Source organism: Podarcis filfolensis (assembly GCF_964270895.1).
Source record: "Podarcis filfolensis genome assembly, chromosome: 13".
Lineage (NCBI taxonomy): Eukaryota > Metazoa > Chordata > Lepidosauria > Squamata > Lacertidae > Podarcis > Podarcis filfolensis.
Window position 1 is genome coordinate 46,812,659 of NC_139615.1, and position 144,179 is coordinate 46,956,837.

A 144,179-nucleotide genomic window follows, 5' to 3' on the forward strand; every position below is an offset into this window, starting at 1 on the left:
CTGGTGGAACAGCTGTCTTGCAGGCCCTGCAGAAAGATGTCAAGTCCTGCAGGGCCCTAGTCTCTTGTGATAGATCGTTCCACCAGAATGGAGCCACAGCTGAAAAAGTCCTGGCTCTAGTTGAGGCCAGCCTAACCTCTCTGTGGCCTGGGACCTTCAGGATGTTTTTGTTTGAAGACCGTAAGTTCCTCTGTGGGACATACCAGAAGAGGCAGTCCCGTAGGTTCTTCAATCCAAGAACCATGAATGTGGCTTGGTAGCAGATGGGCAACCAGCGCAGCTGCTGTAATGACGGTGTTGCATGTCCTCAACCAGAAGGTCCCATCAGCAATCTGGCCACAGAGTTCTGCACCAGCTGGACCTTCCAAGCCAAACCCAAGGGTAGCCCCACATATGGTGCATTACAGTAATCTAGCTTTGAGGTTACTAATGCATGGACTACGGTGCTCAGGCTATCCCTGTCCTGGAATGGCCATAGTTGGTGAAGCAGACAAAACTGGTAAAAGGCACTCCTAGCCACAGACGACCTCTGGTGCCAATGATGTATCCAGTAGTACCCCCAAACTACACACTTGCTCCTTCATAGGGAGTGAAACCCATCCAGAACAGGTAACTTGCCAATTTCCTGAACATGGAAACTACCCACCCCAAAAGCTCTCATCTTCCCAGGGTTCTTCCCTCTCCTGATTCAGATGTTCTGGAAAAGTAGATCTCCTAATGATCACATGCAATGGCTTCATATAGGTATTAAATAGCACCGGGGAGAGAATAGTACCCTGCAAAACTATTTATTTATTACATTTTAATACCATTCTTCATGGTTCTTCCACCCCCGCCAACACAGTTTTATCTTCACAGTATCTCAGTGAGTTAGTTTAGCAGTTAAGCTGAGTGGGCGTTTCTTAAACCTTTTCCAACATAAAAGTTGTTTGACGCCCAGTCTCCTCCTACTCTCCCTGCGCGGAAGTCTTCTGTGCAGGGAGGGCGTGGGTAGCAGAGGACCTGTGCTCTCCCCGCTGGTGTCCAGTGAAGAGTCCCGGAGCCTGCTCTCTGCTTCCCCCATTGGCCCCCCTCTATCCCTGGTGTTGCGCTGATTTTCTTCCCCAACCGGAGACCTGACTCTCTCCCTGCTTGGCCCCTCTCCAGCATCGCTGTGGAGCCTCGCCTCCTCCTCTAGTTCCGATGGCAGTTCCCTGACATCCATCTCCCCCCCCAGAACCCCCTCCACCCCCGGCCCGACCTTTGGATCCAACTTCGTCCTTGTCCTCGGCCGACGATGCGGGGAATCCTCAGAAGGAGCTGTCACCATCCTCAGAGGATTCAAAACCCGCTTCCCACCCGCTCTGATCTCTCCCCGCGGGGTGGGCCTCCCAGTCTGAATCCTCCCTCTCCGACGCTTCTCCTCCCTCCTCTTCGGAGTCAGAAAAACCCTCAAACACCTCCTCGTCGTCGGTGGTGCCAAATTGCTCCTCCCAGAATCTCGCTGGTGGTTTTGGTTTGTGTGGGAACCGACTGTGGAACTCTTCCACTAGATACCCATCATTGATTGCCTCCGCGGGAACCCACGTGTCTTCGGACTGGGGTTCTCCCTCCCAAGCGACCAAGTACTCTACCTTGCGCCCCCGCCACCTGGAATTGAGTATTTCCGTGGCTTGGCTGTGGTGTTCCCTCTCCTCTACTTGCGGATGTGGGGTGACTTCTCCCTCCCATCCCGGGAATTCCCGCCCCTCCCTGTACGGAGAGAGTAGGGACCTATGGAACACCGGGTGTAACTTCATGCTGTCAGGCAGCTTGAGCCTAAATGCCACAGGGTTCACCTGCTGTGTTACCTCAAAAGGTCCCAGCCGCCTCGGCTGCAACTTCTTGCACCCTCCCTTAAACGGTAACCCTCGGGTTGACAACCACACCCGGTCTCCCACCCGTATGGTCTCCCCTTCCCGACGGTGCTTGTCTGCCTGCCTCTTGTAAATTTCTTTGGCCCCCTCCAAATTCATCTTGAGTTGCTGGTGCAAGGCCTCCATTTCTTCCACAAACTGCTCTGCTGCAGGTACGCTCCACCCTTCCTCCCCCCTCCCCGGGAAGGCCCTGGGGTGACACCCATAATTGGCCATGAACGGGCTCATTCCCGTGGACACGTGTTCAGCGTTATTGTATGCAAATTCAGCCAGCGCTAGTTTCTCTACCCAATCGTTCTGTCTCTCGCTGACGTAGCAGCGTAGGTATTGCTGGAGTATACTGTTCGCTCGTTCCGCTTGCCCGTTGGTTTCCGGGTGTCTCGCCGTCGAGAACCCCACCTCGACCTGCAGCAAGCTCATGAGCTTCCTCCAGAACCTTGAAGTAAATTGTTTCCCGCGATCTGAGATGACCCTCGAGGGATCCCCATGCAACCTGAAGATGTGATCCACAAACAATCTGGCTGTTTCCTCTGCCGTCACCGCATGTGAGCAAGCTATGAAATGGCACATTTTTGTCGGTAGATCGACTACTACCATGACTGCTGTCTTCCCTCTTGATTTGGGCAAATCAGTCATAAAATCTATGGACACCACTTCCCAGGGTCTTCCCGGCGGGGTAAGGGTTCCAGTAACCCTGCAGGGGCCGCCCTCTCCCCCTTTGCCCTCTGGCAGCGGTCGCACCCCCGTACGTACTCCCGTACATCTTCCCTTACCCTTGGCCACCAGAACTGCCTGGTGACAAGCAGCATGGTCTTGTGCTGACCAAAGTGCCCCACTGTTGGGTTGTCATGGAGTTGTTTGAGTACCCTTCCCCTCAAGGTCTCCCCCAGTACGTACAGCGCTCCCTTATAGTACAGTACCCCTTCCTTTTCTTCAAACTCTCCATGGCTTTCCCTTCCTTCCCGTAGTTCCCTGATTTTAGTTTGGGCGAACTCGTCGTCCCTGGTGAGACTGGCTAGTTATCGTTCCCCAACCAACACTCCCCCACACACCCATCTGTCCTCAGGGAACACGTGTCGGGCTTCCGGCGGTCCCTCTCCTTCCATGTACTCCGGCTTCCGGGAGAGAGCATCGGCTCTAACATTCTCCTCTCCCGGCACATACCAGATCTCGAAGGAAAACTTGGAGAACTCTTGTGCCCATCAAATCTGTCTCTGGTTGAGTACTTGCGCAGTCCTCCAGTACTCCAAGTTCTTGTGATCCGTGGAAACCTGGATCTTGTGCCGCGCCCCTATTAACAGATGTCTGCTTGGCCCCTCTCCAGCATCGCTGTGGAGCCTCGCCTCCTCCTCTAGTTCTGATGGCAGTTCCCTGACAGTAATCAAGGCCTTTCTTCATCTTCAGTCTACTGGAGAAGCTCAGCATGTAAAGAGGTCTGAATTGGTTGTTGCAGCTCAGATTGCATGACTCTAATAATACTCTCTTGAGTTCCTATACCAATAATTCAGGAACTTTCACCACTGTAACTAAGCCAAGCTTTACTGCCTGTGTTTTCTGACTGATGTATGGAAAAGCACATGAAGCTGACCTTTGGAGAGTTTGTAAGTAAACCATTTTTAACTTACCCAAAAGTGTGGTATTTTTCTATGAAGAGAGAAGTTTGGGAATTCACAAGGGCATATATTAAAGGCCGAACAGCCTATATTTCCACACTTTGCTGCATGTTTTGTGACATTAAATTTCTCTCAGCAAAGACTACTTTCCTCAAACTTAGATCCTGGCATAGGGGAATTCTTCTTTTTAATACTTATTTCCATTGATATTTTTCTAGAAAAAGAGGTGCTGGAACTTACCATGAATGCCTCCCCTGTTCTATTGTACAGTGGTACAGTGGTACCTGGGGTTAAGAACTTAATTCGTTATGAAGGTCCATTCTTAACCTGAAACTGTTCTTCACCTGAGGTACCACTTTAGCTAATGGGGCCTCCTGCTGCCGCCGTGCCACTGCCACACAATTTCTGTTCTCATCCTGAAGCAAAGTTCTTAACCCGAGGTACTATTTCTGGGTTAGCGGAGTCTGTAACCTGAAGCGTATGTAACCTGAAGCATCTGTAACCCAAGGTACCACTTTAATAGCAATGGTGCCTACCTGAGAGGTTCCAGAACTGAGTCGCAGCTGAAAAAAGCCCTGCTTATTTTTTCCTTGCCAACCAACAAGAATCACCTATAAATGCAAAATGTTTGCCTACGCGGCAGGTTTGCCTCATTCTCTTTAATTTTTGCCAACAGCCATACAGCCAACATCTTCCATTAGAGAGAAAGTGCTTGCAACTTTTGCCTTGGGTTCATTTTCCATTTCTAGTGGCTGCTCAGTATTGTAACTTTTAACTAAAGGCCAGCAGCTTCCGGCAAGTGTTTCATTTTCTACTTCCTCGAGCCTTATGGTTACTCCCTCAGTGCACAGTTCCTGATGTGAATCACCCCTAGACTAGTTTCCCTCATTATCCAAGTCTATTCACCTGTAATGGAAAGCTAATGGTTCCAATCCTTCTTTTTCCTCTGCTGACTGCTTGTGCAGCCTGTGGAAAGACACAAGGGAAGAATTCACTCTTCATTTTGGAGGGAAGTTGTGAATTTTCAGATCTATTAAAAACTTCATTTTTCAAGCTGCTCCTGAATGAAGGAGTATCTTTCATGAAATGGCCCTCCCCAGTTCTCCCATCCATTAATTTTGGGCACTATTGTAGATCTAGTTAAGATTGTTTAACATCATTTAAATATTGTTGATGGAGACAATGGCTGTGGTCTCTCCTCCTTCCAGTCCCTCGCTGTCAGCTCATCGCTTCTTTCACTGACCAACCCAGACTAAGAAAGGATTGTTTCGGACAACATTAAAAGAGCCAAAATTTCTCAGAAGAATTTTTTTAAGAATAATTGGCAAAATGGACCACCCACAAATAGCACTGAGAACTTGAGAGATTGTTTTCATTCAGCCTTGCTCAGCTTTTAAAAAAGCGTTCAAAATGCATCCTTGTGGTTTTTCTGGAGAAGAAGAACGTGGACTTTAGTAAAAGGCAAACAGAACAGAAAGCTTCTTTTAAAGGATAAAAATAAAAAAAAACCAAGCCACCCACAATGTTTCAGGTCTTTCTTACAAATTATTAAAGGAAATAAAACATTAACAAAACAAAACAAAAATCAGGTCACCTCTAACAGTTATAGTCCTAACCTGGAACATGGAATGACTCGAAAAGCTGGAACAGAGCAATTAGCTGGCACAGATGTATCATGGCTTGCAATAAAAGTCAACCTACAGTAAAATACTTTGGCACTAAATTGACCACCCCATAATAAAGCTCCACAAGGAAATTACACTTCCAAACTCACTCTGTCACTTCCTTGAATCACTGCAGGGCCTGCCACATGCCACAGCTATAAAAATTCCAAGTCAAATGGCAGCTGGGTTCCTCGGATGCACCTCAGCAAGCGAAATACTCATCAATGTGGCCCGGGAGTGTGTACCTGAGAAGAGACAGTTTCTTTATTTCAAGGACAACTTGTGGGGTAAGATGCATTGTGTGGACAGGCAGAGTCCCCCAAACCCTAGGCGTGGAATGACTCAAGACAACGTGCTATGGGATTAAAATTGACCATAACTTTATTATGTTTCAGATGTGGGTAGACCTTGGCTCAGGCTCTGGGCATTTATTCCTCCCAGTCCCCCACTGGGGATCTGGGGAACATCAGGGTTATCCAGTGTGTGGGGGGACTGGGCTGGCTCTGGAGAACATATGTTCAAGCAGAGAGAGCCCACCCCCATTACACCGCCGTCGCAAGGGAGAGCAATGACAACCTCTAGGTGTACGGCCAAAGCCTCCCCTCAAAACAACCCCTTTAACGGGGAACCCTGGTATTGCTGCCGCAAAGAGGAGGGGGGCATGGGTCACCGCTACACGCCCCCCCCCATTCAGGGAAGATAGACTAAAGGATTCTGCCCAAGGCCTGATACCGCCAAAGTTGTGACGTTTTGCTACGGGAAAGGCAAACCTGCCAATGCAGGAGAATTCCTTTCTGGCCCTTCAAGAGCGACCTTGACTTAGCAGCGCCCGCTGACCTGTGGAGAAAAGGTTAACCTGCAAAAGAAGTCTTAACTGAGGGTGGGTGGGGTAGGAGAAGCTTTGGAGCCAACTGACGCTTCCCAGGTAAGGTCCTCCTTATTGTGTGGGCAGGTAGTCCCTCCCCCTACCTGGCGTGATCACCTTGGCAACGCAACCCCACCACTTGGCCTTCCATCATACATGTCATCTCTTTCATCAGTACCACACCGACGTGCATTTATTCGTGCAAGGTTCAATGTCTTTCCATCGAACCTGCTGAACCACAGATTTTCCAAGGGTTTGGTCTCTCCGCTATGCGTGTGTGACGGGGAAACTGTTGAATCTCTTTCACATATAATGTTCAACTGTCCCCTACATAGCATAGCCAGGGCTAAATTCCTGGGTCCTGCTTTACTGCGCTTGGTTGGCAGGCCTGTTGAGTCACACGCCGCACTGCTTTTGCAGGATACAGATCCTTCTGTAACTCTGCAGGTAGCGAGATTTCTGAATGCGGTTATCTCACACTCAAAAACCACCAAAAAACAACAACAACATCAAAACTAATCGGACTGTTATGATGAGAGTGCATGTCGGAGTTCGTCTTCAGTTTTCCTTTTCTGTGATCCGTCCCTTGGAGCTCTCCTGGCCACTAGCTGTCACTTGGCTCTGCTCAATGACCCACCCTTGCATCGTGGTGTTCACCTTCTGTTGTCGGATATATCTGTTTTTATGTCCCTGTGTTTTTATGTTTGTACATATTTTATGGGCTAATAGCCGTAAATAAATAAAAATATAAATCACCTTGGCAACGCCTCCCCAGGCGGGATTGGGAAACTGGCTGAGGTAGGCAGAGGCCTCCAGGTATCCCACCTGGGGAAGGCAAAGCCAAGCCTGTGCTAATGGCACTGCATAGAGTCCAGGGGGTTGCGCGCGACCACACAAAGAGCGCCCCCCATTTAATGTGGGGAGCGGTCATTACGCCCTCGGGTGGGATCTCTGTCAAAAGGAACGAGAATTTTCCTCACTGGAAAAACAGCTGATGGAAGGGACGAGTGTTGGGAAAGGAGGGCTGGCCATTCACCAGCTGCAGCGGTGTCCCTGAGTTCAGCATTTTGCTTCCTTCAATAGGCCTGAATGGCAATATCTGCAAATAAGGGGGAAATTAAAGGAATGGTGTAATATTAGGCGTAGTGTGGGAAAAGTAGAGAGGGAGAAGTCGTCCCCCCCCATAATAGTAGAATATGGGGCCAGCAAACTGAGTTGGAGATGCAGAACAGACAAAAGCACATCTTCTCTCCCTGCCCCCCACTAATGACTGTTGTAATAATTTAGATTGTTGTTACTCGTTACTCAGAGTGAAATGCAAGTTCATTGGGCAAAATGGAGCTCCACAGTCTTTGGATGTTGAAGTCAACAATCCAAATACTGTTGGTATAATGACTCTGGACTAACATACAGAGGAGGAAGAGTTATTCTGGATGTTTGCTGTGTTAAGAGATAAATACCCCTTATTGGAGATGGCCCAATGGCAATATTTGCAATGGCTTTAAAAAAAAAAAAATAACCCTGTTTGAACCAGCAGCCATTACAGAATCTAAGACAGTGGTGTCCAAACTTTTTTCAAAGAGGGCCAGATTTGTTGAAGTGAAGAGCCGTGAGGGCCGACCAAAGGGCCAACAAAAGTTGTTGAGCTGTTATTTAGGATTGAAGTTGTTGAGCTTTTTTAAGGATTGATTAGGTCCCCAAAATGGACTTTGGACACACCTGATCTAAGACACCAGAGATATTGGAACAATTGGCTAAACCCTTTGAGACTAAAAGTCTAGTGACTACTTTTTATACATACAGTGGTACCTCAGGTTAAGTACTTAATTTGTTCCGGAGGTCCGTACTTAACCTGAACCCGTTCTTAACCTGAAGCACCACTTTAGCTAACGGAGCACGATTTCTGTTCTCATCCTGAAGCAAAGTTCTTAACCTGAAGCACTATTTCTGGGTTAGTGGAGTCTGTAACCTGAAGCATATGTAACCTGAGGTACCACTGTATAAAGAATTGAAGGTTCCTATATTACTTAGACAACAGGATAATGTTTTAGCCTCCGTAGCAAACATGTCAATTGATTTTAAATTGTATCTTATACAACAACAACAAAAATAATTATAATTTATTGGACTCTGTTATATTTATATAGAAAAGGACTATCTATGACAACTTCTTCTTCTTCTTCTTCTTCTTCTTCTTCTTCTTCTTCTTCTTCTTCATTGCAGGGGGTTGGACTAGGTGACCATTGGGTTCCTTCCAGCTCTAGGATAATTCTTCTTTGAATCATGTTCATGCAATGCAGTTTTAGGAGAAAGTACTAAATTGTATGAGTATTACTTTGAGGGGAAAGCTAGCATTGTCAGGGGATGATATTCTTTTAAAATATTTACCTGCTGCATGGAATTTGACAACTGGTCAGTGTAAATGGATTTTTATCCCCTCACTACGGCTTTTTTATCCTCTCACTCACTCTGAGCACCACAGTTCAAGAAGGACACTGACAAACTGGAACGTGTCCAGAGGAGGGCAACCAAAATGGTCAAAGGCCTGGAAACGATGCCTTCTGAGGAACGGCTAAGGGAGCTGGGCATGTTTAGCCTGGAGAAGAGGAGGTTAAGGGGTGATATGATAGCCATGTTCAAATATATAAAAGGATGTCACATAGAGGAGGGAGAAAGGTTGTTTTCTGCTGCTCCAGAGAAGCGGACACGGAGCAATGGATCCAAACAACAAGAAAGAAGATTCCACCTAAACATTAGGAAGAACTTCCTGACAGTAAGAGCTGTTCGACAGTGGAATTTGCTGCCAAGGAGTGTGGTGGAGTCTCCTTCTTTGGAGGTCTTTAAGCAGAGGCTTGACAACCATATGTCAGGAGTGCTCTGATGGTGTTTCCTGCTTGGCAGGGGGTTAGACTCGATGGCCCTTGTGGTCTCTTCCAACTCTATGATTCTATGATTCTATGATTCTAAAACTCTGATCCACTGGAAAGATAAATCTATGACTCCCTTTAATCAATGAATAGAAGACATGACATATGTCTTGCAACATATGAACAGATTGCTTATAGGCGTGGACTGTGTATGGACAACAACAACTTATTACTTATACCCCACCCATCTGGCCAGGCTTCCCCAGCCACTCTGGGCGGCTTCCAACATGATATTAAAAACACAATAAAACATCAAAAATTAAAAACTTTCCTAAACAGGGCTTCCTTCAGATGTCTTCTAAAAGTCAGGTAGCTGTTTATTTCCTTGACATCTGATGGGAGGGTGTTCCACAGAACAGGCGCCACCACTGAGAAGACCCTTTGCCTGGTTACCTGTAAACCTCACTTCTCGCAGGGAGGAAACCGCCAGAAGTCCCTCGGAGCTGGACCTCAGGGCAGAACAATGCGGGTGGAGACGTTCCTTCAGCTATACTGATAGATATTATGATAGCTGGAAAGCATTTATACAAAATATAGTAGGTTACAAATAATTGTATATGTATTAGAATAAAAATGCCATTTATATACCATTGTGTTAGATAAGTATGTATAGAATTATAATGCTTTCCTCATATATATATATATATATATATTTGTATTTTTAATGCATGCTTTTGTTTCTTTTTTGTTGGTTTTTGTTTAACTGAAATATTTTTAAAATAAATAAATAAATACAATTCAAATGCAGCTACCGTATTTTCCGCTCTATAAGATGCACCAGACCACAAGACACACCTAGTTTTTGGTGGAGGAAAACAAGAAAAAAATATATTCTGAATCTCAGAAGCCAGAACAGCAAGAGGGATTGCTGGGCAGTGAAAGCAGCAATCCCTCTTGCTGTTCTGGCTTCTGGGATAGCTGTGCAGCCTGCATTCGCTCCATAAGACGCACACACATTTCCCCTTACTTTTTAGGAGGGAAAAAGTGTGTCTTATACAGCAAAAAATACGGTACTTCCATGTGTTGGCCAGCCTTAGAGTAGGTGCTAAAGGTTGATTGTTATGAATCTTGCTTTCCAATTAATGCTGCTGTGCAATCACGACTGCCAACACCAGAATTTGGAAGTGTTCACCTTTAACGCTTAACATCTGTATAGTGCTTTCAGGTCTTCAAAGTTTTCCACGTGTATCATGCAGTTATAATCCTTACAAGAGCCCTAGTAAGTCAGGTTCTGCAGAGGAGTGTGTTTAAGGAGAGAGACTTGCATAGTAAGTGTTTTCTCTTTTGCCAATTTAGTTATATCAGAATATTAATGAAGATTAGCACCTTTTGACTGTGGCTGTTTCAGAAGTAATTGACAGCGCAATTATTTCAGCCTTCTTTTTATAATTCCCTTTTTCTCTTTTTGGAAAAAGGAATTAACTTCTACTAGGGGGAAAAAATGTTCCCTGGGCAAAGGCACAGCAGAGGGTTTTCACTAGCAATTTATTGAACTTCCATTACCAATCTTCTCAAGTGTTGGGGGTTTTTTATTTCCATTTTCTGCAGTGCTTTATTTTAAGAAAATACATAGGACTTCTATTGTGAAGCATTTTAAATGCTGGGGATTATGGTGTTATGCAATATCAGCATTGCAAACAGCGATATATAAGCTGCACTCCTATATGTATGTGGGGATAAGTCCCAATGAAATTGTGGGGCTTACTTCTTAGTAAGCGACATTTTTCCACCTTCGCCGCATCAAGCAGTTGGTCCCTTACCTTTCCCGCCCTGACCTGGCCACAGTGATCCATGCGATGGTCATCTCCAGGCTTGACTACTGTAATTCGTTCTTCGCGGGGCTGCCCTTGGAGCTGTCCCAGAAACTCCAGCGGGTGCAGAATGCTGCAGCGAGGCTCCTCACGGGGTCTCTGCCATGGGAGCATATTCACCCAGTGCTTTTCAAGCTGCACTGGCTCCCGGTGGAATACAGGGTCAGATTTAAGGTGCTGCTTTTGACCTTTAAAGCCCTTCATGGCCTAGGACCCTCGTACCTACGGGACCGCCTCTCCCGGTATGCCCCACGGAGGACCTTAAGGTCCATATATAGCAACACCCTAGAGATCCCGGGCCCTAAGGAAGTTAGATTTAGCCTCAACCAGAGCCAGGCAGGGCCTTTTCAACACTGGCTCCAGCCTGGAGGAACGCTCTGCCTCATGAGACCAGGGCCCTGCAGGATCTGATTTCTTTCCGCAGGGCCTGTAAGACAGAGTTGTTCCACCTGGCCTTTGGCTTGGAGCCAATTTGATTCCCTCCCTCTCTTTCTTTTTTCTTTTCCTTCTCCTCCTGCGACGAGGCTACATTTTAATATTTTAATGTTTCAAAATTTTAATGTTGCATTTTAATTTTGTTTTTAAGTTGTAATCATTCAACTTGTTTTTATTATTGCTTGTAAGCCGCTCTGAGCCCGGCCTTGGCTGGGGAGAGCGGGGTATAAATAAAAATTATTATTAGTAGTAGTAGTAGTAGTAGTAGTAAATATGCTGTAGATTCTTTATATGTTTAGATTCATACATCTTATTCCTTACAATCTCAGTAATGACTAGTGAACAAATGGGCTCCCAAATGCCACAAAGTGAGTGTTCCGGTTTGCAAACGTTTTTCAGAAGCTGAATGTCCAACGCGGTTTCCGATTGAGTGCAGGAAGCTCCTGCAGCCAATTGGAAGTCGTGTCTCAGTTTTCGAACCATTTTGGGAGTTGAACAGACTCCTGGAATGGATTAAATTCAAGAACCAAGGTACCACTGCATTCCTCACCCAAGTAGGGATACGTGTGTGAAAGCCTGTTTCGGTCTGCATGTATCAGCTGATAAGATCGAGGTTGGCATCTGTCTGTCTTGGGAGACAATGGAGAAGTAAACCTTTGGGCATGAAGTCAAACCATGGAGAGTTACAGCACCTGCTGTGGCCTTGGAGACCAATAAGGGAGAGACATGTTTTGTTGCAGCTAGGGCAGATGAAGGCATCTGGTTGTGCTGATTCTTGTGTGCCATGGTGTTTCTTCTCTTTGGGCTCCTCCCAGTGGTCATTCCTCCTCTGGCTTATTTTCAAAAGCAGCTTATATTTTCCAGAGGGAAGGCCATACAGCCAAAATAATGCAGGGTCCTGCGGTATCTCCTAAGTGCCGCTGACATATTTTTGGTGACCAAAAAATTGATAGATTAAAGCCCGCTTTTTCTGATGCATGGAGAGTTATCCTCAGTTAGCTAACGCTGGGCTCTCATCCATTAAAGTTTGTCACAACAAATACAGTGGTCTTTAAATTAAAACAAGATTCTTTGCTTTTTTGTATTTTCTGTTTCAAGGATCAGTAAGAAAATTATCTCTTCTTTGGTGGCAAAATTCATTCAGCCTTGGAAGAGAATAAGATGAACACACACACACAAATAAATAAAACTCTTCAAAATGACAGAAGGCAGTGATGTTTTTTTGTGTGTGTTTTTAATACTACTGGTGTCTTTTGTGATGACTAACAATCACTGTTTCATGGCACCAAGTGAAATCTTCATTAGCAGGAAGTGATAACAGCAGGTCTGAATATCTGCCAAAAAGAGATCTTTATCAAACATACTGAGAAGGTCAGAAATAGATGCTCCTCTTGTTGGTTTTCCATTGCTTGAGTACAGAGTGTCACATCAAATTAGGTTCAACCTGAAGCTGTTGCTTCCTTGTTCTATGAGAGGCATCTTAGTCAAATAATGCATTACATGATAAATTGCTCCTAGGCTCTTACAGTTCAGTATCAGGATTTTATGTTTTGCCATGATGGGAAAATCCTGCACATAGAAAACTGTGTCAGGCAGAAGGCCATACTCTCCCACATTTCTCCAATGAAAATAGGGACATTGTATTCCGTAATAATAGTTTCAATACCCATTTGGCACAATTGCCCCAGCCACTCTGGGAGGTTTCCAACATATATAACAAACATAATTCAACATTCAATATTAAAAAAAACCTTCCCTATACAGGGATGCTTTCAGATAGCTCAAGGGTCAGATAACTCTCTACCCTCCAACATTTCTCTGATGAAAATAGGGGCATTCTACCATACCCTCAGGACGCGGGTGGCGCTGTGGGTTAAACCACAGAGCCTAGGACTTGCCGATCAGAAGGTCGGCGGTTCGAGTCCCCGCGACAAGGTGACCTCCCGTTGCTCAGTCCCAGCTCCTGCCAACCCAGCAGTTTGAAAGCACATCAAAGTGCAAGTAGATAAATAGGTACCGCTCCGGCGGGAAGGTAAACTGTGTTTCCGTGCACTGCTCTGGTTCGCCAGAAGCGGCTTAGTCATGCTGGCCACATGAACTGGAAGCTGTCTGTGGACAAATGTCGGCTCCCTTGGCCAGTAAAGCGAGAAGAGCGCCGCAACCCCAGAGTCAGCCACAACTGGACCTAATGGTCAGGGGTCCCTTTACCTTTACCTTTTATGGCCTTTTAAACTGTGGAGGTACTGTTTTGCTTGTTAGTATGCTGTGCTTTCATATGGGCAGTATATAAATGAAACAAACCAACAAACCAACTTTTCACCCTTGAAATTTGAGGGAAGGGCAACAGGCCAGTTGGAAGTTCAATGCCTATTACCATCACAATGTATGCCCCTTCCTTCCTTCCTTCCTTCCTTCCTTCCTTCCTTCCTTCCTTCCTTCTCCTCCTCAAAAGGAATCACAGGGTGGGAGACTTGCCTGAGAAGATTTTCACCTTTCCCTTTTCCACAGCTGTCTGAGGTTACATCATCTCCCTCACTGATGCTTCTTCAACTACCATTTTTACTGAATTATTATTTTTATCCTGCAATGGGTACCAGGGCTTTGCCATATTTGTAAAAGCCCAAATCCTGAACCAAAATCAGGATGATTTGGGAAGGATCCAGGCTTCAGCAGAGTCAGGTAGGGACAGCTCTGGGTCATTGTCATTGTGGCTTGGGTCAGGCCGCTCGGAGTGATCTGGGGCTGTCAAGCATTCTGCCCAGATGCTGAGGTCCCGCGCTGAGGACCTTCTGGCAGTTCCCTCACTGCGAGAAGCAAAGCTACAGAGAACCAGGCAGAGGGCCTTCTCAGTAGTGGCGCCCGCCCTGTGAAACCCCCTCCCATCAGATGTCAGAGAGACATCTACCTGACATTTAGAAGACATCTGGAGGGAAGTTTTTAATGCATGACATTTTAATGTATTTTTAATCTTTGTTGGAAGCCGCACAGAGTGGCTGGGGAAACCCAGCCAGATGGGCGGAGTGCAAATAATAAATTATTATTATTATTGGGCATCAGGCAGGATACAGCAGCAGACCCCAGCAGGATTGATTCCTCTGCTCAACAGCGGGTGGCTGGAGAATTCCTGAAGGGTGCTCTTTTGCACGCTCTATCCCCACAGGGTGTAGGGTTTAAAACACACTAATAAAGCATTAGACATGTCTCTCAAATTGTTTCAGGTGGTCCTGGGGCAGTTCAGCTCTGCTGGTTACATGTGAGCAATGCTATTTTTCTAGGAAAAAAGGTGCCAGAGCTCACCCTGAACTCACCTCATTCTCCCTTGTTCTGGCCCACCTGAAAGGTGACAGAACTATGTTCCAGAGAGTTTCAGCTGAAAAAAAAAAAGTCCTGCATGTTAGACACTTGAAAAAACAAACAAAACATTCCTGTTCATAATTGGAAAGAGAAGTTGAAGCAGACGTTTTAAACATCCAAATAACAAATGTGCTACATTTATATGTACATCCAATATTTATGCTTTAGGGGAATTAAAATTATTTATTTTCTGTTTATTTTCCTTTGATGTTGGAAACTAATTTATTACTGATGTGAGCCCACCCTATCAGTATGAATCACAATTTTTTTCATTCACATCCACACAAGCTTTCAAAAAGACTACATCCAGCTAAAACTTGGAGATATGAAGCTTATGAGACTTCTAATCTTCCCTCGTAGTTTGGCCTTCTTATTCCACTGAGGGTTTTGCTTCTGAAATCTGGGGAAGCTTTGCTGTTTCCTAAGCAAATATATTTGTGTTATGTATTTGATGCCTCCGGGAAAGTTTCTGTCAGCCTTCTGATGTAGCACATGATACTTGCTGGACAGACTAGTGATGATATCAGACTTAAGTTTGTCTCTGCACTATTGAATATCATCAAAGCTGTTTTATGCCATGGTTCCCCTTCAGGTGCTTTGTACTACAGCTTCCAACCAGCTCATTACAGATGTCTGATTTGGCCACAGTGATGCCCGCCTTAGTTACATGCCATTTGGATAACACATGTGACATGGGGCTGCCTTTGAAAAGTGCTCAGAAACTTCAACTGGCTCAAAGAGATGCAACCAGATTGTTGACTGGGGCTGGTTATAGGGAGGAGATTGTTGGGATACTGCCAGGGAGACAAAGGCCACCACTGCCTCCACGTCAACTCCGGACGTCCACCGATCTCCCGTAGATACGCAGTTTCAGCTATTAGCGACACGAGCTCCAGAAAATAGCTTCCCAAATTCCTGGGCTCATGCACACTCTGTCAGCAGATAATGCACACAGCGAAAGATGCACAGCAGGAGAGCATATTTACAAGTTTAATTCAGCGTTGATCAGAACAAAAAAACATGACTGCCTGCTTCAGTGTCTTCGACACCAAGAGAGAAAACGAAAGCAATAGAAAACATAAACATCCTGTGAACAGGAAATGCGCAGGCTGTGACACAAACATCCTGCTCCCTTTTAAGGTGGAACGGAAATATCCTAACAGAGATGACTTCCTTCCTAGAACAGTTTCACTGCCTATGACTTATAAAGCCCTACATGGCTGAGGTCCAACCTATCTGAAAAATCATATTTCCCGGGTTCTGAGATCTTTGGAGGAGGTCTTTCTCAGTCCTGCCACCATTCCAAACATGTTTGGTGGGGAAATTGGAGAAGGCCTTCTTGGTGGCTGCTCCCATACTTTGGAGCTCCTTCCCTAGAGGAGTGAGACTGGTTCCCTCCTTGTCCTTCTGCTGGCAGGTGAAGAAGACCTACTTGTTCCAAGAGGCTTTTTGACTAACTGTCTGCTCTTAATGAGGGGGCTGGTGCCGTGTTCATTGGAGCCCCTTCCCTATGAAAAATACACTTTAAACTAAAACATTTAGGATGTTTAGCCTAGAGCATCCTTTCTCAACCTTGGGTCCCCAGATGTTCATTGAACTACAAATCCAATCATCCCTGGCCACTGGCCATGTTGTCTTGGAATGATGGGATTTGTAGTCCCACAATATATAGGGACCAAAGGTTGAGGAAGTGTGGTCTACAGAAATAGAAAAATAAGTGGGTGTATGAGACAGGATTATAACATTACGAATACTGTAGCATGTTAAGGATGGATATATAGAATTGTCTCTTCTCTGTAATACTAGAAAGTTGGGTCATTCAGTGAAATTGTTTTTCCATAGACTCAGTAGACACAGGCAAAATAAAAGATGTATTCACATAACACATAAATAACTTGTTGGAATCCACAGATGCATGGTATGGTGGTCACTGGTTTTGTTGGTCTGAAAAAGAGATTAGGCATTTTCAAGAATGGCACATTTATCAAGGGCTATTAGCTAGAATGAGGGATGCAGGTGGTGCTGTGGTCTAAACCACAGAACCTAGGGCTTGCCGATCAGAAGGTCAGCGGTTCAGATCCCTGTGATGGGGTGAGCTCCTGCTGCTCAGTCCTAGCTCCTGCCAACCTAGCAGTTCGAAAGCATGTCAAAGTGCAAGTAGATAAATAGGTACCGCTCCAGTGGGAAGGTAAACGGCGTTTCTGTTCGCTGTTCTGGTTTTCCAGAAATGGTTTAGTCATGCTGGCCACATGACCCGGAAGCTGTACGCCGGCTCCCTTGGCCAGTGAAGCAAGATGAGCACTGCAACCCCAGAGCCGTTTGTGACTGGACCTAACAGTCAGGGGTCCCTTTACTTTTACCTATTAGCTAGAATAGCTAAATGGAGCCTCCTTTCTCAGAGACAGTCTACCTCTGAATTACAGGTGCTGGGGACAAACAATAAGGAAAGGCTGCTTTCAAGATTCCTAGAAACACCTGGCCATCCCTAGCTTAGTGGACAGATTGGCAGATTAAAGCGGGTCTGTTGTTTGATGCAACAGGTCACTGTTTTTGAACTTATGATGTAATATATATACTTGGTCTTCCCAGAAAGGATGAATGCTGTTCAAAAAGTGGTTAAAAAAATAAACATGAGTCACATCCCACTGCAAGTAACTCTGTTCAAATGCATTAGCTAATCAATTTAACAGATTGCCTGTCATGAGCGTTTGATCTTCCTATTCTGACAATTATGCTTTGATGTCGGGGTGGCAGGGAGTGCTCACAAAGTTTGCTTTCCCAAAAACATTATAGTCGCATACAGCTGATATGCAACTTCTGTTTAATAACTTCTGCACCAGTCCTAAGCTTGAGTAGAGATACTTAGAATGAGTGCAGCGGTCTTCAGCAGTAAGTATTTTTAGGAAGCAATTTATCCAGCCAGTCAAGGAAACTTAATTGTTTATTATTGCAAAGAAAATATCACCACAAAATAAATATATATTTTTAAAGTTTTCTGACCTGTAGATGACACTTTGAACTAAATGCTGTAGGTACCCGCTCACTAAGCCAGAAATGCAATCCCATCTCTTTTCATTATAATTAAAAGAATTAGTTTTGCATTCACGGGCACTGGAGTAGAATGAATGCTAGCAGTCATTGTTGAAGTGCCTGGATGTCCTTTCAGCCTTTGTGAAAAACAATTAAAAGGCCCTAAAAGGAAAGTTGAAATTGGAGCATGGTCAACTATGACACGTAAGAGACCATCATGTGACTGCAGTGCTTATTTATAGCTGCAACAACAAATGCAATCTCTTTTGAAGCATTTGCTCTGCATGACATCCCAAATATACCCACAACGTAACTGGCTGTGTTTAACTATATAAATTCTTTACACATCATATAAACATAACTCTTTTCACATTATCTAATTGAGTAGAAGCAATTAAGGACCAACATTTAGAAAAGGAAATAAAAATAGATCAGTTCTTATATACGTAATGTCCAAATAAAAGCTTTTTGTGTTCCACGTATGTCTTAGCGAATACAAGTGTCAAACATAACAACTTTAAGGAGCAGTAAGCTACCAGCATGAGTTTGACCAAACTGCGGGAGGCAGTGGAAGACAGGAGTGCCTGGCGTGCTCTGGTCCATGCGGTCACGAAGAGACGGACACGACTAAACGACTAAACAACAACAACAACACTTGCAAAAGATGAACTTTTCTTTGTAATGTTCCACATCTGTCTCTGCCAAGTATGGTTATTGTATACAGCTGCTGTATTCAGGTATCAGACGAAGGATACGAAAGATCTTAACATCTGCCTTTGCAAAATATAGTTGTTGTATGCCCGTGTCAGACGGAAGAACTTCATAGTGGCAAGGATTCACGGAATAATACGTTGTTTCGCCCTGCCGGGCTTCGTCAGCTGAGCCTACTCATATTTCGTGTATCAGAGATATGGAATGAGTGAATAATTATGCAGAATCATTATGTCATCACTACAGCAGAGGCAAGATGCCACACACACCCAGTGGCGGAGGAAGATCCTCTGCTCACGGCTGCAGTGGTGGAGGAGGGATCCCACTGCCGTCTGAACGGTGCTTGAGTGGCACTGTCGGCAAACTGCCCCACGGCGCAAGCGCAGTGCTGCTACGTACTGCGCATGCTATGCACGCCGCACACACATACTACGTACGTAGCGGCGCCACGCATGCTACGTATGTAGTGGCACTGCGCATGTGCCGTACGTCTGGCACATGCACATGCACTGCCGGACGGTTTGCCCTGCCCCCCAACACCGTCTGGCAGTGCATGTGCAGGTGCCAGACGTACGGCACATGTGCAGTGCCACTACATACGTGTTGGCTTGCCTTTCTTTGCCCCTGCGCACGCCCTGCCAACTTCACCATCCTGTTTGCTTTTGTTCCAGTCTCCAAAATGCCTTGTTCTCGCTTCAATGTGTGCAAAGTACAGTGGGACCTCAGGTTAAGTACTTAATTCGTTCCGGAGGTCCGTTCTTAACCTGAAACTGTTCTTCACCTGAAGCACCTCTTTAGCTAACGGGGCCTCCTGCTGCCACCGCACTGCTGAAGCACGATTTCTGTTGTCATCCTGAAGCAAAGTTCTTAACCTGAGGTATTATTTCTGGGTTAGCGGAGTCTGTAACCTGAAGCGTATGTAACCTGAGGTACCACTGTATATTATATCTATTCAAAAAAAGATTGGTTAATGAAGAAATTACATATCTTTCTACTCACGAGTGTTGAACTACAGTGGTGCCTCGCAAGACGAAATTAATTCGTTCCGCGAGTCTTTCCGTCTTGCGAGTTTTCCGTCTTGCGAAGCACGGTCAAGTCGCAACTGCACCTCTTCAAGCGGTTTTAAGAAAAAGGAAACAAACTCGCAAGATGTTTTCGTCTTGCGAAGCAAGCCCATAGGAAAATTCGTTTTGCGAAGCAACTCAAAAAACGAAAAACTCTTTCGTCTTGTGAGTTTTTCGTCTTCCGAGGCATTCGTCTTGCGAGGTACCACTGTATGTTGAACTAAGTGTATGTAACCCGAGGTACCACTGTATGTAGGAAACGTAGCAGCTCCAGTAAAATTCCTCGGTGCCATAAAAAGTTGCAAAGAAGACCTTTGATTTGCTGCCTGCAACACTGTTTCCATTCCTCTGCAGTTTGTCTTTTGCAAATACAAAACCAAACCAAGCAAAACCACAACTGTTACTCATCTTACTGACTGCTGTGGTCAAATCATCTAACTTAAGATAATTTAAGTTACGTAACTTACGTTGTCATCACCCTGTTCTGCCCCATTCATTTCCACGCAAAGGAAACACAACGTAGATGGAGAGAAATGTAATCATTTGCAGACTGAAAGCCAACAAAGAAAACCACAGTGAATACCATTCCCAATTGTTGGGATGGATTTGCCTGGGCTGAATATGTGAATATTTGCAATTTCTGCACCCTTTTCTGGTTTTGTTTGAATTGTGCATCATCCCTAGAGCCATATTGTGGCATCTGAAGCAAAATCAGAGTGAGGATAATGCCTTCTGCCCTCATTCTAGAGCCCACATGGTCAAAAAATAAATAGTGCCCATCAACAGTTGGGACACAAGTGATGCCACCAGGGTCACTGAACAGGCAGGAGGGGTTGTTGTTTAGTCATTTAGTCATGTCCGACTCTTCGTGACCCCATGGACCAGAGCACGCCAGGCACTCCTGTCTTCCACTGCCTCCTGCAGTTTGGTCAAACTCATGCTGGTAGCTTCGAGAACACTCTCCAACCATCTCGTCCTCTGTCGTCCCCTTCTCCTTGTGCCCTCAATCTTTCCCAACATCAGGGTCTTTTCCAGGGAGTCTTCTCTTCTCACGAGGTGGCCAAAGTATTGGAGCCCTAGCTTCAGGATCTGTCCTTCCAGTGAGCACTCAGGGCTGATTTCCTTAAGAATGGATAGGTTTGATCTTCTTGCAGTCCATGGGACTCTCAAGAGTCTCCTCCGGCGCTATAATTCAAAAGCATCAATTCTTCGGTAATCAGCCTTCTTTATGGTCCAGCTCTCACTGCCTTGCCGTGGCGAAGGGGTTTGAATAACTCAGAGAAGCTATGAGCCACGCAGTGCAGGGCCACCCAAGATGGACAGGTCATAGTGAAGAGTTTTGACCAAATGTGATCCACCTGGAGAAGGACCGGCAAGCCACTCCAGTATCCCTGCCAAGAAAACTCATGGACAAAGACAACAGGCAGGAGGGGAGTTCCATGCAAACTTCCACTCTCTAAACTTTGGCTTTTGAGTAAAAAGGTTGCTAAATTAAATTTTGTTTCTGCTTTAATTTCTGCCACAGAAGCTATAACTGCACACAGCTGCAAACTGTTGAAGGAAGGAGGGATGGGGGTTTATAGCGGGGAGTGGTGGCATTCCCCCAGAGCAAAACACTGCTCTTGCACAGACAATCAAAACAGGAGAGCATTCAGTGCAGTCTTAATTATATAAACTATTTATATAATAGTCTGTTTTCCAAAGTCAGCTAAGAGGTCGGACAGAGTCAGAGAATGAACCTGACCCCCAAATACCTGACACATTCAATGAAAAAGAAGAGACAGACGAGGAAAGGCTGGGAAGCTCAAAATCCCTTTCAAGGCATCTTAAAATATTTATTGTTAAAAGCAGGTAAAGGGTGGTTGCTTAGGAAAAAACATCAACATGTACAAGTCAGCAGAACTCCAGAGCTGTGCCTCCAAAAAATGAGTCAATAAATGTGCCGCCCCACTCTCAGACTTCCCTGAAAGTTTGCAAGAGATGTCTGTTAGAATTCAAGGGAAAGAAAAGTGCCACTGATTTTCACATAATAAAAGGCAAACGGTTGCCTGGGAGAGCCTGACAGCAAATCCACCAGCTGGCTGAGGAAGCAAACTGACAATATAAGGCACTGAGCCAGCACTACAAAAACGGTTCAGTGAACCTGATGAGCATTACTGCAAAAATAGAGGACCCTCTCGAATTATTGTCTGAGTTCTACCTGGAAAAATATGACAATGGGGCATCTATTGCATTTTTCAGATCTGTCATGTTCTGTAATCATGTACACATATGCGAATAGTATATAACAGACCAAATAATAATAATAATAATAATAATAATAATAATAATAATAATTTATTTATACCCCACCCATCTGGCTGGGTTTCCCCAGCCACTCTGGGCGGCTTGCAACAGAATATTAAAATACAATAGTCTATTAAACATTAAAAGCTTCCCTAAACAGGGCTGCCTTCAGATGTCTTCTAAAAGTCTGGTAGTTGTTTTTCTCTTTGACATCTGGTGGGAGGGCGTTCCACAGGGCGGGTGCCACTACCGAGAAGGCCCTCTGCCTGGTTCCCTGTAACTTGGCTTCTCACAGTGAGGGAACCGCCAGAAGGCCCTCGGCGTTGGACCTCAGTGTATGACAATGTATTGAGCTTTATTGCTATGCAAAATAGTTCCCACTATTATTATTAATTTTATTTGCATTTATATAGCACTTTTTCTTCAGAGGAGCTCAGGGTGGTTCTCCCCTTCCTCATTCAACCTCCATTCAAGTCTTCATGCCCAAGGTGGGGATTCAAACCCTGGTTTCCCAGGTCCTAGTCCAACACACTAACCACTGTCCCCCCTTGGGATAGTATTCTGGGAGCTAGCCTTTATTCACATCCCACTGCCTCCCTATGTAGGGTTGCCATAAATCTGGAATTTCCCAGACATAGCCAGTATTCATCCCTCGTATACAGCATCTGGGCGGAAATCACTAAAAATGTCTGTGAAAATCTGGACATATGGCAGCCCATATTGGCAGTGCAGATTTTGGCAAATTTCATTAAAAATAGGTCAAAAACTCATTCCCCCACCCCTGAGATTTCACATAGAAAGCTCAACAACTTTTGTGTCCAGATTTTCACTTTTTGAAATATGGCGACCCTACTCTAAAGCACAGTGCTTCCTTGCTAAAAACCCACTGAAATAAGTCATTATTAGTTCCCATTTCACAGCTTTCGTGAATTTTAATCCAGCTTTTAAAAACTGAGATTTAATGGTCCACTCAGTAGAAAGTAGGCCACAGATTTATTGGGATGACCAAGCTAGTGATTCCTTAACAACCAAAATCTTTCATCTCTTCCAACGTTCAGACCATGCAAAACCTCTAACCTCTTCCTACCCCTCTCACATCTGATCCATGCTGTGTTCCTTGCCTTTATTTTCAATTATCTCTTGACTCTCATATCTCCACTCTGCCCATGACTCTCACTTCCCCAACCCTCATCCCTCAACCACCTGAATGTCTCCTGCTCCCTCACATGATTCTGCTTTTTCTCTATAGTTGCTCCTTTTTGCTGTGAACCAAGGATATGCCATTTCTCCAACCACCCCAGTTTCCACTTTCCCCTCACAATCTACCTATAGGCAAATGGAGATGACTTGGAAATTTCAAGTTTGGAAATATTAAGTCTAAATCTGCAGTTCTAACCCCACTGACCTGGGAGTAAGCCTCATTGGGACTTACTTTTGAGTGGACATGGTTATAACTGCAATGTAAATCCCTAAGAACCTTGACCCTGTATGACGTTATTCAAATTGCTCCTTTCATTTTCTTGCAAGCCAACTTCCCATGAGTATGTGTATGGAGGCCTTCATTAGCACCTACATGCCTTGTCAGTCAGAATGGTCCAGTGCAAATTTTGCTGACTGTTGCAAGCCAACTTCCCATGAGTATGTGTATGGAGGCCTTCATTAGCACCCACATGCCTTGTCAGTCAGAAAGTGCAAAGTTGCATGGATTTCCTGTCTTTTATTAAGAATGTGGAAGCCCTGGCAAATTACAGTTTCCACAATTTTTTGCACGTGGAAGCCAAAGCCACCTTCTTTGCACTCTCCTACTGTCAGGCTTTGAGGAATCGTCTTCCTCGCCCATGGCAGTAAATAAGATCAAACAAAAGGAATGTCTTACCAGTTAGATTCTGTAATAATCACAGTGAGAGACAAAAGAACACATCTCCCTAGAAATGGTGGTGCTCCCAGTTAAGGCTTACACCCCCTCCATCCCTATTAACTTACGTCACTCCTATGTCTTGTAGTCTGAGCTTGGAGTCTCTGCGCTTTCTGTTCTGAGACTTTCTGAGCTCTTCTCTACTTTGGGGAGGGCGGTGAAGGAATGCTGTCCAAGGACTGTGAATCTGTTATCCCTGTCTCTTCCCGTGTTTTTTCTATTAGTTATTCCCCACCCAGTTCTTCCCAGCTTCTGCCTTCTGAACTGTGCCCCTCTGCAAACCACTGTTCCAAATCTATGCTGTCCTCCTGCTCCTGGGAAGATTCAGGATCAGGAGCAGGGGGTGGCTCCCACCATTCCTCTTCATTGCAGTCCTCCTCAGCACGGTCCCTGACACCAACCTATCATTGCTGAATGACAATGTGCCTTTTTTCACACACACACCCCCCCCAGACTGGAAAACATGTGCATGGCAGGGGAATACTCATGGAAAGTAAGTATGGATGGAAAACATTTCTTTTGAGAAAGGGAGGGGGGTCAAAAAACTCACATGGGGAGAGTGATCCGCAAATGCATCTCCTTGTTTTAAAGAATTAGTCAGCACAACTACTTTAGGTAGACAATGAGCTGGTCTTAAAGCAGTGGGAAAACAGGAACAAGATGATTGTTGTATTGGCCATGCAATTCCAAGACGGATTGAGCTAATTCTGGGAGCTGCTTTTAAAGATGTCATTAAAGTCAGGAGGGAAACAATCAGGGAGAGAAACTTGTCAATGTCACTTAAACTTCCCAGTTTACAAGTAAAAGCAATTTAAGAGGGTCATCTATAATTAACAAGATACAGTGCAAATTGCAATCAAGCATCTTGTTCAATCAAGAAGTAATTATGATATTCCGGGCTGAGGGAAGGCAGCATTTCTTGTACCCATTTAATGTGATAAGCAGTGAGCACATTTAAAATGCCAATAAAATGAAAGCTGTCAGGAAGCTGTTTTCCCTTCCAAGAACTACAACAGTTGTCCTAAATAAAGTTAGCTTGCTGGCAAGGCTAACTGGTTCTGTTCATCAAGTGTTGCACCCTTCAGACAAACATGGGCACCTTTTGTAATGGGAAGGGAGCAGACAACATCATCCTCTTTCTGACAGTCAGAATAACATAAGCTGAGAATTGGTTTTGTTGACTGTTTCAAACGTAATTTTTTTTTTGACCATTTTTACTGTTTCTCCTCCAAGTTTCACCCTCTTTTACTCTCTTTCCCCCTTCCTCTCCTTGATCTCATCCCCTCCCTCAATATGCAGCAATTAGGCTTTAGAAAAGCTTCCATTAGTGCCAAAGGGAGTTTTGAAAGAAAAAAACTAACTGCAGAATGGGGATGCATTGGAGAGGAAAGGGTTAATCCCTTGCTCCACAGTGATTCCACCAAAAACCAGAGACACGCACACAGAATGGGAATCTGGGGTGTGCGATAAAGTGATGGTGGAGGTTTGCAGCTGGTGCACAAATAGTTAGTTCCCCGCTTTCTCTGTGCCAGGAACTCCCAAAAATCACACCACGGAACAATTAGACTTAAGGAGAGTTTGCAGTAGTACTAATGGGTAACAAGCAGGGAGGCTGCAGCTTAGATGGGGCGGCCCTATGACTAAGTATCACATCTCCCTTTACCATTTTGTTGACAGAGAATGATTAAAATATTTCTTTGAAAGGTATGCACTGATTTGTATGTATTTAAACCAAACTCTGGCTTCAATGACAGTTGCACAATAAAAGTGTTTGAGAAAGAGTTTTGATCTACTAGCTAGATCCCATTGATTGCATCTTGTATTGTTTTAGTTTAATCTCGTATCCCACTGTGACCACAGCCTTCCTGATCTGCTATCTGGGTTTTCTTATTAGTCTTCTTTCAGATTCTTTTGGTAATGGAATTCACATCATGTAAAAAGATCTGAAAACCTCTCTTGAAAATTTCTGGTTCCTCTGGTGCAACGATTTCCATTTCCTTCTGTATTTTGTTTAGTTTAAATTAGTTTGAAGTTAATTGGAATCTAAGGCACAAAGGCACTATTCGAAGTTAATTCCATTTATCATGCGCCACCTAGCACTTCCCAGTGAAAGTTGCTGCAAATGGTCGCGAAAAGGATCTCAGAAACTTAGTCAGTGTACACACTCCCATTGACTCTGCTCTCAGTGCACTCCAACTGCTGATTTGGGAAGCAGTCAACACACAATGCTGACCAAAATCCATGTCTATCTTGTATCTGTCTTTTGTTTCTTATGAAAAACTGTGTTTTGATGCATTTTCCCTAAAACCAGCTTTGATCTGAATTGAGAAAAGGAATGACCTCACTGCATTTTAGGCTGCTATCTTCTTCTTCTTCTTCTTCTTCTTCTTCTTCTTCTTCTTCTTCTTCTTCTTCTCCTCCTCCTCATCCTCCTCCTCCTCCTCCTCTCCTCTTTTCCTCCTTCTTCTTTTCACAACCTGAATGTAGAGCATGATTCTACAGTTTCTGATATCACATTATTATTATTATTATTATTATTATTATTATTATTATTATTATTATTATTATTTTCAGTGATGTTAGAGCCTTCTCACAGAGATGCACACAACTTTTCACTTTATTTTTCTGGACATTTTTGCCTTCCCCAAAATTAGCACTGTTTCCTCTTGGCTTGTTATTTTCCCTATCTCTGAATTGTCATTGCGCACCGTTACGGAGCATAATGTCTCCAGTCAGCTCCATTGTTCCCAATTTAAAAGCAGGAGAAGTTGTTGCCTGTCTGATGTGTGGGTCCAGGCACAATGAAGCTGCGGGCAGTGGAGCCAAAGTATGGTAAAGTTGCAGTAAACACAGGCCAACCGTTTGGGATTTTAAAAGGCCACAACTGTATTGATTACAGAGGTTAGCAGGTTTGGGGTCAGGCGTTGAGTCTGTATGCTGTATCCACCAGTCCATCTGCTAGCTGATAGTTTGGCAGGGCTAACCAAGGTTAACAATGGTGTACATCAGCTTGAGGCAGCTCCTCCAAGATCACCATATTGGGGGTGCTATGGACCATCAGCTTGCATCTGGAGAGAAGCATGACCTCCCCCTGGATCCCTTTAAGGGGGTATCCTGATTCCTTGGCTGACACTGAGGCTTGGGCATTGCTGGCTTTTATAGCTAGTGAGCAGACCAGACAGTGACGAAGTGGTCAGCTCCCCGAACCATGTCTTCCAGCTTACCTGTGATTGTCTGCAACGGTGGACAAACCCCAGCAGCCAGCACAGCTGATGGAGGAAGTGAAATCCTCCCCTGGCCATCCCTCCAGCTGGCAGTAATTGGTCCTTTCAATGTCATGAACTGATATGCTCCAATATTTGTGCCTCACTAACTTCTCAGTGGCCTCACACCTAATGAGAGCCGGTGTGGTTTAGGAACTTAGGAGACCAGGGTCAAAATCCCCACTCGGCTATGAAGCTCACTGTGGTGATCTTGGGCCAGTCATCATCTCCCAGACTTAACTGTGTACCTCCAAGACAGGTGTAGGCTTACCTGAATAAAAAGCGGATCTAGCTGCCTAGTGGCCCCTGCATTCTTTTAACATCCGGAAGTTAGTCGTGGCTGCATGTTTAGCTGTAATAAAGTTAATAAAATGTGGTTCAAGTCAGATTCACACATCTGTATCTTGCCTCTTTATTCCAGGTTTAAGCACAATGGCTCGTCAACTGATAAGGGTGGGAAAAAATTGTGTACCTACATTTTCATATATATATTTAAGAACCCTTTAGTGCTAGTAAGCCACTAATTTCCTTAGATGCTGAGTCTGTACATTTCCTCTCTGCATTTACTTTAAGCTATATGAAATAGGATTTCTCCCCTCTAGCCCAGGCTTCCATGTCCATAACAAAACCAGTTATATCTGGGTGGCTTAGGAGATGGTGGTTCTGAGAGAAATCCCTGATTGGCTCTAACGACAGCATGGAAGTGCATTAGTCAAATAAAGAGGTTGCTGGCTCTTGCAGAATTTCTTAATGGCCAAACTGATAGGGGTGCTGTCCCTCTCCCAACTGGGCTGCTCCAATTCCATTGAAGTCAATGGGATTGAAACGGCTTAAGTTTTCACAAGTGCTAAGCCTTGCTTTCCAAGGCTACATTTCCCCCTTTGGATGAAAGACATGCAGTGCCGATAAGCAACTAGGCCAAAAGAAAGGGGGATGTGATGCTTTCTCTATATGATAACTTGCTGGGATTAATACATGATACACCAAAATCACCGCTAAGGCATTAAACAGCCTCCTGCTCATCTCAGCAAAAATAACTCAAATATGCATTCTATATGAATGATGCAAGTGCAGCTGGTTTGCTGGATAAAGGGATTTTGTGATGTATAAGAGTGAGAAAAGCCTCTCCCTGTATATTTCTTTGGGATGTTTCTGCCAACACGAACACTGTTCGTGCCACGCAATTGTCACAATGCAAATCTGAATTATTGTTGGATTTCACACTTATCATTAGTTGCAGTTGGCTTAATTGCACACCATGCTTCCCATTCAAAAGCACGGCAGAATGATTCAAATATGAAACCCCATGGACATTATTATCTCTAATTACCTTGGCTGAGCTACATGTTCTCCTTTCAAAAGTAGGTGCTTCCTTTACTTTCATTGTTAGGAACAATAGGAGTGACTGTGCAACGGATTGTACAACCAGCCATCACTTTTTTTCCTGAATTGGATAAATATTATTTTAAACCTGTTGCCTGTTGAGGACACTTATCCATAACAGTGAACATGCACTTTTCATTTTATTTGGGTTTTTTGCATTGTGAGTGGAATATCACACACAGGGTTGTCATATTTAGGTGACATAAAACAGTTGAACTGTCCTTCAGAGCATAGCCATGGGGACTTTAAGGATGCTCTCCCACACTTCACACTAAAGGGGGAGGAATCTAATTTCCTGAGCTCTCCAACTGTTATGCAGTTACTGAGCCTTCATACCTGATGCTGTGGTGGCAGGGAAACTGTTGATGCATATCATAATAACTGGATTCTGTTACATTTTGCTGAGACAAATCTCTTTCCTTCTTCTTTCCAACACACCCCTCCTTTGTGACAGAGAGACCTTGGAGTCTGTTCATTCAGGACTTTGACTTTTATTTTCTACAAAGAAGGGTATTTGAAAATTACTGGCAACACGTTTCAAGACAAGGAAGTTGCAACGCTTTCATTTGTAACTTGCTAATTTGTTTTTCTTTCCACACTAGGGACACCATTTAGGTTAAAAGGACTATTCTTTTAAATGAACTGTCAGTTTCTGGGGTGGCTGCCTTATTTGCAGCGTGTTTCTGTAGGCAATGCTGCAAAACACAGGAAACAACAGAGACAGCTGTAATTTTTCCTTAGAACCTGCAAAGTTCAATGTCAGATGAAGAAACATGTGGGCAATATGAACCTAAAATATTGGAAATATTGCTGCAAATTAAATAGCACCAGGATCATGACATGGGGTTAATTCACACATATATGTTTGTTGCCTGACGACTGAAGCATTCAGTAGTAACCTGCATGTCTGAATAAGCCATCATGAAGCAGAACTTTCATACAGAGTCATACCAGACTCTGAGAGCCAGCGTGGTGTAGTGGTTAAGAGCGGTGGACTCGTAATCTGGTGAACCAGGTTTGATTCCCCGCTCCTCCACATGCAGCTGCTGGGTGACCTTGGGCCAGTCACACTTCTCTGAAGTCTCTCAGCCTCACTCGCCTCACAGAGTGTTTGTTGTGGGGGAGGAAGGAAAAGGAGAATGTTAGCCGCTTTGAGACTCCTTTGGGCAGTGATAAAGCGGGGTATCAAATCCAAACTCTTCTTCTTCTTCTTCTACCATCTCCAATGCAGTGAAATTTGGTGTAGGCTGCACACACACACACACCTGCTTGTCAATCATCAAATGTACAGTACTAAGTATGGAGAATTCAGGTGATATGCATTCATGCATAAGTGTGCTCCACATGGAACATAAATGAGGTCTGGCCTTTCATGCTGCCTCAATGCTAAACCACAGCGGTGTGTGTGTGTGTGTGTGTTCTGATCTTTCTGGAAGAAGAGCAGGGTATACCTGTAATAAATAAATTATTTCTCACCCCAGCACTGCAAACGGATGACCCATCTCATGGAAGTGGAGATAGAATCTCAGTAAGCGCTTTGAAAGAAAAACAAGCTGAATTTGTTTTTCTTTCAAGCTGAAGTCAAGCTGAATTTGACTTGGTCCTGGTCTCTTCTAAAACTAGGTCTATCTATTTCAGAGCATTTTTAGCCCACTCATCATTCACACATGTCAAATTGTTTGATTGTTTTTTAAAAAACAAAACAAAAACAATAATACATTAGCATTGAATTAAAAAGCAGGGCAAAATACAGTTAAAATTGCCAACAGAAAACCTAGAAGTGGACTAATATCTATAAATAGCCTAAACAAATAAAGAGGTCTTAGCCAGGCACTGAAAAGTGTCAACACCTGCCATAATTCCAGGGAAAAGATATTCCAGAACCAGGATGCCACCAAGAGAAGGTCCTGTTCAATGTCACCACGCAATGTCTCATGCCCAGTGTCAAAAATTATGAATGGATGGCCAAGACATGTTTTCCGTAAAGCAGTCCTGCACAGTTTGTAAACAGTCCCCTTGCCCTTTGACTGTCACTTCATCGTCATCCTGAGTTGGAATGTCAGAAGTTAAATTTGAAAGCATCCTTGCTATGTACAGTATAACCAAAATGAATTTAGCCTGCTAGGGGGGTTATTTGATTTGTTAGATGGCTTGGTTTTGGGTATCTATTTTTTCTTTTTTCTTTTACACAGATGCCCTAGGACACTTATCTTTTCTAGTAATGACTGAAATTCAAAACAAAGGGCATATTAGAAGGTTAGTTATAAGGATGCTTGAAATCTCTGCAGCTGCCTGACCTGCAGCAACTCTCTAGAATGTCAACCCTAATATTATAAAGGACTGTGAAATATTGTTGTCAGGCAACCTCCAAATTGAACTCTCCACCACTCTGGCGGCTGTTCACCAGCTCCAGGAATTGATTTGGGAGATGTGGATGTTAGATTAAACAAGGATGATGATGGTGGTGAAGATGAAGGTGATGGATAATCACAAGATATGCAAGGGCAACACTAGGGTGGCCAAGTCTCAAAATGCCAGTTTTAGCTTCCCACTTAAAGGCATGAAAACAACATGGCAGCTCCAACATTGGTGTTTCTTGTAGTGACCATTTCCCCCCTGATCAATGCTTCATCTATGTTCTTTGTGAATGAAGGAAATGAGAACAGCCTGTTGAGAGGGGAGCTCTGTTGATGCCACCAATGGTGGTGATATTAAGTTTTTGAAAAGTTCCCAGGCACCACCACAAAGAAGGCAGAGATAGATGTACTTTTGATGTTTTATTTATTGTTTGTGACTTTTGTTACTGTCAGGGAACTGTCATCGGAAGAACCGGTGGTGCAAGGGCTCCCAGAGGTTGAGAGAGACTTATCAGCGGAGGAGGGAACCAGCAGGGGGAGAGAAAGAGCTCCAAGGGAAAGCGAGTCGGAAGAATGGCTCAGAGACAATTCCAGCGAGAACAGCGGGGAGGTTTCAGGACCTCCTATAGGGACACCCACTCCTCACCGGAAACTGTCACGTAGAGAGTCCAGAAGACGTGTTTCCATCAAGGAGCTTTTATGCTGGAAGAAATTCCGTAAACGCCCACTGTCGGATTCTGCCAGCGACTGACGGAGCCATGCTCATGGAGCTCCGTTACAGACAGTGGTTTGTGGACTTAGCCAAACACTGAGGGACTAGGAACTTTACGCACAAGCAGCTCAACATCCCATCACAGCAATCCGACAGTCCCTGAAAGCAGCTTGTGCAGAGAGGCATCATGAGCAACCCAGCCGGAACTGGAGAAGCAGGAGGAGCTGGAGGGGGTCCAAGCCTGGAAGAAAGGTACCGGGTGTTGGAGGTCCAGCTAGCGCTGCAAACGGCGAGGCTCGATGAGAGGAGGGCTCAGGATGCAGAAAAGGCAAAGGCCCCCCCACAAGCAAGAAAGATGCCAGGATTGGTGCAGAAGTTTGGGGGGATCCCAGGAACTATCAAGCCTTTAGGACAGAGATGCAGTATGCTCTTAATCTGCAGTTTGATGACTTTCCCGACGAGGAATCGCGAGTGGCGTTTGTGGTTAGCCATCTCGAAGGGGGGGCGAGAGACTGGGTTAGACCCCTGATGGCAGGGCATAATGAAGTCTTGAAAGACGCACGGAAGTTTTTTCGCGCCATGGACCTGATGTTTTCCAGCGACATTGAACAGGGAGTGGTGCGCAGACAGTTGATGGCTTGTAAACAGGGGAGCCGATCTGTCCGTGAGTACTGGACTGAGTTTACTATGTTGATACACAAATTGGGGTGGGATCTGTCAGCGGAACCCATTCAAATGCCTTTTGAAGAGGGACTTTCTTCGGCTGTGAAAGATGAACTTTCCTGGGCGCCCAGGGCGGAGTCTATGGACCAGCTGACCAAATCAGCGCTGACCATTGGAGCACGCCAGGAGGCTAGAGCCTTGGAGAAGCGGGAAGGGGAAGGGGAGCGTTGGAGGGATTTCCGCATTCCAGAGATTCCGGAGCCAATTTTCCCGCCCGCAGAGCCGATGGAAGTTGGAACAGCGCGCAGGCAGTTTCAAATCCCAGTGAAGGGCGGAAGAAGGAGGGGAAGAGCCCCAAGAAATGTTATCTCTGCCAGCAGCCAGGTCATTTTGCCAGAGTCTGTCCACAAAGAAAGGAATGGCAAGGGATGGCAGGAGCTGTTGGGGGGAAGGAGGAGGAAGGGCAGGACCAAGTAAAAGCCAGCGCCTGACTGCCACCATCAGGGCACAGCAGTCAGGCCAAGGAGCAGTAAAAGTGCCCACGCCGGAACCTCCGAGACCAGCCCTAGTGATAGAGGTGTTGCTAGAGCTGCCAAACGGACATCCCTTAAAGACAAGGGCGCTCAGGCAGCTCCTGTAATTTTATGAGCAAGGAGTTTGCAGCAGAACACCAGATACAGACCATCCCTTTAAGCAACCCCTTGCAGGTGACCACGATTAATGGGAGAGAGCTGTTGGGAGGAGAAGTCAGCTTACAGACCGTCCCAATGGTAATGAGGGTGGCCAGGCACACCGAAAGAATAGCGTTCAATGTGGCCACCTTGGGAGGGGCTCCCATTATTTTGGGGATGAGTTGGCTAGCGTTGCATGATCCGCTAGTGGGCTGGCATCAGAGAGTGGTCTCCTTTGGGTCAGCACATTGCCTAGAACATTGCAAAGAGGGCAAGGCTCCGGAAGGGGCAAAGGCCTTTCTAGCAGGAACAGAAGTAACGGACAAAGGAAAGGTGCCCAAACAATATGCTGACCTGAGCAATGTCTTCAGCGAAAGGGAAGCAGACAAACTACCACCGCATAGACCCTTTGACTGCCAGATCAATCTAGTCCCTGGAGCCCAGCTCCCTGTGGGCAAGCTGTATGCCATGTCAGACAGGGAAATGCAGGAGTTGAGGGAGTTTATTGAGAAAAACCTGAAGAGAGGTTTCATCAGGGAGTCCAGAGTGGTGGGGGGCAGCCCAGTGTTTTTTGTGGACAAAAAAAACACGGATAAACCTAGACTTGTAGTGGACTTCCGGAGCATAAATGCAGTGTCGGAACCAGTGGCTTTCCCTATGCCCAGGATTGATGACATTTTGACCCGGGTGAGGAAGGGAAAAATTTTCACTAAACTGGACCTAAGGGGGGCATACAACCTGATACGGATAAGGAAGGGGGATGAATGGAAGACAACAATGTTCACCCCTCTAGGGGCTTTCGAATATCTCGTTCTGCCCTTTGGATTACAAGCAGGCTCAGCATGTTTTCAATCGTTCATGAACCACGTCCTGGGACCTCTGCTCTACAAGAATTGTGTGGCCTTCCTAGATGACGTATTAGTCTATTCAGAGAATGAGGAGCAGCATGTAAAGGACGTCAGAGAAGTGTTGAGCCGACTGCAAGCAAACCAACTGTGGGTGAAATTAGAGAAGTGTCAGTTTCACACCAAGGAGGTGGAATTCCTGGGGTACCGCTTGTCAGACAAGGGATTAGCCATGGATCCAGGCAAGGTCCAGGCGGTACTGGAATGGAAGACACCGAAAACGAAAAAAGATGTGCAAAGATTCTTAGGGTTTGGGAACTTTTATCAGAAGTTCATCAAGAACTTTGCCCATTTAACGGCTCCCATCACGGACTGTCTCAGCAGCAAGAAGAAATTTGTTTGGACGGCGGAAGTGGAGCAAGCATTCGAAGAATTGAAAAAGGCCTTCGCTTCGGAAGAACAGCTCCTGCACGTGGATTTACAAAAACCCATGAGAGTGGAAACTGACGCATCAGACCGGGCGGTGGGGGTGGTGCTTCTTCAGCCGGGGAAGGATAAGTCGGAGTGGAAACCGTGTGCCTTCTTCTCGCGGAAGTTAAACAAATCCGAGAGGAACTACACGGTATATGACCGAGAACTACTCGCCATTCACGAAGCGTTCCGGAAATGGAGACACTTACTAATTGGTGCACAACACAAGGTGCAAGTATGCACGGACCACAAGAATTTAGAGTATTGGAGAACGGCATGAGTGCTCAACCAATGGCAAGTTAGATGGGCACAGGAGTTCTCCAAATTTTACTTTGAAATTTGCTATGTGCCATGCCCAGAAAATGTCAGGGCGGACGCTCTCTCACGCAAAACTGAGTATTTGGAGGGGGAGGGAGCACCCGAAGAGAGACATATCATCCCAGAGGACCGCTGGGTGTGTGGGGCAGCATTGGTGGGGCAAAGGGAACTGGTAGAGGAGACGCAGAATGATGAATACGCCCAGAATAAGCTCCAAGGTCTAAGGAGGGAGGGAGAAAACTCCGGAGGTTTTGAAGAAAGAAACGGGGCATTGTATTACAAAGGGGCACTATATATACCCGAAGGGGAATTGAGAGGGAGAGTACTCAAACAGCTGCACGACAGCCCTACAGCAGGGCATTTTGGGCAGCACAAAACCATGTGGTTGGTTACCAGGGAATTTTGGTGGCCCAGGGTGAGGGAAGATGTAAGGGAGTATGTAAGAGGGTGTGACCAATGCCAGCGAGCCAAGGGAGAAAGGCGGGCGCCGGCGGGGTTGTTAGAACCGTTGCCCACACCAGAGAGGCCATGGGAGGCGGTATCGATAGATTTTATGACTGATCTGCCGAAATCCAAGGGGAAAACCGCCATACTGGTCGTAGTAGACCTGTTAACTAAGATGGGCCACTTTGTAGCTTGCTCACATGCAGTCACGGCGGAAGAGACAGCTAAATTATTTGTAGAACCTATTTTTAGACTGCATGGCACCCCCTTGAGGTTGATCTCAGACCGGGGCAAACAATTCACGTCCAGGTTCTGGAGGAAGCTCATGAGCTTACTGCACGTGGAGGTCAATTTTTCGACTGCCCGGCACCCAGAAACCAACGGGCAGGCGGAAAGAGCAAATGGTATCCTCCAACAATACCTGAGGTGTTATGTCAATGACAGAGAGAACGATTGGGTGGAAAAGTTGGCGCTGGCGGAATTTGCCTACAATAATGCGGAGAATGTGTCCACCGGGATGAGCCCCTTTTTGGCTAATTATGGGTGCCACCCCAGGGCATTTCCAGGGGGAGGAGGGGAGAGATGGAGCGTCCCAGCCGCTGAATTTTTTGTAGAAGAAATGGAAGCGATCCATCGTCAACTCCAACTCAACTTAGAAAGGGCCAAAGAACAATATAAGAAGCAGGCAGACAAGAACAGAAGGGAAGGTGAAACCATAAGGGTGGGGGATCAGGTGTGGCTGTCTACCCAAGGATTGTCGTTCAAGGGGGGTTGCAAGAAATTGAGACCCAAAAGATTGGGACCATTTGAGGTCATTCAACAGGTTAACCCCATAGCTTTCAGACTCCGGTTACCGAACCACATGAAACTGCACCCAGTATTCCACAGGTCATTACTGTCACTGTATAGGGGGGGAAAAGAAGGGGTTTCCCCACAGGGACCAGTCTTAGAAGAGAGGGAAAGCAGCAACCATGTGGCGGAAATCCTTGACTCCAGGTGGAAGGGTAATCAGGTGGAGTATTTGGTAGCGTGGGAAGGGGAACCGGAGTCAGAAAACACCTGGGTAACGGCAGAGGAAGTCAATGACGAGGTCTTGATCGAAGCGTTCCATCAAAGGTTCCCCAGGAAACCTCAGTCAGTAGCGAGGTTCCGGAGGGAGTACTTTGGCACCACCGACGAGGAGGAGGAATTGGAAGGATTCACGGGGTCTGAGTTGGAAGAAGGAATAGATTCCGAGGAGGATGAGTACTTAGAAACCCGAAACAGCAACCGGTGGAGGAAAATGTTCGAGACTTCGGAAGATGAGGGAAGTTCTTTCAGGGGTTTTGCTCCCTCGCCTCCAGCAGAGGAAGGGAGGGGAGGGGGTGGAGGGGGCCCTGGAGGGGAGGTGGATGTCAGGGAACTGTCATCGGAAGAACCGGTGGTGCAAGGGCTCCCAGAGGTTGAGAGAGACTTATCAGCGGAGGAGGGAACCAGCAGGGGGAGAGAAAGAGCTCCAAGGGAAAGCGAGTCGGAAGAATGGCTCAGAGACAATTCCAGCGAGAACAGCGGGGAGGTTTCAGGACCTCCTATAGGGACACCCACTCCTTGCCGGAAACTGTCACGTAGAGAGTCCAGAAGACGTGTTTCCGTCAAGGAGCTTTTATGCTGGAAGAAATTCCGTAAATGCCCACTGTCGGATTCTGCCAGCGACTGACGGAGCCATGCTCATGGAGCTCCGTTACAGACAGTGGTTTGTGGACTTAGCCAAACACTGAGGGACTAGGAACTTTACGCACAAGCAGCTCAACATCCCATCACAGTTACGTTTGTAATTAAGGATTGTTTCATGTTGTAAGCCCCCGTGAGCATGGTTTGAACTATGGAAAGGTGGCATACAAATAAAATTACAGTGGTACCTTGGTTTAAGAACAACTTAGTTTATGAACAACTTGGATTAAGAACGCTACAAACCCAGAAAAAGGTGTTTTGGTTTGTGAACTTTGCCTTGGAATAAGAACATGTTCCACTTCCTACTGAGTGTGTTCCATTTGTAAATTGAGTCCCCCGCTGCTATGGGAAAGCATACCTTGGTTTAAGAATGCTTTGGTTTAGTTTAAGAACGGACTTCCAGAACGGATTAAGTTCGTAAACCAAGGTACAACTGTATGGATGGATGGATGGATGGATGGCTTACCTGTCCATTTATCATTGAATGGTTTTGTTAAGAAAGAGCATGGCATGATCCACATTCAGACATCATCTTCAGGTTTTCCACGGACCGTATTTCTGACTTCCATGTAGTCATAAAAATTTCAAATTGGAGCCTATAATAATATAATACTAATTTATCATTTATACCCTGTCCACCTGGCTGGGTTTCTCCTGCCACCCTGGGTAGCTTCCAACAAATATGTACATACAAACCATATACAGATGAAAAAGTTCCACAGGTGCAATTTCTATCTGCTTCTGAAAGAGCAATAAAGGAAAGAAACTCAACCCAGAACAGTTTTACCCATGAAGACCTGTTCAGAAGTTATGATAAATGCATGCAGGTTAAAGGCCAAAAGTGCACCCTGCTATCTGCACTGGCTCAAGGGAAAACAGGTATAAAAAGAGAATTTCTGGATGCTAAGATCCAGCTTTGGGGCAAGTACTCTTTGGTGAGCTAAGGCCAGCAGAGATTTAAAGTCACAAAACATGTAGCAAAGCAAAGTGTGGAAATGCAGGCTGTTCGACCTTTAAAATATGCCCTTGTGAGTTCCAAAACGTCCCCTTTCACTTAGCATAGAAAAAGACCACATTTGGGAACTTAAAATGGTTTACTTACAAACTCTACAAAGGTTATCTTCATGTGCTTTTCCATACAGCATTCAGAAAATGTTGCACAGGCAGCAAACTTGGCTTAGTTACAAGGGTGAAAATTCCTAAATTACTGGTACAGGAACTCCAGAGAGGATTGTTAGAGTCATGTGGTCTGAGCTTGGAACAACCAGCTCAGACCTCTTCACTTGCTGAGCTTATCTGGTGGACAGAGGTGCAACAATAGGCTTGAATACCTTCTCCCAAGGTGAGATTGAGTGACCTAGCTAAGCTTGACAGGACAACTTACTCTATGGCATTAACCCCTTCATACATTATTTAGACTTAAGCATGTTGGTTATATGAAGCTGGTTATCCCACAGTTTGAACAAGACTGGCCAGTCCTGGAAGAAAGAGAAAAATTGAAGTATCATTATAACCATTATAAAAAGATTTAGCTCTGATTCAAAAATGACAGCAACCTTTCCCCCTCTCTCTCTTTCTTTTTAGAAAAGAGTTCAGACACACTTGGACCCTAATTATTCCACACTAGAGTTGCTACAGAATCTTACTTGAAGGAGAATTTCAAAGCAAATATGGAGGTTCCTCCTCAGGCGAAAAGAAGCCAAAAAAATGTCAAGAAGACTATTGAAGTTTTGCACATCACTTAGAAAATAACCTGTATGCATTTTGTGATATGGAAACTCCAATATACTCAAATTCAAATATACTATAAAAATAAAAGTAGTTGTTAAAAGTTGCCAAGTTTATTCACATACCCTTCCTGACTTCTCCTTATCTTCTAGTCTTTTTTATTTAGAAAAATGAAAAATCAGAAAAAGGGTTCCTTTTCAGCAAATAAACACACAATATTTACACAATACCCTACACCAGGGATGTCCATCCAGTCAATTGCAATCTACCAGACGATAGTTGAGCGTCAGTGGTTATTCCTGATTGATCGACCCTCTCCCCAAAAAAGCTCAACAACTTTGGTCAATCCAAGGGGTAGATCACTGCCAGTGTTTTTATAGCAGGAGTAGATCGCAATCTCTTGGAAGCTGGACGTCCCTGCTCTACACAAATCCAAAGTGGAGTTCCTAGCATAATTGGACGTCACCTTGTATGCCTTTTTCCAGCAGCCCAGCTGGTGTCAAACATATTGTTCTGCTTTCCTTTGGATCACGTCAGTAAGGCCAAGGGCAGTCTTGTCATTTGGGCAGCCCTGGACCTCCACACACACTGCCCAGGCTTGTGCTCCAGGGAGTTGCTGATGCAATAGTTTGACTTCATCCCAGAGGTGCACCTCATTGATGCTTGAGATAGACAGATGCCAACAACGACAGTAAACAAAGAACACATGGCTCCCTGTGCTTTCTTGCTCTGGTGTTCCATGTTTGTAGCCATACCTTTCTTTCACAGCTGTAGAGAAGTTGCAGTGTTGAATTCTACACCAGTTTCCATGACAACTTGCAGATCTTCACATTATCCACCCATATTGTGCATTTGAAATCACAATTGTTTGAAGTTTATTTTTATTTCCCCCCAAAACATTTTGTACAGTAATGCCCATCTCAACTCTTCTCCTTATGTTAGTGTCAATTACTGAAACAATGTACCTCTTAATTTCTTGCCATAGAGTTTAATAGATATGTAGGAAGCAGAGGGACCTTGGAATCAAAGCTATTTAGGTTGCAAGAAGGCAATTGCTAGTCATCTCCTAAGAATTCTTCAGCTGTAGCTGTACCTGCATATTCTAAAATTATTACTCTTTATCCCTGTCAAGAATATTAAAAATATATGGTTCGTTTTTCTGCTGTCTGCTAGACAGAAACTGCTTTAGGAGACAATAAAAAGGCAATATCATATGCTTAGGAACTGAATAAATTGAGCTGCCTCAGAAAAGGGCCTTCACCTACCACACATTACATGACAGTGTTTCTTCATAAAATGAACTGGTGCCTGTTGAGGATCTCATATGTTTGGCTTTCCCTCTTGCTGTGGGAGCCATTTGTGCCTATGTGAGATCAGCAGCCTGTACATCCAAGATGGCTGACTCTTCCGGGTTGCATGGCAGCAGTGGCTGTAGCCACACACACACACACACACACACACACACACACACAGCCCCCTCCTGAACAGTGTGTTGTCAAATGATTGAGCTGATGAGGCAATTTGCATTTAAACCTCTCTGCCCAACCCTTTGTCTGCTTTATCCTTTTTTACCACTGTTGTAAAGGTAAAAGGTAAAAGACCCCTGGACGGTTAAGTCCAGTCAAAGGCGACTATGGGGTGCGGCGTTCATCTCGCTTTCAGGCCAAAGGAGCTGGCATTTGTCCACAGACAGCTTTCCAGTCATGTGGCCAGCATGACTAAACCGCTTCTGGTGCAACGGGACACCGTGACAGAAGCCAGAGCACATGGAAACATCGTTTACCTTCCCGCCACAGTGCAGGGGCCAGAAAACATTACTTGAGGCACTGAATCCGGCCGCTTCACTGGGAGTTAGCCATTGATCTCCACTAACCTCTGGCCTAGTAATCAAAACTCCTTTTACTGACAAAAGACAAAAGCTGTCTAGCCACTCACCCACGTAGTCCAAAGCAGGCAGGCTGGGGAACCCCCAAAATCATTTTTAAATGAGGAGACTAAAACTCCTCAACATTCTGTGGTGCCATGCACACGTGCCGTACATGCTCACCTCATTTGCGCAAGCCTTGCGACATTCTTAGCTCACTTGCGCACGTCATGTGACCTGCTCATGTCATGTGCACAATACATTAGCATATTGCGTAGTGTGTGAGTAATGTCAGTATGTTCCACCGTGTGTGCAATTGGTGCGTGGCACTAACCCCCTCAATCGTGGGGACAAGCCAGTAGGGAAAAAAACGTAGATCTCAGTGTGCATTGACTACTGAATAGCATGTTTCAGGTAGGTAGCCGTGTTGGCCTGCCGTAGTCGAAACAAAATAAAAAAAATCCTTCCAGTAGCACCTTAGAGACCAACTAAGTTTGTTATTGATGTGAGCTTTCGTGTGCGTGCACACTTCTTCAAATATAGCCAAAGATTGCCTGAAGATGAAAAGTTTACAATACATTTTCTGTAAAATGAGGCAAGGAATAGCACGATTTACCAGCTCAGTTGTAGCTTATCTTTAAGGCCATGCTTCCATATATATTCCTATACAGTGGCAGCTCGGGTTAAGTACTTAATTCATTCCGGAGACCCGTTCTTAACCTGAAACTGTTCTTAACCTGAAGACCACTTTAGCTAATGGGGCCTCTTGCTGCTGCTGCGCCGCTGGAGCACTATTTCTGTTCTCATCCTGAAGCAAAGTTCTTAACCTGAAACACTATTTCTGGGTTAGCGGAGTCTGTAACCTGAAGTGTAACCTAAAGCATATGTAACCCGATGTGATGGGATGTTGAGCTGCTTGTGCGTAAAGTTCCTAGTCCCTCAGTGTTTGGCTAAGTCCACAAACCACTGTCTGTAACGGAGCTCCATAAGCATGACTCCGTCAGTCGCTGGCAGAATCCGACAGTGGGCATTTACGGAATTTCTTCCAGCATAAAAGCTCCTTAACGGAAACACGCCTTCTGGACTCTCTGCGTGACAGTTTCCGGCGAGGAGTGGGTGTCCCTATAGGAGGTCCTGAAACCTCCCCACTGTTCTCGCTGGAATTGTCTCTGAGCCATCCTTCCGACTCACTTTCCCTTGGAGCTCTTTCTCTCCCCCTGCTGGTTCCCTCCTCCGCTGATAAGTCTCTCTCAACCTCTGGGAGCCCTTGCACCACCGGTTCTTCCGATGACAGTTCCCTGACACCCGAGGTACCACTGTAATTGGACAGGCTCATTAGATGAACATTAAATATCAAATAGCATTTCTTCTTTGGGATGGTACAGACATGAACATTAATCACTAGAACATCAAGATGACTTGCATGTGTGAATAGGTCCTCACAGATATAGCACCAAAAATGGTCACATCATTGCACACACAGGGTTTGTCTAATGGAGTCAATTCACACATCTAGATGGTCATGTCTAACTGATTTTTGCCTGGACAACAAGGCCAGCACTACCATTAGGTAGAATGGGATAGCTGCCTGATACAGCAATTTTGGGGTGTCATGGGAGCTTTTAGCTAGTGTCACATTTTATTTTATTTTTACTTCCATTGAAAGGCAGCATCACATGTAGAATCTTCTGGTGCTGAAACAGCTTGGCTAGCATTGGGTAGCCTTGGCTTGGGGTGTTTATGGTGGGGGTGACATTTTCCGCCTCAGGCAGCAAAATGTCTTAGGCTGGCTCTTATTGGAAAGTGGCAAGATATATATAAGCCTTAGCATTAAAATGGTCTTGAGGCTAAACTCTCTTTTGTTTTCAGGCATTGCATACATTTCAAATCTATTATTATTTGACTGGAGGCTTCGCGACCAAATTGCGATTGCCTAGCAACATAATCAGTCTTCTCATTAGCGCTAGGGTGGAGGAGCCTTAAAATAGTTCAGAATCGTTTAGAAGTTCAGAACCAACGCTGGAAACTTTCCGAAATCCTCTGATAATATATGTGTGAAATAAAACAACAAGGAAAAGGGAGGGCGGGGTTGGTTGTTGTATTAACTAATTGAGGTCCACTTACCACTGATAGGTCTGGAACACCCAGCCCATATAATAATCTGCATTTTAGAACAAAATGTGGGGTGTTGCTAATGGGATTACTGCAATAAAATAGGAACCTGGGAAGCTGACTGACATTGGCTTTCTGGGATTTTAGGCACCAGACCTACCTGCAGATGCCAGGGATTATACGTGGAACCTTTTGCACCAAGGCAGATGCTCTAGTGCTGCCTTGTTCCTTCTATTAAACTTTTTAGAAACGAAGGCTGTGTGAACACTGACTGAAATATACTCAGAGTCGCAAAGTGATTTCATGCTCTTTATTCAGCTCATAGTGGTGAGGAGGAATGAATGTCCCCTCAAAGTATCTGCTTTATATACATTATTTACACAATGGGCTGCACATGATTGGCTAATTCCGGAATTCTACTGTAAGCCAATCAGGTTGTGGATTCACTTCTATCTGGAGCATGATTGGGTGGTTCCTGCCAACCAATCATACTGCTGCATTGTTCTAGGACCAATCAGACTGCTGCCTTTTGGATCCTATTGTTCTAGGACCAATCGGACTGCTGCAGTTTGGATCCTATTCAACTCAGTACATAACACCCCTCCCCTCTAAGTTCCAGTCCTGCCCGGGAGGTTGCATTCATAGTCCTCAAGGTACGCCGGCGGCCTATGTGTGCGTTGCGGCCTTGGGTGCTCCCTGGTTCAGGTTCTGGCTCGTGTTCCAAGGATGCTGGCTGTGATGGGGCTGTTTGGTCTGGCGCAACCGGCTCGCTCAGTCGTGGTTCTGGTTCTGGTGTCCTTTCGGCCTCACGGGTCCTTTCTGTATTTACTGATTCTGCCTCTCCTGCTTGCCCCTGCTGCTCTATGGGCCTCACTGCCCCACTGTTCCCTTGGGACTCCTCTGACCTGTCCTCCTCCTCCTGGTTTTCTCCCGGGAATCGTCGCTGTATCTGGTCACAGTGGCGACGCCAGCATTGCCCCCCATCTGTTAGCACCTCGTACGACACGGGGCCAGTGACCCTGGTGACTGTGGCGGGTACCCATGCAGGGCCTGCCCCAAAATTCTGTGGTCATTTATGGAAAGTTTAGGGAAGTTTTTAATGTTTGGTGTTTTATTGTGTTTTTAATATTCTGTTGGAAGCCTCCCAGAGTGGCTGGGGAGGCCCAGCCAGATGGGCGGGGTATAAGTAATAAACAACAACAACAACAACATGTGTGACACTAGGAGTATCTAAGCACCCATCCCAAATCCCTGTGCTTCCCTTTGCCTCCTCATCCTCATCCTTAAGTTCCTTCTAGGGTGCAAAAATATTTATTTATTTTTTTGTCTGTCTTCCTGGTGGAAAGTATATTGTACACAGAACTGAACAAAAGATGGGCTCTGGTGTTTGAAATGGTAGACTCACAATACCCAATTTAGAAGTTGAACCTGCTGTTTTATCTAATGCATATCTAATGGTGGTTGTGATAATCAGGCTCTCAATATTTGTTTGTTTACAGTGTATACAACACTTTATTATAAAAAGCCACAAAGCAGTTTACAGAAAGATGAAACCATAAAACCGGGGGCAAAATGCAATACATTAAATGTGGATTGGGTATTACATCTTGAGGCCCCAAGCCAGCCCCCCGTGAAATAACTACACACGGACACAGAATTAAGGTTGATGGGTAACATTCAGGCCACAACTTTATTGATTGCAAATTAAATGTGAGTGGTATTGGCATAGGCATTGGCTGAAGACTATAACGGACTACTGCCCCAGTTGACAGAGCCTATGTAGGTAAATCCATCGGGGCAGCAACATGTCAGGGTTTGCCTGACAGAAGCTTACCGCGAGGTTCCCGTGATCCTGGCATGGCCCTAGCCCATCAAGAGGACTTCGAACAAGATCCAGGACCCGTAGATTCCTTTAATAGAATACCATTTGATCATTGAGTGGGAGGTGATGGCCACACCTCCCCTCCACACACAAAATTAAGCCAATGCCTAACCGCCAAACCTGGAAAGTTGTGACGATTGCTAAGGGGGTAGGCAAAAAACCAAGTGGCCAGTGCCAATTTACCAAATGGATAAAAATTCCTACCCAGCCCCTGTCCCAAGACAGGCGACTCACACATAGTGTAAAGCAAGGCTGAGAACCTACACCAAGGGCGGGAGGGCGGGTGTTCAGCAGTGCCAATCAGGTGCCTAGGGCACTCTTGCACTGATGCTTATATAATTCCTTAACCACCCCCACCCCTTTCCTGATTGGCTGTGTCCCGTGATGCCTATTTAGAGAAATGAAACTTAGACCTATAAATGAAACCTTCTTCGTCAGGGGTGTGTCCAAGGGCCCAGTTGCAAGAAGGACCACCTTCTGAGGACAATCCCATTTGTGTGGCACTTGTGGTCGGGCCAATTCTGCTGATTGAAGTGGCTGAGTCGACAAATGTAGGGTGAAGTGATTTCATGGGTAAACCAGTCCCAAGTTGTTAAGGGCTCTGAATACTACTAGCAACACCTTGAACCTGGCCCAGTAGCAGATTGGCAACCAGCGCAGATCTCTGAGTCCAGGCACTATATGCTGGCAAGGCCTCACTCCTGTCAGCAATTGTGCTGCAGCATTCTGCACTAACTACAGCCTCTGGATCAAGTGGAGAGGCATAGATCACTGGTTTGTTTGTCATGTTTGGCTTACTCCCAAGTATCTTTTCTCTGCTTTACTGATTTGGCTATTGAGAGCTTGGAATAAGTAAAACCCATACAACAGCAACGAAGTGACACATTTTGCACTTCAATGGCTCGTGTAGCAATGTCAACAGGTGTTTTCTTCCATTCAGTGCATCCTGAACGAAAGAAAGATTACCCTAGCTACTGCGTTATTGTTCAGAACTGTAACTTGCCTAGATTGCAAGCTTTCAGAGTAACCATTTTGGTTGCAGTGACACGATCTATTATAATGTTCTGGTTTTAATTTACTCCTAAGTATCCTCACGGGACCACCCACACCATGTATTGATACTGGGCTGAAAAAAAATTGATCTCTGCAGGGGATGTTTCATTTATCATAAGCCATGCGAGAAAAGGAGGGGGGAAGTAGGGGAAAAACCCTCCATGTTCCTTTGTCTCTGAAATTATGTGGTGTCAAGCATTTCACCCCCCCTCCACGACGCACTAAATGTTGCTTTTGAAAGTTTCAAAGGCGTAAGGTTGAGCGTATGGCATGCATCTAAATGTCATTAATAATTCATCGCAAAGCATACAATTTGCACAGAAAAGGGTCTTGCCACGCAATTGTAAATTACTGCAAGGTACAGAGCCTGGTTAGCTCTGAGGTGGCTCTCTTCGATTAAAGACCCACGAATCCATTTTATTGCAGTTGGGAAGAGGGAAAATGCAAATCGGGAATGGTATGAATTTCCATGCGCTTTGAGAATGCTTAAGACGTTGGCTTCCAGGTGGAAAAATCAAAATTAGAAACAGAACTGTTAGAACCCAAAACTAAGATTTTGTCAAAGATGTATAACTTGCTGTTGAAATGGAATACTCAGGATGAAACGGTGAAATCTGCTATGATTAAATGGGCACAAGACGCTGGACATAACATTATGTTTGCTGACTGGGAACAGTTGTGGACCACAGGTATGAAATTCACAGCATGCAATGCCTTAAGAGAGAATATTATGAAAATGATATACAGGTGGTACATGACCCCAGTCAAGCTTGCAAAAATATATCATTTGCCCGATAATAAATGTTGGAAATGCAAAGAAACTGAAGGTACATTCTTTCACCTTTGGTGGACGTGCCCAAGAATCAAGGCTTTCTGGGAAATGATCTATAATGAAATGAAAAAGGTATTTAAATATACCTTCCTGAAGAAACCAGAGGCATTTCTTCTGGGCATTGTCGGCCAATTGGTGCCAAAGAAGGACAGAACTTTTTTTATGTACGCTACAACAGCAGCAAGAATACTTATTGCAAAGTATTGGAAGACACAAGATCTACCCACTTTGGAAAAATGGCAGATGAAGGTGATGGACTATATGGGATTGGCAGAAATGACTGGCAGAATCCGAGACCAGGGAGAAGAGTCGGTGGAAGAAGATTGGAAGAAATTTAAAGACTATCTACAGAAATATTGTAAAATTAATGAATGTTAAAATGATGTTGGATTGAAATTAAGTGGTTTCCAGCTGTAATGCTTTAAGAGAATATGAAAAAGGATTATAAATAGGTAATAATATAATGGTAAGGATTTGCTGAACCAACAATTTGTGGTGGAATACAAAAAAGGGAGGTATGAGGAGGTCCGGGAAACAGGTTAAAGGAAAATAAGCAATGGGAAATTTATGTGTTTTTAATTATTTTTATTTTGTATTTTTGTTATTTATCTGTTTTCTCTTTTTTTCACTTTATTGTAATACTTTAAAAAATCTTAATAAATATCTTATAAAAATAAAAAAAAGAGAATGCTTAAGACGTTTTGGTACCTGAGAAGAACCTGAAATGGTGAGCCCCATTAGCGAACAAGGGGGAGAGGGAAGATATAAATTGGGAAGAAGCGAGTGGGGCAATCAAATCAACCTTACCCAAAGGTTGGACTTGGAATCAGAGACCAGTGAAGGAGGAAAAGGAGCTTGCTCTGAATCACTCTGGCAGGAGAAGAGCCCAGGAGACCTCAGAGGGCATCCCCTCACCATTTCCTCCCTTGGGGTGGGAGGAGACTAGCACCATCTTCTGTTCACCAAGAGGCAGCTGTGGAGGTAGCACTGAGGGAGGGTTCGTGATTAGGTGTGTGCTGGTCCCATGGGTTAACTGTGAGGCAAGGTCCGTGTCCAGTCCAAGGTTGAGGGTGCAGTATGGAGGCAGTCCGTCAAAGCTGAAGCTGGGTCCAAGGCAGGGAGTCAGGTGAGGTCAGGAGCTCCAGCAGAACAGGGTGCAGGCAGGAGCTGGCTACCAACAATGTTGCTCCCACAACATGGGACTGGGGCTGGCTGGTTTTTATCTGCCCCGAGGCATAGGGCGGCCCCAGTCCACAGGTGACTCGCCTCTCCTGGCCTGGAGGCGAGCACTCCTCCTGCGGGAACTTAGTTCCCTCCGCCTCTCTGCCCGGAGCCTCTGCAGCTCAGGAGAGGCTAGAGGGTTACTGGACCCAGAAGCAACCTCAGCTTCCCCTGACAAGGCTGAGAGTGGAGCACCTGTAGGCAATGGGTCCTCCACCCCCTCAGGAGCCAGAGCAGACTCAGCTGGTGCCTGCATCTGAGGATTCGGCACAGGTGAGGACCCTTCAGACTCAAGCCCCAGCCCCAGCTCAGTTGGTTCTGGAGGCAGGGAATCCTGTGCAGGCTGGGATTCCTCAGGTTCAGCCTCCGAGTCCGAATCCCAGGCCATCACAAGGTGGCAGATCTAGCCTCCAAGAAGTGCACAGGAGCCATTGCTGCCACGGTGGCAGCAGCAGCAGATGATGCGTCCCTTGGAGGCTGTCAGGGGCTGGACTGAGGAGGAATGGTAGGGACCGCCCGCCCCCTTTCTTCTGTCTCTTCCTGAGAACAGGAGGACAGTATAGATTTAGAATAGTGGTTTGCAGAAGGGCATAGTTCAGTGGCTGCAGAGGGGAGAAGCTGGGGAATATTGGGAGAGAAGAAGCACCAGGGGAGAGACAGTGGGCGGACTCAGTGTCCTTGGAAAACATTCCTGACCCCACCCTCCCAGGACCAGGTGAGCATTGAGAGCAGTAGAACAGAAAGCTCAGAGGCAGAAAGCTCAGATTAGCCGGCACAGGGATGACGTAGAATAGGCGAGATGAAGGGGGTGGGACTTTACTTGGAGCAACGCCATTATCTTAGAGAGACTGCATTCCTTCGTCTCTCTCTGTACATAGTGAATAAATTACTTGGTATCTGAAGAAGTGTGTACACACACGAAAGCTCATACCTAGAAAGCTTACACTTAGTTGGTCTTTAAGGGGATACTGGAATTATTTTAACAAATTCTTTTAAAGACTGTCTTAAGACAAAAAGGCTTTATTCTCTTAAGGGAGTTCTTTTTGGATCATATTTTAATTTAAAAAAATTATCTTTCATCTTGTTATTTATTATTACTTGGTAAGAATTCTTCTTGTTTATCTGCTTCTTGGCTGCCACTGTGGGAGGGATCAGATTCCCTGAAGCCTGACAGAGGCTGGATCTGCTGCCCCTGTGGATCCTGCCACCTGAGGTGGTCACCTCACCTTGCCTCATGGGTGGGCCAACTCTGCCTCCTGGACAACAGCAACTCACAGCTGCAGTAGTTCTGAGTATACTTTCTTTATTACATTAAAGCAATGGGGTGACTATCTAAATTAGAGGTAACAAATATGCTGCCCTCCATGTGTTACTTGACTACAGCTCCTATAATCCTTAGACACGCTAGCCGGGGGTGATGGGAATCGGTTCACAACATCTGGAAATGTCTAGCTCTGATCTAAGTTCATTGCAAATGGCCAGGTGTCAGAAGCAGAGAAAGGGATGGGTCTCTGACAGGGATCTATGATACCATGAAAAGAGTCCTGCTGGACTTTTAACTGCATTTTTATCAGTTCCAGAAGACTAAGTTAATGGACAGTCTTCTACAAATATAGTAAATAAGATAAAAAACTGATGACATTCACACTGTAGATATAAAGCACATGTATTGCCTCCAGAGAGTCATGGGAACTGTGGTTTATTAATTGTGCTGGGAATAGTCGCTTTGTGGGAGCTAAACTAATGTTCCCAGGATTCTTGGGATATGACCAATAAAAGCTAAGTCAGATTGATTAAAATCTATCCTTTTAATGACTGAGGGATTGGGGCAGACATTGTGCAAATGAACTTACATGAAGCTAATGCTAAAAAGCTGGAGTCATCAGACCATCACTTATTCAAGTTGATTCACTTCTTATAGCTTGGAGCAGAACTTGGGTGTCTTAAATCCATCGCTGAAACTCTTAATCAGGGTTTTGCATATTTCATATGCATTATGGTTTCCTCACCCTTTCTAACACCTGCCCTCAACGCCAACTTCACAAGCAGTACTATTTATTTCTCACAATTTCGCGACAGATTGCGGTTGGGCTCATCAATGGTAGTGATGCTTTTTTCCAATATGGTGTGAAAAGCATGAAGGTACAGTAAACACTTCTGTGTTATTGTTTTTGCCTATCTTTGTATATCCGTTCCTTCTCCTGGATCGGCAAGGGAAAATATGTACCTGCCGCCTTGCGGGATATCTTTGGGAGAAGAAAACACTAAGGAGTAAACCCCACACAAATCCGAAGTAGAGTCCCAATAAGATGGTTGGAGGTCACCTTGTATGCCTCCTTCCACCAACTCCTGCAGCCAAGCTGGTGCCAAATGTCTTGCTCTGTTTCCTTTGGACTGGCGGAGCCAGTGTGGTGTAGTGGTTAAGAGCGGTGGACTCGTAATCTGGTGAACCGGGTTCGCTTCCCCGCTCCTCCACATGCAGCTGCTGGGTGACCTTGGGCTAGTCACACTTCTCTGAAGTCTCTCAGCCTCACGCACCTCACAGAGTGTTTGTTGTGGGGGAGGAAGGGAAAGGAGAATGTTAGCCGCTTTGAGACTCCTTAGGGTAGTGATAAAGCAGGATATCAAATCCAAACTCCTCTTCTTCTTCTTCTTTGGACCACATCAGTGAGGCTGAGAGGCTTGACACGTAGGCAGCTCAGGACTGCCATATACCCTGCCCAGGCTTCCACCCCAGGGAGGTCACTCTGGAGCTGTGAACACAACAAAGCCAACACAGGAGGCAGCTGTTATGAGTTACTGGTCTCTGCAGCCACAGCAGGCTCTTTGATTCTCTGGCATAGAATCATAGAGTTGGAAGAGACCACAAGGGCCATCGAGTCCAACCCCCTGCCAAGCAGGAAACACCATCAGAGCACTCCTGACATATGGTTGTCAAGCCTCTGCTTAAAGACCTCCAAAGAAGGAGACTCCACCACACTCCTTGGCAGCAAATTCCACTGTCAAACAGCTCTTACTGTCAGGAAGTTCTTCCTAATGTTTAGGTGGAATCTTCTTTCTTGTAGTTTGGATCCATTGCTCCGTGTCCGCTTCTCTGGAGCAGCAGAAAACAACCTTTCTCCCTCCTCTATATGACATCCTTTTATATATTTGAACATGGCTATCATATCACCCCTTAACCTCCTCTTCTCCAGGCTAAACATGCCCAGCTCCCTTAGCCGTTCCTCATAAGGCATCGTTTCCAGGCCTTTGACCATTTTGGTTGCCCTCATCTGGACACGTTCCAGTTTGTCAGTGTCCTTCTTGAACTGTGGTGCCCAGAACTGGACACAGTACTCCAGGTGAGGTCTGACCAGAGCAGAATACAGTGGCACTATTACTTCCCTTGATCTAGATGCTATACTCCTAATGATGCAGCCCAGAATTGCATTGGCTTTTTTAGCTGCCGCGTCACACTGTTGGCTCATGTCAAGTTTGTGGTCAACCAAGACTCCTAGATCCTTTTCACATGTACTGCTCTCAAGCCAGGTGTCACCCATCTTGTATTTGTGCCTCTCATTTTTTTTGCCCAAGTGCAATACTTTACATTTCTCCCTGTTAAAATTCATCTTGTTTGTTTTGGCCCAGTTCTCTAATCTGTCAAGGTCTTTTTGAAGTGTGATCCTGTCCTCTGGGGTGTTAGCCACCCCTCCCAGTTTGGTGTCATCTGCAAATTTGATCAGGATGCCCTTGAGTCCATCATCCAAGTCATTGATAAAGATGTTGAATAAGACCGGGCCCAAGACAGAATCCTGTGGCACCCCACTAGTCACTCTTCTCCAGGATGAAGAGGAACCATTGATGAGCACCCTTTGGGTTCGGTCAGTCAGCCAGTTATAAATCCACTGAGTGGTAGCATAGTCAAGACCGCATTTTACCAGCTTCTTTACAAGAATATCATGGGGCACCTTGTCAAATGCCTTGCTGAAATCAAGGTAGGCTACATCCACTGCGTTCCCTTCATGTACCAGGCTTGTAACTCTGTCAAAAAACGAGATCAGGTTCGTCTGACATGACTTATTTTTCAGAAATCCATGCTGACTATTGGTGATCACAGCATTCCTTTCTAGGTGCTCACAGACTGTTTGCTTAATGATCTGCTCCAGAATCTTCCCTGGTATTGATGTCAGACTGACTGGGCGGTAATTATTTGGGTCCTCTCTTTCCCCCTTTTTGAAAATAGGGACAACATTTTTCCTCCTCCAGTCTGCCGGGACTTCGCCTGTTCTCCAGGAATTCTCAAAGATGACTGCCAGTGGTTCTGAGATCACATCTGCCAGTTCTTTTAATACTCTTGGATGCAGTTCATCTGGCCCTGGAGACTTGACTACATCTAGACTAGCCAAGTATTCTTGTACTATCTCTTTAGTTATTCTGGGCTGTGTTTCCTCTGCTGAATCATTTGCTCCAAATTCTTCAGGTCGGGCATTGTTTTCTTTATCGGAGAAGACTGAGGCAAAGAAGGCATTGAGGAGTTCAGCCCTTTCTGTGTCCCCTGTTTGCATTTCACCATCTTCTCCTCTGAGTGACCCCACTGTTTCTTTGTTCTTCCTTTTGCTACGAACATACCCATAAAAGCCTTTTTTGTTGCTTTTAACCTCTCTAGCAAGCCTGAGTTCATTCTGTGCTTTAGCTTTTCTGACTTTGTGTCTACATGTGCTGGCTATTTGACTTCACCCCGAAAGGCACACCCCCATTGTCTCTCAAGATAGTTGGATGCACAAAACAACAAGTGTATCCTTTACCTTAAAAAGAGGCCACAACCAGATATAGTTGCAAACACTTTCCACCCCCCTCTCTCACACAATCCTAAAATTAGAACTTAATCAACAAAGGAAGTGAAAGGAAGTTAATTAAAATACGGGTTAAAATACAATTTTAAATGCAGCCTCATTTTAGTAGTAGCCCATAAATCAAAACCATAAGGGGAGGAAACATAAGGGTCAGGCTGAGTTCAAACCAAAGGCCAGGCGGAACAGCTCCGTCTTGTAGGCCCTGTGGAAAGATGTCAAATCCCTCAGGGCCCTGGTCTCTTGCGACAGAGCGTTCCACCAAGTCAGGGCCAGTACTGAAAAGGCCCTGTTCTCTAGTGTTATGAGGAGGAGAAAAAACCTTTTTCTTTCCACTTTCTCCATTCCACGCATAAATTTAAAAACTTCTATCATGCCACCTCTTATTTGCCTTTTCTCAAAAGTAAAAATTCCGAAACGCTGCTACTTTTCCTTTGATCATTCCAGATGCCCTTTTAAAGGAACCTTTTCCAACTCTTACAACATCATTTTTTGGGTGGTGGTCATACAATAGATTTGTATGCTGTAACAGCAGTTTTATTTTCAGTTCCTTTCCTAATGATCCCTAGCATGGAATTCTGCCTTTTCCACAGCTGCAGCAACCCCTTCATGGAGATATCCACTGCAACCCCAAGGTCTCTTTCCTGGTCAGTCATTGCCAGTTCAGACCCCATGAATGTATTTGTGATATCAATTTTTTGTTAGTTTTGTTTTTGCCCTGGCATGCCTCACCTTACCCTTTGTTTACATTGCAATTCATTTGCCATTTTACCATTAGAAAACAGCTCTTATATTCTTGTCACAATGGTTGGGGCGGAGGGGTCATAGCAGAGGTGGTGTGTCTCCTATTTCGCTGCTTGAGGCAAAACATAAACATGCTGCTCCCCCTTGCTGCCACTTCACCACCAACGCCAAGCCTCTCTTACCCGCTTGCCAAGGTGGCCCCTGCAAAGCACTGGCAGCAGTCTCTGGCAAGATCTCACCAAAGTCTTACGAGATCTCACACGCTCTGTGAAATCTCATGAGATTTTGGTGAGATCTCGCCAGAATTTGCTGCTGGTACGACGCGGGTGGCACTGTGGGTTAAACATTAGATAAATAGGTACCGCTCCAGCGGGAAGGTAAACGGCGTTTCCGTGCGCTGCTCTGGTTAGCCAGAAGCAGCTTAGTCATGCTGGCCACATGACCTGGAAGCTGTACGCCGGCTCCCTCGGCCTGTAAAGTGAGATGAGCACTGCAACCCCAGAGTCGGCCATGACTGGACCTAATGGTCAGGGGTCCCTTTACCTTTACCGCTTCAGTGGGCGGGTGGGGGAGGTGAGGTGGGTCCTGCCTCAAGGTGAGTGCCTCCCCCTGTCTCATCAGTGGGCCATAGATCTGCATCTCTATGGCAGCGTGGATGGAAGTGCATGCCCCAACTCATGTCACACAGAGTTAATGAGGCTGCATGATGTGTGACACATTGCCTTGGCTCCACTTTGACTAGCCATTCTAGATCTTTTCTGCCCTTTTCTTATCCCTGCAGAGGGAGCCAACAGTTTTGAAATGAAATGTTGCCAACAGTTGCAGCATATAGATTCGCAGATGGCTTCCGAACACCAAGAGACCATTTGTGAGCTTTAAAGATTCTTCTCAGCCTGTACATTTATTCTTGTGTTACCTTTTAAAGCTCCCCCCCCCTCCCAGATTGTTTTGGTTTCCTTCCAGAATGAACTCCATTCAGCCACTGTTCAGCATTTTGGAAAGTTGCTTATAGATGTAGATGTATTCATGAAAGATTCTGACCCAGAGTTCTAAAAAGTTTTCTGGTTTTTTGTTTTTACTTTTTTTTTTTTAATGACCGAACCCCCTCACCCACTTCAGCCTTCTTGGATGCTGGCTTTTATGGTGCCATCAAACACCAGCAATGACATTTACTGGCGTCCGCTTTCCATTTCTGTCATATGAAAACAGGTTGGTAATTAATGCTGGCAGTAAAGCTGTGTGAGGCAAAGAAACAGAAATTTGGCTCCACACCTATAAATCGAAAGGCGTTTACTACCTATACAATGTAAGGGAGGTCTTCTTCCCATGTTAAGGTTGGCAATTCCTAAACCGCATGCTGAGGCCTTTTATGATTTGGTCAGCGGATGTTAAATGTAGATATCAAATATCTAGTGAATGTTCCACAAATATTCTGAAAGTATTCAGGGGCCCAAACAGAAAAAAGTGTGTTGATGTAGTTCAGCAAGAGTTAGGCTTGTAGAGCAACAACGGTTGAAGGATAGCCTAGGGGCTACGCAATCTCAGCCTCCAAAATTCAATGATAAAAGTCTAGTGAGCAAGGTGACCCTCTAGCTTTCTGGGAACCTGGAGCTGAAGAGGGGAGAGGATAAGCACACATACCCCTCCCCAGCCTCAAAGTTTGTCAGAAACCTGGCGTTTATTGTCACTGTAAGCTTGACATAATAAACCTCTATTTACCGTTCAGAGCTGGAGGGGAAAGCAGAGCTGAATAAGCAGGAGGGCAGAAGAAGCCGGACAGGCAAGAACAGGGAAGCCAAGATGTGAATAACACCTTTTCCAAGATGGCACAGAAACTGGATTCAGTTAGGGGATCAACTCAGCTATACAGCTGCAAATAAACTTTAAAAGTGTGGTTTTTTGTGTAATATACAATGTGACACTAGACGGCAATGGAGAGCCTTATGGAAAATTCAATGTGTTTTTAAAAACGCTTTTTAAAATAAAGCATTTTCAGAACTTTTTTTTATATGTGTGTAGATTCCACCCAAGAATGCAGGTGTTGTGTATTCTAAGCTGAAGAGGATCCATCTGTATTTTCCCTCAAGGGACTATTGTTAGCTAGTATCACTGCATGCAGACCATAGGCTGCCTCGCCCTTCAGCTGATTAACTCAGTTCCCATCACCAAGCCGTCTGCAAATATCCAGGGGCATGAAAGGGGATCAGGAGAACTGCGAGTGTAAATGTGAGGCAGAATAATAGCTTTTTCTACCCCCTCTATTCTAAATTCTCTCTCTGGGGGAGGTGCTTTCCTAATATAAAAGGGAGGGGTGGTGTGGTTGATGATGGAGTTCTGTCTTTCTTCTTTGAGTGTTGGGCAGAACATGGCGGAGTTCAGAACTATATGGAGTTCAAAGGGTGCATGTGTGCGAAGATTCATCCAAAGAATGGTGGTGATGATGATTTCATTATTTATATGCCTCCAGGGCCATCTTACCTGGGGATGCAAGGGATGCAGGGCACCTGGGCTCTGAATTCTGGGGGGCACCAGGCGCCCGCAGCTGAAGCCGCCTAAGCTCACCTGTTATGAAATAATAAATACCATATTTTTCCGTGTATTATTTAGACGACCTTTTTTTTACCCCCAAAATAAGTCTATAATGGGTGTGTGCGTGTGTGTTTTATACATGGGATACCCCTCGTTGGGACGAGTGTCACCGCGACCAGGATAGTGTCAGCGGCGATCGAGCGGGTGATTGGCGACTGCAGCAATATCCACTGTGTATTGGCTGCCGCTGCGTCAGTCATGAGTGACAGGCGGCTGCTTCTGTTGATCGGGCAGACGATAGGCGGAAATGGCTGTGCGCGTAATTGCAAGCGGTGCTCTGGCGGGTGAGTCATTTTTGTGGCTGAGGGGGTGGCTGCCTGTGGCGTGGAGGAGCACTGCCAGCTGCCCCTGCAGGAGCAGCAGCCAAGGCTGTCCCGTGGGGAGAACCCACGGGGCACGGCCCTCCCAATCTCCTCCCTGTGTGCCCGTGCATGCCCTTCAGTGTCCTCCTGTCACTTTCTCTTGCCTTGTGACATCCCCGGGAGGAGATTGAGCCGGGCAACTAGTGGGCAATAATGTTTAATTTGGGGGCTAAACTAAATTTGGGGGCGCTGGGCGGATCTTTGCACCCCAACGGCGCATATGCTAAAGACGGCCCTGTATGCCACCCATCTGACTGGCTTGCCCAACAAAACATAATGAATTAACAAACATTAATAACATGAGACTCCTTTCAAGATTGCCAGAAGGCATGGTAGGAGATTTGCAGTTTAATAACTCCTTATGCAGCTACTTCCAGTCATTGAATGCTTGAATCATAGAACAGTAGAGTTGGAAGGGACCATTAGGGACTCAAACCCACATCCCTGAGATTAAGAGTCTCATGCTCCCATCCAGAAAATGGAACCCTTTGGACCCAGATATCCATGTGGGACGCACACACATGAAATGACATTGGAAGTGTCTTCATTTGGCTTCAGTATGTAATGAATTAGGGATGCAGCTGGTGCTGTGGTCTAAACCACTGAGCCTCTTGGGCTTGCCGATCAGAAGGTCTGCGGTTCAAATCCCCACGACAGGGTGAGCTCCTGTTGCTCAGTCCCAGATCCTGCCAACCTAGCAGTTCAAAAGCACGCCAGTGCAAGTAGATAAATAGGTACCGCTCCGGCGGGAAGGTAAACGGCGTTTCCGTGTGCTGCTCTGGTTTCGGTGTTTGATTGCACCAGAAGTGACTTAGTCATGCTGGCCACATGACCCAGAAAAACTATCTGTGGACAAATGCCGGCTCCCTCGGCCTGTAAAGCAAGATGAGTGCCGCAACCCCAGAGTCATCTGCCACTGGACTTAACTGTCAAGGGTCCTTTACCTTTACCTTTTATGTAATGAATTATTTTAATTTAAAGGATTGTTGAAAGTCCAGCTCTGATTTGTAGATTTTTTTTTTCTGGCTGCATAGACATATTTAGATTTGTCCATAGGTTTAAGAATACACACAAATGAATGAATGCTCATAGATGGGTAGTAGTGTAATAACAAGCGTTGACATCTAGCATTTGCGGGGGGGGGTGTGTGTGCTTGTTTCGGCTGCATTTAATAGTGAAGTTTTCACCATCTGCGCCATGCACACTTTTGTGTTACAAAGAGTGTGTGCTAGCAAAAAAAAAAAAATGTTTTGTAAAATGTTCAGCTTTGTTGTGTCTCCCCAGTGCAAGTGAGACTAATATTCTTTTTAAGCTGCTGAGAAAAGGAAACCTCTAATTTACATGTTAATGACTGTATTCTCTAGTCAAAGAAATGATAAACTGCTTCCAGTTCAGTTAACCTGTTCTTCTCTTTATTAGAGATCTGTCAGATGTTTTGAAAGACTTTCAAGTGCAGCTATGCAGACTGCCTTCCCACCCAAGAGGAGGGAAACGAAATTATTATTAAAATGTTCTGCGGGCTTTTAAGAAAGGCCTTTGCAGTAGTGCGTTAGGTCTGCAGCCATTTGGGGCTCACTGAAGATGAAAACAATGGCAAGATGCTAGATTCTGGCTAAAAATAGATATTGTTTTTAATACTTGATTGGGAGCCGCCCAGAGTGGCTGGGGAAACTCAGCCAGATGGGCGGGGTATAAATAATAATAATAATACTAATAATTATTATTATTATTATTATTATTATTATTATTATTATTATTATTATTATATTTAAAACACTCAGGCTTAATAGATACAGGAAAGGTCTTATATTGCCACGTTCTTGGCTGGCAGTAAATTCAGGACAGATTAAACTATAAATTTTCACCTTTTATTATTATTTTTTTAATTTATTTTTTGAGGGGGGAAGATTATATGAGATTCTCCAAAATACAATGTCTCCTGATTGAAGTGCAGAATGTTTGAGGACCGGGACATTCGCAGGGAAAGCAAAATGCTTGTTTACAAAGCTATTGTGCCACCAACCTTACTATATGCTTGTGAAACATGGACCACTTATAAACGCCATCTCCAGCTCCTTGAAAGATTTCATCAACGGTGTTTCCGAAAAAATTTACACATCACTTGGGAAGGCAGGTGAACTAATATCAGTGTACTGGAAGAAGCAAAGATCACCAGTGTCAAAGCAATGATTCTTCAACATCAACTTCGTTGGACTGGTCATGTTGTGTGGATGCCTGATGATCGTCTTCCAGAGCAACTACTCTATTCCAAACTTAAAAATGGAAAGTGTAATGCTGGTGGTCAACAAAGGAGGTTTAAAGACTGTCTCAAGGCAAATCTTAAAAAATGTAGCATAAACACTGACAACTGGGAAACACTGGCCTGCGAGTGCTCCAGTTGGAGAACAGCCTTTACCAAAGGTTTCATGGGCTTTGAAGACACTTGAACTCAGATCGCAAGGGAGAAACGTGCTAGGAGGAAGGCACGCTTGGCAAATCCACACCGTGATCAACTCCCACCCAGAAACCAATATCCCCAGTGTGGATCCAGAATTGGCATCCATAGTCAATTACGGACTCATTGTTAAAACCATGTTTATGGAAGACAATCTTACTCGGCTAAGAGTAATCGCCAAAGAAGAAGAAGAAGCCTATATTATAAATAGTTCTTCCATGCATGACTGTGGTTTATTTATTTCAGTTTTTTATTTTAAGTCTGTGTTTGTTCACCAGTGATCTATAATTGTATGTGGACTGTGTATACTGTTACCAGATCCTGTTTGATAACATTGCATTTTGTCGGCCATCTTCCGCAGCACCCCTAGCGGAAGCCCCACCAACCAATTTTTTAACCAATGCCTAACCCCAACCTTCCAAGTTGTGACGATTTGCTACGCAGTAAGCAAAAACCAAATGGCACCAGCCAATCAGCCAGATGGACAAAATTCCTACTGGACCCCTGCCCCAAGAGCAGACGATCGCATGACAGGCATAGCAAGGTCAAAGTGAACAACCCTAAATATAGGGAGGGTGGGACGGGCAATCCGATGCATGGGGCGAAAAGAGGAAGCTCTTTTAAGAAATTGCATGAGACATTGTTGGACTATATGGACTATAACATTATTATGATGGGAGATATGAATGGAGTGGTATCCACAAACATGGATAAGTCGCAGAGACAGGTGGTAACCAAAGATGGCAGACTACCAAAAACCTTTTTTGAACTGACTGACAAAGACTCTCCTCCCTGCAAGAGAGGGGAGTGGTTGTGGACGGAGCCTGAGCCCCGCACCTCGCAGGGGGCGTAGCCCCCTGCCTCCGCCTCACCTGGCTGGCGCCCACGCCCCTCGACAGGCAACCAACCAGGTGCCTCAGAGGGGCGTGTTCCAGCAGCCTTTTGCTGCGGCGCCAGCCTCGCCCGGCCTCATTCTGCGTCGTCGTCTCACCGCGAGTCAGGAGGATCCCCTCTTCGCGTCCTGCAGTGAGGAGTGACCACGTGGAGTTACCATCGGAGCCTTTTGAAAGGGAAGTTCTTTCTCTGCAGCTTTTCCTTGCTGTTCTGTTGCTCCACCACCCCTCTCTTTCGCCCGTTTACCCTTCTCTATCCTCGCTTCACCCCCTGATCCTGATCCTGATTCCCTAATCCCAGCTAGCTTATAGGAGCCAGTGATTGTGTGTGTTCTTCTTGGGTGGTCTCAGCTAGTTGCGTGTGTTTTGGGGCGAGTGTTTTGGCTGCGTGTGGGAGCTGTGTGTGTGGCCTCCTCCTTTAATTTTCGCGTATCCTCCTCTGATCAACCCCCCCCCTTCTTCCCCGCTACGGTCCTGGAAAGTTCCTGCTTCAACGTCTTTCTTTGAGAGTGTCTGTGCGTGTGCCTTCCCCCCCCCCCCCGGGTTCGGGATCGCGCTGTGTGTGTGCAGTGGGGTGCGATTTTGGGGGTGCCTCTCCTGTCCTGTGGTGGTGGTCTTCTTTTGACCTCGCGCTTGCCGCTTGTGTGTTCTGTTGTGTTCTGAGGTCTCTGTGGGTGTGCTGTTATTACGTGGTGCTTTTATTACGTGGGGGCGTTAGCGGGGACTCCGTTTTCAGTAACAACTGCTTATTTCTTGCTGCCCACGAGAGTATCGTCTGCCCCTCGCCCTCGTTGGGGCTATATATATTCCCCCTCCATTCTTTTCCCTCCTTTGGGGCTATATTCCCCCCCCCCCGGTTTCCCTAAGTTAGAGCTGCGTGGTGGGGCCAGTGTTTTTATTGTACAAGCCCGAATAGATCGTTGAGACAGGCAAGTTTGGGGGCTGGTAGGGCTATTTTGGGTTGGCCAGTTGCTGGCGGATCTTCTGTAAGGGACAGTAGCAGTTTATCCCGGGGTCCCGCTCAGCAGACGCCATTTCAAAATCCCTCTTCCCTGTGGCTAGTGAGCTCGCCCACCCCCCTCCCCCTCCCACCTTAGAAAATCAGTCGGCTTTCTTTCCCGGTCGCGGGAAAAACGCTGCAGATACTGCCGACCACCAAGTGGCATTGGGACTAAAGCTTATTAGTTTGTTGATATTGCTGTGTGCATTTGCCTTCGAGAGTCTATTATTTATCCAATTTGAGTTTGCAGCGGTGTCTGGGCTGTATTCCCCTCCCCCCCCCTTTTTTCTTTTTGGCTCACCTGGAGTAAACTGTTGTTTTGGTTTCCCTGTTCCTGTGCCTCAAGCCGTTGCCATAGTAGCGCTATTGTGTTGCTCAGCAGCTAATGACCGGTAGTTAACCATTGTCCTGCAGGCTGCCCATTTGTAAAGAGCCAGCATTTCCTGGGGCTGCTCTCTCGGAGGGATCCTTTGTCCTTGGCGATTTTAAGTGATTGCGAACAATAGCTGCTTGGCTCTGCAGTTGTCTCACTCCCGCTCCTCGCAGCATAACAAAGGGAGGCTTGGCATTTGGCTGGTGTTGTTAATAGGGCTTACTTGTTGCCCCGGCAGAGCCTGGGGCCAGCTTACCTGAACTCTCTTCCGCTACTGATTAGCATCACTCCTTACTCCCGCTGATCATTCCACCCCGCCCTGTGCTGCTGGGGGGTGGAGCGTGAGTCTTGGGGCATCAGATATGGGAGTCACTGTCACTAATACTAGTATATTATAATCTGAATTGTCTCAGTGAGCATTGAGTTTAAGGAGAGAGGATAGCCAATTAGGGACACAGTGTTGTATATTTGATTTAATTTGCTGAGCTGAGAGTTGTTGTTTGATTTAAGTTGCCGTGCTGAGACTTGTTGCTTGCTAATATTAACAAAGCTGCAACAGAGACAATTGTTTTATCACAGATTTGATTGGTATCACAGTAGCACCTAGGCGATCTTGTGAATAATTTGACAACATTAAGTGAGTGGAACAGCAATAAGATCTGCTTTATAAGCTCAAAATTAATTCAGTATTTAGCAGTTGCGATTGTGATCGCTAGGGACTAATACTTATCAGCACTGATACTGGGTAATTAATTGATTTTGTAACAGTATCAGACAATAGTACAGACAAAGTATAATAATAGTCAATAATAACAATATACAATAAAATATATATATATATATATAAAATAAAAAATAAAAATAAACATAAATAAGTAAAAGAATAAAGGAATAGGGATAGATAATTAAATAAATAGATAAACAAAACACGCACGGCTAACTATTTAGATATATTAACAATATTAATAATAATAATAATAATTAAATAAATACTAATTAAAATTTAAATAAATAAATAAATAAATAAATAAATAATAATAATAATAATAAATAAATAATAAATAAATAAATAAATTGATATTAAAAAAAAAAAACAGAACAAACACACACACACACACACAACAAACAACAACGACACAACCTTATTAATCATAGTGAATCATATTTGTCTTATTAGATAAATTGATAATCATATAAATAAATAAATAAATAAGATAAAGAAAAAAGAGGATCTTTAAAGTTCAAGCGTATTGGTAGTCGTTTGCATTTCATCCCGCAAGGCGCATCTCATGGCACCCAAGAGAAAGCGCGCATCTGAGGCTGCACGCAGTGCATCCGGGAACACAGCCCGGGGGAAACAGGGTAAGGACAATAATCAAAAACCCATTTCCCATTTCCTCAACGCATTCAGGTCGTTCATTGATGATTATGAACAACGCTTCCCGGATGAGAATGCTAACCCTTCTTCATCTCCTGACGTTATTCCTGACACACAGGTTGTTCCGGAAAGTCCGGGATCTTCCCAATGGGATGAACTGCCTAGTACGTCGGCTGCCCTCTTTAGTGATTCTCAATTAACAAGGGCGGGATCGAATTTTAGGTCAGAACCGGTTCGGACTAGGTCTAAGTCCCAGTCTTCCGCATCTGCCTCCCGTGGGCGGGGGGGGAAGACGGCTTCCGAATCTGCTCGCAATAATAGCCTTGTTTCCCCTAGTTCTGCCTATCGTTCTCAGGATAAGCGTCCCAGGGTGCAGCTACCGGAATCAGCTTCGTCATCCGCGGATGAGGACGAGCAACAGGAGGTGGTGGAGGGTCCCAGTGCAGCGACAGTGGAAAAGCCGTCGGGGAAGAGGCGCGAGAAGAAAAAGCACATTTGCAAGAAAAGCAGGTCGAGGAAGACCGACACGGACGAAGAGACAGGTACTTCTTCTTCCGAGTACGATAGCGATGCGTCCTTGGGTTCCTACTGGGGAAAAGGAGAGGAAGTGTCTGGGCTTCCGGACTGGGCGCTCTCAAGGAGAGCCAATAGCCACCGGAAAAAGTTCGGGGGAACCCAGGAGTGGAAGGATGGCGCTCTGGTAAAGGACGCTGCCACATCCACCTATTCAACATCAGATGTCGTCCCAGGGGATCATCTGTCCCCTAAATTACGGGCGAAAATCCTGAACGGCGAGTTCGTTGATATGTTCAAGCTAGTCCCCCCGGTCGAGGAGTTAGGTAGGGGTGAAAAGAGGCCTTCCCACGGGAAGAGAAAGAGCAGGTACCCGTCCGTCCCCCGGACATTTGAAAATTGGCTCGACGGCTTTCAGGCCTTTATGGGTACGATTGTAGCTGCCTATCCAAAGCGGGCGGTTCACCTTGTTGCCTACCTGTCGCATATTCGCACGGCTTGCGCCCTCTCAGGGGAAGCCGCCGCCATAAGCTACGACAAGAAGTTCAGACGGAAAGCTTCTAGGATCCCGTTAGCTCGCTGGGATCAGATCGAGAACGGCATCTGGTCAGTGGCAGTCGGTCCCTACGTCGAGAAAAAATCAGTTGATCCATATCGATCGGCCAGGTCAGAGCAAAAGAGGGATTTCAGGCGCAGGGTTTGCTGGGAGTTCAATAAAGGGTTATGTCAAAGGTCATCTTGTAAATTCCCGCATGAATGCGACAGATGCGCAGGCCCGCACCCTGGCACCTCTTGCTTCAAAGGGGGGAGGCAGCCCTTTCGCGGAGGCCGGGGGTTCCATCATACCAGTTCCAGGGGAGCCCCCGCAGCAGGGAACAGAAGATAGGGTAGTCTTGGAATTGGCGTTTACCCCCATCAAGATCACCCCCCTCTGCAACCTTCTATCCTTTTATCCCGATAGAATCGCAGCCTCCTACCTCCGGGATGGTTTTTCCAACGGTTTTAGAATTCCTATCGTAGGTTCGTTGATAGCAAAAGATTCCCCCAATCAAAAGTCTGTTAGGGAAAGACCAGAAGTAGCTGCGAAAAAGATAGCCAAGGAAGTGAGCGCAGGCAGGGTAGCGGGCCCGTTTGTTAGACCCCCCCATTTCAAACCTACACGTATCACCATTAGGCATTGTCCCCAAGAAGACCCCGGGGGAATTTAGGCTCATTCACAACTTATCCTACCCAAAAGGCGGCTCGGTCAACGACGCCATCCCGCAAGAGTTATGCACGGTGAAATACGCCACCTTCGACCAGGCAGTGAAGTTAATTCGGAAGTTTGGCCCCGGAGCACTTCTGGCAAAGTGTGATATTGAGTCGGCATTTCGCCTTTTGCCGGTGCATCCCAGTGATTTCTGGTTGCTGGGTTTCAAGTTTCAAGGGAGATACTACGTCGACAGGGCCATGCCAATGGGCTGCGCGGTAGCCTGTTCGGCATTCGAAACTTTCAGCACATTCCTAGATTGGGCCTTACGTTTTAGGACCAATTCCACCGGGGTCACTCATTACCTGGATGACTTTCTTTTCGTGGGGAAGTCTAACACGGGAGAATGCGCCTCCTTGCTTGAAGCCTTCTCAGACCTTGCCAAGGACCTGGGTGTTCCCCTTGCAGCTGACAAAACCGAGGGACCGGCCACGCGCCTCACGTACTTGGGTATCGAGTTGGATACAGTGGCCCAGTCATCCCGCCTACCTGAGGAAAAAATTGACGCCCTTAAGGCAATAATTCGTGACACCGTTACACAGAGAAAGATCACCCTTAGACAGATTCAATCCCTACTGGGTCATTTTAACTTCGCATGCAGGGTGGTTTCTCCCGGGCGCCCCTTCTGTGCCCGCCTGGCCAGGCTGTCGGTTGGTCTCAGGCACCCTCACCACAGGGTCCGCCTTCCCAAGTCGGTCAAGGCCGACCTGGAGGTCTGGTCGTCATTTTTGGAGAACTACAATGGAGTTTCTCTGTGGCAGGATGTCTTAAATTTGTCAGCAGACTTCCAAGTTCAATCCGACGCGGCTGGTTCTCTAGGCTTCGGCGTGTACTTCAGGGGGCGTTGGTGTGCGCAACGATGGCCAACGGCTTGGCAAGGTCAAGCCATCACGCGAGATCTCACCTTTCTTGAGTTCTTCCCAATAGTGGTGGCGGTTCACATCTGGACGGAGGACTTTCGAAATCGCCGCGTATGCTTCAGGACTGACAACCTGGCGGTTGTGAACATTCTAGCCAGGCAATCATCTCGGTCTGCGAGGGTCTCCTCCCTCTTGCGGGCGTTCGTTCTCCGGTGCCTTAAGTACAACATAATTTTCTCAGCCAAATTCATACCAGGGACCAAGAATGATATAGCCGATGCTTTGTCTCGCTTTCAGATATCTCGCTTCCGGGCGCTAGCACCTGGGGCACAACCGTTGCCCGAACCCTTTCCGGAGCACCTGTGGAACGTTGGCGACGCAAAGTGATACAGGGAGTATTAGCCTCCGTAGCGCCTTCTACCCTCAGATCTTACAAGAAGGCCTGGGGTGATTTCCTGGGTTTCAGGTCCGGGTTATCTGGGTTGTCGCATAATGTTCCACCCACTACAGACGATGTCCTGCACTACCTTTCCCACCTCGACGATTTAGGACGTGCCCCCAAAACTTTAAAAATACATGTAGCCGCCATCAGCTTCTTTTCTAAAGCCACATTTGCCCATGACCCCTGCAACGACTTCCTGATCCGTAGAGCCATTGAAGGCTGGGGCAGGTTACAACCCCCCAGGGCCGAGGGCCGTAAGCCGATCTCTTATGGGTTGCTATCCCTGATTCGTTCAAAACTCAGGTCGATTTGCTGGACCAAGTTTGAGGCCCGTCTCTTTTCCGCAGCGTACGCTATCGCATTTTTTGGCGCGCTGAGAGTTGGCGAAGTGGTGGTTGAACCGGGCGCCCGAGGTTCAACACGCGGCTTACTTAGGGAGGACGTGCAGTTGTCCGAAGCGGCCCTGATGGTGCGGATACGACAGTCCAAAACAGATCAGGCCGGTAGGGGTGTCCTAGTTAAGCTTACAGCGTCGGCGCAGCAGGGCCCATGCCCTGTAAAGGACACGAGGCGGTACCTCTACCTCAGACCATCCGGCCCGGGTCCGTTCCTTGTTCACGAGGATGGGTCTCCCTTGTTGAGACACCAGTTCACCAGGGTACTCCGGAAGGCTATTGATGCATGCGGTTTCCCTGCCCAGGAGTATTCCGCACACTCGTTTAGGATAGGTGCTGCAACAACTGCCGCCCACTTGGGGTTGCCTACGGATAAGATCAAAGAAATGGGCCGGTGGAAATCTGATGCCTATAAGAGTTATATCCGCTAGAACACGGCCCGCTACATCACCTTACTTACCTGCTCTTCTGTTCTTTTATCCTCAGCTGCGCCCAAGAGAAGTGTGTGGATTTGCGGCCACAGCATAGTCCATTGGGCCCGCGTTCGGGCGGCCAGCTGCGGTCTCGCGCCTAATCTTGGTTTGCCACCTGGAGTTCGAGTTTCCTGGTTCTCGAGAAGAGGCATGCGTTGGGAGGAGCTTATGCCACTGCTGTGGGAGAAAGTAGCTACTTTCGGCCCTCCCGACATCCTGGTCATTCAGTTGGGGGAGAATGACCTTGCTTACAGAAGGAGTGTGGACTTGCTGTGGAGCATAAAAAGAGACTTGAACGCGTTTGCTGACTTATGTCCCAGAACGACGGTGTTCTGGTCCTCCTTCTTGAAGAGGACTATGTGGCGCGGTGCGCACAGCTGTATGGCCATCGAAAAAACCAGGAAACTCGTAAATCGGGCAGTGGCCCGTTGGGTGCGCTTCATGCATGGCCAAGTCATTTATCATAACCGTATCCGGATTGGCGATCAAGCCTTATATCGGATTGACGGTGTTCATTTATCAAACCTGGGGAACGATATTTGGTTAGCTAGTGTTATCAATAGCATCTGGGGTTGGTTACAGCCGTGAGGGTATTGGCGGCGAGCCTTTCGGCTCGGGTGGCGGTTAGGCATTGGAATAATGTGTTGTGGTGTCGAAGGGCTAGGTGTGGCCATCGCCTATGCCTTCAATTTTTAGGGGTATTCCGTTAAAGGAATCCGGCGGTCGTGTATTCTGTCCGATGCCTGCTTGGCGGGAGGCCATGGCACGACCCCGGTGACGTCAGGGGTGAGCCTATAGTCGGATTGGCATCGACAGGCTCCACCTACTGGTGAATACACCCACTTGTTTGAGATATCCAATGCCTAAGCCAATACCTTTCCACTGCTGTAATCAATAAAGTTGTGGCCTTTTCATGCCCATTAACCTTATAACACGTGTCCTTGTGCATTCATTTCACACCACGGGGGTCGGGTCCTCGAACCACAAAGACTCTCCTCCCTGCAAGAGAGGGGAGTGGTTGTGGACGGAGCCTGAGCCCCGCACCTCGCAGGGGGCGTAGCCCCCTGCCTCCGCCTCACCTGGCTGGCGCCCACGCCCCTCGACAGGCAACCAACCAGGTGCCTCAGAGGGGCGTGTTCCAGCAGCCTTTTGCTGCGGCGCCAGCCTCGCCCGGCCTCATTCTGCGTCGTCGTCTCACCGCGAGTCACCCACCCTCCACTCCCTTTAGTTAGGGCTTAGGTCATTGGCCTTGCTATGGACCTTAGGTTGGTCGCCCTGGTTGGCTAGGGGGCCTGGTAGGAGTTTTTCCATTTGGCATTAGGCCTTTTGGTTTTTTCGCCTACCTCGTAGCAATCGTCACAACTTTTGTGGTATTGGTGGGTAGGTTAGGCATTGGAATAATGTGTTGTGGTGTCGAAGGGCTAGGTGTGGCCATCGCCTATGCCTTCAATTTTTAGGGGTATTCCGTTAAAGGAATCCGGCGGTCGTGTATTCTGTCCGATGCCTGCTTGGCGGGAGGCCATGGCACGACCCCGGTGACGTCAGGGGTGAGCCTATAGTCGGATTGGCATCGACAGGCTCCACCTACTGGTGAATACACCCACTTGTTTGAGATATCCAATGCCTAAGCCAATACCTTTCCACTGCTGTAATCAATAAAGTTGTGGCCTTTTCATGCCCATTAACCTTATAACACGTGTCCTTGTGCATTCATTTCACACCACGGGGGTCGGGTCCTCGAACCACAATATGGACTTGATTGACATTTGGAGAACTAAGAACCCCCTTGGAAGAGAGGGAACATTCTTTTCTGAAGCCAATATGACTTGGACAAGAATTGACCAAATATGGATAACTAGAGGACTGGCACCTAAGACTCGAAAAGTGGAAATTAGCCCAAAAACTAGCTCCGACCATAATGCGGTGAAGATGGAGATGAAATTAACACCAATTGGTTCCTTCAGATGGAGGATGAATGACACCTTATTCAGAGATCAAGAGGTTATCAAGAAGGCCCAAAAAACCTTGAGAGACTACATTGAGATAAATTTGAATACTACGGTTGAAAAAAGAACAATCTGGTTATGAGAGGGTTTCTGATTCTGATTCTGAATGCAATAAAGAAAAGAACTCAAAATGAGAAAAAAGATAAAATTTTGGGGAAAATAAAAGAGGGAGAGAAGAAACTAAGAGCGAAACCAAAATCGCAAGAGATTCTGAGAGAAATTAAATTATATCAAGTACAATATACCGTAATTTTCGCTCCAAAACACGCACTTTTTTGCTCCTAGAAAGTAAGGGAAAATCCCTGTGCGTGTTATGGAGCGAATGCACTCGACCGGAGCCATGGCTGCCGTCAGTCAAGCAAAGCGGGAGCCGCTTGCAGGGCTTTGCACGGCTCTAGCTTTGATTGCTTTACAGCCAGGAGGAGGGGGAGGAGCCGAGGAGGAGGGAGGGAAGGAGAGCCATGGCAGCAAAGTGGGCAGCAGCCGCTTACACACGAGGAGGGACAAACGGGAGCCATAGCGAGCCGGAAAAGCGCCGTGTAGCCAGCAACAGCTGCTGCAGCCTCAGCTAGCAAAGGTCCGTGCGCTCTCTAAACGGAGCAATGAGGCTGCAGAGGGACGGCAGGGCACAGGAGGGCTCTGAGCCACGAGCGCAGTGAAAACCAGTAAAAAAGTTTTTAAAAAGGCTGCTGGGGACAGGAGGGCACGGGATGAGGGAGAGGGGGAAATTACGATTCTCCCAGCGTCTCAGCTGATCCGCTGAGCAGGACTTGGGTTGCAGGGGATTCACCATTAGCTGCGTAAAGCAGCAAAGAGGGAGAGAAGGAGCAAAGCGGGAGAGGAAAGGAGCTGCTTACACTGCTGTAAGTGGCTGCTGTCTGGTTGGCTCCTTTAAAGCAACAGTGCTCTTTCCCTCCCCCCTCCCCGCTCAGCTCACCGAAAAGCTCCTTTTCCACACACCCCACGCGAGCTCCTTCTCCCCTTAAACCCCTCTCCTGCATCATTAGCAGCATCCTTCTCTACACACCCCACGCGTGTTCCTTCTCCCCATAAACCCCTCTCCTGCATCATTAGCAGCATCCTTCTCCACACACCCCACATGAGCTCCTTCTCCCCTTAAACCCCTCTCCTGCATCATTAGCAGCATCCTTCTCTACACACCCCACGCGTGTTCCTTCTCCCCATAAACCCCTCTCCTGCATCATTAGCAGCATCCTTCTCCACACACCCCACATGAGCTCCTTCTCCCCTTAAACCCATCTCCTGCATCATTAGCAGCATCCTTCTCTACACACCCCACGCGTGTTCCTTCTCCCCATAAACCCCTCTCCTGCATCATTAGCAGCATCCTTCTCCACACACCCCACATGAGCTCCTTCTCCCCTTAAACCCATCTCCTGCATCATTAGCAGCATCCTTCTCTACACACCCCACGCGTGTTCCTTCTCCCCATAAACCCCTCTCCTGCATCATTAGCAGCATCCTTCTCCACACACCCCACATGAGCTCCTTCTCCCCTTAAACCCATCTCCTGCATCATTAGCAGCATCCTTCTCCACACACCCCACGCGTGTTCCTTCTCCCCTTAAACCCCTCTTCTGCATTATTAGCAGCATCCTTCTCCACACACCCCACGCGTGTTCCTTGTCCCTTGAATGCTTTTCCTTCCCTCCCCACTTAAAACGTGGTTACAAAGCACGGATCCACATGGATCCTCAGGATTTTTGCACTGGGTCACCCCAAGTTCACCATCAGATCACATAGCATATCCATGGCTACAGCCTGCACCAAAAAACACACACGCACCCACTGTTTCATGGGGCTGCAATGGCGCAAAAACGTGGTTACAAAGCATGGCTCCACGTGGATCCTCAGGATTTTTGCATTGGGCTACCCCAAACTCACCGTCGGATCACGTCTGTGGCCACAGCATGAACCACAAAAATCATACATCCACTGTTTCGTTTAGAATATTTTTTTTCTTGTTTTCCTCCTCTAAAAACTACGTGCGTGTTATGGTCAGGTGCGTGTTATAGAGCGAAAAATACGGTATATATCAAGTACAATATATGAAAATGATAAATCAGGAAGTGGAATGGAAAATTAAGCAGATGAGACAAAAGACATTTGAATCGGCTAATGTGGGAAACTGCTAGCTTGGCAGATGAAGAAAGGCAAAAATTAAACACCATTACAAATTTGGATGTAGATGGAAAGAACATTCAGAATCCATTGGAAATTAGAAAGTGTTTCCAGAGATATTTTAAACAACTATATACACAAGGGCCACAGAAAGAGACTGATTTAGACCAATTCTTAAGAACAAATGGACTACAAAAAATCTCTCAGGAAAATAAGATAATGTTGAGTCACAAAATTACAGAACAGGAGGTGGAAGGTGCCATTCAGAATATGCAGTTGGGTAAATCTCCAGGGCCAGATGGTTTAACCTCCAAATACTACAGATCTTTGAAAGATTGGTTAATTCGGCCACTAAAGGAGGTTTGCAATGAAATTTTAGAGGGGAAAAAGGCACCGGAGTCGTGGCAGGAAGCCTACATTACACTTATACCGAAAACTGAGTCTGAGAAGACGCAACTTAAGAACTACCGCCCCATATCCCTGCTCAATGTGGATTACAAAATATTTGCTGACATTTTGGCTAACAGGTTAAAAAAAGTATTAGCGGAAGAAATTCATAAGGACCAAGCTGGCTTTCTTCCAGGTAGACACTTGTCAGACAACACGAGGAATATAATTAATATTTTGGAGAAGTTGCAAGTGAACATAAATACCAAAGCAGTTTTAATTTTTATAGATGCGGAGAAAGCCTTTGACAATATTTCTTGGAGTTTTATGAAGAAGAATCTTCAGGGGATGGGGGTTGGCCAAGGGTTTGAAAATGGTATAAGTGCAATTTATTCAGAACAAAAGGCTAAACTAATTGTTAACAATGTGGTGACAGAGGAATTTAAGATAGAGAAAGGTACACGACAAGGTTGCCCAATCTCCCCGCTGCTTTTTACTTCAGTCCTGGAGGTTTTGTTAAACATGATTAGAAGGGACCGTCTGATTAAAGGTATTCAGGTCGGAGCCAAACAATACAAATTGAAGGCTTTTGCAGATGACTTAGTTTTGACGTTACAGGAGCCAGAATCTAGTACGAAAGGAGTATTAGAACTGATTCAAGAATTTGGTCATGTGGCAGGATTTAAACTGAACAAGTCAAAAACTAAAGTTCTTGAGAAAAACTTAACACCGATTGAGAAAGAGAGGTTTCAGAAGGAGACTGCTTTAACATTAGCTAAGAAAGTAAAATACTTGGGGGTTAATATGACTGCTAAGAACTTAAACTTATTTAAAGACAACTATGAGAAATGTTGGACAGAAGTGAAAAAAGACTTAGAAATATGGTCAAATCTGAAGCTTTCCTTGTTGGGCCGAATTGCAGCTATAAAGATGAATGTATTGCCAAAAATGTTATTTTTGTTTCAATCCTTGCAAATTTTGGACAAGATGGACTGTTTCGAGAAGTGGCAGAGAGACATTTCTAGATTTGTCTGGCAGGGCAAGAAGCCTAGAATAAAATTTAAAATATTAACTGATGCAAAGGAAAGAGGCGGATTTGCCCTGCCAGACCTTAAACTTTACTATGAATCAGCAGCATTCTGCTGGTTGAAAGACTGGCTGCTTCTTGAGAACACAGACATTTTGGATTTGGAAGGTTTCAATAATGTTTTTGGATGGCATGCATATTTGTGGTACGACAAGGTTAAAGCACATAAAGCATTTAAAAACCATATTGTCAGGAAAGCATTGTTCAATGTTTGGATAAGATACAAAGACTTACTGGAAAACAAAACACCAAGGTGGTTGTCACCAATGGAAGCGAAGGCTCAGAAAAAGCTCAATATGGAGGCCAAATGGCCGAAATATTGGGAAATATTGGAACAAGAAGGAGACAAATTGAAATTGCAGAGTTTTGAGAAATTAAAAGATAAAGTGTGAGATTGGCTTCATTATTATCAAATAAGAGAGGCCTATAATTTGGACAAAAAAATTGGCTTTCAGGTGGAAAAATCAAAATTGGAAACAGAACTGCTAGATCCCAAAACTAAGATACTTTCAAGAATGTATAACTTGCTGTTAAAATGGAATACGCAGGATGAAACGGTTAAATCTGCAATGATTAAATGGGCACAGGATATCGGTCATAACATCATGTTTGCTGACTGGGAACAGTTGTGGACCACAGGTATGAAATTTACGGCATGTAATGCCTTAAGAGAGAATATTATGAAAATGATATACAGGTGGTACATGACCCCAGTCAAGCTTGCAAAAATATATCATTTGCCCAATAATAAATGTTGGAAATGTAAAGAAATTGAAGGTACATTCTTTCACCTTTGGTGGACGTGCCCAAGAATCAAGGCTTTCTGGGAGATGATATATAATGAAATGAAAAAGGTATTTAAATATACCTTCCTGAAGAAACCAGAGGCCTTCCTTCTGGGCATTGTCGGCCAATCGGTGCCAAAGAAGGACAGAACTTTCTTTATGTATGCAACAACAGCAGCAAGAATACTTATTGCAAAGTATTGGAAGACACAAGATCTACCCACCCTGGAAGAGTGGCAGATGAAGATGATGGACTATATGGAATTGGCGGAAATGACTGACAGAATCCGAGACTTGGGAAAAGAGGTGGTGGAGGAAGACTGGAAGAAATTTAAAGACTATCTTCAGAAATATTGTAAAATTAATGAATGTTAAAATTATGTTCGGATTGGCAATAAGTGGTATTCAGCAACAAAAGTTAATAAGAACATGCAAAAATGAATTGATAAATGGATGAAAATATAGAGCAATAATATGTTATGATATAGAGTTAAGATAAATGAAAGAGGGTAAGGATTTGCTGAATTGACTATGTAAATGGGAATACAAAAAGGGGAGGTGTGAGGAGGTCAAGGAAACAAGCAAATGAGCTTAAAGATATCAAAAAATGGATTTGTTTTTTGTATTTTGTATTTCCTTTTTTTTTCTTCTCTATGTATTTGTGTATTTTTTGTATTTTTCTTATTTTTTGTTCTTCTTTTATTCTGTAAATCTCTGTTTTTTGTAAAACCCTAATAAATATCTTTTTAAAAAAAAACGAAAAGAGGAAGCTCTACGCCTCGTGCAAGGAGTTTTAGTATTTCTGGCTGTCAATCAACAAATGGCAACATTAGCTTCTTCCCAACAACAAGGGAAGCCCAATCACATCAGTGGGCAACCATCAATTAGCCCGCCCCCAACTTTGGAGTGTCCTGTCGGCCCCCACCGCAACACGTGCTCTCCATGAAGGAGAACATGCTTTGCTACAGCACTGACTTACCTATTGGTTTCAGAATTGTGGCTGTGAAACAAAAGTATTAATTTGTTTAAAATATGTATTATACACAACATTTTCAGAAGAAACACAGCAAGGCAAAAATGCACTTCCAAATGCACAAGCACCTTCAGAAACCCCTTACCATTTTAAACTCTTGGCTAACTTGCCTATCTAGCCTTTCCGAGGCCAAAATTCTAAGCACCATTTCTTATGGAATAAATCTAACTGAACTCAGGATAATTTACCTCTGAGTAAACCTATTTAGGACCTCACTGCATATTATCTAACTCTCCCCACGACCAAGATGAATAATATCACAGAAATCTTCCACTATTTGTCTTGCAATGTTTCTTGGTACTGCATTCCATTATGATTCTGTTATTTACCAATGCATTCCAGAAAGAGCTCATTTTGCTAATATATGCAGCTTTACAAACTCGTTTTGGACTAACAGTTTGCAAAGACAATGTCTTGCAAGTGCTCTTTTGTTGGGGTTCGTCACAGAATGCATGGAAGCACAGCTTTAAAAATTAGAGTGACACTCTCTGGGGCAGTCTCGAGAAAGGTGATCATGTGAGATAAATTTTTTACAAAGGGCAACATTGAAAGGGGTTTAGAAAAGAACAGGCTGCAATATGTAATTCTCTTAAGCAATAATAAATCGCCCATCTAGAATTAATGATCTTCCAACATTTCTTTTAAAAGACTTGAAAAGAACTAATTAACGGAGCACATTTCAAGCTAAGCAAATTGCAATGATAAATGGGATTACTGGAAGCTATGAATGCAATTCGTAACGAAGGAAAAGAGCAAACCATTACTCAGAACATTAAGGAATGCAATTAAGCAAAACATTCGGAGGCACTTAATTACATCTACAGAGGACAGTTAAGTGAGATCTCGTGCCTTGTTGTAGTGTCAAACCCCAACCTTCATGAAATTACCTGTATATAATGACTGTAGACGTTGTGGTGACAGGATGACACCTGATTTGACGTGGAAGCAAAATATTCTTATTATGACAAATTGCACATGTATTTAAGGGGGGAGAGAGATTGTTGGTACAATTATGGAGTTCCAAACATAGGTTTAAAAAAATATGATTTAGGCTATAAAATACAGAACAAGCTCATATTCTCTGTAATGTGTTTTGTTCTCAGGATGAAGAGGGGGGAGGGGTTCTGGATTTCTTAGGCATTTTAGGGAATATTTTGGGACAAGTTGGGCTTGTTCAAAAAGGGATGGATCCCACTTGAATGAAACTATCAGGATATAGATAAAAACAACAACAGAACAGCTTTCAAACAGATGCCTGTGGATGGAGCTTTTCATCTTGTGTATACTTTTATGCCTCCTTTTGAACACATAAGACATATGTCAGAAGGGGTGATATAAACTGTTAAAAACCAGTCATATGAGAAAAGGTTTGCCATGGGGTAGGTGTCGGCATCTGGGGGTCAAAAGGCCAGCTGGCTAGCCCCCAGCTGGATTGTCTCCTTCTTAGCCGTGCTGCTGCAAAGATCCATCAACCTCTCGCTCTGACATAAATCAGTGACTCTAGCCTCCCAGACCTGAGCACACTATACGTAGCAGTGTAAACTGCACAACAGAAGAGGCTGAGGCTTGTGGATACATACTAAGAACTACAGATTTATTAAACATAAATCAAGACAAAGAAACATGTCGTCTCCCCTTTCCGTCTTCTTGGAGAAATAGTCAAAACAAAAACAATACAGCGGGAGTTCAGCTTATGCCAGCAAACTGTGCTGGGATGTAAACAGACATGTGACATGTAACAATCCCATGTCTGCAACTAAAGGTGGAACAGAAACTCCCAACAGTAGGGTGGAGGCAAAATCGACTTTACGCCTGCTAGTAGTGAGTAGCCCCATCTTGGTCAACAAGGGAATCCATAGCGGTAAACTGTACTCCTGGTCTTAGGGCAAGTAATACACACACACACACACACACACACACACACAGCTCCCTGAAAAGCATATGCTACATTTCTTAGTCTTTAAGATACCTCAGGACTCTTTGCTAGCATATTGTGCAACGTGCTTAGCCCCATGGGAATATGAGCATGGCACTCTACGTTTGGCATAATTTGCGGAGGGGGACCAGAATGCCAACAAGGGTTATGCGGTGCTAGGATGTGCCTATGTGAGATATCTTACAGGATCAAGCTGTTAGCTTAGTGTAGTTGTGCGGAGTTTTGTGGGTTTAGCAATGGAGAAAAAACCTGTCGTGGTGATTGTGCATCTTGCAAACAGAACAGGCTGTAACAGTTCTTTGTACTCTCCTGTCATATCTTTTACAGCAACAGGAGGAAGAACAGGTGGTGAATTTTTGCATTGTGTCCTTAAAGATCCCTCTTACCTTATTCTGCAAGAACACTTTGAGACAAGCTTAAGTGGTTGACATTTTTTCAGCATAATTATTATAATACTATAATGCATTTTAACTGAAAGGCAGAACTACATGATTTTATCCCCATTTTACAGATAGAAGATTTAACCTTAGACAAGATTGCTTTTCCTTGGGTTACCTAGATCCTGGTTACATATTAGAATGTGAAAATGAACCACATGCAACCCAGGCTCTGACTTCTGGAAATTCTGAAAGTTCTCCTGGATAAAGCTGGAGGTAGAGTGTTGGGTGCGGTCACAAATACTTGCTGTAATTTCTCATCCATCCTCTACCTATGTTTATCTTATCTCTTCTTTATCTGCTATCCCCCACCCCCAGAATTAGAAAAAGGAACAATGAGCTGCCAAGAATAAATAATGCTAAGCAGAGAAATGGCAAGAGGTAAATGGAGGCTCTATGATCTCAATTGCATGATACTTGTAATGCAAAAGTCCTCTGCTTGTCACTGTCAGGAACTTGTCCTACTCTCAAGTAGGACCCTGGCAGAGACACATGCCTGACTGGCATGTTCTCTCCCTCCTGGTTGTTCGTTCGGGAGTTTCAAAAGCTTTCTTCTGCCCGAACATCACAGTGACCAATGCCAACAGACATCGGCACACTTAGGGATCTGCAGAGTCTTCGCAGCTTCTGTAACAGACCTCAGCAACTCAGCATTTTGGCTAATCTACTTTATTTACATACGGAGCACTGCAACATGGCTCCCTCTCTCTCTAGCATCAGACAGCAAAGAGAAAAAAACAAAAGAAAATAGTCCCACTTCAGGGAACACAGCAACACAAACATCCTGTCTCCGTCACTTCCCACTCTGTGGAGTCAAAACATACACCGCCATGTGAAAGACAAAAATCCCATGACTGCAGTCATGGAGCAGGAATTCTAACATTTACATCCAGCTCAACTTTCATATGACACTTGCCAAGCCTGCTGCCTGCTGGAAAGTGGAACTCTTCAATATATGTCAGGGTCTTCTGGAAGAAATGATGTGTTTCCAAATAAATAGCAAACCAAATCACATGGGAAATTTCAAGGATTCCTCCTCAGCTTAATTTGTTGAAGCAGCAGTCAAACGTGCATTCTCCCCCTCCCACCTCAAATGGCATGACATGTCTTTTAAACCTTTGAATGAAGCAATTTGGGTGTGTGTGGTTTTGGAAGACATTCTTAAGATTTTTTTCTTTAAAAATCCAATGTCCTTCCCCGTCACACTAGTTCAAGATTAAGTTTAGCATTGCATGGAATGGCACACAATGACTATATTTTTAAAAAGACTGCTTCAATAACTGCTATTTCTTTGGAGAGATATTTAACATGACTGCTGTTGGGTGAAATAAGCTGCGGTAAGTAACAATTCACCGTGTGTTTCTCTGTAGAAATTCAACTGCTGCCCACTATAATGGTGGCCCTCATTCAGCAGGGAAGGAGACAGCCATTTTTATGGTGACAGCCATTTTGAACTTCCAAAATTCAAAAAGCACTTCAGAAACAAAAATGGCGGTTGCTCCAAATCTCTCCTAAATCTTTTTCTTCTGCTTTTTGGTCTGAAATAGTGTCAAAACAAAACAGGTAATCTCAAGGCAGGTGAAATGGCTGAGAAATGGTCCTTGTCCATTTGACTCAGCCCTAAGTAAGGAGATTGATGGGACACGGGTGGTGCTGTGGGTTAAACCACAGAAGGTCGGCGGTTCGAATCCCCGCGACCTTCTGAAGGTTGCCAATCAGAAGGTTGGTGGTTCAAATCCCCACAACAGGGTGAGCTCTTCCGCTGTTTTTAGACTCTTTAGTTGAAACAAATATGGAAGCACTTTAGGAACATTGTAAAGTGCCGTACGTTATGTGGTGATACTAATTTCCTTAAAAAGGCGAGGCATGAACCATCAAGCATTAACCACTTTCATTGTGGATAACTAACAAAAAAGAGTCTAGTATTGCTCCCCACAGAGACGCAGGTGGGGCTGTGGTCTAAAGCACTAAGCCTAGGGCTTGCTGATCGGAAGGTCAGCGGTTCGAATCCCTGCAATGGGGTGAGCTCCCATTGCTTAGTTCCTGCTCCTGCCAACCTAGCAGTTCAAAAGCACGTCAAAGTGCAAGGAGATAAATAGGTACCGCTCTGTCGGGAACGTAAACGGCGTTTCCGTGTGCTGCTCTGGTTTGCCAGAAGCGGCTTAGTCATGCTGGCCACATGACCCGGAAGCTGTCTGCGGAAAAACGCCAGCTCCTTCGGCCTATAGAGCGAAATGAGCACTGCAACTCCAGAGTTGTCCATGACTAGACCTAACAGTCAGGGGTCCCTTTACCTTTAAGTAAGGAGATTGGTGACTGTTGTTCTCTTCCTCCTATCCATTATTGAGGCTAAACAAAAAAAATTTTTTCCTTCCAGTAGCACCTTAAAGACCAACTAAGTTAGTTCTTGGTATGAGCTTTCGTGTGCATGCACACTTCTTCAGATACACTGAAACAGAAGTTGCCAGATCCTTCTATATAGTGAGAAGGTGGGGAGGGGTATTACTCAGAAGGGTGGTGGGAATGGGTGATTGGCAGATAGCTGTGATGAGCCTGTTGACGACTCTTAACGACTGCAATAGGTCTTACAGGAAAAAGCAAGGGGTGAGAAGGTGAAAAATGGCTTTGTCATGTATAATGAGATAAGAATCCAATGTCTTTGTTCAGACCAGGTCTCTCCATGGTTTTAAGTTTGGTAATGAGTTGCAATTCAGCAGCTTCTCTTTCCAGTCTATTTCTGAAATTCCTTTGTAGTAATACAGCTACTTTGAGATCTTGTATAGAATGTCCTGGGAGATTGAAGTGTTCTCCTACTGGTTTCTCTGTCTTGAAGCTCTGGAGCCAAGTGAGGATTCCCAGGTAAGATCCTCCCTCTATTGTGTGGGCAGGTAATCCCTCCCCTACCTGGCCTGGTCTCCTTGGCAACGCTTCCCCCAGGTGGGATTGGACGACTGACTGAGGTAGGCGGAGACCTCCAGGCATCCCACCTGAGGGAAGGCAAAGCCAAGCCTATGTTGTTGGAGCCGCTCCAGATCTAGGGGCTGCACGCGTCCACGCAAAGGGCGCCCCCAGTTTTAAGCGGGGAGCGGTCATTGTAGTAATACAGCTACTTTGAGATCTTGTATAGAATGTCCTGGGAGATTGAAGTGTTCTCCTACTGGTTTCTCTGTCTTGTGATTCTTGATGTCCGATTTATGTCCGTTTATTCTTTGGCGTAAGGTTTGGCCTGTTTGTCCAATATAGAGAGCTGAAGGACACTGTTGGCATTTGATGGCATATACAATGTTAGACGATGAGCAATTAAATAGTCCCGAGATGGTGTGTGTGATGTTGTTGGGGCCAGTAATGGTGTTGTCCGGGTGTATGTGGCAGCAAAGTTGGCATCTGGGTTTATTGCAGGCTCTGGTGCCAGTGTCCGTGTTACGTCTGGTTGTAGTATTATTGTGGGTTAGGAGTTGTTTAAGATTGGGTGGCTGTCTGTAGGCAATGAAAGGTCTTCCTCCCAGAGCTTGAGAAAGAGAACTGTCATTGTCCAGGAGAGGTTGTAGATCTCTGATGATGCGTTGTACTGTTTTAACTTGGGAGCTGTATGTGATGACTAAAGATGTTCTGTTATTTTCTTTTTTGGGTCTGTCTTGCAGCAAGTTCTCTCTGGGCCTGGCTCTGTTGATCTGTTGTCTACCTTCATCTGCTGGGTATTTTAGTTCTAAAAAGGTTTGCTGTAGATCTCTTAGGTGAGAGTCTCTGTCTGTAGAATTGGAACAGATACGGCTGTAATGTAGTGCCTGGCTATATACAATGGACTGTTTGGTATGTTTGGGATGGTAGCTAGAGGCATGTAGATATGTTTGTCGGTCAGTTGGTTTACGGTATAAGGTGGTGTCTATGCGTCCATCCTGTATTTTTATAGTAGTGTCCAAAAAATGTATTTCTTGCATAGATTGATTCATTGTTAGGTTGATTGTGGGGTGAAAATCATTGAATTTCTGGTGGAAGGTGTCCAGGGTCTGTTGACCATGTGTCCAGATGATAAAAATATCGTCAATGTATCGCAGGTACAAGAGAGGTTTGAGTGGGTAGGAGTTTAGGAAACGTTGTTCTAAATCTGCCATGAAGATGTTGGCATACTGTGGGGCCATGCGGGTGCCCATTGCTGTGCCGCTGATCTGAAGGAACAGGTCATCACCGAATTTGAAGTTGTTGTGGGTAAGGACAAATTGGCAGAGTTTGGTGGCAAAGTCCGCTGTGGTTTTATCTGAAATGGTGTTCCTTATAGCTTGTAAACCATCGTTGTGTGGGATGTTGGTATACAGAGATTCCACATCCATAGTAGCTAGTATAGTGTTGTTGGGAAGATTATTTAAAGATTGTATTTTCCTCAGAAAATCTGTGGTGTCACGTACATAGCTGGGAGCACTGATGGCATATGGTTTCAGAACAGAGTCCATATAACCGGAGACACCCACTGTAATAGTGCCAATACCTGAAATGATGGGGCGTCCTGGATTTCCTGGTTTGTGTATTTTAGGTAGAAGATAGAAAGTTCCTGGTCGAGGTTCTGTTGGTGTGTTGGTGAGGATCTGTTCTTGGATGTGTGGGGGTAGCTCCTTAACAATCTTGTTCAGTTCTTTTTTGTATTCTTGTGTGGGGTCTGAGTCCAATTTTATGTAAAAGGCGGTATTGGAAAGTTGTCTGTGAGCCTCCTGAATGTAGTCAGTTTTGTTCATGATGACGACAGCTCCACCTTTGTCTGCTTCTTTAATTATAATGTCTGGATTGTTATATAGAAGGATCTGGCAACTTCTGTTTCAGTGTATCTGAAGAAGTGTGCATGCACACGAAAGCTCATACCAAGAACTAACTTAGTTGGTCTTTAAGGTGCTACTGGAAGGAAAAAAATTTTTTTGTTTTGACTATGGCAGACCAACACGGCTACCTATCTGTAACTGGAATTATTGAGGCTGTTACTGTTGGTACTGTTGGTAAACAAGCAATGAGGGAAGCGCAGAAAACAAGCAGCCCTTTTGCATTTCCTACAACACTGCCTTGCCCGTCTCTCACTCTCATCCTAGTCAGGGAGCTGCCTGAATTCTGCTACATCAACTCTGGAGCAGCCTTTGATTTGATTCCATTCCACTGATTCCATTCACACAGTCCAGTGCTTGATTCTGCAGTCAACCTGCCTGTGTGAACTGGGCCTACTACATGGGGGAAAGATTGATAGGAGATTGATCCTGTGATGCAGAAAAGGAGACTTAGTGACCATTTCCCCCAGTTCCCAGCCCACCATGTAATTATTTGGCTCTCAGGATTTAAGCCAAAGTTTTAGTTAGTGCAAAAATTCTGCTCGGCTATTTTTATCAAGCCATTTGCAGAGCTATAGGTTGCTTTTTAGTTTATCTAATTGGAATTATAATTCACAACTAATCAGCAAATTAGTGCTGTGATTTAAAGTCATGGGAAATGAACAGAACCTTCATGGATTTATATTTGCCTTTCTGTCTGTTTCAGCAATTACATCTCTATTGCCTAACTAGCAAATGTTCCCCTCCCCCATTTGAGAGAAAAAAAATGATAATGTACATGGATAATTGAAAACATCTTTAAATTAGATTCAACTTTTGGGTAAAACAATTAAGAGTCAATATGATGTGAAAAATTCTCACCCCCCCCCCTCATCTAATGCTAATTGTTTCCCCTTCTTTCATCAATTGTTTGCAAAAATAATTTGTTGTTTGCTCCCTGCTGATGCAAAACCTTCAGTAGCACTAATTTGGACATGCTGTACAATGCATGGTGCCTAGTTGGTTGATGTTCAGAAAGAGGGTGTTCAACCTGTTCTGGAGAGTGTTGCCCTCCTCCTAAAGGATCAGGTTCGTATACTGGGTGTGTGTGTGTATGTGTGTGTGTGTGTGTGTACTACTTGAACCAGCTTTGCATGTTAAGTTCCCAGTACCTCCCCCAATAAATAAAGATACAATTGACACAGTATTTAGCTAAAGGTTATTGGCATAATTTTGGCCACAACTTTATTGATTACAGATTGTGAGTGGTTTGCTTAGGCATTCGTTCCTGACTAGCTGCACCTGACCTTGGCAGGGCAGCACTGACACCTGGACTCCGACAGAAGTTAGTAAGGGAAAATATCCTGGGGGAGCATTGGATCAGGTTCAGACTCAAGCTCACCCCAAATGCTCCCAGGGGCTCTGGTGTGGCCCTAACCCCTGGAAGGGGATTGGACAAAAGCAAGGCGAGCCCCTGGATTCCTTAAATGGAATATCCTTTCACGCATTGGAGGGGCAGGTGTGACAACCTCCCCTCTACATTGAACCAATGCCTAACCGCCAAACCTTACAAAGTTGTGATGATTTGCTATGCGGCAGGTGAAACCCAAGTGGCACCAGCCAATCAGCCAAATGGGAAAATTCCTACCAGGTCCCTGTTCCAAAAACAGACAACCCACGACAGCATAGCAAGGTCATAATGGACCATAAATATAGGGAGGGTGGGCAGGTGATCAGATGCACGAGGCGAAAAGAGGGAGCTCAACGCAACGTGCAGAGGTAGATATGGGTCCCTCGGTTAATGCATGAAACGATCCCATTGGCCAGAATTACCCCAGCAACTGAGGGACCACCAATCGGGTTGTTGTGGCTATTCAATCACTTCCACCCACAACAGCAGTGAGGTCACTCTTGATGATTTCACTGCAACGCGTGCTCTCTGGGAGCAGGACACAATTTATCACTGGAAGCCTAGATCGCTTCTGACATTTGCTTAGGATGGTGTTCCAGATGTGATCTTTCCTAGACAGAACACATCCCGTTCCACTCACCATTTCATTTTGTTGTTATGAAGAATGAAATATACTCAGAGTCGCAAAGTGATTTCATGCTCTTTATTCAGCTCATAGTGGTGAGGAGGAATGAATGAAAGTCCCCTCAAGGCATCTGCTTTATATACATTATTTACACAATGGGCTGCACATGATTGGCTAATTCCGGAATTCTACTGTAAGCCAATCAGGTTGTGGATTCACTTCTATCTGGAGCATGATTGGGTGGTTCCTGCCAACCAATCATACTGCTGCATTGTTCTAGGACCAATCAGACTGCTGCATTCTGAATCCTATTGTTCTAGGACCAATCAGACTGCTGCCTTTTGGATCCTATTGTTCTAGGACCAATCAGACTGCTGCAGTTTGGATCCTATTCAACTCAGTACATAACAAAGAACAAAGTTTGCAATTTGATGTTGGGTGCCCTTGGGGAAGGGAGAGTCAAACAATCAATACCAAAGAGGACAAGGAAAGAAAACAACTAGGCGGCAACTTCATTGCTCCATTCTATTAAAAACAACATCTGAGGTTGAGCGAGTAGCAGACATGCTGTCTGCATTTTTCTTGAAGCTGTCAGGTGGTGACAATCATGTCCACTGTCACCCTAGAAGGTCTAAAACCATTTTGGGATTCAGGAAGGGTAGCCTTGAATATTGTTAAGAGACGGTTTGCTAAGATCCTTGCAAGAATTTTGCCAGCAGCAGCTAATAAAGAGATGCCTCAATAGTTTCCGCAATCCGTTCTGTCACCTTTTTTTAAAGAGATTGATAATTTTCGCATCCCTAAAGTCTGCTGGAATCTCCTCTCTCCCCCAAATGTTTTCGATGAGCTTGTGAAGTTGTTGTGTAAGTTCAATTCTGCCCACTTTGTCAGGTATTCCATCAGGTCTGCTGGCTCTGTTGTTTTGCATTTGGTTAATAGCTGTACACAACTCTCCCAGATTTGGAGATACGGCAAGTGAACAGCCTTCACCAAAGGTGTCATGTGCTTTGAAGAAGCTCGAACTCAGGATGAAAGGAAGACATGTGCTAAGAGGAAGGCACGCTTGGCAAACCCTCACCGTGATCAACTCCCGCCCAGAAACTTATGTTCCCACTGTGGAAAGAAGTGTGGATACAGAATTGGCCTCCACAGTCACTTACAGACTCACTGTTAAGACAGTGTACATGGAAGACAATCTTACTCAGGTACGAGTGATCACCAAAGAACAAGAAGCAGACATTCTTGCTCACAGAATGAAGCAGGATAAGGGTGATACGATACAATACGATATCTTTATTGTCATTGTCCCTTGCGGAACAATGAAATTGAAAAACTACATAAAACTACCACGAAACTACATAAAACTACCACGAAACTACATAAAACTACATAAAAACTACATAAAACATTCAAAAACCCCTAAAAACTCTAAAACCCCATTTTAAAATACACTATACTACAGAGACCCCTTATGCTGCGTTTAGAACCAGAATTGCATTAGCGTAGAAACTGTTTTTCAGGCGGCTAGTCCTGGCCTTTATAACCCTATACCTTCTTCCAGAAGGCAGAAGCTGAAAGAGATCATTTCCGGGGTGCGTACTATCATGTGCTATCTCTGCCGCTTTCTTATGGCAGCTGGCAGCATAGATTTGATCAAAGGTGGGAAGAGTGCACCCAATAATTCTCTCTGCAGTCTTTACAACCCTGGATAGCATTGTTTTTTCCCTGGCCGTGCAGCTCCCAAACCACACGCACAGACCATAAGTTAGTACGCTCTCCACAGTGCAATGGTAGAATGCCATCAACAGGTCCTTTGAGAGATTGTTTTTCCAGAGGATTCTCAGAAAATATAACCTCTGCTGTGCTCTCTTCACCAGGTCTTTGCTGTTCTCTCCCCAGGTGAGAAAGCCACTTCCGACATCAGGAGGTGGTGGTGTTGCGGGCTCACGCCCCCCAACAATCGCACGGTGGCTGGCTTCAGCCCCGTGCGATCAGGGGAATCCTCGGGCCACGTCAGACCCAGAGCTAGCCAATCGGCTGGCTCTGGGGGCGTGGCCTGGGTCATTTAAGGCTGGTGCGGCCCTGGGTGGGCACCTGTGGTGGCTATCAGAACTGGCCACTACAAGCTATGAAGGCTTCTGTACATAAAGATACTCAATACAATGCTAGAACGTTAATTTATTCCACAGGTAAAATGTTTTCTATAAACTAACCTTAAGAATAAACTGGTAGAGAAAAACAGGTGCCAGCACTAATGTTATATGGGTAGATACTTCATACACAACTGCTGGCAAGCGGCTAAAATCGTTCCAGTTAAACTATTCTGTCTTGTTCATTTAGGACGGAATACTCCTTCTGGTTGCATTTACTAAATGATATGTGGCAGGCAGACAATATGATGAGCCTGAGCGCCAATAGCAAACAACAGTGTGCATGTAAGCATGGTAATTAAACCTTCTTCTACAAAGAGAAAAGTGCCATCCATTACGAGCAACACAAATATGTTAGACAAGAAAAACCCTGCCCATTTAATGTTTCTCCCTGCAAACTCTTTACAACATACATCCATATTACCTATTTAAAAAATGTGTTTGTCACCCAAAGTCTAAAGATGGAACTGTGATAATTTGTTTAGCTACATCCAGATTGCAAAAATGCTGGTTCAGGTTCTCTCAATATTACTTTAAAGATGTGCAGAACTTTGAACTAGCAAGTAGATTGTAATTACACATCGTTTTGCTGTATTATGAAAACTCTTCTACCTTAAGAGCATTGAGCTAACAACTGCAAAACAAACAAAACCAAGTTACTTATCATTACCAGCTTACAAAGCACTCCCTAGGGGCCATAATTATTTTTTTCCACAGAAATATAAATACAATTATTAGGAACTACTGTTGTTACTACAGCCACTCATAGATTATCTGTATATGTGTTTGTGTAAAACACAAAGGTGAGTCATTTGTCTGCACCTGTTCATTCATTGATTTGTCCATACAATAATAATGAACTTTAGAACCACCATAGAGAGAATCATTTATCGCATTCCTTCCTCACATACGTTTAGAATTATCGCACATATTCCAGCAAAGGGTGTACATTTGAAAGAGAACTGTGCCAGTCCTAGCTGTCTTAAAAGTGTACAGTTATTAAGTCCCCAGACATGTACTGTTACATTCACACTTTGCACTTCTAGGTCTATGATTAGAACATAGGAGGTGTATCCCCAAAAGTGTAATTTGCAAAGCATATATTTGTAAAGCATATATAATATTGCCGTATTTGCGGTCAGGCTATAATTTACTGGAATCTGCACAGGAGCAAATTCTTCCCACACTTCTTCACCAAAGTATGCTGGAAGGAATCATGTTGTGGGGGTCAATTAAGCCATGTGAGATCAGGCATTCCAGGGTTAAGGATATCATTGGCGACCCTCACCCAGGGCCAGCCTGAGGCATTTTGGCACCTGAGAAAAATTAGAGAATTGTGCCCCAAGAAATGTAGTTTGTTAAGGGTGCTGTGCGCATGATAGGCGCTTGATAAGCTGCCTTATCAAACACACACACACACACACACACACACACACACACACACACACACACACAGAATAGTTGTGCCTATTTCTTATAGCAAAGTCCACTGCATAAACCACACTGCTGTTGTATATGGTGCTTCTTTCACTCAATATACAGTCCAAAACACTACACAGTTCAAGAAGGGGAAATGAGGTCATGCTGGCTATCACCACTAACATCTTAGTTTTCTGTGTTTTGTGCAGCAATGGCACAGTGAAGTAGCTAAGGGGGTATGGAGGGGGTGGGTACCCCTGGGCCTTTGGTAGCACCCCAAGCAGGGCTGTCTTAAGCATATGTGGTGCTGGGGTGCAAAGATCCACCCTGCTCCCCCCCCCCCGTTGCCCAGTCCCAGGCATGCAGGAGGGCGGAGCCAGCTGGCCGCCTCAACATCTCGCTGGCTCGGTCGCCCCTGAACTCATGGCACAGAGCCATCTGCAGCAGAAGAGCTATGGAGCTCCGACTGATGGGCAGGCTCTTCCCCGTACTCAACACTTGGGCCCCGGACTCTCGGCCTGGCGCCCCTGAGAGCCCGGCACCCGGGTGCCCTGCACCCCTAGCGCCTATGGGTAAAACGGCCCTGACCTCAAGAGCCTAGTGCGTCACTCACAAAAGTAGTGCGGGGCTGGGCTCGCAGAGAGCCCAAGCTGCTGTGTCCCACCTCTGGCGACTGAGAAGTGCGCAACAGGCACTTGCCTTCCCCATGAGCATCACTGGGCTTGCAGGGCACCTGAGCTGCCACACCCCTCCCGGCTGCTATCCAGCTGCAGGCGGCTCAGGCACCCTACAGTGTGGGGCTGGTGCACGCACTCTGCATCCCCTTTAGCCTTCCTCAAGCTGGATGGCACCTGAAGGGACACAGTTGCTCCGGCAATGTGCCCTGGCCCGACAACATGCTCTGTCCCCACTGTGTTGCATGTGCACCCTGGTGCATGTGGGGCTCGCTATGCCCTGCAGTGGCAGCCTGCACAGGGAGGGGAAAGGAGGTGATGGTTTTTTGCTTTTGAACAGAAGCAGCAGCCTGCACAGAGAGAGCTGCCAGGGCATGAGAGCAGCCTCATCTGCCTCCCTGCCCATGGACCCTATCGCAGAGTCCCTCTCACTTCTTCGGCGGGTTGGCTCTGTCCGCACCCATGTGGCTCCTTTGCCTGTGAGCTCCAAGACCATACTGGGAAGAAAGCACAGGGGAGCAGATCCCACATTGTTGTGGTGAAATAGAAGCATGCCTTGATCTGCATCTCACTCACTCAATGTCCTTCTGTAGGTAAAAAAGGGTTATAAAGGTAAAGGTAAAGGCACCCCTGACCATTAGGTCCAGTCGTGACCGACTCTGGGGTTGCGGTGCTTTACTGGCCGAGGGAGCCAGCGTTTGTCCATAGACAGCTTCTGGGTCATGTGGCCAGCATGACTAAGCCGCTTCTAGCAAACCAGAGCAGCGCACAGAAACACCGTTTACCTTCCCGCTGGAGTGGAACCTATTTATCTACTTGCACTTTTTTGGCATGCTTTTGAACTGCTAGGTTGGCAGGAGCAGGGACCGAGCAATGGGAGCTCACCCTGTCGCGGGGATTCAAACCGCCGACCTTCTGATCGGCAAGTCCTAGGCTCTGTGGTTTAACCCACAGAGCCACCCGCGTCCCTCAAAAAATATATAAAGTTTTATAGAAGGTTTTTTAAAAAGGGTTAAAAAGGTTTTTTTTAAAAAAAAAAAAAGGCAAAGGAAGGCGACTACAGGGTTGCAGTACTCATCTCTCTTTCAGGCCGAGGGAGCCAGCATTTGTCCACAGACAGCTTTCTGGGTCATGTGGCCAGCATTACTAAACCATTTCTAACGCAGCGGGACTCTATGATGAGTGCCAGAGCACACAGAAACACCATTTACCTTCCCGCCACAGCAGTGCCTATTTATCTACTTGCACTGGCGTGCTTTCGAACTGCTAGGTTGGCAGGAGCAGGGACTGAGCAATGGGCGCTCACTCCGTTGCAAGGATTTGAACTGCCAACCTTCCGATCGGCAAGCCCAAGAATGGTTTAGACAACATCGCCACCCGCATCCCTTGTGCGAGCTGCCAAGTGTCTCAACTCCGGCCTGGCCTATTGCTCAGCTGAAAGGTTTTGCAGTGAATATGGCTTCAGACACCATCAGATTGTTGCTGGAAGCCCCCAGCTGAGGAATTAAATAAGTTTCAACTGCATTTACTCCAGAAAAAAAGTTTAGCTGAAATTCTAATATTCAAGCAAAATGCTTTCAGGGCAGGAATGGTACTTGCCTAGCTAGTGGAACTACAGTTGTCCAAAACAACTGTTTTCTTAATTTTGGTAGAACGTTGCCAGATCTGAGTTTGACCCAAGGGTTCAGGATTTAAGCTGCCTTATCAAAATGCCCAGGGCAAATCGCAAAACAGCAGTCTAAGGAACCAGGGCCAAGGGTATGGCTATTTTCTGCTTGGCTTGAAAACTTTTGCTGTTATCTCATTTCCTGCTCCATCAGGTTCTGTAGACAGATATATTTAGTGGTCATCAGTGAAGAAACAACCAGCATAGCTCTTGTCCCTAAATTATACAGTTTTAGCAAGGAAATCAGCAAATAAAATATTTGTGTCAGTTTATGCAAAACTGAAGATTAATGTGAAAGCTTAGCCTGTTTCCAGATCTGATTCCAGATGTTTACATTTTCCAGTCCCAAAGAGTACATATGAATATCTGTTTTTAGGGACATTTTTACTTTCGTTTTAGCAACAAGCAGAGTATATCCCTGGGGTCCCTTTTCACCAGTGTAGCAGGTGGCGGCTTATTTTTGAAAATAGATGTTACATTCTCTTGAACACACTTGCATCTTTGCATGGTGGATCACACTATCCAAAGAGAAGTCAGCGTTGGTGACTTGTGGGAGTCTCTTGGTAGTTCACTGCACCTCAACCAGTGTGATGTCTCAGCAGAGTCTTCACAGATTTCCTCCTTCCGGCAGAACAGATTTCCCCGCTCTCCCACCGAGTTCAAAGTAACAAAAATGGTTATTGCCTCCAGTCACAAGACAAAGCTAATCACTATTATGTACTATCTACTATCTACAGTTCTTCTGGTCTGTGGGGTGAAGATACATCTTTACAGATGCTGCTAACGCTATCACCATGCTGGCTAACACTGTTGTGTATAACCCACAGCTTCTTCCCATGATGAGGGAGTAATTGGGGGCAGCTGGTGGGGGGAGAGAAAAGCAGAATTTTTATCCAGTTCGTATTAATTTTTTAATCAACCCTGAGCCAGCAAAGAATTCACTTCGTATTTGAGGTATGTGTTACTGTACTTGGAAGCTCACATTTCCAAAACAAGAAATATGATCTTTCCTGACATGCCTGCTTGCGTTTTATACGTTCTTTTATGCAATTTGCCATTTTTAAAAGAAGTTTTCCCCCTCCTTTTCCTTTAAGGCCATTCTGATTTCCTTAAATAGTTTCACATTTTCTTTTTAATGGTGGTCATGATCCAGCCATTAGGCTCACATGCTTTTGCTCATCCATGCTGTTTCTGGAAAATTTACTATCTGATTTTGTCTCCCCCATAAGTACTGGTGTACCAGTTCTTCGCTGAATTAAGGCAGGAAGGAACTTAATTGTTGGTGTGTGAGCATCTACTCTTGGGTTTTCATTTCTTTCTGCAGCAGAGCTCCTTTTACAGAATTTTTTTCCTGCATCTTTTACTTCTTTACAGCAGCAGCAATCCAGCTGGCTCTTAGTGAAATTCCCATTACAGGGATAAACACCATTTGGTTCTGTTTGTCAGAGTCTTTATTATTTACCAAACTTCACACTGGTCATTAATACAAAAAACACAAAAACAAATAAAGCAACATAATCTTTTTCTCTTTTAGCCATCCAGACAGAGACCTAATGCTGACTCATTCATGTGTTCATTTACACTGACCGAGACTTAGTTGATCCTATGCCCTAATAAGAAGAGAAGAAGAAGAGTTTGGATTTGATATCCCGCTTTATCACTACCCGAAGGAGTATCAAGGTGGCCAACAATCTCATTTTCCTTCCTCCCCCACAACAAACACTCTGTGAGGTGAGTGAGGCTGAGAGACTTCAGAGAAGTGTGACTAGCCCAAGGTCACCCAGCAGCTGCATGTGGAGGAGCGGGGAAGCGAACCCGGTTCACCAGATTACAAGTCCACAACTCTTTACCACTACACCACACTGGACACCTGTTGCTGGGGAAATTTTCCGTTGCCTAGCAACTTGTTCAAGACTATTTTCAAGTTTCTTCTGGAATGTTCTAACATTAATGTGTCACCCTCTAGTTGTTACTAGACTACAGTCCCCATCATCTTTGACCATTGGCCATACTGGCCAGAGCTAATGAGAGGGCACCATGTCAACTCTCCCTGTATTGAGGCATCCCTACTAAATGCTGGAAAACTAGTGGGGTTGTGGCCATTCACCAAAGTTTTAACAGCCACTGTGGAAAACCAGAAAATAACTGGTCTGTGTGTTAAGGAACAAATTTTCATTTCCCAGTTCACCACAGGATGAATCCTGTCTTCAGCATTTCATGCTGATAGCATGCTATAAAACAACAAGGCTCTTTACAAAACTAAAATCTTTCTTTTCCCTTTTGCTTAAACGAGCCTTTCTTTCTGGAACAGTATGATCTGGCTGTTTTTGGTTTGACCATTTGCTGATTTGCTTGCTTGCTCCACACGTGTGTCTTCATTTCCCCCCTTTTGAAGCTTGTGCTGGAATTATTTGTTGAGCAACACCTCCTGAACAATTGCACTCTGTTGAAAGCACATGCATAAAAGAGACAAAATTACAGTCCAATTAACCTACCCGAACTATAATAATCAATGTGACTCACTGATGTAAATTCTTGTTCATTGCATTGAAAACCTCTTGACATTAATTGCTCTTTTTGCTGGAATGCAGGCTTTTATTACTCATTCTGAGGTGTGTGTGTGTGTGTGTTTAAAAAGAAGGAAGAAAATAGCCTTAAAGTGGATTTTAATATTCATTAAAATTTTAGAACAATTAAGATAAAAAGAAAATCATGGAATAAGCCCAAACATATCCTCAAACACTATTTCATTTTGTTTTATCAAGTTATTTTTCTTTCTTAGTTAAAAGATAATTTTTAAGAAGCCTGACCTCTAAAACAGGGCATCACAACTATGATGCTCTACACATGCAGGACAGAAGGCGAGCAGTGAGGGGGCACCAAATTGTGGGATGCATCATCACTGTAGCAGTCAAATACAACATTTCCTGTTGCCTAGAGTGGACACACAGGGGAATGTTGCTCCAGTCAGGGAGGACTTCATGTCATACCTGCTCTGGAGCCTCATCCCCCTGTGTGTGACCAGGCAGATGGGTGTGACCCTAGCAGACCCTATAAAAGGGCTAGCCATGCAGCCATCTTCCTCTCTGCTGGCTCTTTTTTGCCTTTTCCCATTTTCACCTTTTTGACTCCTCTGCTGGCTCTTAGCCAACAGCACATGGCTCGTCCTTACAGAGGATGGAAGCCACAAGGTAGAAAGTCTGAGGTCTAGCTCAGACTTCTTTCCTCTACAACTCTAACTGTAACTACAAGATAAAGGCTGCCTTCAGGACTATACTGAGAACTGAATGTAAGTAAACTTTATCATTGCTTTTAAAAGAAGACTAAAGGGGAAATTTAGCAGGAACAATCCAATCTGGACAAGCCAGACTGGATTGCTCAACTCAAATGATTCTAACGAAGCCATCAACTTGCTCCCAGCAGTGTGCAACGGAATGTGCTCTGCCGCTTGCTCACAAGCATAAGTGAGGAAGGGTAATATTTGATCAATATATCCTCTCCTGCTATCCACAACATCCCCACACAAATTTTGGACTCAAACAAGGTGCCGATGAAATGTGAAAGACCAAAGTCTGCCCCTGACCTCTGGTTGAATTAGCAGCTATATCACTGCAATCCATATGCACAAGTGGGCATGTGATTTATCAATAGTGTGCATCAGTGCACATGCATGCAGGTACTTGTCTGGTTGTATCTTTCTTTCCTTTTTTAAGCAATTCAAACACAATCTTCCTGATATACCATACTTCCACAAAGTAATAGAGGTTTAAAAAAATAAAATGAAAAGTCTGGTGTTGCAGGCCTCACCGATAGCTCACAACCTCTCACCACCGGAAGAGATGTCATTTGAGGTCCATTGTCGGCCTGCATGTAGATATTTCTTTACCTGTGCATCCATCCAACTCTATTCTTTTTGAGAAACAAATTTTCAGATATGCCAGACTTTCACAAAACAGGGAGCTAGCTTAGGGGTGTTTTTTAAGTGAATTGTACCCAACCCCACCAATAGCCCACTGATAAAACAGAAGCTGAGGTGAATGAACAATCAGAAGCTAAGTGACAGTCTGAGGAGCAGGAAGGGCTTGGGATGCTTCACTGTGGTGGGGAAACCACCCCACAAAAAAGCTACTGTTTTTCACGTGCTTTCACATGTGGGCTGAAATGCAGATTTAGTCACTTTTGCGTGGACAGGCGGAGTCCCCAGATCCCGCGCGGTCCCCCCGTCATGTGGAATAACGACTCAAGACAACGTGCTATGGGACTAAATTGGCCACAACTTTATTAAATTTCAAATGTGGGTAGACCTTGGCTCAGGCATTGGGCGTTCTCCCTCCCCAGTCCCCCGCCGGGGACCTAGGGAGCATCAGGGTTATCCAGTGTGTGTGGGGGGGATGGGCCGGCTCTGGAGAACATATGTTCAAGCAGAGATAGCCGCCCCCGTAACGCCGCCGCCGCAGGGGAGAGCAATGACGACCTTTCGGCGTACGGTCAAAGCCTCCCTTCAGAAAACCCCTTTAACGGGGAACCCTGGTATCGCCGCCGTAAAGAGGAAGATGGACAAAAGGATTCCGCCCAAGGCCTGATACCGCCAAAGTTGTGACGTTTTGCTACGGGAAAGGCGAAACCTGCCAATGCAGGGAAATTTCTTTCCGGCCCTTTAACAGCGACCTTAACGTAGCAGCGCCCGCATACCTGTGAAGAAAAGTTAACCTGCAAAACCTGTGAAGAAAAGTTAACCTGCAAAATAAGACATTAACTGAGGGTGGGTAGGGTGGGAGAAGCTCTGGAGCCAAGTGAGGATTCCCAGGTAAGATCCTCCCTCTATTGTGTGGGGAGGTAATCCCTCCCATACCTGGCCTGGTCTCCTTGGCAACGCTTCCCCCAGGTGGGATTGGACAACTGACTGAGGTAGGCGGAGACCTCCAGGTATCCCACCTGAGGGAAGGCAAAGCCAAGCCTATGCTGTTGGAGCCGCTCCAGATCTAGGGGCTGCACGCGTCCACGCAAAGGGCGCCCCCCGTTTTAAGCGGGGAGCGGTCATTGCCCAATGTGGGGCTCAAACCCACAACCCTGGAATTAAGAGTCTCATGCTCTACCAACTGAGTTGTCCCAGGTATAAAACTCAGATTGCTTCCCCTTCATTACTTCCCCTTTCACCAGCTCCATTGCTCAATAATTTCTCCAGCCTTGCCTCTGCTGTTTAGATGATTATTAGCTCAATAGCCTAGGAAACAACTGTTAACCATCAAAAGTGATGGAGCAAGCATCTTTAGCTAGCTATAGAAAAATCAGCCTAATTGTCCATTTAGCAAGCAATCAGGGTGTGTGTGGAGATGACCATCTCTTCACTTGATACACCATGATACCATTTATGTTTCTGAAGAAAAAGGCATAAATGAACATTCCCAAAAGAAATATTTTCTGGGGTTTTTTTTGGGGGGGGGTTGCATTCTTTTGCAAAAGGAAACTCACATTAAAAATCTATTTCAGGCATCTAATCTCATTTATGCAAAAATTACAGGTAATAAAGACACTTGCTTCAAAGGGATCTTAATATTCCCCCTTTTACTGCCCTGCATAAATTGTACAATTCTACAATGTAGGTATGCAATCTTAGATGCTTCACTTTCTCTCCATGACATTTGGCATTTTTCACATATCGCTTCCTATTTCCTATTTGCATATTTCAGTTATATCTTAAAATGAAAAAGAGTCTTGTCTCTGCATGTATCCCAAACCAGCGATGATTTCCGCAGGTAATAATCTCTGAAATTTGCAAACACATCAAAAGTAAACATACAAATAAGGTTTCTAATGATGCCAGCCATGGTTAAATTTCTTGTTTATCCAGCATTCATCCTAAAACCACTGGAAGAGGAGGAGGAGGAGGAGGAGACTTACTTCAGGAAGGAATATAATGCCCTCGTGAAAACAAAGGCTTGCAGCTGTAGAAAAAAATGCGAAATACAAATACAGCTGCATATTGGTTTGCCAAAGTTCTGAGGAACTCTTTATAAATCAGCGGGGCAGAGGGAGTCTGTATTCCTTAATAAAAACTACCTGGAGCAAAATTTCATACTGCAGAACATCAGAACTGAACTGAAGCTGTCTGGAATTTTTGAATTTTGTTGCAAGCAGTTTTCCTTCCTGCAATTTGTGAGGGTAAAAGAAAATAACCTCAGAGTGGAGTGGTGGGAGAAATTTGCTCCAGTGGGCAAATTTCCAGTGAGAGGTGTGAGATTCCAGAGGTTTCAAGCGCTTACCCAGGGTTTATGTTTCCCCTTGGAATGAGGCACAGTGGAGACTGGTGGTGTCTTTATGATATATGATTTATTTACATACAACCTGAGCCTATGATGGAGGGTCTCACTACATTAACACACCAAGAGGGTCTTGATCACAAACTTTTTCAGTATGCAGTAACAGCGGCAAGAATATTAATGGCCCAAAAATGGAAACAAGAGGAACTACCGACCTTGAATGAGTGGAGAATGAAACTTATGGACTATGCAGAATTGGATAAAATGACTGGAAAAATCAGATATCAGAAAGATCACAAATTCATCGAGGACTGGGGAAAGTTCACAGATTATCTGAAAACTATCTGTGATGAACAGACAACGCTAGTGGGTTTTAAGGAGGCTTTGTGATAGTATAAGGTATATTGTAAAAAAGAAATAGAGATGGAAAGATAATATTAAATTGGCAATATCATATAGAAAATGCGTGAAGATAAGAAAAATGGATGATTGAGGGATGTGCTGGTGGAAGTTCAAAAACAGGAAATTTGTAAACATGGTTGTACGGATTTATTTGTAAAGGAAAAGCTTAATAAAAATTTATAAAACTGCCTTAAGAGGGTCTTGTTTCTCCTGTGGGCCCAGCTCTAAATTCCAGCAGAAATCAAGAATCACTCTGGCTTCCTAGTCTGCAGCTTTTCTTCTTGCTTCCAGCTCACATCACTCATCTCTGAACTCTGGCCTTTTGTCTTTCTAACTACCAGCCACTTGAGGGAAGGGGGCCCACCCATTTTTTCGTCTGGCACAGATCCACTTCCTTAGTTCCCTTAATGGCCCATTTCCTAGGCTATCACCTCACCAGGAAGCTAGCCTGGTTTATATTTCAACATTTCCTGGGTGGGTTAGAAGGGTCTCGACATACTGCCTGTTGTTGTTTAGTCGTTTAGTCATGTCCGACTCTTCGTGACCCCATGGACCAGAGCACGCCAGGCACTCCTGTCTTCCACTGCCTCCCGCAGTTTGGTCAGACTCATGTTTGTAGCTTCGAAAACACTGTCTAACCATCTCATCCTCTGTCGTCCCCTTCTTCTTGTGCCCTCAATCTTTCCCAACATCAGGGTCTTTTCCAGGGAGTCTTCTCTTCTCATGAGGTGGCCAAAGTATTGGAGACTCAGCTTCACGATCTGTCCTTCCAGTGAGCACTCAGGGCTGATTTCTTTAAGCATGGATAGGTTTGATCTTCTTGCAGTCCATGGGACTCTCAAGAGTCTCCTCCAGCACCATAATTCAAAAGCATCAATTCTTCGGCGATCAGCCTTCTTTATGGTCCAGTTCTCACTTCCATACATCACTACTGGGAAAACCATAGCTTTAACTATACGGACCTTTGTTGTCAAGGTGATGTCTCTGCTTTTTAAGATGTTGTCTAGGTTTGTCATTGCTTTCCTTCCAAGAAGCAGGCATCTTTTAATTTCGTGGCTGCTGTCACCATCTGCAGTGATCATGGAGCCCAAGAAAGTAAAATCTCTCACTGCCTCCATTTCTTCCCCTTCTATTTGCCAGGAGGTGATGGGCCCAGTGGCCATGATCTTCGTTTTTTTGATGTTGAGCTTCAGACCATACAGTGGTACCTCGCAAGACGAAATTAATTCATTCTGCGAGTTTTTTCGTCTCGCGAATTTTTCGTCTTGCGAAGCACGGATTCCCTGGGTATTAACGGTTTTAAGAAAAAGGAAACAAACTCGCAAGACGTTTTCGTCTTGCGAAGCAAGCCCATAGGGAAATTCGTCTTGCGAAGCAACTCAAAAAACGAAAAACTCTTTTGTCTTGCGAGTTTTTCGTCTTACGAGGCATTCGTCTTGCGAGGTACCACTGTATTTTGCGCTCTCCTCTTTCACCCTCATTAAAAGGTTCTTTAATTCCTCCTCACTTTCTGCCATCAAGGTTGTGTCATCTGCATATCTGAGGTTGTTGATATTTCTTCCAGTGATCTTAATTCCGGCTTGGGATTCATCCAGCCCAGCCTTTCGCATGATGAATTCTGCATATAAGTTAAATAAGCAGGGAGACAATATACAGCCTTGCCGTACTCCTTTCCCAATTTTGAACCAATCAGTTGTTCCATATCCAGTTCTATCTATAGCTTCTTGTCCCACATAGAGATTTCTCAGGAGACAGATGAGGTGATCAGGCACTCCCATTTCTTTAAGAACTTGCCATAGTTTGCTGTGGTCGACACAGTCAAAGGTTTTTGTATAGTCAATGAAGCAGAAGTAGATGTCTTTCTGGAACTCTCTAGCTTTCTCCATAATCCAGCGCATGTTTGCAATTTGGTCTCTGGTTCCTCTGCCCCTTCGAAATCCAGCTTGCACTTCTGGGAGTTCTCGGTCCACATACTGCTTAAGCCTGCCTTGTAGAATTTTAAGCATAACCTTCCTAGCGTGTGAAATGAGTGCAATTGTGCGGTAGTTGGAGCATTCTTTGGCACTGTCCTTCTTTGGGATTGGGATGTAGACTGATCTTCTCCAATCCTCTGGCCACTGCTGAGTTTTCCAAATTTGCTGGCATATTGAGTGTAGCACCTTAACAGCATCATCTTTAAAAAATTTAAATAGTTCAGCTGGAATATCATCACTTCCACTGGCCTTGTTATTAGCAGTGCTTTCTAAGGCCCATTTGACTTCACTCTCCAGGATGTCTGGCTCAAGGTCGGCAACCACACTACCTGGGGTATACGAGACATCCATTTCTTTCTGGTATAGTTCCTCTGTGTATTCTTGCCACCTCTTCTTTATGTCTTCTGCTTCTGTTAGGTCCTTTCCACATTTGTCTTTTAATATGGTAATCTTTGTATAAAATGTTCCTTTCATATCTCCAGTTTTCTTGAACAGATCTCTGGTTTTTCCCATTCTGTTGTTTTCCTCTATTTCTTTGCATTGCTCGTTTAAGAAGACCTTCTTGTCTCTCCTTGCTATTTTTTGGAAATCTGCATTCAATTTCCTGTATCTTTCACTATCTCCCTCGCATTTTGCTTGCCTTCTCTCCCCCGCTATTTGTAAGGCCTCGTTGGACAGCCACTTTGCTTTCTTGCATTTCCTTTTCATTGGGATGGTTTTCGTTGCTGCCTCCTGTATAATGTTACGAGCCTTCATCCATAGTTCTTCAGGCACTCTGTCCACCAAATCTAATCCTTAAACCTATTCCTTACTTCCACTGTATATTCATAAGGGATTTGACTTAGATTGTATCTTACCGGCCCAGTGGTTTTTCCTACTTTCTTCAATTTAAGCTTGAATTTTGCTATAAGAAGCTGATGATCTGAGTCAGCTCCAGGTCTTGTTTTTGCTGACTGTATAGAGCTTCTCCATCTTTGGCTGCAGAGAATAAAATCAATCTGATTTCGATGCTGCCCATCTGGTGATGTCCATGTGTAGAGTCGTCTCTTGTGTTGTTGGAAAAGAGTGTTTGTGATGACCAGCTTATTCTCTTGGCAGAACTCTATTAGCCTTTGCCCTGCTTCATTTTGCTCTCCAAGGCCAAACTTGCCCGTTGTTCCTTTTATCTCTTGATTCCCTACTTTAGCATTCCAATCCCCTATAATGAGAAGAACATCCTTCTTTGGTGTCATTTCTATAAGGTGTTGTAAGTCTTCATAGAAGTGCTCAATTTCAGTTTCTTCAGCACCAGTGGTTGGTGCATAAACTTGGATTACTGTGATGTTAAAAGGTCTGCCTTGGATTCGTATCGAGATCATTCTATCATTTTTGAGATTGCATCCCAGTACAGCTTTCGCCACTCTTTTGTTGACTATGAGGGCCACTCCATTTCTTTTACAGGTTTCTTGCCCACAGTAGTAGATATGATGGTCATCCGAACTGAATTCGCCCATTGCTATCCATTTTAGTTCACTGATGCCCAGGATGTGAATATTTATTCTTGCCATCTCATTTTTGACCACATCCAACTTACCAAGGTTCATGGTTCTTACATTCCAGGTTCCTATGCAATATTTTTCTTTACAGCATTGGACTTTCCTTTCGCTTCCAGGCATATCCGCAACTGAACGTCCTTTCAGCTTTGGCCCAGCCGCTTCATCAGCTCTGAATCTACTTGTACTTGTCCTCCGCTCTTCCTCAGTAGCATGTTGGACGCCTTCCGACCTGAGGGGCTCATCTTCCAGTGTCATAACTTTTATATGCCTGTTGTCTTTGTCAATGGAGTTTTCTTGGTAGGTATACTGGAGTGGCTTGCCGGTTCCTGCTCCAGGTGGATCACGTTTGGTCAAAACTCTCCACTATTACCTGTCCATCTTGGGTGGCCCTGCACGGCATAGCTCATAGCTTCTCTGAGTTATTCAAGCCCCTTCGCCACGACAAGGCAGTGATCCATGAAGGGGTCTATCCATGAAGGGGTCTATCCATGATCCATGAAGACATACTGCCTACTCCCTCCCATAACTCATAACATATAGAGAAGTTCATTAATGGAGAGGCTGGTTTGTTAGGTGCCTTTGTTAACAAACAACTAAGTTTGAAAAGATTATAATAATTGAAAAGATTATTCGTTTCTAAGAAAGCTCTTTACTTCCCTGGAGAAGCTGAAGAGAGGAGTAAAGAGCAATTGCAATGCTGGTCGCAGGCCAGCTGTCAAGTGTTTGTTTTCAACCACAATTCCACTTTCTCCCCCTCTTTCTCCTGGGAAAACCAACTTCTTACTGCTGAATCAGAGGAAATGTCAATCGGGTTTTCGACAGGTTGACGTTTGCTCCAATTCAGCAGTAAAGAGTGGGTTTTCTGGGGAAAGGGTGGAAAACCACTTGGACCTGTGCCTAGACAAGCAAAGTGTGAATGAGCCTTGAGTACTAAGACAAAATCCAATGAAGTAGTTCTAGTGCAATTAGTTTTGGCTGCACAGTGGAACTCCCCCCCCCCCTAAGTATTTACAAAGGGAATATTTGTTTAAAGGTTGAGGAGGGCAGATGTAGATCTAACCAAGTTTTAATGTGCTTGGAGCAATTGTCATTGTGCTAACTCTGCTACAAGCGAGTAAAGAAACTTTCTTCCAAACCTCTTTCTCCAATTTGTTGTTGTTGTTTAGTCATTTAGTCGTGTCCGACTCTTCGTGACCCCATGGACCAGAGCACGCCAGGCACTCCTGTCTTCCACTGCCTCCCGCAGTTTGGTCAAACTCATACTGGTAGCTTTGAGAACACTGTCCAACCATATTGTCCTCTAGGCAGAAGCAATTATGGTGTATGAGGAGAAAAAGTGAAGTTTTGACTGCCTGCCTATTTGGAAACGGTGGGGGGGGGGGAATGGAAAACCACTTGGATCTGTGCCTGGAAAGCATGGGGCAAGCAAAATGTGAATGAGCCTTGAGTAATAAGACAAAATCCAATGAGTTAGTTCTCCTAGTGCAATTACTTTTGGCTGTACAATGGAACTGCCCCCTTCCTCTACTCATTCAAGAATATTTTCTGGGGTTAATCAGTTAATTGATGCTATTGATTTTTACAGTAGTATCTGAAGAAGCATCAGCAGCCTAGTGTCTATATCAGGCTTCCTCAACCTCGGCCCTCCAGATGTTTTGAGACTACAGTTCCCATCATCCCTGACCACTGGTCCTGTTAGCTAGGGATCATGGGAGTTGTAGGCCAAGAACATCTGGAAGGTCGAGGTTGAGGAAGCCTGGTCTATATCAAGGATGCAGAATTTGGCCCACAGTCTCTGTGCAGATTTGAATCAGCACGCTGCTGGATGTATTTGTGCCTGCTTCCCAGACTGCATAACAAATCTGATGGAGGCTAAAGGCCTGTAATTTCTGCTCATACCTGAGACTTTGCAACCCACTGTGGGCTTCTGATTTCTCTTAGGTCAGAAAGAAATGCAGATGTGCACCATTAGTCATGACTTGGGCAAAAAACCACTAATCCTTGGGATTTGCAGGAGAATGGAGGTTTATGTGGAATATGCAACTGCTACATATTGATTTGCCTAAGAATTTTGCATGCACCTCTGAAATATAAGGCATGAATGAGACAAGCTTACATTTGGAACATTTATGTCACATAGAGAAATATTCATCATATTTGTGGCTGTGTAATTGTTAGGATGGTCCTACTCTCGTGTAGGACCCTGGTAGAGACACATACACCGTCATGTGATAGACAACAATCTCAGGACTGCAAACACGGAGCAAGAATCCTAACAGTAATATGAGGGCCTTGAGATCCCATCCTGCACCATTCCCACAAAAAAATTCCGTAGTAGGGAAGTAGCTTGCACCCCCCAAACCTTTGGAATGCTCTGTTTATTTTTACAGTAGTACCACATTTTGCAAAATCTTCTGGGTACAGTAGTTCCTTCAGGAAATTGGTCCTGCAATCTAATTTTACACTGACAAGAGAAAGTATTTTATTACATTTAAATTTTGCTTCTTTTCAGCTCCACCATAGGCTTGTTTCAGTACTTGCCCCGATGTTTTGAACACCTGCAAAATGTAACGCATAATCAGCTCTTCATTTTAGCTCATTGTGCAGAATAATCTTAATCTGAATAGCCCTTCAGTGTCTCACAGATGTTTGCATAGTGGGACTAATTTTGAAGCTTAGCAATGGCAAAATCTGGGAACATCGCTTTTAATGGGTCAGCTAAGCAGTTCTTTTCTTTTTTCCCTTTAATCTTAAATATACACCTGTTGGAAAATGGTTCCAAGATCCGACAAAGGAAGCCTAGAGTAGGAAGACTGACCCAATTCAGTCCCCAGCACCTTCAGATAGGGCTGGAAAAGATTCCTGTCAAAAGCCCTAGAGGGTTGTTGCTGGTCAGGGTAGATAATACTGAGCTACTAGGCATGATGCTTTTGAATTATGGTGCTGGAGGAGACTCTTGAGAGTCCCATGGACTGCAAGAAGATCAAACCTATCCATGCTTAAAGAAATCAGCCCTGAGTGCTCACTGGAAGGAAAGATCCTGAAGCTGAGACTCCAATACTTTGGCCACCTCAGGAGAAGATAAGACTCCCTGGAAAAGACCCTGATGTTGGGAAAGATGGAGGGCACAAGGAGAAGGGGACGACAGAGGATCAGATGGTTGGACAGTGTTCTCGAAGCTACCAGCATGAGTTTGACTAAACTGCGGGAGGCAGTGGAAGACAGAAGTGCCTGGCGTGCTCTGGTCCATGGGGTCACAAAGAGTCGGACACGACTAAACAACTAAACAACTAGGCATGAACCACAGATCTGTTTCAGTATAATGCAACTTCCTGTGTTTCTAGCCGGTGTCCCAATAAACCAGGAAAGCTGGGTTTGAGAATCTTCCATTCACCTGCTCTGTCCAGTCTGGCCCCTTGCTCTGCTCGCATCTTACCTTAGACATGCCAGAAGCCTAAACAGAAGCACTAAAAACCACTTCTAAAATATGATCTTGAACCTGAGGAAGTCAAATGAATTTCCTACTTTTTTGGAAATGTGTGAGGGGGGAGCAAAAGAGAGAGCTAGGAGAACCAGTGGTCAGGGATTATGGGAGCTGTAGTCCTACACCTACAACCGCCACGAGGTGGAGAAGCTTTGCTCTAGAGCCTTCCCAGGAACTCATGTTTCAGTCAAAGCCAGCAAAATGCACAACGAAGGAATTACTCCCCTGATGCATTTTCATATCAGGAAGTGTGGGCTACAAAGTGGTGGAGAAATGTTTAATGGGAAGAGGAAGATGACTTCACTACCCTTGGCTAGGGATGTGGGTGGTGCTGTGGTCTAAACCACTGAGCCTTTTGGGTTTGCTGATCAGAAGGTTGGTGGTTCGATCCCCACAACAGAGTGAGCTCCTGTTGCTCTGTCCCAGCTTCTGTCAACCTAGGAGTTCGAAAGCACGCCACTGCAAGTAGATAAATAGGTACCACTGCGGTGGGAAGGTAAACAGCGTTTCCGTGCGCTCTGGTTTACGTCACGGTGTTCTGTTTTGCCAGAAGTGGTTGAGACATGCTGGCCACATCACCCAGAAAGCTGTCTGTAGACAAACACCGGCTCCCTCGGCCTGAAAACGAGATGAGCGCCACAACCCCAGGATCGCCTTTGACTGGACTTAACTGTCCAGGGGTCCTTTACCTTCACATTTACTTTACCCTTGGCTACCCCTCAAAATGCAAAGCTAAGCTCAACCCATGTCCTAACCTACCCCCAAAATTCTAAAGAAATTCTGAAGTGCCCTGAGAACGAGGCTGAAAAATTGAGACTTATTTTTTCATTATAACAAACTTTTGAGAAACCAGGCTACAGATTTCAGCATGGCACCAATAGCTAGTGCAGTGCAGTATAAGCACTGGATGACAACTCCCTTTCCTTAGCATCAGAGAGGTGAGGTGCACAAATTTGCAAACCTATTGCATGATTTTGCCTGTGAACTTGAGAGAGGTTCTGTGCAAAATGCAAATGATGATTCTTTTTTTGGCGGGGTGGAAGCTTCTTTGCTGCTCTTGAGGGGCCCAGCAAACCCCCAGATCTCTGAAGCTTCTCCCGTGTCATTTAAATAAACCCTGGATTACTTTGCTAAGAAATAGAAAATGTGACAAATGATGTATTGGTGCTGACACCTGATCGTGTGAAGTAAGCTTTTAGGCTAATTTTCAGGACTTGGTGGGAGGGGCAGACTCTCCAAGCTACTAAATTTCCTGTAGAGGCTAAGGGAGCACTATGATTTTGGGTTAAATATTGGTACAAATGCCCAGGCTGGTCATCAAACTGTAATTAAAACAATCAAAGGCTATTTATTTATCTTACGACTCTTTTGTGATCATCTCATGTGTGGTAAGTATCTAGAGTTAAATCCCAAGTTAGCAGCTGTGGATTAGCTGCAACTTTAAAAATATTTAATAAATGACTTATATCTGAACTGCTAGCCATTTTTTTCACTACCTGTGGCACATACTTGCTCATCGATAAATCCAAGTTATTGGTCTGTTCGTTTTCACAGGTCGGTGCATTCCTTTAGATCAGTAGTTTCTTCCGATGGTTTTATGAATGGCTTTGTGGATTTCTGTGGCTGTAAAGTAGGTTACAATCCTGCTCTATGAGAGTGGAACTATATGTCATCTTGGCAAAGGCATGTTCCTAAAACCCAGTTGCCAGGATAGCACAAATGCCAAGGTGCCATGCTTAACTAACCCCACACCTACCAGTGATCCACTGCAAATGCCCCCTTGAGGGGGCAGGGATGTTAGGAGTGAAAAGCATAAAATGGCAGCCAAAGGCTTGTCTAATATGGCACTTCCAGTACATGCACCTAAAGTTCCTACACATGCAGACACAATCCATCAAGGCATCATCTTGTTCAGCAGATCTACGTTCCCCGCCCCCAAAAGCAGTTTTAGTTTTTTGTTTGTTTTTACCAGAGGCAGGGTGGGGATGTGGAGTATTTGAAATGGAAAACAGTGGTACCTCGGTTTACGAACTTAATCTGTTCCGGAAGTCCGTTCTTAAACTGAAACCGTTCTTAAACCAAGGCACGCTTTCCCTAATGAGGCCCCCTTTCGCTGGTGCCCTTCCACCGTTTGGATTCCATTCTTAGACCGAGGCAAAATTCGCAAACTGGGACACTACTTCTGGTTTTGCAGAGTTTGTAAACCGAACCGTTCATAAACAGGACTGTTCGTAAACCGAGGTACCACTGTATCTGTCTAACTTCCCAGAAAACTGTTGCTAGACCCTGCTTCATTCAGAATTTGTTTCAGATGACACTCAGCAGCAATGCAGGGATGGGTGAAACCCACATTTTCCAAACGTGTTTATCCAAAACCTTGTTGTTTCAACCAAAATTCATCAGATGTATCATCCAAACGGCCTCCTTGGGCTTTTGTTGAACAGCATGGTTTTACTACTAATAATGCAACACTAAATTCTGCCTGCTGTGAAATAGAACAAAAAGACCTGATTGGTGTTGGGGCTGACATTTAAAGCCCTAAACGGCCTTGGTTCAGTATACCTGAAGGAGCGTCTCCACCCCCATCGTTCTACCCAGACACTGAGGTCCAGTGCTGAGGGCCTTCTGGGGGTTCCCTCATTGTGAGAAGTCAAGTTATAGGCAACCAGACAGAGGGTCTTTTCGGTAGTGGCATCCTGTGGAACGCCCTCCCAGCACATGTCAAAGAGAACAACAGCTACCAAACTTTTAGAAGACATCTGAAGGCCACCCTGTTTAGGGAAGCTTTTAATGTTTGATGGACTACTGTATTTTAATATTTTGTTGGAAGCCACCCAGAGTGGTTGGGAAAAGCCAGCCAGATGGACAGGGTATAAATAATAAATTATTGTTGCTATTATTATTATTATTATGAATCCAATGGTAGGCTGCATCATTATTATGATTCTACATCGATTCAGTTCCGCATTGAGAAAAACACAGATCTCCTTCTGCAGACGAAGTGTTTTATACATACAATTATTGTGTGTAGAATCCAGAAATATATAGATGGAAAAACAGGTACAGGTTGGTTTCACACATTTCCAGGAATAGCTGAGAACTGGCTCAGAATGAAACAGTGTTTATTCTTCCTGTTCTTGGTACACTGACAGTTTTAAAATAAATCAGGAGCACAGAAATGACCAGAAAGGATACTAACTTCATAAAACTTTGTTTGTGAAGGGCAAGAAGAAACACACGTAAAACAACCGAGGGGTTTCTTTTTCTTCTTTATGAACCACAAAAGAACCACAAGCCATTAAGGCTGAAGTTTAACTCCCTCTGTTGGCCACAAGACATTGATTGGCAATTTGGCCAGATACAATTCGTTCTTTTACAGATATATTAAAAGGCATTTAGATGCCTCCAATGCAGAGGACAGATGCTTTGAGACATGAACAGAATGTTGGGTTTCATTAGAGACTCATATAATAATGAGATTGTTTCAGGGAAGTAACTCTTTGCCAAATTGACTGCAAGACTCTCGTTTTGGCAATGAGACTTTGGGGGGTTTAGCAATCAAATGTTTCTGAAGAATCATTAGAAGAACACCCTCTTCAGTTTTGTCACATGAGCAAAACTCTCTTCTGTGTTTCATGTGCTATTAATTTCCAGATCAGACACCTTCTGTCCCGTTTAGGCAGAACAGTCCTCAAACCAGGTTAGGGTAGGATTTTGCTTTTGGAAGCAAAAGAATTCAGAAGAGCCTCCATGAAGTTTTTGAAGAAAGCATTCTCTTTGCAGTAAGTGAAAGGGGTATACTCAATGGTTGCAGAAACCTGTATGCATCCAAATAGGCAGGGAGTCAAAACCTCAATTTTTCTCCTCATACACCACAATTTCTTCTGCCTGTTGGAGAGAGAGGTTTGGAAGAAAGATTCTTTACTCGCTCGTAGCAGAGTTAGCACAATGATGAATGCTCCAAGCACATTAAAACTTGGTTAGATCTACATCTGCCCTCCTCAACCTTTAAACAAATATGCCCTTTGTAAATACTTAGGCTTGAATAAATCACAGACACATATTTGCAAATATGTGAATATTTTACTCAAAGAGGTTCTCCAAGTTACAGCAAACAAATCTCTATCCGTATGCAGTAAAATAAAGATGAAAAGGTTTCCAAACGGCTCAAAAAAGAAATAGATCTGGATTTCTTCCAAAAATAATCATGGTCATCTTTGGGTTAGTAAAGATGCAGGCTATAAAATCTCCTTTTTGAGAGAGTCAGTTCACTGGCAGGAAGCCATGACCACATGGCTTCTTGCTTGCTTGTTCCAGAAAGCATGAAGAAAAAAAATGCCAAAAAGGGGAGGGAGCAGAGGCTCCTTGTGCTGCCAAGCCACACCCACTCTGTAACTTGAGCTCAGGGCTTAAGTTAACCCTTTTATGCATGAAAATGTGAGCCAGTATCTGTATATTACAACACTATCAACACTAGCACTTTCCAGAGAAGCGGGGTGGATGGCAACAGGGGAATGGGTCTTTTCGGCAATGGTTCCCCATTTGCAGGGTGTTCTCCCCAGGGAGGCTCACCTGGCACCTTTGTTACATATATTTAGATGCCAGGCAGAAACATTGTTCTTCTCCCAGGCCTTTGGCTAATTTAACGATCTGTGGCCCTTTTGAAACTTCATGTGTATGGGGGGGTTATTAATTTGTTTGCTACTATGCTCGGTCCCTGCTCCTGCCAACCTAGCAGTTCGAAAGCACGTCAAAGTGCAAGTAGATAAATAGGTACCACTCCAGCAGGAAGGTAAACGGTGTTTCCGTGCGCTGCTCTGGTTCGCCAGAAGCGGCTTAGTCGTGCTGGCCACATGACCCGGAAGCTGTACGCCGGCTCCCTCGGCCAATAAAGTGAGATGAGCACTGCAACCCCAGAGTCGGTCACGACTGGACCTAACGGTCAGGTGTCCCTTTACCTTTACCTTATGTTATATATATATATATATATATATATATATATATATATATATATATAGTGTTTTTATGTTATAAACTGCCCTGTGATCCTTGGATAAAAGGAAGGAAGGAAATCAAATAAATAAATAAATAAATAAATAAATAAATAAATAAATAATACACTGCAACATTTTGTTGAATGTCTCACTAGGCAACACTTAATATTGCTCAAAAATAAACATGGAAACATTTCCATTTGCTCCCCCACTCCCCATCTGAAATAACATCGATCTAACCTGCGCCATGGCAAAAGCAGCAAAAGATATTGAGGCATGGCAAGCAGACATCTTGGTCTTACATGAGACTTTCATTATTAAATTCATTCTTTCTTCTGACACGTGATTTGGGAACTGGTGCTTTTACCATTCTGGTAAACTTCCACCCCTCTCTTTCTGCTTACTAGCCCAACTGCGTATGTCTAGCTAGTGATTGAATTCCCGCTCCCCTCAAAAAACCTGCCTCTTTAGAAAATGTACTTTGAAGCCATAATTGATTGTTAAAGCCAAATAGTTACTTTAAAAGCACCCAGAAAGCATTTAAAATGCATTTCGGAAGAAATTAGAAACGGCATTTTAACAATAATTTCAAAATGAGCATTTAGGGGGGATTTTGATGCTGGGAACATGCAAAACAGCTCTCTGGGGTGCCAGATGATGCAATCTGTAGTTTAAATGACTATTCAGAGTTTTTGAAGTTTATTTTTCTTTTTAATCTTTTGCTGTATGCTGGAGGGAGGGTTTCATTTTGCCTCCCTCTCCAGTTGTCAAAAATAGGGCTTTCAGAGATATTTGTTTCATTATACCTTGATGGATTCAGACATTCTTCTTCTTCTTCTTTGGCGATCCCTCGTAGCCGAGTAAGATTGTCTTCCATAAGCATGGTTTAACAATGAGTCCGTAAGTGACTGTAGAGGCCAATTCTGGATCCACACGCCCTTCCACAGTGGGGACATTGGTTCCCGGGCAGGAGTTGATCACAGTGAGGGTTTGCCAAGCGTGCCTTCCTCTTAGCACGTTTCTCCCTTGCATCCTGAGTTCGAGTGTCTTCAAAGCCCATGACACCTTTGGTAAAGGCTGCGCACCAACTGGAGCACTCGCAGGCCAGTGTTTCCCAGTTGTCAGTGTTTATACTACATTTTTTTAGATTTGCCTTGAGACAGTTTTTAAACCTCTTTTGTTGACCACCAGCATTACGCTTTCCATTTTTAAGTTCGGAATAGAGTAGTTGCTTTGGAAGATGATCATCAGGCATCCACACAACATGACCAGTCCAACGAGGTTGATGTTGAAGAATCATTGCTTTGGCACTGGTGATCTTTGCTTCTTCCAGTACACTGGCATTAGTTCGCCTGCCTTCCCAAGTGGTATACTGAACACCCACCCATGTAATAATAATAATAATAATAATAATAATAATAATAATAATAATAATAATTTATTATTTGTACCCCGCCCATCTGGCTGGGATTCCCCAGACACTCTGGGCGGCTTCCAACAAAGATGAAAAATACACTAAAATGTAACATATTAAAAACTTCCCTGAACAGGGCTGCCTTCAGATGTCTTCTGAATGTCAGGTAGTTGTTTATCGCTTTGACATCTGATGGGAGGGCGTTCCACAGGGCGGGCGCCACTACCGAGAAGGCCCTCTGCCTGGTTCCCTGTAACTTGGCCTCTCGCAGTGAGGGAAGCGCCAGAAGGCCCTCGGAGCTGGACCTCAGTGTCCGGGCAGAACGATGGGGGAGGAGACGCTCCTTCAGATATACTGGACCGAGGCCGTTTAGGGCTTTAAAGGTCAGCACCAACAACTTGAACAACTTTAGAGAGATAAATATGTTCTCAAGTGGGGGGGGGGGGACACATGCAAGTAATACAATTAACCCTTGGACCAGTCACTTACTCTCAGCCTAAGATACCTCACAGGGTTGCTGAGAGGAGGAGCAGAGATATATACACCACTTTGAGCTCCTTGGAGGAAAGATAAATAAATAAATTTCATTAGTACAGATCTGAAAAGTAGAGGAAACACACCAAAGAATCTGCCTAGGATTTTAAGCATTTGCAAATGTATTCCAGCATTCACCAGTTTTGGACATCTTCTGTAATATATATATTAACAAGAGCAATCTAATCTAGATATAGTTTACTAACCAATATTCTTCGTAGCAGCCCTCTCTTTGACAAACTGCAGATCCTCCCTTTATTCCTTCACAAAATTTACAGCCTGCCAACACTTGCCCACCACCGGAGACAGTTGAATGATTGTTTTCCAAATTTAGAATTCAATAGAGTCTATCCTTCAGTAAGAAGATTGTCTCTCTTGTGTTATTCCATAGAACATACCTACATTGTGAAACATACTAATCTAAGATCAGCAGCCTTTATCACTTCTGCATCCTTCTGTCTGACAGGAAGATATATAGACAGAAGCACAGTGTCACTAAAGGTAAAATATGATGGTATTGATTTTTTATATATTTTTTTGAGGTTGTAGCAGATTAAGTAACATGTGAAAACCAAAGTAATCAGCAGGAAAAAGTAGTTTTCACTGAAGTGAATTCATTCATATTTTCAATCCTAGGTGCTCCTTTTTGGAAGATCAAGATGGAAAAGATTCTCTAATATGAATTATTAGGTTTCTGCAGGCCGTTAAAGCATATTTCATTAACCTTTTACTACAGAATTTGGGAGAAAAACTCACCCAAAAGAAATTCTCACAACAAAGAACTAATATGAAGCAACATCTTCCAAATCTTACACACCACCACTAGTCTTCAATTGATAGAAGAAGTGGGCAGAGATCTTATCTAAGATTGGTTGCATCAGCAGGGCCATAGCCATCTTTTGGAGAAAGATGGGGAACATGGGGAATGTTGTCCATGCGCAAGGTGACAGGTTCAATCCGTGCTACCTTCAGTTAAACAGGACTTGGGAAATATTGGTTTGGTGCTCTGCACATCTTGACCCTGCAGATGTGGATCTGCCGCAAGTATGGCAAATCAAAATACCAAGGGTGGATCTACACACAGGAAAAAAAATGCTATAATTAAGTCATATTCATTCGTTAGAACAAGAGAAAAACCCGCATTATGCTCTGGTTATCTCCCGCTTGGACTACTGCAATGTGCTCTACATGGGGCTACCTTTGAAGGTAACTCAGAAACTACAACTAATCCAGAATACGGCAGCTAGACTTGTGACTAGGAGTGGCTGCTGGGACCATATACAGTCAGGGGCGTAGCGTGGGTTGTCAGCACCCGGGGCAAGGCAAGTAATTTGCGCCCCCTAACCCATGGATTTGCGCCCCCTAACCCATGGATTTGCGCCCCCTAACCCTAACCCCCAGATGTTGCACCCGGTGCGGCCGGCCCCCCCTGCACCCCCACGCTACGCCACTGTATACAGTCATATCTCAGGTTACAGATGCTTCAGGTTGCACATTTTCAGGTTGTGGGCTGGAAGTATTGGAACGGGTTACTTCTGGGTTTCAGCGCTCACGCATGCGCAGAAGCACTAAAACGCACTTTGCACATGCGCAGAAGCACCGAATCATGACCCGCGCGTGCGCAGATGCGGCACTGCGGGTTGCGAACACTGTGGGTTGCAAACGTGCCTCCTGCATGGATCACTTTCGCAACCCGAGCGTCCACTGTACCACTAGTCCTAAAGGCTCTTCACTGGCTCCCAGTACGTTTCTGAGCACAACTAAAAGTGTTGGTGCTGACCTTTGAAGCCCTAAATGGCCTTGGCCCATTATACCTGAAGAAGCATCTCCACCCCCATTACTCAGCTCAGACACTGAGGTCCTCCTCTGAGGGTCTTCGGTTGGTTCTGTCACTGAGAGAAGCAAAGTTACAGAGAAACAGGCAGAAGGCCTTCTCAGTAGTGGTGCCCTCCCTGTGGAAGGAACACTCTCCCTTCAGATGTCATGGAGATAAAGAACTACATAACTTTTAGAAGACATCTGAAGGCAGCCCTGTATTTGGAAGTTTTTAATGTTTGTTTTGTGTTTATAACACATTTAAAACACTGTTTTTTTGACTCATGTAGCTGAATCCCAAGTTGCTTAAATGATGAATGGGTAGATCTGCAGGTCTAGTTTTTCAAATGCTTTATTTAATCAGATTATTTGTAGCCTGACTATCAGCCATGGTTTCCTTTGTCTCACTTACCTAGGAGTAAGAACTACTAAACTCTATGGGACTTAGTTCAGTTCTGTAAATGTCTACACAGAGTTGTGTTAAAGTCTGTAGCTATTTTTCTATGTGACCAACATGCCTTGAGAGAACTCCTTTAATTTGCTTCTACTATTTCAGCCAAACAGCTCTCTTGAGACCATTTTCAGTTTACAGAAGCAGGAGTCAGTGAGTCTTGAGGATTTCAACTTGCCCTTGTTAACACTGGCCTAGGAATAGATGGATCAATCTATTTCTGCTTTGTGTCAATTTTGTATGTGTTTGTTCCCAAATCTATTTCATCCTGTTGGTGCATTAATTGGTGATTTTTTAGACTTTAAAAATCTGCATGGAAATATAATATTATTACAAAATGCACATTGAAATAGGTACTTAGCACTAATTAGATATTTAGATACACAATTTTCATCAGGGTGTGCGTATTGAAAAGCAATTCAGCCTAAAATATACATTCTGACACATACAGGTATGCTTTTGGGGGCTGTGGAATATGGAGAAATGCAAAATCCCGAAGATAACTGTGTTCCAAGCTGAACAGTAGTTCGGGAGATGTGGATCAGTTCTGCTCACATCAGAATTCATAGACATCTAATAATTTAATGGTATTTCTCAAGTATCTACCCTGGTTATATCCTTGCTCTGACCAAGTTGCTGCTGAAGTACAAGCCGGTGTGCTAACATACAGATTCCCTCACAGCTGTGTCTCTCTGTTGAACCACCTGCCCTCATCCCAGCCAACAATCTCTTTGTTTTCCATGAAACCTTTCATGAATTAGACAAGCCTTTCTCTTCTCTTCTAAAAATGCATTTGTCCTCCGATTCATATGGTTGCCATGCTTTCCAAGACCAGCCTTGCTGATGTGCTCTTTTGCCTAACTTGCTCTTAGAGCTCTCAGATGGACACCTGCTTTTATGCCTTATCACCTTGGATTTGTCTTAAAATGTCATCCTGCTGGTCATGTCATAGTAATGACTGGGAACGCCTAAAACTTCCCTTTCCTGGATCTAACCGACTGCCAATAATTCCCCCTCCATCAGTTATGTTGCTGTAAGGGAAGAGGGTTCTGCAGGAAATTAAGTTCCAATTCAGTGGTACCTTGGGTTAATAACTTAATTCGTTCCAGAGGTCCGTTCTTAACCTGAAACTGTTCTTAACCTGAAGCACCACTTTAGCTAATGGGGCCTCCTGCTGCTGCCGCACCATTTCTGTTCTCATCCTGAAGCAAAGTTCTTAACCCAAGGTATTATTTCTGGGTTAGCGGAGACTGTAACCTGAAGCGTCTGTAACCCGAGGTACCGCTGTATCAATTGTTCTTGAGGGAAGGCACCCACAGGATATAGAATCACATTGCGGTCCCAAGCAGATTGTGCCCTGGGGGTGGGAAGGGATGATGCAATAACAGGTGAACAAACACTGTCAGGCTTGAAGAATCTCCCCCCCCCCCTTGATGGCACCACGAGGCAGGGAGGTAACAAGGACGTTCTTATGTATGATTTATTCAGTCATCACGATCAAAGACAAAGAATTTCAGTCCTTCCCCATAAGTGAGTTGCTCACACAGAACTCCTCCCCCTTTCCCCTCTAGCAACAACATCTGCTTCTACAGCATCTGTCCATGGACAATTGTATCTGGGCTCTTTGTTCTTGCACCCTTAACAAACGCCGTGTTTTGGGAGAAGGGGGGTTTGGTTATGGTGTCCGTTGACGTGTCAACTAGCTGCTCCCCCTCCCCTCCTCCTTCTCCTAACATAGCATAACTCTGCTGTTCACCAGTCTCTGAACTGTTATCTTCCTCAAAGCCCTGCTGTAATTTGAGTCTGCCTCCCTCCTCTCTGGAAGCTACAGGAGCGGGGCGGGGGGACCTCCACCATTCCTTGTCCTCTTCAGTGCAGTCCCTGACACTGACACAATGTTCTGGGAATTGAAAATGGCCACAACTTTAATACTCCTGCCTATTAGCAGGAGATTTTCAGAGTTGTGCCTGGGCTAAGGGTGACCTCAAGATGCGAGTCAACTCAGTAGGCCTCCCGGGCCACCATCTGGAAGTTCTATGGCCTGTCTGCTTCCCTCTCGGCTTCAGGACAGAACGTCCACCCAGAACCCATTTACTGGGGTACCCTGAGATGTTGCACTTCCTGGAAGGAAAGGGGGTGATGCACCACTTCACCCCCTCCCAGAAAATAGACTATAGGATTCAACCCATTGCCTAATCTGCCACGAGTTGGCCATCAAGCAAGGGTGTTTGACTGATAAACATTGGTAGGTCCACGCTCCTTTATGAATTCATCTCATCCCTCACTAAAGGCATATAAAGAAGAGCTGGCTACCCTCATCCTTCATGGTCCCCAGTTTTAGGGTATCCATTTGCTGACATCAGTGGTGTCACATGACTTCTCCCTTGGCTGTGTTTATTTCCATTTGGGTTAGGAAAGCAGCAAAAATGCCAGGGTGCCATGAGCAGAGTGGCATCTTCACAAACCCTACATTATGTATGGAGTGTGTTCAGCTATAAAACCACCACCACAGCAACCTTTGTCGATGCTTAGGGCAAATGTCTGAGAGAGCAGGTGGTATCAGATACTTCCTGTGAAGCCTGACATGTATTTTATAAACCAGTCAGTTTTTATAAAAACCAGATATACCACCATACAATTTTGTTAGTGATGCTGTGCAATATCATTTTGCTTGTTTGATTTTAGCTCTGGGTACATACATATCACAGATGCCTCATTTCAATCTCTTTTAGAAATACAAGTTTTATATACTAAGACTAAGGAAAAGAAAAGAAAAATCCCAAAGTCAAAAAAAAAAGAAAAAGAAAAAAGCTTTGACCTGCTGAGATGATGCCAAGTGATTTTACCAGCACACAGTAACTTACCCCATATCTAATCAATTCTTCAACATGACATTTCTCTGGTTTTGTGTTTGTGTTTTAGATTTATATCCACATGAATACACAAGACTTGCCACCAAGTGTAACTTAAAATGAAATTTCTAAGGATGGTTATGACATTTTTCTCGTCTAATTTTCTCATTACATTTTGAGATTCTGAATGACCCAGTCTTGTTTTGGGAATAGAAGCAAGCCACTGGCAATTCCCCACTTTTAATTTCCAATTTCTAATTGTTCATGCCGCTGAGCATGCACTTTGCCATAGTTTTCAGTTTGTATTGCATTCTCTAACAGGTTACCAATATAAAATAGCACATATGCTTGTTGATGAAATCGAAGAGAGAGAGAAGGAATTTTGATGTAATTAGGCAATGACTGTAAGTATTAATTTTTCTGCTGTGATTCAGTGAATTCACTCTTAAAGATTCCCTTTTCAGCTGATTTAAACAATGAACACATGCACGGGAGCACATTGGTTGTGCTAAGGAAATGAAAATTACACATGCCAATTTTGATTTTTTTTTTAAAAAAAACTCTCCAAATTAAATTGGAGTGCAGGTGGGTTAGAACAAGAGGAAGAGACAAATCACAGAGCAGTATTAAATTGGGATTGAGAAAATCTCCTCATTCTTAGAAATTTGGAGGTGCAGACTCCAAAGTCAGAGAAATTGTGGCTGGCCGGCTACTTGTACAACCCTAGCAAAGATCTCCCTTATACTAAACCAGCCTGCAATACTGGATCAAAATATGGATTATAGCTAGATTGGCTGCTTTCCATGTGGGATGTGGGTAACTTGTAACCTTATGGAAATTCTTGTTTCCTGTACTTCCCTCACATACTGTTACTCTGTGTACTGTGCAAAAATGAAAACTTGGCAAAACACATTTCTCTCCTTAACAACATACTTAGTAGCTATGTTAAGTTTTAGAGAACTGCAGGAAGCCAGGAGTGCCTGCTGTGTCGTACAGCCTTGAATTGCTCCACCATCAAAATGTAGGAGAAAGAACAATATTTTATATCCTATGGAATGCACTACTGAGAATATCAAACACTCACTAAATGACAACAGTTTGCTCACAGCCAAAATGTGCAAATAATGAAATTTAAGTGGGGCAGGATCAAAGAAGAAGCAATAATTGAGTTATAGCTCATTGCCACCAACGGATATAAAAACAACAGTTTGCTAACTGGATTTTAGTAGCACTGGGCACAAGATGGAAAAGTGAGCAGAAGGCTGGACACACTTCATCAATGAAACCCTTGAGTCTCCTTGAATTAGGTTAAGTGATCACATGATTCCCAGAGAGCAGGGCTACATGCCTGGTCCTGATGGAGGTACATGGTGCTATAGATGATCACTGTCCACATGTCAGTTTCTCTGCCACAGATGAGAGACTATGACATGTATATCTGGAGAGCAAGTCATCAATGTGTCCTGTTGCCAAGTGCAATGCAAGAGCACAGCACTGCTCCCCAGTAATCATGTGATGAGCCTTTCATGTGAGTATTGCACAAAGGAGCCTTAGATTTGCCACATTCTGCCATTTTGTCAAGAAAAATATGGAATCCAATACACAGTCCCTACAGTTTTACAACTGGCAACGTGTGCTGAGTATTAGTCTCTTTACTATTCAGTTGGTTGGTTTTTGTGTTTCTACTTTCTCCGTGGGAAAACTCACAATTACTCCTACAATTAATGCTAAATGGCTTCAATGTAGGCATGGCAGCATACTTTTTAAACAACAGTGATTTCATCTAGACATTTTCCAGGGACTGATTATACAAGCCGTTCAGAGTATCTGGGGAAACCCAGTCAAATGGCGGAGTAAAAATAATAAAATTATTGATTCAGGTAGGTAGCTGTGTTGGTCTGACGCAGTCAAAATAAATTTAATTTTTTTTTAAAAAAATTGTCCAGTAGTACCTTAAAGATCAACTAAGTTTGTTCTGGATATAAGCTACAATTATTGCTATTGTTAAGTTGAGACCAATTTGAAAACTGTGGGGCAGGGGGAGGTCATTCGTCTTCCTCCAGTTCCCTCCTTGGTTACCTACTTCAGTCTGTCTCCAATACCTTCTCCATTCCCTGCCTCCATTTACATGTTCATACTCAGAAACCTCCCCCCTAAATAAATTCAGACAAGACTCAAATTTTGGTTTTCGTTTTTTGCAAAATTTAGGCCACAACTTTATTGATTACAGAAAGTGACTGGTTGCATAGGTTCTGGTTCTACTAGCTCCCTGCCATGGAGGTAGCACTGACCCAGGGTTCCAGCATAGGTCAGCCAAGGGTGAACACCTGGATAAGCAGAAAGCTGGGAACAGGCTAACTTCGCCTCCCAAATGTCTCCCTGGACTCAGGCATGGGCACAACCCCCTCTCAGGGGTTGACCAAACCATCAAGTTCCTGGATTCCTTTAACGGAATATCCTTCACATAGGGATGGCGAGAACGTTCTCCCATCCCTATCACCTGAACCAGAGCCTATCCGCAACCTTACAAGTTGTGACGATTTGCTGTGCGGCAGGCGAAACCCAAATGGCACCAGCCAATCAGCCAAGTGGGGAAAATTCCTGCTGTGCCCCTGTCCCAACGACAGACGACACACGACGGCATAGCAAGGTCAAGCTCAACAAGCCCTAAAAGTAGGGAGAGGTAGGTGGGTGTTCCGATGCATGCACCAAAAGAGGAAGCTCTGGGTCACGTGCATTGGCATAAATAGGTCCCTCAAACCATTTGGACTGCGTCCCATTGGCCAGATTGCACCCAGCTACGAGGGACCTACCAATTGTGTGTTGTGGCTGACCAATCGTACCCACCCACAACACAGGGTGTCAGTTTCCAGGTCTCACCGCAATACGTGCCCTCTTTAAGGGAGGACCCGATTTCTCCTCAGGGATGTTCCTAAATGCATCCTAAGTAACCACAGCATGTGGGAAGGCAAGCTTTCAGCTGTTCCTCCCAACCAGTCTCAGCTAGTTGCTATTACCCTAGAAGGAATGCTCCCATTAGTGCTACTGGGCACTTTACGTCTGGGTCCAATAGCTGCCTTTGGGGGCGGGGGGTCATCGGGACAATAATGGGGGAGAAACAGGTTAAATATCCCTTCCCCATGCACTGTGACAAAAGTAACACCCAACTATTTTTTTAGGGAAACAACAACAGAAAATGTGATCATCCCTCATTCTATCTTCCAGTTCCCCCTCCACCTGTCTCCCACTCTCCCTTTTCCGGTCTCCTCCATTCCCACCTCCCTCCTTCTCATTATCCTTCTTTCCCACCTCCATGAACCTTTTAGACACCCTCCACTTCATATTTCTCTCCCCCCCATGTATTCCTAAACCCATAGGCGATGTGTTTCTTGTTGTTTTGGTTTCTGGCAGAAATTATGAAGAAGTTCATTATTTTCCCGTTTTACAGGCATCGAGGTTCTATACTGCCATGGGCGTGAGCAAATGGCAGTGATGGCTCTCTCCTCAGCAAAAGAGTAGGACAATGAGAAGGACGTAGAGGGGCTTTTTGAGAGGAATTGTTTCCTGTAGCTAATTTGGGGACAGACAGTCACTACACCTGCTGGGAGTCTTCCTTGTATGTGATGCTTTATTAAAAGGCACATGTATGAATTGGGATATAGATACAACTAAGGAAGATGCTCAGACTTCTTTTTCCTTCCTCCTCCTCCTAACACAGGAACTAGGTTTGTGACTGCCTGTGTTAAAAGAGTACTATGCATTAAACATAAACCTTTCTCACACACAGAGGGACTTGTCAGTATGTTACTTTGAGTTTTGGGACTGTAAGAAATTACTCCTTTCTCTATGTACTGCTTGGGGCCTGTTTACTCCCGATATCTTCAAGGACTCCTGGGGACATGAATTTAAGTTACGAACACGCACCTCAGAGAGGATGCACTACTCATCTTTAATGAAAGCAGAAGCTGAGGGGGTCCCAATCAGAAAAGTAACTACTGCTCTTGAAAGACTAAAATAGTATCTCGTAGATGGGATGAGAGAATTTAATTGACTGCTCACACAGAGCCACAGAGTAGTTGCTCATAGCATTCTCCCCCCTCCTCGTCCCTAAAAAAGAAAGCCAAACAATTGTAACTTAGAACTCTCTGGGAGAGGGGTTGTTTTTTGTTTTTTGGGGGGGTTGTTTTGGTAAATCTCAGCAAATCCAAATAACAGTTATGAAAATGTGTAATGTTTGATCTATTGCCACATGTCTCAGTATTTCACAGATTTGAAGAAATTACAGTGGTACCTCAGGTTAAGTACTTAATTCGTTACGGAGGTCTGTACTTAACCTGAAACTGTTCTTAACCTGAAGCACCACTTTAGCTAATGGAGCCTCCTGCTGCCGCTGTGCTGCCGGAGAATGATTTCTGTTCTCATCCTGAAGCAAAGTTCTTAACCCAAGGTAATATTTCTGGGTTAGCGGAGTCTGTAACCTGAAGCGTATGTAACCCGAGGTACCACTGTATCTGGTTAGAAACAGGCACAACAAAGCAAAAACAAAAGGCAGGTCCTGGAAGTTTATCCAATGCTGGTTGCAGAAACCCAGTCAATATGCAAAGAAAGCGGAGATCAATGGTCTCATCTCAGACAATTAATGGGCTTCCACCCACCCATTCTTCCACCATGGAACTTCCACATAATCACCTAATTTGAGTGCTTCTCCAGAATGTAATGGCCCTGTTTGTGTGATTTCTCTCCCACAAAAAGTGGGAGCGGTGCTTCCTAGCTACTCATTGTGACTTTTATCTTTAAAGAAATTTTTTTTAAAAAGGGGAAATGTATAAAAAGCCTTGGACTACCTCATAACAATTGGTTTACTAAGTATGCAATTTTATAGACACTTGTAAGTTCCACTGAACTCAAGGGAGCTCCTTTCTGAGGAGATTTGTATGGGATTTCACTGTGCATATTCCCATGCCCAACGCCTAACAGTTCAATGGCCATCAGCTCGCCCCTATAAATATCCTCCCCTCATCTCCATTGGTAACTTAGGTCCAAGGAAGTTGAAGAGAGGACATTTTGGTCAGATCCATTAGGATTCTGATTTTGTTCTTGTGAAGAATACAGCCCATTTCTCAACCACATGAATTTTAGTGCTGCTTGTCTGGTATTAAAAGCTGGCCTACATGAAAAGTGAGACATGAAAAATAATGTCCCTACCCCCCAAAAAATATTACTCGTTATTTTCCAATAATTTGTGGTTGGTCTTCAATAAAGATGTTACCCTCCTGTGGATTTTTATGCACCAACATAGTTCTAATCTAATCTAATCTTTTTTTGTGTGAAAATTAGATTTGCCAATCAATTTTAGAGCAAATTTTGAGGAAAATGTTGAGGTTTCTCCTTGAAAGCTACAGTGGAACCTCGGGTTACAGACGCTTCAGGTTACAGACTTCACTAATCCAGAAATATTACCTCAGGATAAGAACTTTGCTTCAGGATGAGAACAGAAATCGTGCTCTGGTGGCGCGGCAGCAGCAGGAGGCCCCATTAGCTGAAGTGGTGCTTCAGGTTAAGAACAGTTTCAGGTTAAGAACAGACCTCCGGAACGAATTAAGTTCGTAACCCGAGGTGCCACTGTACATCTGTTGGAATACTGAGGGAAATTAAAAGAGTTATAAAAAAATATCTTATCAGTGGGATGCCCTCTCAAACACCCTCCTCAAATTCACTAGACTTATCAAGATCACATCCTTTTTGCGTGAGATTTCACCTGAAGTTGCCTAAGTTTGAAATCAGTGCAGATGGAAAAACAAGAGATGATACCCCTGTGGCCAATACAGTCGTACCTTGGTTTTCGAACAGCTTAGTTCTCAAACGTTTTGGCTCCCAAACGATCGAAACCTGGAAGTGAGTGTCACTGTTTTCGAACGTTCTTTTGGAAGCCAAACGTCCAACAGGGCTTCCATAGCTTCCGATTGGTTGCAGGAACATCCTACAGCCAATCAGAAGCCGCACTTTGGTTTTTGAACACTTTGGAAGTCGAATGGACTTTTGGAACGGATTCCATTCGACTTCCAAAGTACCACTGCAAACACATTTGTATGTGATCTGCCTAATACAATGCATTTGGGTATGTTATTTTCATTAATACACACATGCGTTATTTGAGAATCATAGGGTTGAAAGGGACCACAAGGGTCATCTTATTCCAATCCGCTGTAATGTATGGGTACACGTTTTTGTTCACATTATGTTGCTGAAGAATGGCATTGTAAGATTCAGAGAGGTGTGAGTTTTTCGGCTTCTGTTTTGAAAAATACGAATGAGGTAAGTTTGCCTTTAAATGCAATATGATTTTCATTTCTCCCCCACTGCTAGTCATAGCTGGCCTCACCTTAGAAGAGACATTCCTTCCCTCCTACCTAGAGTTTTTATAAGTGTCTGCAGTGCTTTTTTCTAAAAAAAAAATAATGTTTAGGGGTATTCTCATTTTGACGCAAGACAATCACCATTTTATAGTTCAAATCGGAATAATAAATACAGTACACTGGTACCTTGGGTTACAGATGCTTCAGGTTACAGACACTTCAGATTACAGACTCCGCTAACCCAGAAATAGTACCTTGGGTTAATAACTTTGCTTCAGGATGAGAACAGAAATCGTGTTCCAGCGGCGCGGCAGCAGCTGGAGGACCCATTAGCTAAAGTGGTACCTCAGGTTAAGAACAGTTTCGGGTTAAGAACAAAAAAAAAGTTCTTAACCCGAGGTACCACTGTAAATGGACAAAAGTACAAAGATTCACAAAATGTTTAGGGGTATGCGTACCCCTGTGTACCCCCAGAAAAAAGCACTGAGTGCTTGCTTTAAATATAATCAACATTTTAAGGAGAACCTTTTCAGCTGCGAAAGAAAAGCTTTAATCTAACTAATAAATCATTGCAACGTTACAGCTTTAACAGACACCAGTGACATCTACGGATTGCAGCACTTGCATATATTGTTTCCGCAGCTCCCGAAAGACTGTCAAGAAATCCTGAAAGATAACTTGACAACGGTGGTGATTTAGATGTCACAATTCAAGTTTAAAAGCATTTTTAACTCAAATAAGATAAAAAAGGAATTACTGAAAATACCCAGTATTATGGACTTTATTTATGTCTCCTAAAATACATATATTCCTCCAGACAGACAAGTACATACTATATCCCTCTGGTGCAGTTGTGATTCCATCTGTCCATAAATTACACCCCCCTTCCCCGTAATTTTGTTTCATATGCAGTGTAATGGAGATTTTCAGATCATAGATGCTTAATGCTGAATAGCTTCAATTATATTTTGACACAGTGACGAGGGCAGGGGTGTCCGTACCACTTTAAAGTAAGTATAATGGATTTCCATCACTGTTTATGCATCAAGGGTACAGAAACAGGGAGATGGAAGTTCACGGCCCATGTCTGAATCCCCTAAAATCGTTCGTGACAGAGAACAACAAAGCATAGCTGAGTTAGAGGGACTTTGAAATGATTTATGCTATGCGGCAACACTGTGAAAGGAACAAAACTGCCCCACTAAGCCTTCTTAGGGTATGTCCACACTTCCGCTTGTGCAGTGTCTAGACAGCATAGGTCAAGCAGTTTCCCACTTTACCCGCACTTTCTAGGCAAAGGTCCAAGCTGTGTGCCCCTTGCCCTTTCCAAAGGAAAACTCACTCTTTACTGATATAGTGGAACAAATGGCAATCCAGGGAACAGTGCGAAGTCTGCCTGCGCCCAAGCCACTGTGTCTCTCCCAGGAGAGACGTGTGGCTCGGGCACATTGCAGGCCCAGCAGTGAGTGCCACCCAGCATTTTGTCACCCCCCTCAGAGGTGACACCCGGGGTGAACCACCCCTACCGCACCTCCTTTCTCCGTCCCAGGTGTTTCCATGCACTCTGGCTTATGTCATGGTGTCCTGTTGCGCCAGAAGTGGCTTAGTCATGCTGGCCACATGACCTGGAAAGCTGTCTGTGGACAAACGCCGGCTCCCTCAGCCTGAAAAGCAAGATGAGCACCACAACCCCATAGTTGCCTTTGACTGGACTTAACCATCCAGGGGTCCTTTACCTTTTACCTTTACCTGGAGGATAATAAATGACAGAATAGCTTATTTGTGTAGACCTATTGTAAGAAAATCATTCTTCTATCTTCTTAGACTTGGAGTTCACCTGCAACTACAACCTAAAACATGGTAGCTCCTTAACAATAGTAATACATGGCCATCTTCCTGCTTTTGTCTGTAGGCTATGAGATGAAGGAGGCGGAAGGTTTCCTGTATCTTTAAAGCCGTAAAGAACTGAGAATTTTGGAAACTGCAGGTTGTCATACAGGGTTGAAAAAAGGTGTACCTTCTGAAATTCCTTCTTTAGCATACCTATTGAATTTAGAATTGCTAATGAAGTTCTTCAGAATCAGCCTCAGAAAATTACTTTGGGAGTTAACAAAAGCCTACCTCAAATGAGAGGTGAGCATTTAGAGTCCCTGAATATTCCTGAGGATTAAATAAAACTCTGATCCAGAGAAGAAAGGCTCTACAGCCCTGGTGAAGGAGACAAAGCTTGTTTGAAAAGTACAGGATGCCCTAAATATATTTTGAGATGTACAATACCACAGGTGTCTTGGAAAATATTAATGAATAATGTAAGAAAAGAAAGCCTTGCCTGACATTGATTGACAGAGTTAAGGTCAAGAAGACATTTTGCACACACATATACATGATAGTTATATGCCTTGGGAGCATTCAGTACAAATATGCCCTTTCAGAAGCTCATTGACATAGGTTATAACTTGCGTAAATTTGTCAGACTAACCATTGGCTATAATGTAGTTATGCTTAGAGATTCCAATATGCACATGCTGGAATATCGGATGATTCATTGACATGCCTAACTCACTTCTTTCTTTTTGAAGATGAGTTATAGAACGAACAGAAAATTAGAAGAGGTCTTTTTTTTATTTTTACAATACTACTAATAATGTGGCATGAAAGGTTGTTAGTAGTTTTCTCAATGAAATATAGCTAATTAATTATAGTAGTCGAAGACTGTTTGGTATGGTTGAGGATGGACTGTGGGTGGCAGAGACTTCTGCAACTCCCATGTCACGAGCAGGTCATTAATTGGTGATCATGAAATGAAAGGTACTCAGAATCTCTGCTGGGATGGAGGACATATTAAAATAGTCTGCACTCTGATACTTGGGGGTCTGGTTAGTTTTCAATCTGTGCTTGGGGAGGTTCAAACAACTTGGCAGCTCTCCTGTTGAGGAAATAGTTGATTTTTGGAATTATGAATGTTCAAATGGCAGAAAACATGAAATAAGTCTCACCAAAAATGGCTTAGAGTCCATTTGAGAGCCAGTTCCATGGTGGTGTTGATAGGGATGGGTGAATCAGTCTAACTCTGTGTCAATTCCACAGGTGTTCATTCATAACAGCCAGGGTGGTATAGTGGCACGGGACCTGGGAGACCAGGGTTCAAATCCCCATTTGGCAGTTGGTCCCTTACCTTTCCTGCCCCAACCTGGCCACAGTGATCCATGCGACGGTCATCTCCAGGCTTGACTACTGTACTTCGCTCTACGTGGGGCTGCCCTTGAAGCTGTCCCAGAAACTCCAGCGGGTGCAGAATGCTGCAGCGAGGCTCCTCACGGGGTCTCTGCCATGGGAGCATATTCACCCAGTGCTTTTCCAGCTGCACTGGCTCCCGGTGGAGGTCAGGGTCAGATTTAAGGTGCTGCTTTTGACCTTTAAAGCCCTTCACGGCCTAGGACCCTTGTACCTACGGGACCGCCTCTCCCGGTATGCCCCACGGAGAGCCTCAAGGTCCATAAATAGCAACACCCTAGTGGTCCCGGGCCCTAAGGAAGTCAGATTAGCCTCAACCAGAGCCAGGGCCTTTTCAACACTGGCTCCAGCCTGGAGGAACGCTCTGCCTCATGAGACCAGGGCCCTGCAGGATCTGATTTCTTTCCGCAGGTCCTGTAAGACAGAGTTGTTCCGCCTGGCCTTTGGCTTGGAGCCAATTTGATTCCCTCCCTCTCTTTCTTTTTTCTTTTCCTTCTCCTCCTGTGAGGAGGCTACATTTTAATATTTTAATGTTTTAATATTTTAATGTTGTATTTTAATTTTGTTTTTAAGTTGTAATCATTCAACTTGTTTTTATTATTGCTTGTAAGCTGCTCTGAGCCTGGCCTTGGCTGGGGAGGGCGGGGTATAAATAAAAATTATGATGATGATGATGATGATGATGATGATGATGATGATGATGAAGCTCATTGGATGAGACCTGGGGCCAGATACTGCTTCTTGGCCCAGACTACTTCACTGGGTTGTTGTGGGGATTAAGTGAGGAAGGAGTATAAATGCAATGAATAAATCCCCATAAAAAATTGTGATTCTTTTTAAATACACAACCTGTATATTTAAATAAAATTGAAATTCATATTACAGTATTATTTTTATCACAAAATATGCCTTTCTAAAGGTAGCCCATCCTAACATGAACATTTAAATGCATTTTAGCATGTGTTTTGTATCTCGAAATTCGGAGGAGTGTGAAATCTGAAAGGTAATTAAATTCCAATCTGCACTTTAGTCCCAGAGCCGCGAATCAAGTCAATCTGCATTGGAATCCACAAAAATCAATTTACTCAAGCATCCCTTAGTGGCAAAGAAAGGGTGGAAAGGAAATCTTATTTTTCTGCCAGTGTTGCACCATCCAAAGCAGCTTCCTGGTAATGATCCCTTAGAACCACCCGGAGCATAAACATAGAAGTTAATAGGGATTTGTTATTTTTGGGAATACTGGGAAATAACAAAGTAAAAAGTAATAAGCAAGAGTTGTACAAGATTATGATTTTAGCTGGAATGGCAGTTACTGATTTGTTATGGAAAGAAAAGGCCAAATGGAATATGGAAAAATGGAATGATTATGTTTTTGAATATGTACAATCAGAAATATTCGCACAGATAGTGGCAGAGGATAGATGGGAAAATAAATGCCAAAGAATCACAAATAAATGGGCATTTTACAGGAACTGGATAGAAAGAGGGGAAGCCAACCGTAACATACAAGCTCAAACGAACAGACTGTGTACATGGATAAAGATATGAAGAAGGAAGGCCTGACCGGGGGCGGGGAGGGCTGGAGTGGGGAGGGAGGGGGAAGGAGGAAAAAAAGTAAACCGGATGGTATTTTGAATTGATTTTGTTATGTAATCCTTTTTTTCCCCGAAACCATGTATATTAATGTTATGTAGTTATGCATTGTAGTATGAATGAATTTTGTTTCTATTGCATTTGCTTCAGCAAATTACAGTTCATTTCACCTGATGAAGAACATTTAAAAAGAGTCCAGAATATCAGCTCCCCCTTTTAGGAGGGACTGCTTTGCGGGCACAGCGACACAGTAGTGGGCAGAGGTATGCCTCCCACATCAGCGGGATCCCCGGTCGCATCACGCCCGGCCAGCCAATCAGACTGGCCTGGGGGTGTGGCCACACCTGTTTTAATTGCGGTGCAGCTGGGGAAGCAGCCTCCTTTTGCCTCCATTCGTTGGATCTCGCAGCCCGCCCACCGTCTTTTCTTGCGTTAATTGACTATGGTTTTGCCATGACTTAGGTCAGTTGTCGGGGCCGGGTAGGAATTTTTTCCACTTGGCAAAATAGGCTGAAATATACTCAGAGTCGCAAAGTGATTTCATGCTCTTTATTCAGCTCATAGTGGTGAGGAGGAATGAATGAATGTCCCCTCAAAGTATCTGCTTTATATACATTATTTACACAATGGGCTGCACATGATTGGCTAATTCCGGAATTCTACTGTAAGCCAATCAGGTTGTGGATTCACTTTTATCTGGAGCATGATTGGGTGGTTCCTGCCAACCAATCATACTGCTGCATTGTTCTAGGGCCAATCAGACTGCTGCGTTCTGAATCCTATTGTTCTAGGACCAATCAGACTGCTGCCTTTTGGATCCTATTGTTCTAGGACCAATCAGACTGCTGCAGTTTGGATCCTATTCAACTCAGTACATAACATAGGCACTATCCATTTGGTTTTCGCCTGCCTAGTAGCAATCGTCACAACTTTGTAAAATTAGGCACTGGGTAAGCCTTATTATGGGAGGTTGTTCCTCCACCTGCCCCTCCATGTTATGGCTATCCTATTAAAGGGATCTGGGGTGTGGTTCCTGTCCAAAGCCTGGGTGTGAGCTAGGCCCATGCCACGACCCCAACGGTGACCCTGGGGGTGCTCAATTGATGTACATCATAGGGCTCCCCCTATTGGTGATTGACCCTTAAGAGACTTCCTGCAGTCGGGCAGGAGTCAGGATATAGTCTTGCTTCACCCAATTGCCTAAGCCAAACGGCTCACATCTGCAACCCATAAAGTTGTGACCTTATTCATCCCATTAACCCAATATACTTGTGTTTGTGTATTTATTTTGGAGGGAGCTAGGGGGTCCGGGGCCTCGCCACGCAATCTGTTTTAACAACCAGGTGCCTGTGGGAAGCCACATAAGCAGGTCATGAGTGCAACAGCGCTCTTCACACTCCTGTTCCCTAGATGCTAGCATTCAGAAGCATATTAAAACATCTGAAGAACATTAAGAGCATCTGAAGAAGGCTAAAATATGCAGCAAATATATGTCAAGAACACTGAAGAGGGTTTCTGGAGTTCTCTTCTACCACATCTTAGAATGTATGTATAACTCCATCTCTACATTCCTGAGCTTTGCTGTGCGTCTCATGGATACAATGAGAAAACTGAGACAACCACCGGGAATCCTTCTTTGTGCCTTTGCCGTTCCCACGTGGTACACAGATACTATCTTTAAGAAAGCACATCATACCTGTTATCAGCGACATAGGGTACAGATTTTGTTAGTTTTCCATATTGGATCTAATGACATTTCAGGGAAATGTTGCTTTAAGATACAACGGAAGATACTTGTGGTTGAACAGAGCTGAGTATAATTTATTCTGAGAATATCCCAAAATCTCCATTGCAGATTGCACCGAACTTTCTAGTACACTTTAAAGTAATATGCTAGGATTTGTTAATGATAACATCATACAATCTGCATTTAGTCTCCACTTAAAACCAAGGCTTTTTTTTTTTTCACGTGCCCAAAGATTAAGGCTTTCTGGGAGATGATATATAATGAAATGAAAAAGGTATTTAAATATACCTTCCTGAAGAAATATACCTTCCTTGAGGCTTTTCTCCTGGGCATAGTCGGCCAATTGGTGCCAAAGAAGGATAGAACTTTCTTTATGTATGCAACAACAGCAGCAAGAGTACTTATTGCAAAGTATTGGAAGACACAAGAGCTACCCACCCTGGAAGAGTGGCAGATGAAGGTGACGGATTATATGGAATTGGTGGAAATGACTGGCAGAATCCGAGACCTGGGAGAAGAGTCGGTGGAAGAAGACTGGAAGAAATTTAAAGACTATCTTCAGAAATACTGTAAAATTAATGAATGTTAAAATGATGTTGGATTGAAAATAAGTGGCATTAGCAACAAAGTTAATAAGAATATGCAAAAATGATTTGATAATGGATGAAAATATAGAGCTATAATATGTTAAGATATAGAGTTAAGATAAACGAAAGAGGGTAAGGATTTGCTGATTTATTTAAATGGGAATACAAAAAGGGGAGGTGTGAGGAAGCCAAGGAAATAAGCTAATGAGTTCAAAGTTTCAAAGTTCAAAGTCTTTTGTATTTTGTATTTTTATTCTTCTTTTTTCTTTTTCATGTATTTTTCTATGTTCTTTTTTGTGTATCTTTTTCTTTTTATATGACCTTTTTTCATTTGGTAAACCTATGTTTTTGTAAAACTTCAATAAATATCTTAAAAAAAAAAAACCAAGGCTTTTTTCAGCTGGAACTCACTAGGACTCAGTTCCAGCACCTCTCAGGTGGGTGCCATTGCCATTCTAAGACAACAAGGGAGGCATTCAGGTTGAGTTCTGGCGCCTCTTTTTCTAGAAAGATAGTACAACTTAAAACCATGGATGCCATTCAACTAAGTTTTACTCAGAGAAGATGTATTGAAATCAATTTATTGTAAGCCACCCTGTGATCTATGGTTGAAGAGCAGTATAGAAATGTTTAATCATCATCATCATCTAACATAGCCATGCTCATTAATTTCAAGGAGTCTACCCTGAGTAAAATGCAGTTGAGTAACACCTCATGTAAAACTATTTTAAATCTTGGAATACTGTATGACTCTCATATCAATAATGTCAATGGTCCTATACATGTTTCAAACAAGGGACGTGGGCGGCGCTGTGGTCTAATCCACCAACATCTTGGGCTTGTCAATCGTAAGGGTGGCCATATGACCTGGAATAAAGAATAAAGAATCAAATAGGGCCGAAAAGGAGTATCCGGAGTGTGAATCAGATGTATGACTCAGTAGTGGTGACCAGTGATTGCGGCGCTTGGGAAAACCCTGTTGTTTAGAATGATCAGTGGTATGTGGACGTAAATCATAACCCTTTTCGGCCCTATTTGATTCTTTATTCCTTATTCTGATTCTATATAATATGGACTCCTTTTGACTGCCATTGAGACTTGTACAAAATAATTGTTGTGTACTGGTATTTCATGTACCTCTATACTATATCACTGCATATTTGAAACTACATTATTCCTGTACTTAAACGTTTTACCTTAAAACTATCGTACTTACACGTTGTGTTTAAATTTACTTAAAACTATCGTACTTACACGTTGTGTTTAAATTTACTTAAAACTATCGTACTTACACATTGTGTTTAAATTTACTATCAGCTTCAAATTGTTTTTCCTAGCAGAATATACACGTTTTTCTTTTCAACTCTCGAGTAGGAACCATTCCTTATATTGAAACTTGTGGCCTGAGCTCTTGGTATACAAACAGCTGAGCAGCTTATTAATATTTTTTGCTATCCTGTCAGTATTTTAAAACTTTGAATTTTGATTATTGACACTATAGCATGTGGATGATCAAATGCTGCTTTTATATGATTTAATGTATTGTTCCTACTCCCAATTTTTTTCTAAAAGGCAATACATATGTCTATGCTCTACCCAATCAAAAGCTTTCTCCAGATCAGGAAAGGCAAAGACAGTTTTCAGTTTCCTATATGGGCATTCATTTACTAAATTCAGAGAGTTGAGAGAGAGAAAAATATCCATGTCTGATCAGGATGCATGTATTTAAAAAAACAATGCTGTCTCAATCTTTTTATATATTGAAGGACAAAGCTGATCATCCTGGTTCAACAAAGATTTAGGGCAATATGATGCAGCCAATTTAGGACATTCTCTTTATTGTATATCAGTGATAATTTTGCATCTTTCAATGATTCTGGTAGGTCAAATGATGCTCTCCATTCATTAAAAAGATAGGCAGAGCAATTCTGTGGGTATTGTAGGACAGGGAGGGAGGGAAGGAGGAATCCACAGATGGAGCAACCTTTGCTCACAAACCCTTGCTGTTTTGCTGCGGTCAGTGTAGGAGGTTGGGGGCCGATTTCATCCAGCGCATTGTACAATGGTACCTTGGTTCTCAAACTTAATCCATTCCGGAAGGCAGTTCAAAAACCAAAGTGTTCCAAAACCAAGGTGCGCTTTCACACAGAAAGTAATGCAGAATGGATTGATCCATTCCAGACTTTTAAAAACAACCCCTAAAATAGCATTTTAACATGAATTTTACTATCTAATGAGACCATTGATCCATAAAATGAAAGCAATAATCAATGTACTGTACTATAAAAAAGACAGTATTGTAGATGATAAAAATTAAATTTTTTTTTTCTTACCTGCACTGATGATAAGTCATTGCTTGGCTTTTATCCATTTCCGCAGTCACACAACCAATCAATGAGTAGCTAAACTGGGTTCCACACAGTCACAAAAACAAATTAACCAAAAAAGCCACAAAAACGCAAAATAAATAGCAAAAACTAAAGTGTCAAACTTAATCCATTCTGGAAGTCCTTTTGACTTCCAAAATTTTCAAAAACCAAGGCACAGCTTCTGATTAGTGCAGGCGCCCCGGAAAAAAATAGCCGACAGCCACATTGGACATTTGGTTTCCCAAAATCGTTCGAAAACCAGAACACTTACTACTGGGTTTTCAGCATTTGAGAACCAAGGTGTTTGAGAACCAAGGTACCACTGTAGTTAGTTCTTTAGGTATGCCAGTGAAATAGCATGGCTTTGGAAGCACCTGGCCTCAACAAATACTGTCTCAACTTGCTGGTGGAGCTTTCCATATAGTGGGGGACCTCCAGGGCAGTGTCTTCACACTGAAAGAAACCCCTCTCCACCAGCAGAGCACACTTGTGTGGCTTCCTCAGGCCCTTATTGCCATTTAATAGGAATGCTCCCTTTAAAAAGGGATGTTTATTATTATTAAAAAAAATAGGTTTTTATATCATAGTTCTATATCATCGAAAGCTAGTGTTTTATTTTGGTTTCAGTCTTCTGGTTTGCAGAAGTTATTGGATAGCTATAGGAGCAAATAGTATATGCCTGTCTTCTTTGCTAAACAAGGGCGTTTGAACGTTACCTGGAAATCAGTAAAGTAGATAATACTACCTTCTTTAGGTTTTTCAGATTGACATGGAAGACCTGAAATGGCTCTCAGATCCATCAATGATTTCCTTTTCAAAGGAAGTTTCTGTTTCTGATAGTTTCTGTTGTTGTTCAGGCAAAATGAGTGGCGTAAACTAATGCGCAAAATTCTAAAACACTGGATTTGTCTATTTTATTTTCCTGTTTCAGTCAAAATCCGGTGATAAATAAAGGGTATGCACATGTCCCAAAGAAATGTCACTATCCTTGCCAAAGCTCTTTGAGCTGCCCTTGAAATTTATGTGGTGTTTTGCCCGGGGAGGAACTCCCTAAATTAATTTACCTCATGTGAAAATCCAGTGGCAAGTGTGGTATGAAGAGAGCTGATTTGTTTTTAAATCCCAAAGAATGTATCAGTGTTTCATTCCTCTTGATTTGACTCATTATACTGAAAGGATTGACTCAGACACCAAGGACTAGCCATGGGCTCTCTGCCTAGCATCTGTGACAACTAACATTTACCAGTAATGACACTGTTCAAAAATCAATAGATGATGTTCCAGCTGTGACCAATACAACTTTAATTGGAACCTGAAGGCAGGGGAGCAGGAAACATGCCACCATGAAAACTATGTTTCTGTTAACTATTTAATTGTCATCCCCTTTCAGGTATATACAGAGCTTCACCAGCTTTAACAGATTGTACCTGTGTTGTGCGTAGGGATGCGGGTGGCACTGTGGGTTAAACCACAGAGCCTGGGGCTTGCTGATCAGAAGGTCAGCGGTTCGAATCCCCGCAATGGGGCGAGCTCCCGTTTCTTGGTCCCTGCTCCTGCCCACCTAGCAGTTTGAAAGCATGTCAAAGTGCAAGTAGATAACTAGGTACCACTCTGGCGGGAAGGTAAACAGCATTTCCGTGCGCTGCTCTGGTTCGCCAGAAGCGGCTTAGTCCTGCTGGCCACATGACCTGGAAGCTGTACGCCGGCTCCCTCGGCCAATAAAGCGAGATGAGCGCCGCAACCCCAGAGTTGGTCACAACTGGACCTAATGGTCAGGGGTCCGTTTACCTTTACCTGTGCTGTGCATTTAACAAAATGGCTAGCCTGCAAGCAGAGTCTGTATGAGGACATCAAGTGGTAGAGTTAATTATAGTGAGTGGGAAGAATCAAGTTTTAACCACCACAGTTTTATATTAAAAAAAGGAAAGGAAGCAAGACAAAAAGGACAGATGTTTGTTTAAAAAATAGAGTTGAACTGAAAATCCTGCAAGTGATGTGGAATTTCATAGAATTCTAGAGTTGGGAGGGACTTCAAGAATCATCTGGTACAATGCCCTGCAATGTGAGAATCTCAACTGAAGTGTCCATGACAGACAGCCCATCCAACCTCTGCTTGGAAACCTCCATGGAAGGAGAGACCGCCACCTCTTGTGGGAGTCCATTCTACTGTCGAACAGCTCTTGCTGTCAGAAAGTTCTTCCTGATGTTTAGTCAATATGCAAATACAGTGGTACCTCGGGTTACAGACGCTTCACGTTACAGACTCTGCTAACCCAGAAATAGTACCTCGGGTTAAGAACTTTGCTTCACAATGAGAACAGAAATTGTGCTCTGGCAGCACGGTGGCAGCGGGAGGCCCCATTAGCTAAAGTGGTGCTTCAGGTTAAGGACAGTTTCAGGTTAAGAATGGACCTCTGGAACGAATTAAGTTCTTAACCCAAGGTACCACTGTAGGCAACTTCATTGAGTACTTTTACTAGTTGCATCAAAACTTTTAAAAAATATTCTCCCTAGATTCCTCAGCTCTGAAGAGGACCCTCCATTCAGAATTTGAATTCCATTTAGTTGCAAGCCTCTGGCACTCTATTTTTAAAGATGGTCCCAAAGTCTTGGTACTCCTGGTAAAACACCTTTTCTAATCACCTCCACAATGCAAGAAGGTGCCCATTAGTATCTATCTTGCTGCTCAAGGATCAATGGCTAATTACTTAAGATTATATCACCATATTCTTAATTACTGTATTGATTTTTCTGAAGGGTACTTAATAAGAAATATAAATGTTTATGTTAGCTAAATAATGCTGTTTGCACTCCCACCAAGGCCTGGGACTTCTTGATGCCAGCTTCTAATAATTGCAAACATTAATCTGCCTTGTCTACAGAATTGCTTTTGTAATCAGATTTATTTTAGAGATCTCGGGGGGGGGGGGGGGAGGTAGCAAGACAATACATTGGTGTCCAATTCTTTTTTTAAAAAAATGCAATTAGCCTTGTTTGTTCTGATTGTGTTGAGTATATTAGCTTTCACTGAATGTTCCATTACTAAATTTATTAATTTGGGCAGGGTGGGCAGGGTAGGAGGCACCATAGGATTTCAGGGGTGGATGGAGTTGGGACTTGGGAGCCAGGATAAAATCTAGCAGTAGAGAATGCACCCAGGGCATAACCCAGAGGAGACTAAAACCACAGCATTTCAGCTGATGGGCAGTGAGTTCTCTCTGCTGGATCAGCTTCAAGGCTGAGTTCCCTGTGTGGAATTCAAGGACACACCAGTCCCTGAAGGAAGCAGCTTTGCAGGCCTTGTGTCCAAGGCAGGCCAAGCTCCTTGTGCTGTGGTTTCCAGGTTCTGGACCCTGAGCATTAGCTAGCTCCCGGGCACTTTGGAAACACTGCAAAAGGGCTTTGACAAGCTGGTGGCTCACCAATCATCTGATATTGTTATGACGGGGTGGAGACAGCTAGTTAATTTCCCCCACTCCTGCTCCACAGTTGCATTTTAACACTACAGCAAAGAAACAGAAGGTAGAGTTTATTGGCTCTTCAAAGGTTTTGTGAATTTTCAATAGCTCCTAGTAGCTGACAGTGGCGTAGCGTGGGTTGTCAGCACCCGGGGCAAGGCAAGTAATTTGCGCCCCCTAACCCGTGGATTTGCACCCCCTAACCCTAACCCCCAGATGTTGCGCCCGGTGCGGCCGCCCCCCCTGCACCCCCCACGCTATGCCACTGGTAGCTGATGATTATGATAGTACCTGAGATTATAATGCTACTAACAATCGGGGCCAGGGGTGAGGAATAGCATCGGAAAATGTTGACGATCCTAAGATCTCTTAGAACTTTATACTGGGACATGGGAGGTAGCTTAATGCCTAATCAGACCCAGTGGCGAAGCTGCATGCTCTGCTACCGGGGGCGGAGAGCAGGCGGGACCGTGACTGATGCCTCTGGGTGCATGGCACGCATCCCGGGGGCATGGCATGCTGCTCATGGGGGCGTGATGTGTGTTCTAGGGGTGTGGGGTGTCACCTGTGGGGGTGTGGCACTGGTGCGTGCGGGGGTACACAGGGCATGTCCAGGGGGTGCTGCAATGGCACCCTACCAGAATAGTGATGCCGGGGCGATCCATTCCCTCTGCACTCCCATTCCTCCACCAGTGTTCAGACCATTGATCCATCTAGCACAGTTTTGTCTACACTGGCAATGGCTCTCCAGGAGTTCAGAGAGAGGTGTCTCCCTTCCTTAGCTTGGGAGATGGAAGAGTAGTTGAGGGAACTGGGCAGAGAGAAGTATTTGAACAAGGAACCCGGGTCACTCTTGCAGCAATATCTACATGAGAGCCCTTCCCTCCCTGGCCTATGTTAAGGGTGTGCAGGAAAGGTGAGTCGTGAAGAATGGAATGAAGGAGACAGAATCAGTCTCAGGAGTGGAAAGTTGCTAGGCAAAAGATCTCTGAGACAGTTTCCCATGTGGCCGCCCAGGCATAAGATATGGAACTGTGCTACTCAATAAAGAATAATAAAAAAGGACCAAAATACAACTGTGTTTAAAGAAACATTGTGCCCCAATTAAAAATGTTGCAAATCGGTGAAACCTACTGATCAGGGCTGGCCCGCCCTCAGGTGGCAGGATCCACAGGGGTGGCAGATCTGGCATTCAAAGAACACATTGCCCACTGCTGCTGCCACAGTGCCAACAACAGCTGCAGCACACTCCTTGGAGGCCGGATCTGCCACCTTCTTGGCAACCTTCTGCCCCCATTGCTGCCTCCACAAGTGGCTTCTCGGTGTATAAGAGGCACGGCTGTTCTCCCATCCCCTGTTCCCGATGCTGATCTTCAGCTCCACTCCATTCCTGATGTAGATCTTTGCCCCTGGCAGGGCAGGGATGCCATTTGATGGTTTGCTTCAGGTGCCAAGATGTCTTGGGCTGACCCTGCTACTGAATGCCATTGAATCCTCCTTGGTTCTGAACAACTCTGGAATACTCCCTTCCCTCACCTGTCTGCTTGTGCCCTCCCTAGTCCTTTAACAGACCCCTGTGTTGCAATATAGACAAGCTGAACAATATAACACAACCCGATGGCCAGTAAAAATGGCATTAAACACTCTTTATAGTTCAGAATGTTCAGAAATTACAGCCAAAGTCTCTAAATCTTCTTCACCAGTCGCGGTAGAATAATTCAAAAGTTTGATATATACTTAATCTGTCACCAGATCACTGGATCAGTACTCATATGATACTGTAGTCACTGATTTACAGCATTTATATTTGCTTACATGTAAGATTGGCTTATTAAGAAATTGAACTGCATCCTTCTCATATTAATTCTTACAAGTCTGGCTGATAAAGAATTGATCACGATTGGCTGATGAAGCATTGAACGAAACAGACTGGTTATCCAGAAACTCCGCTCCGGCGATATTTGGTGACAGATTATGTATATATCGAACTTTTGAATTATTCTACCATGACTGGTGAAGAAGATTTAGAGACTTTGGTTGTAATTTCTGAACATTTGCATTAGTCTATAAATAGTGTTTAGTGCCACTGTTATCAGCCACTGTGTTGTGTTATATTGTTCAGATCCCTAGTCCTTTGACACTCCTGATGGGGAGGAACCAGTGTTCTAGTTCCATGAACATTACTGAGGTCAGTACTCATAAATACTAGTGGTAGGCAAGAAGCTAGTGGACTGCTTTCTGTGGATTATGTGAACAGCAGCTGAGATCAGTGAGTCCCCAGCTTATCTGTCACCTTCCTATGAGGGAAAGGGGATAAGAAAGCCCAACCTGTAGCTGAAATGAATGTTCTTCCCATAAATTCTCTGTCAATGAGAATGTTCAGTGTTGATGATTAAATCCCTCATATACTCAAATATATGCTGGTCCTGATGTTATGTCATCAACATCTCCCATTTGATTTCACTGACAATATTTAATGGCTGACATGTAATGGTATGAACCAGTCACCTGATTCAACTTCTACATGTATCTTTGGGAAGCAACAAGATCTGATTCAGAACGGCTCTGTGGCTTTCCAACTGGACTCATAACTCAGATCCAGGAATGGCAAAGATCTTTCTCTCCTTCACACTCACTATAATGAGAACTTTTTTTCACCATTTCATTGAAATGGGTGGAATTTGCAGGCCTCAGAGCCCTTTGGAGTGGATTAAATCTGTCAAATTGTAGGCAGATATATCCCCTGGGTTTTCATGCGGGACACAATTAAAATTTAATTTTTTGCCACATTTAGATGCAGTTAGCAGGCTTGGTTACCCCTTCTGATGGGACATAGTTTTTAATGCTTACTTTAACACACCCCTCACTCCAATCACTGTGATGAAAATGCCCTGGAAAACTATGGTTAAATCCTAGCTCTACCCATTAAAATGAAAAAACTACCTCTCCACTCCACTCTGGTTCAAGCTCAGTAAGTTTCCCTCATCAGATTGCTTTGACTTTTAATTGTAACAATAATACTGCAATTGTTTCTTTTAAAATGCAGCATTTTTTGGGGGGGGTATCCAAATTCACAAAGCAAATTGGGGCTTCTGAGAGTCCCTGGCCCAATATGCCTTGGTGCATTTGAAATTTCATTTTCACAATGTTGATGGCAAATGTGTGAATGCTTTTTGTTAGCATTAGCTAAAAATAACACCTAAACTGGTGCATAACCATTTCCTATTATAACACCTCCTGAAATTCTCTCATTAGAGCAACATGTTCAGTACAACTTTTGTCATTTTCCCTGTTTCCTTCAAATGGTGGCCTTCCCATGCCAAGCAAACTATTTGTATTTGCTAAAACAATGTGTCAGACTGAGGAACCCATTAGGCCATGAATTTTGCTTCCAATTGATATAGCTTGAGTTGACAGCTTCACCCAACAGGATTTAGGGGGCAAAAAATTCATTTAATATCGTGGCTGTCTATAAAATGTGCCCTCAGTAAAATGTATCATCCGCAGTGAAACCAGGTTTTCTCCATTTTTACAGTTTCACATGAGGAACTGATAAGATTTGTTCGGTTAATGGAATCTTTACCTTTCTGTTAGTTTATCTTTGACATACACGCTGAAAGCCTTATCTTTATTGATGTCATAATTCTTCTACCAGAATACCCTTCCCTAAGCAAAGGTGAATAGAGAAGTCTTGGACAAAATCAAGACAACTCTTTGTTTGTCTACTTTGATTGCGGGCCTTATTGTTCCTTCTTGTGGCTGCCCATTTAAACGATTCATTAGAGACTTCTCTGCAATAGATTTCTAATGCATCCTATTTCCCACAGATTTTTTCCCAGCTAATTCTGGGCTGCAGTTACAGGCTCCTTCCGAATGCAGCAATCAAAGCCGATTTGATGCTTTCGACAAAGCTGCCTTTCTTGTGTGGTTTTTATGCATTGTCAAGTGTATATTTACTGGGAGCTAAATCAGTCTGCTCTACATGGATATAACATTTCACATATCTGTGCTCACTGTCAAACTCCAAAAGAAGTGTCAACAAGGCCCAAAGAGCTACAATCTTTTTTATTTAAATATTAATTACTCACCTGCCTGAAAACACACACGGCAACATTCAAGCAACGTAGAATCAGAAAAACTACATAGCTCAAACATACATAATGGAAGAGGAGGAGGAGGAGGAGGAGGAGGAGTTTGGACTTGATATCCCGCCTTTCACTCCCCTTAAGGAGTCTCAAAGCAGCTAACAATCTCCTTTCCCTTCCTCCTCCCCAACAAACACTCTGTGAGGTGAGTGAGGCTGAGAGACTTCAGAGAAGTGTGACTAGCCCAAGGTCACCCAGCAGCTGCATGTGGAGGAGTGGGGAAGCGAACTCAGTTCACCAGATTACGAGTCAACCATTCTTAACAACTACAGCATGGTGGCTCCCTCTTGGATCAGTTGAAAAGTCCATCTAGTCCATTATTCTGTTTCCAATGACAGCCAAACAAACAAAAAAACCACAGTATCCATAAAAAATGGGGCAGCAAACCTTTTTTGCCACATGATGAGTAGACTACACACCAGTAATGTGGTTGTGGGTTGCGGAGTACATATGTGTAGATCTACACATACAATGGTGCTTCAGGTTACAGACTCCACTAACCCAGAAATAGTACCTCGGGTTAAGAATTTTGCTTCAGGATGAGAACAGAAATCATGCCCCGGTGGCACGGTGGCAGCGGGAGGTCCTATTAGCTAAAGTGGTGCTTCAGGTTAAGAACAGTTTCAGGTTAAGAACGGACCTCCGGAACGAATTAAGTACTTAACCTGAGGTACCACAGTACTTTTAAAGTCTCTCCCTGCTGGGGTGGAGAAGTTCGGACCCACTCCCTACCGCTGCATGCTGAGAAAAGGGGGAAAATGCTTTGAAAGTAGAAATCGCATTGGCAACTAGGGTTGCCATATTTTGGAGAGCAAAAAAGAGGACACATTTGCCGGCTTTTAATTATGGATCGCCATGACTCTACCCATGGACGTGTCCTGGAAAAAGAGGTGATATGGCACCCAGGTGGTGTGCTCCTTGCTTTCCAAGTCTCTTTCTGCTGGGAAGGAAAGGTGCAGAGCCACTCCCTGCCCCAGAAAGAGGGCAGACCCACTCTCCCTGCTGGTGCGGGTGGCAGGATTCTCGTAATCCCAAAAGGAGAGATTGCATTTCCCGCGCAGGCCAGTAAATAATAGTGAGTGTGCATGATTTGCATGGGAAGGAAGGCACATGGGACAACTCTCCCTGTCTGCCTTCTCCACCATCACAATCATGCTCCCTTCGGCACACTAAATAGCTGGTTGCAAGGCCAGCAGTGCCCACATGGGTGCCCTGCTGCTTTCACCTTTGGAGGAGAATTGGCACCAGCTGCAGCACCACTTTCCAGTGAGATTTTGCCAAAATCTTATGTAATCTCACCAGAAACTAATATAGCTTCCCCCACCCCCATAATTTTTTTCCCCCAAATATCTTAAACACAATACAGCTTAACAATATTATTCTCCTTTCAATCTATATCTTATCCGAATTAACTTCCCTCCACCCCTCTTCCGGCATCTCTACATTGCTCTTACTTAAGCGTGATTACTCTATATACATTCTATAAATGTCTATAATTTCTTAATAAATTTTTGTATTATACTTTAGACATACATTCCTTATTATATTACAGCATTACATCTTGTGGTCTAACCAAATGTTTACAATAAACATTATGAGTTTTATTTCAGTCCTGTGAGTGTCTTTATTTATGTACAGTTTTCTCTAAGTATACCATAAATTTGTACCATTCTTTTTGGAATTTCTCATCGTCCTGCTATCAGATTCTTCCTGTTAGCCTTGCTATTTCCGCATACTCCAATACTTTCTGCTGCCATTCTTCAATTGTCGGAATATCCTGTTGTTTCCATCTCTGTGCGAGGAGTAGTCTTCCTGCTGTTGTGGCATACAGGAAGAATTTCTGATCTTCCTTTTTAATGTCCTCTTCAACCATTCCTAGCAAAAATGCCTCCAGGTTTTTTTTTATAAAGGGTGAACCTAAATATCTTTTTTAAATGATTATACACACTATCCCGAAAAGTCTTCACCTTGTCACACAACCACCACATGTGAAGAAAATTTCCCTCTTTTACAGTGCATTTCCAACAGTTCTTATTTTTAATTTTGTACATCTTTGCTACTACAAGAGCTTTGTGGGGGCAGCCATGCAACCCAACAAAGAGAAACTGTGGCAGGGTGGTTTGTTCTCGGTAGTGAAATGGGACGCACAACCCCAAGCTGATTGACAGGCTGGGAGGAGCATGACATACATGATGCTCACCCCCAGGCAACAGATTTCAGCAGGGGAGGGGATGAGCAGAACTTTGGTGGGAGGGTGAGCTGGCTTGCGCACCCACACCAGGCTTCGTGAAAAGATTACAAACATTTAGAAGGCACAGGAAAATGAAGGGTTTTTTAAACTTAATGCCTAAAAGCCCAACTGGGTGTGATGGTAAATGCATCTTGAGCAATGCCTTGTAATTTCAGACCATAATAATAGCAGGCACATGTTTAGCATAAAATCAATTCTTACATATTTATTTTGGCAATTTGTATAACGCTTAATCACAGTCGCCTCTCATTTCTGCAGTCAAATAGCAAGTACTGAAATCACAATCACTTTAGAGAGTGGAGTTGGAATATAAATAGGGCTTGGGGAACTACAGAGGCAGTAAGAAGAAGGGAAAGAAAGAGAAAAGCTGAGTGGGGATGCTTCGTCTGGTGAAAGAGTCTTTTTCTTCAGAGGAAGGTGTGTGTGGAGGTAGTCTCAAGGTCGCTCTACGGTGGGGATCTGTGGGACAGCAAATCCCTGAAGGTTCTTGTGCATTATGAGGCTTTCTTGTGGCAGAAAACACAAAGCTGTATAAGAGCGTGAAAATAATAAAGTTGGAAGGAAATGGGAACACACAATGGAAGAGGGTGCTGGAAAGGGAGGCAAGCTGGGACTGTGATGCTCCACTGAGTAAGAAAACCCCTTCTCAGAAAGACTGCATAAATTAGCACTGGACTGGTGCTTGGAAGTCATTTCTGAGAACTTATTTTTGAGTTTGCATTGAACCGCATCAGTTGCTTACCGCTGAGTCTGTTTCTGCTTGCTGACATGCTGAACTGTTTTTTATATGATTCCATTGATGAAAGTGCTGTTTTCATTTGTGATTATTTTTTATTGCAAACCACTGTGGTTTCAGCTTTGCTCTTGGAAAAGAGGCATATAAATATTAAACTAAATCAAACATTAAGAGATGGTTCCGTAACAACTGGTAAAATATAACAACAGCTTTGTATTTTGCTCCAATTACATTATCTTGGTGGCCATTAGAATGACACTGTCTTAATCTTGTTTTTCCAATACCTCATTGTAAAAATGTAATTGGCAGCAACCATATCATTCTGTGGTTTTCTAGCTTGCTAAAACTCTCTTTTAGCTCCGTTGCTTACAAAACAGGAAATGCAGGTGGAATAGAAATTGTTGCCATTGCTGGTCTAGTGATGATCCCATTTTCCTGCAGACCACAGCACTCCTTTGCCACATCACTTGGAGGAAAAAGCAGGTTTGCTAGTGAGTTTGGTTAAATAGCCAGTAGCGACCCCAGGTCCCCATATGAGTACAGTGGTACCTTGGGTTACAGACGCTTCAGGTTACAGACTCCGCTAACCCAGAAATAGTACCTTGGGTTAAGAACTTTGCTTCAGGATGAGAACAGAAATGGTGCGGCAACAGCAGGAGGCCCCATTAGCTAAAGTGGTACCTCAGGTTAAGAACAGTTTCAGGTTAAGAACGGACTTCCATAATGAATTAAGTTCTTAACCCGAGGTACCACTGTATAGCTGAATGGTACACATGATGGCAAGGATAATGTGTGTTACATTTACGCTTTACATTTTAGGTGTGTATGTTTAACACCTTTTTGATAAATGTAAAATTTAATTTGTGAAGGGGTCCACACCTATGCCACGCAAAGATCTTGCACAGAGCAGAGTCTGGCTGGATGCAGAGAAGTAGCCTGGATAGCTCTGTTGGCAATAGCATGGTACTGATAACCCCAAGGTTGCAAGTTCGATCCCCGTAAGGGACAGCTGCATATTCCTGTGTTGCAGGAGGTTGGACTAGATCAGTGATGGCCAAACTTGGCCCTCCAGCTGTTTTGGGACTACAGCTCCCATCATCCCTAGCTAACAGGACCAGTGGTCAGGGATGATGGGAATTGTAGTCCCAAAACAGCTGGAGGGCCAAGTTTGGCCATCACTGGACTAGATGAACCTCAGGGTCCCTTCCAACAACATGCTTATATGTGGGTGAGTCTTAGGAGGCACCAGCTGGGAACCCCCCCCCCCAGGAACCCAAGGTTCAGAGAAAGGGGATTAGTGGTGGGACGGAGGGAGAAGAGGGAGCAGACTGGGAGGAGGTGGTGTCAGAAGTTGAAACAGGGTTTAGTGAGCAGGAAGAGGCTGACGCAGAGAGCAGTCCAGACTCAGAGGCAGGAGAGGAGGGGGGGGCAGGAGACAGAGATGAGGCAGGCTGCTGAAAATTCCAGAGAGTCTCTCCTTCTGGCTGTGACCAGCTCCCCTCCCCCTAGTCTCCCAGGACACACAGAGAGATGAAGAGGGTGGAACAACAAGAGGCAAGACGATGGAGCCTTAGGCTACTGGGGAAGAAACTGGGGCAGGATCCCAAGAGAGCTGTGGAAAGTTGAGGACCTTCAGTATGCAATGCACCTGCCTAAATGGGGCAAGACCTGCTGGGAAGAGTGGCTGTGATCACTAGGCCTGTAATGTTTTGGTTTCTTTGAATAAAGAATTAATTTCACTGACACCTGTTGTTTTATTGCTGGCCTGCCCCAGACAGCTAGCAATAAAGATGAGAAAGGTGTGGAAATCATGATGGGGTTTCCCCCCGCCCCGCTTTGCTTATGCAGCTATTAAATTGAGATTGGATTGGGATATGACAGTGAAATGTATCTTCTCTTAAATCCATGGGAAGCAAAAGACGAGTTTCTTTGGAGGTGGTGCTTGACTCCTGAGAAGAATAGTACATGCCAAACAAATATTTTCAAAGGTTAGAATTGCTGCAGTTCCAAAGATTCTTCATTTATGGTGGAAATGTATGAAACCAAAATGTTCTTAGGAAGTTGTTATGGAGTGGTTATAATCTTGGTGTGTATGTGTGTGTGTTAAATAGTCTTTGGGTCCTTCAAAAATAAATGTGATAAGACACATGGCATTTTGTTAGACGTAACTTTCAAAGCAAATTTGCTGGTGAAAGCAGAAACTCTGTGGCCTAGATATGAAAAGAACAAAAGTATCCCACCCATTGCAGAACAGCTAAGAAAAATGTTGGACTGCAGAAATGGAAAAGAATCAAATAACTGAAATTAGATAAAGGTGAGATGAAGACTTTTATCATAGGACTTAGCAGGGAAATGGCAGCAATTTGTAATTAATAAGATATACTGTATTTTCTGCTCTATAGGACGCACCCGACCATAGGACGCACCTTGTTTTAGTGGGGGAGAACAAGAAAAAAAAATCTCCCCCTCTCTGCTCAGCGCCCCTTCAGCGAAGCGGCAGGAGAAATGGAGCCCCTTCCATTTCTCCTCCCGCTTCGCTGAAGGGACGCTGCGCAGCTCTCCCTCTCTGCTGAAGCCAGGAGAGTCTTGCTCTCCTGGCTTCAGCAAAAGGAACCCGAAGCCTTTGGAACACAGCGTGAGGTCCCCCTGTGCTCCAAAGGCTTCAGGGATAGAACCTGAGGGGTGCGCACCGACCCCTCTCGTTCTCTAGGCTTCAGCGAAAGTAACACATAGCCTCCGGAGCGCAGAGGGAGTGCTCCCTCTGCGCTTCGGAGGCTTCGCGTTGCTATCGCTGAAGCCAAGGAGCCTGCATTCGCTCCATAGGACACACACACATTTCCCCTTAATTTTTGGAGGGGAAAAAGTGTGTCCTATAGAGCGAAAAATACGGTATATTATAACAGAATCTTACAGAATTACCTTTTTTCATAGTTTATCTCAGTAATTTTTGTTCTTTTTTCTTTTAAAACAAAATAAATATGAAATATATTTTTAAATCATAACAACAATTTTACTTGAAAATTCTTGATTCTATAGATGACTCCCTGCATGTACTATATACCCATTCCAAGAACTCATATGCTCTGTAAACATTATAATGAAAAGGAGCCTCAGTACACTTTCCCCTACATTTTATTACTAGGAGTAAAATAATAATAATTTAACAAAACTATAATAATTTCCGGCCTTTTGCTACATTTTTATGTGATTTGATAAAGTGTTTTTGAATTCATTTTAGGCTACCGCTGAACATGCATGAATCACTTTGATAACATTAAACTTATTTGGATATTCCTTTGGACAAGTATTTAAACTTAATGTCCCTTGATTAATCTGCTAAGGCACATTTTAGATTAGATAGTATCTTAGGTGTCATAGGTAAGAAATGCCATTGCTTTTTCTTTTACATTATGTGCAGACTAGAACTGTGCAAAATTACTAATAAGAAATTAATTTGCTCTATCCGAAACCTGTTTCTAGAGAGAGAAGAGGATTCAGTAGGGTAGTCCTCTATGCAGTTACTCTGGAGATAGGCAGGTGGAGAGCAAAATACATAATATACTACATTTGCCCAGCCAAAAGGGAAAAACACAGCACTGAAAAGCACAGAACTGAGAAATAACAGCGGCCACACCCCTGGGGCCCCGGGCAATGATAAAGCTAGTCAGTGCTTTTTTCTAAAAAATAAAATAAAATAATGTTTAGGGGTACTCTCATTTTAACTCAAGAAAATCACCATTTTATAGCTCAAATTGGGAAAAATAAATAAAGTAAATGGACAAATCCTGCCAAC